The 144179-nt window shown below is 40.8% G+C and overlaps 7 protein-coding genes and 2 pseudogenes across 11 annotated transcripts; 7 read left to right on the top strand and 2 right to left on the bottom strand.

Moving 5' to 3' along the window:
• Window positions 1-9423: 9423 nt before the first annotated feature.
• On the top strand, window positions 9424-20906 carry glmp (glycosylated lysosomal membrane protein). Of its 2 annotated transcripts, none has more exons than XM_080859418.1 (6): window positions 9424-9525; window positions 15483-15746; window positions 16214-16408; window positions 17551-17769; window positions 18300-18565; window positions 18851-20906. In XM_080859418.1, exons 2-6 carry the CDS (start codon window positions 15489-15491, stop codon window positions 19020-19022), a joined length of 1110 nt encoding a protein of 369 aa, XP_080715544.1. In that variant the 5' UTR covers window positions 9424-9525; window positions 15483-15488; the 3' UTR covers window positions 19023-20906. The 2 variants fall into 2 exon arrangements, with proteins under 2 accessions (XP_080715544.1, XP_080715543.1); XM_080859417.1 differs by lacking the exon at window positions 9424-9525 and adding an exon at window positions 13023-13133.
• A 4759-nt stretch (window positions 20907-25665) lies between these two features.
• LOC308381587 (glycosylated lysosomal membrane protein-like) lies at window positions 25666-30725 on the top strand (the record flags this gene model as incomplete). Its single annotated transcript, XM_080859179.1, has 4 exons — window positions 25666-25692; window positions 27359-27553; window positions 28465-28703; window positions 30554-30725. 4 exons carry the CDS (start codon window positions 25666-25668, stop codon window positions 30723-30725), a joined length of 633 nt encoding a protein of 210 aa, XP_080715305.1.
• Window positions 30726-35727: 5002 nt separating this feature from the next.
• LOC308381586 (glycosylated lysosomal membrane protein-like) lies at window positions 35728-39680 on the top strand (the record flags this gene model as incomplete). The annotated part of the gene is made up of 4 exons (XM_080859178.1): window positions 35728-35764; window positions 36348-36508; window positions 37420-37658; window positions 39509-39680. 4 exons carry the CDS (start codon window positions 35728-35730, stop codon window positions 39678-39680), a joined length of 609 nt encoding a protein of 202 aa, XP_080715304.1.
• Window positions 39681-45087: 5407 nt separating this feature from the next.
• On the top strand, window positions 45088-47964 carry LOC308381585 (glycosylated lysosomal membrane protein-like; annotated as a pseudogene). The gene is made up of 5 exons: window positions 45088-45102; window positions 45268-45466; window positions 46398-46616; window positions 47248-47513; window positions 47793-47964. The product of its transcript is annotated as a glycosylated lysosomal membrane protein-like (transcript).
• A 5461-nt stretch (window positions 47965-53425) lies between these two features.
• LOC308381584 (glycosylated lysosomal membrane protein-like) lies at window positions 53426-56302 on the top strand (annotated as a pseudogene). Its single transcript has 5 exons — window positions 53426-53440; window positions 53606-53804; window positions 54736-54954; window positions 55586-55851; window positions 56131-56302. The product of its transcript is annotated as a glycosylated lysosomal membrane protein-like (transcript).
• A 5754-nt stretch (window positions 56303-62056) lies between these two features.
• Window positions 62057-84914, top strand: msto1 (misato mitochondrial distribution and morphology regulator 1). Its single transcript, XM_080858929.1, has 14 exons — window positions 62057-62240; window positions 64572-64701; window positions 64864-64933; window positions 65061-65136; window positions 67881-67938; window positions 70952-71102; window positions 71650-71764; window positions 73857-73991; window positions 74449-74601; window positions 75653-75784; window positions 76149-76333; window positions 76834-76938; window positions 78254-78363; window positions 83568-84914. Exons 1-14 carry the CDS (start codon window positions 62157-62159, stop codon window positions 83822-83824), a joined length of 1761 nt encoding a protein of 586 aa, XP_080715055.1. The 5' UTR covers window positions 62057-62156; the 3' UTR covers window positions 83825-84914.
• Window positions 84915-85066: 152 nt separating this feature from the next.
• On the bottom strand, window positions 85067-88327 carry ntaq1 (N-terminal glutamine amidase 1). The gene is made up of 6 exons (XM_080858930.1): window positions 88152-88327; window positions 86374-86473; window positions 86237-86287; window positions 86000-86145; window positions 85564-85688; window positions 85067-85466 (listed from the first exon to the last, which is right to left on the bottom strand). The coding sequence occupies exons 1-6, from the start codon at window positions 88229-88231 to the stop codon at window positions 85300-85302; spliced, it is 669 nt and encodes a 222-aa protein (XP_080715056.1). The 5' UTR covers window positions 88232-88327; the 3' UTR covers window positions 85067-85299.
• A 3216-nt stretch (window positions 88328-91543) lies between these two features.
• On the top strand, window positions 91544-93367 carry LOC308382018 (zinc finger protein 706-like). The gene is made up of 4 exons (XM_080859701.1): window positions 91544-91674; window positions 92192-92333; window positions 92482-92603; window positions 92702-93367. Exons 2-3 carry the CDS (start codon window positions 92199-92201, stop codon window positions 92581-92583), a joined length of 237 nt encoding a protein of 78 aa, XP_080715827.1. The 5' UTR covers window positions 91544-91674; window positions 92192-92198; the 3' UTR covers window positions 92584-92603; window positions 92702-93367.
• A 905-nt stretch (window positions 93368-94272) lies between these two features.
• On the bottom strand, window positions 94273-137119 carry nup98 (nucleoporin 98 and 96 precursor). Of its 2 annotated transcripts, XM_080858817.1 has the most exons (32): window positions 136982-137119; window positions 134258-134379; window positions 133807-133902; window positions 130016-130198; window positions 128753-128916; window positions 128193-128300; window positions 126231-126417; window positions 125917-126086; window positions 122444-122587; window positions 122036-122168; window positions 121600-121692; window positions 119279-119559; window positions 117826-118013; window positions 117640-117744; window positions 116815-117059; window positions 116357-116470; window positions 114279-114417; window positions 110990-111167; window positions 110286-110435; window positions 109272-109493; window positions 107114-107222; window positions 104809-105223; window positions 102982-103202; window positions 102431-102709; window positions 102185-102342; window positions 101906-102046; window positions 100091-100245; window positions 99055-99276; window positions 97569-97810; window positions 95890-96044; window positions 95440-95551; window positions 94273-95185 (listed from the first exon to the last, which is right to left on the bottom strand). In XM_080858817.1, exons 2-32 carry the CDS (start codon window positions 134343-134345, stop codon window positions 94983-94985), a joined length of 5400 nt encoding a protein of 1799 aa, XP_080714943.1. In that variant the 5' UTR covers window positions 134346-134379; window positions 136982-137119; the 3' UTR covers window positions 94273-94982. The 2 variants fall into 2 exon arrangements, with proteins under 2 accessions (XP_080714943.1, XP_080714944.1); XM_080858818.1 differs by lacking the exon at window positions 133807-133902.
• Between the last annotated feature and the right edge of the window lie 7060 nt (window positions 137120-144179).

Below are 144179 nucleotides of genomic sequence, written 5' to 3'. Positions count from 1 at the left end.
ATACGTCCCCTACCCGGGGACCATATATTAAATTGATTTTTGGAACTGGGAGATGGAATAGGGGCTTGCTCCGTCCACTCCACGCATCGACCTGGTATTGCAGTACCTCCAGGAACGGTGCACTCCCACCCAGGGAGAATCTTCATGTTAAAAGACAGTGACCATTATCAAAAAGAGGTTTAATAAATGAAGCTTTGCGTTAATTGGCATGGACACCACGTTTGAACAACCTTCTGTGATGGCGTTCGTTTTCCCGGATAATTAAAGTAGCCTACTGTTCACTACAACATTTTCCGGTTCGCGGAAAGTAGGCTACAAAACTCGAGGGACTACATAGGCTACCTCAACTAACTTTTTTACTCAATCACAACAGACGGTTAATATTTCTTTATATATTTGAATTGTTTTGGAGTCCATAACAGGCTTTGCAGATTCAACCTTGACTGCTATTACCTTGCTCGCTGGCAGGCTATCTACCGTCTGTCAAGGAGCAGGCTTAACACGCTAGAATAATAATGGTTTAATGCAAGCGGGTAGTGCTCCGATGATGCCTCATTTTAGCAATTTGCTTAATTTGGAGTTACAGAATGTAATGATTTTCATGTTTTTAGATTTACGCTTCTGAACTTTTACGCAAAGCCGCTTTGTCTTCCCTGATAATTGTATGAAGAAGAGCTTACTACAACTTTTTCCTATTCACGGAAAGTAGCCTACACAAGAGACCCCTACACGAGAGAGACTACATACCGCAACTTTGAGTAAAAAACAATCACAACAGACGGTAAATATTGAATTTTATATATGGTCGTCGTCTTGAAGTCGAGAACAAGCTTTGCAGCTTCAACCTTAACTGCTAAAAACGTGCTCGCTGGCAGGCTATCTACCGTCTGTCAAAAGTAGGCTTAAAATACTAGAATCATTATTGTTTAATACAAGTTGGTAGAGAACCGATGTTGCTTCATTTTTAGAAATTTGCTGGGGGGGTTGGATTATGGTGAAACAATTAATCTTGGGCCTAATATTAGGAAGCTGGAGGCCGATTTATTGGCTATAGCCTACTACTGTGTCCATTACGGGGCATACATTAGAACAGTTAATCATGATGGAACCGGACACAATGCTAATCCCTGCCAGTGAGCAGGGTGGTTGCTCAGCATTTTTAACTAGCCTTCTCGTAGCAGTTTCTTTCTGAAGTTTTAGTATTTTGAATTATCTTATCAAGGACACTATACATTTTATATGGTATAGTAAACATTCATTAATTGGCTGTGAATGTTTTATTTTGAAGGATGTAGGCCTACATGTAAGTGAAAAATGAACTGATAAAAATTAAGGTGATGAAAATGCATAGGCTATTAATTGAAAAAGTTCAGCCAGTTGGATTAAAACGGTCATGAAATTAGTTTAGTTTTTTTTACAGGGGGAAAAACCCAACAAAGTGTAAATTAACGCATTATTACAGAAAATCAGTATGGTCCAAATGTAGGCTTTCTCCCCTCTTTGTTCATACTTCTTGTGTCTGAATTGGTGTTTGTGGTGCTTTTTCCTGAAAGGGATTTTCAGATCTGTGCCATCCCTTGATCCAGCAGCCTACAGTCAAGGGAAAGCCCCAGTGTTTCACGGTATGGTTTATGATGCTTTTCTTTCTGTGTAAACAAAGGCAGCTAGTACATCATAGTTACACCACAACACAAGTTTCCTTCTTACTACATTATTTCAGAAGAGTGGTGTGGGCTGTTGTTCAGCAGCAGTGTTCTGGACTGGACTGGACTCTTGGCTTTGATCCTGTCTTCACACCAGAGGGCAGCCCACATCACCACAGGATGTCTGTTCATCAGGGGCACTGAAAATATCCATGGAGTGGGAGGGGGGCACTTTTTTGGGGACAATGGCTCTTTAAGTGCTTCTCATCGACATGCATTGAAGAGTCCCACACCTTACAAACTGTGTCCTATACCTATAGAGACCTAGAGAGACTGTTTGCAGAAACAGATAATGGCTCTGCAATGGCTTGACCTTAGAGCAACAGTACACACTCCGGTAAATGACGTGACCTTTATTCAGAATGAGTTAGAGACCTCGCCTAAACATGACAACACAGGAGGTGGAAATACATGAATGCAAAAGCTAAATACAGTACATTTCTGTTTCAAGTACTTTAGATTTACTCAAAAAATTGCTTGATATTGCAAGTTTACCAAAACAAGTTGTGTCTCTAACTGTGGAGCACCACCTCAGTCCTGGTGATGTGAGGCATAATGACAATAAGTAAGGCTGTCAATAATTTTTTTCCCCCATGGACCTCACTCACTCACTGTCAGCAAATGTAGACATGATCAAATCGCCATTCTCAGTGCTGATTTAAATGGGGAAGAATGCTGATGTTCCCTTGTCTGTCAGCGTCTTGCATTTTCTTGTTTTTAGTTGAGAGCATCTTCAAGATTCTATACTTGGAGATAATGTCAACAAATGGTTGTATACAATTGCAATTTTCACATCAGTGTGTTATCACATATTTCAAACACAGGCAGCTTTTAAATATCTAAACTGTCCCGTCTGCTTCCAAAATGTCTTGCTACCAGAATTTAACCTCAAATAAACACTAGAAGATAACTGCATGCCAGAGTAGGCTATAAATCGTGTGTAGTAATCCAGAAATACTAAGATGGGGAAAAAAAATACTTTTTCTTTTCTTTTACTATCCTGAAGATGTAATCTGCCGCGGTGGTTGCTATGGGTCTTGGAGACGGGGAGGTCGCCGACGTGTCTAGGTGAGAAGGTGTCTGATTGGCTAATTATTGATGGCTCGTGAACTCTGCAGCCACTCTTGGAATGGCTTTCTGTTTGGCCCATTCTTGGTTACTTTCGGTAGCGGATGTATACTTGATTGAATGTACCAAGCTTGTCATAATTGAATGATATTGCTCGACGTTGTTTTTTCTGAACATAGCATTGTAACAAAAACATTTGGATCGATAGTGTCAGTGTAACTACAAAGCGTTATGCAATATCAAGAAGACGCAGGCACAATTTCCATGGAGTTCATGATGTACTTCTCAAAGAGGTACCAATTGTGAAACTTCATTTTGGATACTGATTAGGTTCATCGGCTCCTTTCTAGCTGGACAGGTGAGTTCTTCTTGTGGGTGTTTTAGAAGGAGAGTGTGAGTTAAGCCTATAAGTGTTTTTGAAGGAGAGTTGGGAGAGGCCTCATGAGATGGGGTCACATGCACTGCACAGACTGAAGTCTCCTAAATGCTTAGACTGCGTAAAGCGCTGCCAATGAAACTAACCGATATGTAATAATTTGTTAAAAGTTCAGGTTTGCTTTATTAATGTATTGCTCTATTCAATTTGTATGTGTGATTTGGATTCTTACCTTCACTTATAGACGGAATTGCAACTAGAAAGAAAGTTATGTGCACGATGTAGACCTTAAATCTTAAGGCCTTGGCTGCTTCTTTCGCCTCCATTTTATAATGCCCATTCTCAGGTCGGACACTAAAAAGTTCTGATTAAGTAGGCATACTGGAAAAGGTGCTCTTCGGTATCGGTCATATCATTCATTTTCAAATCTTCTCAGTTCGACATTTCTATAATGTATTTTAAATTGTAATATTTTGAGGTACTGGGTTTTTGATTTCAATGAGCTGTAAGCCATAATGATTCTAGAATACTCGAAGTTGTCACTTTTTGTAATAAATGACGGGGGGTTGGGGGGGGGGGAGGGAAAGAGAGAGATATAGCTTGTAGCCATATTTAGAAGACACGTAATGGGTAAGGCGTTAACTTTTTTTTAATCGGTGAAATCTCAAAAATGAACGCAAATGAATACTGGACAAAATTTCACTTTGACAATTTGCCTCCAGCCTCCTGGGAATATTGCTTTGTAAAAACCATACTGCGTACGGAAATAATCTCCTATAGCTGTACCAAATGCAGTGTCTGGTGCTCCGTCCTTTCCAGACCACGACCTAGTATTTCCATTTCTTGTTATACAATACGTTGTATATATTATCTGTGAACATTAGAAACGTTTCTAAACTGACAAATGTAGACGTATGCACTTGTGTGCACGTCATCCTCGTCGCAGGCTGGAACCATTGTTTGGAATTGGATGCGAGGGATCGTCGGAAGGTTTAAGAGCTGCACCAAACACGAGGCTTCTTTGAATGTGTGGTCTGTGTTATGTCTAATAACCAGCACAGTATGATTTATGTATGGTCCAGTTAACATCCATTTAGGTGCATGTGAATATACGTACAACGAAACACTTGAACCGGTAATGCAGTCATATTACCACCATCTGTGTGAAATGGATGGTACTTAGTGCAGTACTCTCGCTTGCCTCATCCAACTCATACTTACCTGGCAGGGGAGATACCATGATCACGAAGGTGGTTCACCCTTGGCGAGGCTCGGCCATTGCACAACCGGCCGTTGCTGACCCGAGCGAATTTCTCAAATGTAGAAATCTCGACTGCATAATTTGTGGTAGTTGGGGACTGCGTTCGCGCTATCCCCTGATATAATGTTCAAAGACAGTAATCATTCCTGAAACAGCTAGAACGATGGAGAGGAGCTATGCTTTGAATGGTTTTCAACATGTCGGAGTCTAGCATGCAGAGAGTTTTTACAGTACAACACATTGTTAATATAGAACAGTCAGAGTGCATAACAATGTCAACATTTAAGGATGTTTTGTCCCTGGCGTGTTTTATTCCTGTAAGTCAGTTTTTGTTTGAAATGCATTACTACTAGGAGGTCATTTTGTCGTTCTTCTAAGGTTTGAGTCCCATTCTACAATCATGATGGCAGGGACTCTGCTTACAGGAGTTGCTGTAATGCTAATGTAGCCAATTATAGTGCCATTTACTTTCTTGAGATCCTAGTAGCTATGTACACTCAAGAACATTCACAAATAAATATAGGTGCCAATTAACTCTCTTAACCAAATCCCCTCACTACAAGACTTCCTGAAATGTTTATTTATTTGATGCACTACACTCATGCCACATGTTGAGATTTTGGGCCAAACGAGTGTCTGTCAACAACTGAAAGTTTCACGCATCACAGATTCAGCAAGATAAGGTAGGCAATAGACAATGTTAGAGGCTTGACTCATGTGGCCCATTTCCAGCACTGGTTTTATTGAAATTGCTGAAACATTTCAATTATGCTCAAAAAACCTGATTAATGTGATATGATATGGATAGACAGGAACTTCATGACCAAGAATTGTATTCTGTGGAGACATCCAAATATGAGAGGAGTGAGGGAAGTCAGGGGAACAGATGGGGTCTTCAGAGGTAGAAGCTGGCCTGGTTGACTGAGGCCATTCTGGCGTCCAGCTCTGGGGCAGTCACCATGTTACTCAGGATTCTGTGGGGGGAAAAGAGGTGAAAAGGCAGAAAAAAAACTTGTACATTAATTCAATTCAATTACATTTTATTTATATAGCGCCATAACAATACAATTGCCTCTAGGCGCTTTACAGAGACCAGAGCCTGAACCCCCTTAGTGCATGCACAGTGGCAACAGGGGCAAGGAAAAACTCCCTGTTAGACAGGAAGAAACCTTAAGCAGAACCACGGCACATAAGGGGGGACCCATCTGCTTGAGGTCGGCCGGGTGGAGATAGGAAGGGGGGAAGGGGGAGGGTTGTGTGGCATTAATCTGAGAGTCCTTAGCTGGGTTACAGAATATAGTGTAATATTAAATAACCAACTTTAATACAAGAATAACAAAAGTTTAATAAGAATAAACTAGTTTAGTTTACAATGGCTAAAGGAATGGAGACAAATACATTCAGGCAAACACTGAGACCAATAAGGCATCCTCCACTTGAACCTACCTGCTGAAGCCGATGAGCAAATTCCTCCAGTTGTCTCTCACTGAAGATGAGACAGAGAAGCCACAGTATTAATACCCACAAGTCAACCTGCTCAGATGTGAAATACTTTCATCCTGCAAGAATTTTTCAGATATTTACAGCTACGCCAATACTTCTTAAAATAAATGGGTAAAAAAGAAGCAAGTACTGAGTCGAACAACATAATACAGTTGATCGCACAGACTTATACCAGTGGTTCTAAGTCAGTGATTTTATGACTACCAGGGAATAGTTAAGGGAAGAGGCAGTTCCACAAATTATATCAGAGAGAGATGGAAAAAAACTACTGGAAAAAATATCCCCCCAACAATGCATGGGAGAAGATAAGTGAAAATATGTCTTTGACTATCTGCTCATCTTATTGGAGTGATTTCTGTTGGAAAAACCTTGTCAGTTTTTTAATCACACCTAAATTAAAAATCACATCAAACATCACTGACACATACATGTTGGAGGGGTTGTGGGGAAGTGGTTGCAAGTCACTACCACATTTTGTTGGCCTGCCTGAAGATTGATAAGTTCTGGGAGAAACTATACAACAAATTTTAGATTTGCGAATTCCAAGATCATGTCTATCACTTCATTTGGGCGACATGCCAGAAGAACTACTAGAAATGATAGATACCAGTTGAAAATATTCACAGCAGCAGCAAAGAAAGCAATCACACGTAAATGGTTACAAACCGACTTACCTAATGTGGATAATTGGTTAGATATTATAAAGGAGATCCCATGAGATGGAGAGACTAACCTTTCTATTGCTATTGAGAAATGACTTGTATATCAGAAGATGAACAAAATGGAATCCATATGTGTTTAAGTAGGGTTGTGATTATTGGTTGTCTTTTGATATAATTTGCCATTTCATTTTCCTTCCTGCTGCATAATTTAAATACTTGCCTATGAATGCTGTAGCACATGTCACAATAATATGATGTACAAAAGTAGTTGTATGGTTGTTCAGTACCATTGTCCTTCACAGAAAAACTTCATAAAATCTAAGTTATAAAAAAATAAGTTAAAATTGATAATAAGTTAAAATACAAACACTTATCACCTTCATATCTTCCATTTTCTTGCTCTGTGTGGTGCTGAGAAGTCCCTCAATCGTGGATGTGGTCCTGTGGCATTTTGTTCTGAATAATTAAAAAGTTGTGTCACGACATGGAGTTGCTACACTAGGATGACTTTCTATGTAACAAATTCAATTTGGTTTACATTAACATTAAAGAGACATCACATCATTACACAACTTGACTTCATTTCAAGAGATTGGTGTATATATACAGTGCCACTTGAAAGTATGATTTTTCTATTCTCTTCTTCTCACCATTTTTCCATAGATGAAATGTCAGGTTTATTTTTATCAATTGTATGTACTTGTTTAGAGGGAATTGTGTGAGTAGCCACGTAATTGCAAAAGTAAGTGAACCCCCAACTGCATTGGTAAAGTCAAGCAGGTAACAGATTCGGAGAAACATATTTGGGTGCTTAATTAGTCAAACCAATCAATTGAGAGCTGGAATCTTTTGGAGATGGTCTTATAGCTTTCCCAAGACTGATGGGCTGTCAGTACCTTCCTCCTGATTTCCTCGGATATCTCCTTTCCTCTCGGCATTGTTGATCTGTGTGGGTACACCTTGGCACTACAGTAGTTTGGTTGGTTTCCTCTCTCTTTTAATCTGTGTTGCCCAACACTTTTCCTAACGATGTCTCATTTGATTGGTTTGCTTAATTGACTAATTAAGCACCCAAATGTGTTTTTTACCGAATCTGTTACCTACTTGACTTTACCAATGCAGCTGGGGGTTCACTTACTTTTGCAAATACACTAATTCCATTTTTCATGTAGTTTTTTAGCTACACAATTCCCTCCAAACAAGTACATGCAATTGATAAACATAAACCTGACATTTCATCTATGGATCAAGTTCTGGTAAACCTACCTTCAGCTCTTCAATTTCTGCCTCATGTCTCTGCTCCAAGAGCTGGCGTTCTCCTTTATCCCGTTTTGATCAGAACAAGAACAAGAACAAGATTTGACACAGCCATACAGTAAACACTTACAACCACATACTGATATAAACAACACAAATGAGATGCTCTACATTTCTATTACCAGAAATGAAGAGTTATTATTTAGTTTTAAATATGACACTATCAATAAAGCCTTTTCATGTAGTTGAATGGCACTTACCTCGTCTAGGGTAGGAGGATGAGACAAACAAGTCAGGCTCTGTATCATCAACACACTCAATTGACAGCTGAGAGACACATTTCAAAAGTTCAGCATTTTGAGGTATTATTGGTTATTATTGTAACATTTATTTTCACTTGTGTCAAACTGGGAACTGAGAAGTCACCCAATCGTGGATGTGGTCCTGTGACATTTTGTTCTGAATAATTAAAAAGTGTTGTCACGACATGGAGTTGCTATACTAGGATGACTTTCTATGTAACAAATTCAGGTTAAACAAACAACCAAAAATGAAAAAATGGCCAAACCCAAAGTGACAATTTGGTTTATATTAACATTAAAGACACAACACATCACATCACATCATTACACAACTTGACTTCATTTCAAGAGATTGGTGTTTATATACAGTGCCACTTGAAAGTATGTGAACTCCTTGAGCAGTTTTCTGTTGTTTTACCATGATTTTTCAATTTTCTTATCACCATTTTTCCATAGATGAAATGTCAGGTTTATTTTTATCAATTGTATGTACTTGTTTAGAGGGAATTGTGTGAGTAGCCACGTAAGTGAACCCCCAACTGCATTGGTAAAGTCAAGCAGGTAACAGATTCGGTGAAACATATTTGGGTGCTTAATTAGTCAAACTAATCAAATGAGAAATTGTAGGAAAAGGGTTGGGCAACACAGATTTAAAGAGAGAGGAAACCAACCAAACTACTGTATTGCCAAGGTGTACCACTACCCACACAGATCAACAATGCCGAGAGGAAAGGAGATATCCGAGGAAATCAGGAAGAAGGTACTGACAGCCCATCAGTCTTGAGAAAGCTATATGACCATCTCCAAATGATTCCAGCTCCATCCATCCACTGTAACATGCGTCTACAATCAGACGAAAATGTAATAGACATGACATTCATGGTCAGGTTGCTAAAAGGAAGCCTCTGCTCTCAAGAAAGAACAAAGCTGCCCGTTTCAACTTTTGCCAGAGAGCACTTGGACAAACCAGAGGCCTTCTGGAAGTCAATTCTCTGGACCGATGAGTCCAAGATAGAATTATTTGGTCACTATCAAAACTGCTTTGTTTGGAGAAAAGACAAAGAATTTTCGTCTGATTGTAGACGCACGTACATTTACCCCAGATGCTGCCAGAGAGGTCCGCAACTCTTTAGAGGTGATGTGTGGGTTGGCTTTTACCCAATTTCTTCTTCTTCTGGTGCTTCTTGGTGATGGTCTTTATGGCCGCCACTTCTAGGCATAGATGCGGTCATGTTGAATGCCCTCCATTTGTAAATTATTTGTCTTACAGTGGATGGATGGAGCTGGAATCTTTTGGAGATGGTCTTATAGCTTTCCCAAGACTGATGGGCTGTCAGTACCTTCCTCCTGATTTCCTCGGATATCTCCTTTCCTCTCGGCATTGTTGATCTGTGTGGGTACACCTTGGCACTACAGTAGTTTGGTTGGTTTCCTCTGTCTTTTAATCTGTGTTGCCCAACCCTTTTCCTAACGATGTCTTATTTGATTGGTTTGCTTAATTGACTAATTAAACACCCAAATGTGTTTCACCGAATCTGTTACCTACTTGACTTTACCAATGCAGCTGGGGGTTCACTTACTTTTGCAAATACACTAATTCAATTTTTCATGTAGTTTTTTGGCTACTCACACAATTCCCTCCAAACAAGTACATGCAATTGATAAACACAAACCTGACATTTCATCTATGGATCAAGTTCTGGTAAACCTACCTTCAGCTCTTCAATTACTGCCTCATGTCTCTGCTCCAAGAGCTGGCGTTCTCCTTTATCCCGTTTTGATAAGAACAAGAACAAGATTTGACACAGCCATACAGTAAACACTAACAACCACATACTGATATAAACAACACAAATGAGATGCTCTACATTTCTATTACCAGAAATGAAGAGTTATTATTTAGTTTTAAATATGACACTATCAATAAAGCCTTTTCATGTAGTTGAATGGCACTTACCTCGTCTAGGGTAGGAGGATGTGACAAACAAGTCAGGCTCTGTATCATCAACACACTCAATTGACAGCTGAGAGACACATTTCAAAAGTTCAGCATTTTGAGGTATTATTGGTTATTATTGTAACATTTATTTTCACTTGTGTCAAACTGGCTGCTTACACCTACATTGTACCATTTGGTGAATCACATCACAATCAGGCACCACATTGGCTTAATATGGGGGTTTAAGGGTTTACTTACTGGGGGATGGTACACCTCCCTGCATGTTCCCTGCAAGCGAGTGACATTGTATGTCAATACACAAATGCATGGCTGTTCTGTAATTCACAGCATGTCATTGTACAATTCAATTCAATTCAATTTTATTTATATAGTGCCATATCAATACTATGTCTCTAGGCACTTTACAGAGCCCAGAGCCTGAACCCCCTTAGTGCAAGCACAATGGCAACAGGGGCAAGAAAAAACTCCCTGTTAGCCAGGAAGGAACTTTAGCAAAACCACTGCACATAAGGGGGGACCTATCTGCTCGAGGTCAGCCGGGTGGAAATAGGAAGGGGGAGGGGAGGGTTGTGTGGCAGAGGGGGAAGGGAAACAACAGGGGTTGTACACAGCCAGCATTTGGTAAATGTATAATATACAGTATACTGACATCTGGTGGTAAATACATGATACAGGCAACACCAGTTTAGTTGGTATACACTGTGCTAATAGGGTTACTGTTACAGGGGTAAGGGGAGTAGGGGCAGAGAAACAAGTCAGTGGTGACAATAATATACAGTACACCCTTTGAAAGCATGTTTGAACGAAAACCTCTCTTATATGTGCCAGTTTGTTCTGGACGTTGATCTCTGAGTCTCTCTGGTCAAAGCTATGCTACTGGTCAACCTTCCTTGATCGACGTTATTTGCGCTAAGCCAATGCAAAGCGATCACACCTCTTTTGCATTTATCTGGGCAGAAAGATTCTATCATAGCATCGACTGATAACCGATCGAAAGATAACTGGAGAGATATTGATAAAGCAACATTATAAACGACTTAAAGTTACGTCTCAAATTGGCTGATATGCTACGCAGTTGCTTTCCAGGCTAATGCAGGCTACCTAGGCTAACACTTGAAACATTTGTTTCTTAATGTTTAAAATGTAATTTCTTAACGTGTTACATATAGTGTAGGCTTACCAACGGAAAACAACAAGTATTTCCCATTTTTCAACGTGGAATGTAGAACAATGAGATAACCTGCTTACGGAGATCTTTACTGCTCCTGTGTACGGTGCCAAGTGTACGGGGCTTCGTGTACGTGGTGGGGTGCACGTGGCGGTGCGCTCGGGCGGTGCGCACGCGCGGTGCGTACTAGTGACGTATACTTCATTGCTAGTCAACAATAGCTATACAGGAATGAAAATGAATTGTATTACTGTGACTTACCAGTTTACTGTTGACTGGGTGCCATTTTCTCCCAGAAATAAATAAATAATTTGACAAATTTCTACATCTCACAAAGCATTCCAATTTTACATCTGTTAACGATCCCTTGTTGAATCTTCGTCCACACCTGGATCAAGGTAGTCACTGTCTATCGAGGTAGCAACATATTCCATCAATGGGGGAAATCCATAAGCTCACAAATTAATAAAACATTATTAAACAGATATCCAAGGAGCCACTCCACAGTCAATGTTAAATACAGTAGTGTCCAGCTTCAGTGTTACCAGACGTACATCAAATGTCAAAGTGGGGATAGGGAACACAGGGATAGGGAACTTAATTTCCCTTAATTTGCATTCAATGTCGTTGTCCTGACAACATCACAATGTACAAAGGATTGTCTGTGCGGTTAGGCCTAGGCCTACTGACAGTTAAAGTCCATGAAGTTAGGTTTTCATAAAATTGTTGATAAACTGATGATCCATAAACAAAAACACATCAAGCAAAACTGTAAACAAATATTAATCACTAAAATAAATACATTAAAAAAAAATGTGATTCTTAAATTTACCAGAATATGTTCATTGTTAATGTGAGGATCTCTCTTTTTGTGTCTTGGAACCAGAACTATTAGACTCTGGTTGTTGGTTTTTGAAATAAATGACATTAAATGACATTGCTTGACCGTGTAGGTATTTGTCTGTTTTCTTACCGACTTTCAACCACGAGAATGAGTAAGATCTTTAATTAGAGTCTCAACAACGCATAGGCTAAGATTTTTAATTTAACAATTTTAAAAACTTTAAAGAAATAAATGACATTGCTTGACTGTGTAGCTATTTGTTTTGTCTCTGTGAGAATGAGTAAGATCTTTACTAAGAGTCTCAACAACGTTTATAGTAGGCTAGGGTCTTTGGTAAAAGTCTCATGTGTGCCTGCGCCACTGCCTCTATGAAATGCGGCGCGGAATGCCAGATTGAGTCCTAGGTGAGGCGCGCCTCATTCACAAAGTGGCGAGTCTCGCCCACTCGCGGAGTGCCATATCACGGTACGTGAACGCATTCACTCATTCACTAAGTGGCGAGTCTCGCCCACTGGCGGAGAGCCAGATCGCTTGAGGTTCGCGCCTCATTCACAAAGTGGCGAGTCTCGCCTACTGGCGGAGTGCCAGATCGAGTCATAGGCCTTACCTGGTTTGATACCATACTAAAGCATATAAATGAAACTTAGGGGGCGGCAAATGTTTTTAGGAAATTAAATGTCAAAATGCTTTACCCCTGTATGGATTAAACTAAAGTAATATTCTTTCGTCCGTGATATTATATAGAGCAGTATTCCTGGGTTTTTACTTTTAATTTTCCATCCAGAAATCGAGACCGGAAGCGACCTTCTGATAGGTTAAATTCACGCTGCTCGAACATGTGACGCTGAAACACTTGGGTCAGCTGATCATTGGCGGGGCTGTCATATGATCACTCGCTTGTTGTGAGTCCTAAAAAAGTGGAAGATGGATTTTGTTGTACTTCCCACAGTTCCGTTTTATACATTTATTTTATTTTTACTCATACATACTACAAGTGGGCTTGTTGGATATGGCGAATATCGACGCAATGTACGTTGAGTGAACCAGTAAGGTGATATTAGGCTTTTGATTCCCAATCTTTACATGGTAGCATGTGTAACGTTAGCCTACGTGTAAGTTGTACGTTACCAATCTTTCAATCTATTTATTGGCCTGGTGTTTGTTGTCAGGTTGAGTAAAAATACAGCTTGCTGATCTATCTTTAATGCTATATCCACATTATTTAGCTACTAGATAGCTAACTAGCCTACATAGTTATTGGTGTATTTTAGCTGGTTCCATACATGTGACGATAAAACTTTAATGTCGACAGCGGACAGGCGTATATTCATAGTAAGATTTAGGCTATTTACATAAAGCTCAGAACTACGAACTCCTCTTCGGAGCTCAGACTCGAGCTAGTGCAACATTCGAGGAAACCTGCAGCTCATACTTCCGGCTTTAATTCGATCGAACAAAATGTAAACACATACCATGACTCATCGGTGTATTTTCCTTTTGTTTGTAGGGTACCAAAAAATATTATTCTTTATTTTCATTTTGCCTTTTCATACATCTTATGCAGTTAAAAGGGTTTATAATATTTGGTGTTGCTAGGCTCTGGATTTGGATTTTCGTCGCCATATTGATAATGCTGTCAAATTGGTTATAGGGAGTAGTAGTCTAGTCGCCCCCTGGTGGGTTCGTTTGTGACGCTTAGGGAAATCAATGGGATTCTTCATAGGGACGTTTTTACAAAGGTTAATGAAATGGCTTTCGTGACATATATGCTTTGAGATGAAATCTAATGATTCTAGTAAGCATAGCTTATTTTCAGCCACAATTGAAATGGTATTGAATCTTAGTGTAACAAGGTGAACTGAATATGTTGCTTACATGAAGGCCAACTCACTAATGAGCAACTCATCACAACCACTCTGATCCGTTGCTACATTCCTATTGGTTGGTTTAAGCAGCAGTCACATTGTGAGATGGCCATTCTACATTTCTGACACTGTCATAAGACCTTGATCACAAGACCGTCCCAGCAGCCATCTTCAAACCTCTCTCACAGACAGTGGCGGCTCCTAGCTGAAGCCAGGTTCCTTAAAAATATATGACAAAAGGCATACAAATCTCTGTAACAATACCACATGTGAAATAACTTTAATGAAACCTTACGTGACATTATATTCCAATTTTTCACCCTGACTACGGTGACAGGATTTCTTTCCAAGTTATATCGTTGTAACTAAGTCTCGTTCTAAAGTAGCCTTGGCATGCACCTACATCCCATGCTGTCAAAGGGAAGTGAGACTTGGTTCACGTACACTTGGACTCCTCTCACATTTGTGCCAATCACCATTGAGTGTTGTACAACCACTCTGACTGGATCCGAACACCATTAAGTGTTGTACCACTCTGACTGGATTGTGAAAGAGAGTAAACAGTTGGTGTGTAAAGGAAACCCACAAATGTTAGGCTTCCATGAAAACATAGGCATGTTGGCAGGGGAAGGGGAATGAAACCTGGTGTCTTCACATCAATCAGATCAGAAACATAGTTACGCTATCAAGAGGAAATGACAAACTATTAAACTGAATGTCGTCCATTGAGTTAAGTCAATGAAATGCCTTTGTAAACATGCGTTAATTAAACACATGTACTGTACATCTGGTCATGATACCTCATGAATAATGAAACAGATGAATAGGTCTGAGACACATATGGCAAGACACTGTTTTCATAAACAAAAAGTTAGATTTAAGTTTGCAGTTTGCGGTAGAGTTAAATTAAAGTAATATTCCCAATCATGGTTCACAGCATAGGTCTTCTTATGTCTATGGTTAAATGGGTAATAGGTCATTTGTCTCTGACGGCCACGGCCGCTTTATCTGAATTTCTCCAACTAAATTAGCATAATATGCCACATCATTGTCCACAGGCTAAGAGGTCATCTGTCTCTCGCCCTAAGACCGCTTTCAAGTCAGTGCTTTATTGGCTACGATTTTATTTTGATTATAAGACATCCACCATATGCCATACATATTTTTAAGCTGCCTCCTTATTTGGGCTAGATTCTTTTTTATTAAAGAGTACCGTTCCACACTATTTGCAGTATACACTATATAATTATATAGCAAACTAAGAACAATAGCACATTGAGTTACCAGAGTTATGTTTGTGTAGAAGCTACGAAACGGCAACAAAGTCATAGAAGGATATTTTGGAGGAATTTCTTATAATTCGTGTAATAAGCGTGATAATGTATAGGCAGCTGGTCGTTATCGGCAAATAAATCCCTTATACTTATACTGTCTGTTATGATTTCATGTAAACTGGCAGCTTCTTATGCTTAATCACTCTATAAATTCTGTTATGTGTGTAAATTGTCTTTAGGTGTCCATGGAGCTGAACCCTGGTCAGGAGGAACCTTCCATAGGAGCTGGGGTGGTTCATGTGCGTTCAGTGGGCTCAGGCGACACACTCCACTTCCTATTCTGCAGCCATGAAGCGCCTGCATTGATGCTGGTGCACACCAACTCCTCTTCTTCTGCTGTGCACATAGACTGGGAGGCCTTTCTGAACGGCAACTACTCAGGTAGCCTGAAGGTGGTGCCAGAGAGCAGTGTGCAGTTCAGCAGTGCAGTGGTGTTTACCAGGGTGAGTGGGCTGCTTTAAAAGCATGGAAGGGTTATAATTTAATTGGCTGTTGAGCTCAGATATCAACAACCTTTGGCTACAATCACAGACTGTACATTAACAAAATCACATACACATACAAATCCACATACATTAACAGAGTCACATACACATACAAAATCACATACACATACAAAATCACATACATTAACAGAATCACATATATTAAGAATGAAACAGTCAGTTTCAGGGCATATGGCTTTGGCATTTTAAAATGTTTGACGAGCTGCAATTATGCATTTACGAGTCCTGTTCGTATACATTATTCCTTACTTAACGTCATTAACATAGTATAAATATCTAAATGTCTAGCTGTCTGCAATTTAGTCCTTTGTGATATGCACTTGTGGGAGTGACATGTGCGTCACATTAGATTGAGCGCTGAATGTAAACCTTGGCAATGTATATGGTTGTCTTCTCTCATACAGTTGTGGGAATATGATGATGTGAATGATACTGCAGACCCTGAACACCTGGGCCCATCCAGCTTCTTTCCACCGTACGAGCTGCAGGACTTCAGTTGGGACGATCTCAACGCAACCATCAACCTCACCAACCACTCAGTCACACTTTGTGGCCGGAACAGCTCCAACAGTTTCAGAAATGGCTCCGTCTGCCTGGCTGTAAGTGCTACTAGATTGCGTCATGATGCCCCTCTTCCATCAATCAATTCATAGGAATTTTTAGAATTTGCATTTGAAGAAAGTTGCTTCAAGTCACTTGAGAAATATTTTTTTCAATGATATCGTATTTAAGTAACCTAAATTGATCACAAAAATAGAATAGACATTGTTAATGTTATAAATAATCGGCATAGCTTGAAACCGCTTATTTTTCCTGCAATATCTACAAAAGCCCAATTTCTGTAACCATCATTCCTGTGTTCTAATAGATTTTGTTGGCTAAACCTGAATTATCATTAGAAAACCCATGGCTATTCCATGCAAGAATCTGGCAAGTAACTGAAGATGAACCCAGGTGTTTCCTTTAAGACAGTGTAAACTGGCTCTATCTAGCAAAGAAAGAAGATAGCTAAAGCAGACACCGACCAGTAAAAGGAAATAAATGATGGTAACCAGCAGTTTAATTATGAGCGCTGTTTATTCTAAGAAAGCTTTTCAGAAAAAGAAAAGACGCAAGGGGGAGGATGGATAGAAAATGGAGGATAAATGGAAAACTGTGTTATGGTCTCTTTATAACACATTTTCCATATCTGCTTTAGCTTTCTTCTTGTGGACTTGAGAACTTGGGTTATTTATGTCATGGTCAAGATACTATTAGCCATTTAAGCAATATAGCACTCGTGGGAGTGGGGTAGGTAAGGGATAATCCCACGGGTGGTGTTTGGCCGTTGCCACCGAGGCCGCAGGCCGAGTGGTGTAGGCAACAACACCCGTGGGATTATCCCATACCTACCCCACTCCCACGAGTGCTATATTGCTTTTATAAAACAATTCTACCGTCAACAAATGAACATTTCAACACGAAGTTATTGATTAAAAATGGTTTATTTCGCCATTGTTTCTCCGCAACAAAAAATTGTTCCATTGTCAACGTCTTGGTTTGGAATTTTAAATTAACGGTTAACATCAACGCAAATTTTTCATCGCGGAGTGATTTATTATTAGCTGTGAAAAGTCCCGTAACTGTTGGTATGTTGACGAATAACTTATAGCATGGAACATCTCTCGTCCATTCAGAAACAGCTAAATTACGCGATTGAACCCAATTGTTTTATAATATTCTACATCTGCTGTCTCCACAGTTCTCTGCATTTGAGTCTGCAGGACGAGGCAGTGTGTGGCCAGGCCTCCTACACAATGCCAACTCCTCCCAGCTGCGTATATGGCTGGATAATGTGACCCCAAGGTCAAACCAGTCTCGCTTCGCTCTGGAGCTCCAGTCTGTGAGCAGTGCGGCGCAGCGGGGCCAGGTGGATGTGCTCAGGTCTATTGATGATGAATACACACCCTCCATATTCAAGGTCAGACCTCACTCCAGACTGTCAATGCAGTGCTAACTCTGACCATTCTAACATTAGGTTTGCTGAAAATCTGTCAGGATTTGGATTCTGTCACTATATACCATCCTGTCATCAAAGCAGTTTCTTTGAAGATGCCAGAAAATTGTTAAATTGTTTGGACACATAAACATTAACAAGCATAAACATGAAGAGCATCTGTTCCTTAATCCTTAATGATAATAATAATTATAACAAAAACAGTAAAAACAACAACAATTGTGGGTGTATTTATTAACAATAATAAATAAAAATGCATGATAAAATAAATACATACATTTCAAACTTTGACCCATAGATTTAAAATTCGAAACTTTTTTACTTTTCCGGTATATGCCCCATATTCCCCATCTAAACGGCTGAGGTTTGATATGTTTACATGATGAAAGAAGCTCTAGTGGTGGCCTTCCTTTTACAGACAAGAGCTTGAAGTGCTATAAGATGAATGTGTGTGTGCTGATCACTAATGCTCGGCCATGTTCCTTGTATCTCAGGTGTCTCAGTGGGTCTCGTCTCCCAGCAACGCCTCCTCCACAGTTCTGGGGTACACCCAGTGGAAGCCGGTGGCCTATCGGACAGCACAGCCCAAATTTGAGGATGCCACTCCCTGCCGGCATTCCAACCCTGTCCTTGTCTCTCAGCTGCCGCCCTCCGGGTGGGTCCGAGCATTCTTCAGAGATGGGCAGCAGACCTCTGCACTCAACATCACTTTCAGTATTGCCGGAGATCCCTTTTACAACGTCACCAACTACCTCAGCTGGTGGGTCATACACCGGAGTCCCCTTGGATACCGCTTTATCTCTCTTTTACTGTCATTAGCCATACTATTTTTAGTAACTATGCTTTTGTTATGGGCTGTTTTTAACTATGTAGCACTCTGAGATTCTGTTTGAATGGAGAGTGCACTACAAATTAAATGAATTATTATTATTATTATTATTTTGTTTAGAACTTGAAGGAGTTATGTTTTAACATGTTTTAAGCATCTTTTTGTCATCTCTCACTCCCCATCTCTCTCTCCCCTCTTCCTCCATCTCTCCCTCAGGTCTATGTTGGTGGGGTTGGGTCCTCCCCCGCTAGACTCTTTCTCTCCACTGGTGTTGAGCATCATGGCCGTGGGGCTGGGGACTCCCCTGGCCCTCATCCTCTTTGGGGGGGCTGGGGCCTGCATCTTCAAGAAAGGCCAGCATCCACAGGGCTATGAGCCAATCAACTAGGACTATTCACTTGAAGACATGCATCTTCACTTGCACACACACACACACACACACACATGCACACACACACACACACCCCAAAATTGGGATGTTGGGCATTTCAATTGAGAATTTATAGGTCATATCTTTGCATAGAAGCTTTATTCTGCTTGGTTAGTGTGTGAGGATATCCTTTTTTTCTGGCAAGCAAGTTTAGCCTTAATTTGATTTCTGTGTGAGGAGCGTTATTCCTCAAATACTGCCTAATTATACAAGATCTACGCAATTTCTGCTCGTTCAGGCAGAACCTCTGGTTATTCGATTTTTCAAATCAATGCATTAGCTTGATGAGCATAGCAGGATAGAACGTCTGAGATACGTGCAGACTCCTGTGTGGTGTCGAAGTCAAAACCATTATGAGCAGGTGGAATGGAAGCTACCAGGTATAAGCCTCCTTCCTGGCCACTTTAACAGAGAAGTGTTTGTGAATGCTAACACCAGGGGTTTGCTTTCATTTGACTTATGTCAAAGTCCAGTGCGGAACAGGTTACACTGATGCTGTGTTCTGGGTTGGGAATGGGGTTTAGAGTGAGTTTTACTGAGCAGGTAGAAACCTGAGCTGTGTGTTAATGTGTGCCTTGCACTATATGAGACATGCTACTGACACCAGGCACGCAAACACGTACAGAGCAGGACCTTACAGTAGTAGCTGTACAGAACTGAATTTGCAATTTTTTCTAACTGATGATTGGCCATTTTGAATGTGTCACGTCATGCAAGATGAATGACCTGGGATGTACATCTGAACTCAACATTATTCAACCCCCTTAATCCTGAAGACATAGTGATTTGCAGTCAGTCTAAAAATATTTCATATATATTAAACCTAATCAGAAAGGATTGGTTTTTTTTTTCACATGAAAGATGTCTGTGTAAAAAAAAATGATTCAACCCCCTGACCAGTATTACATGGATCAATTTTTGCACTTGAAAACCTTCTAGAAACATTTGTGGAAGGTGATCCCTTGGTGATACCTCCCTGGTGGTATTTCAGCCCACTCCTGATGTGTAAAAGCTTCCAGCTTAGCAGTGAATCAGCTGAACTCATTCTTGTTTTACACAGCAATTCAACCTAATGCACAGCTGTGTGTGTTTATGTGTGTTTAACTCATTAAACCTCCATGTACCTCAGTGGTACAGTTCTAACGGGTTAAATCAGGGGTCTTCAAAGTTTTTCAGGCCAGGGACCCCCAAACTGATGGCGAGATGAGCAGGGACCCCCTACTATATCAATTGCCTAAAATTTTGTTTATAATATACTGGGCCTAGTGCCAAATAAACATAGCTACCCTGTTATTGTGTGTTCAATACTAAGCTATTCAAATAATACAAAGGTTAATATATTCATTAACATTTGTATGTTTTAACATTGAATTTAACGTAACATTTTTGAACAACGAATTTAACTTAACATTTTTGAACAACGAATTTAACTTAACATTTTTTAACATTGAATTGAATTCAACATTTAACAACATGAAAGGTACAGGGTGGCCGGGCCACTGCCATTTATTAACATACATCTTGCAAACAACTCTGAGCTAACAATATATAACAACTTATTTTTCAGTTACAATTATTTTTCAGTTACAATTAACGTTTTTTGACCTTGTACAGTGTCTATTTCTCTTTATTTATTTTTAAAAATCTAAGCAAAAAAATGTCAAACTAACAATTTATAGGTACAAACAAGAACAGCTACGGAGTTTGGTCCGCCATCTTTTATTTTTGATCTTCGCGCTATTAAGACTTGAGCAGAAACGCGATCTGATTGGCTAGTGCCTGTGCTGTCGTATTTGCATGAAAGGTGCTGTGAGTGAACCAGTGCCCAGCTTGAGAGAGCTCCTGTGGGTAGCTGAATGTGTCGATTGGACTGAAAGATAACGTCTTCTGGATCAATTTATACGTTCGCTACAATATTTTGGATTTATGTTAATGTAAATTTAAAGGGAATAAATACAATTCTGATTCGGAAGACATTTAAATTTGGGGGGAAAAAAATTGGTTGAATTTTTTTTTTTTTTTAGAAATATAAAAAATTATTGTCTTATCAACCAAAGATTTCGCGACCCCCCTGCAGTACCTCCGCGGACCCCCTGTTTGAAGACCCCTGGGTTAAATTATTTCTCATTCTAACCTCATTTGTGTACCTCAAACTTTCTTTGCTTGAATAATTTTGAGTGCAGGTGTCCGTGGTCAAAACATCCTTTGTCATGCACAAAATCTTGAAATAAAAACCTTTTTGCATCAGTAGGTTCCTGTTTCCAACATTGTTGTAATGGTGTCTGACTGTGTAGTTTCAGACATTACAGAGGGCATCTGATTTTCATGTGATTATCTGTTTTACTGTGTTTACCTTTCTCTCACCTACCATTTACACACTCTACCTCTGGGTCCAGAAGAGCTGGACACCTTGTTTGTAACCTCATTTTCTAGAGGATACGCTTAATCAAATTGAGCTCTTCACAAAAATAATGCTGATACTGAAAACGAGTGTCACAGAGTAACAGTTTTGGTCATGTATGTGTTGCCCCTCCGAAGGAAACGTATATTTTTAAATAGTATTACGGCTGCAGAACTTCATGTATGCCTGTAAGCGTCCAGGGGACAGGGACATGACGGCGATGGTTAGTGAGAGTTTAAAATGATATAGGCAAAATGTGCGTCCAGGGGACAGGTGTGGCAGCGGCCTGCCTTGGACACTTAAATCTTGATATGCGCTGATTTGACCGTTTTGCTCACTCAATGTATGCAGGCTGACCTATAGAAGATGTATGGTGGATAGGTATGTGTGACATGCCTTCACAATGATTACTGCTGTCACAACAAGTGACAAGTCACAACAACCCACAATCTTATCTCAGTTTCAATAATGCATTCACACCCCTCTCAGACTTCTCAACGTACAAAAAAGAGCATCTGAATCAGAAATGTACTTAATAGCATCTTTATTTCCAGATCAGAGGTTCTGTGATCCTGGTAGGGATGAAGCGGGCCAAAGCTCATACCAGAGCCCCAGAGGTAGTTAAGTGAGGGCAGGAGAGAGAGGGGGGGAGAGAGGGCATGAGGATAAAGAGATTTAAATCTAGGATCAAACACGAGGGCAGGCTCGGTTACAGTGAGATAATAGTTATAGTAAGATAGGCACGTGCACAGACATTTTGGGGGGCAGGTGCTCAAACCAAGAAAAAGGGCACCCATCGCCAAAACTATTAATAAAGTTGAAAATAATAATAATTATAAGTAAATATATAAAAAACACATTTGTTTTACTAGTCGGCCTGATCCAAGATAAAAGCTGAGCTGCTTGCTGCAGTTCCCTGTCCTTATGGATTTGTCTGATGCTGCGGGTCAGAGAAGAAGTAGGATGCAGCCGTTTGGCCTGGCGCTCAACTCCAACACCATGCTCAACACTGCAGGAGCACTAGGAGGAGGAGGGGCGCGGCAGGGGCTTGTGAGCGCTGCGGAGAATGTCGGGGCGAAATGTTCACAATTACTCAAAAAAATGCCCGGTCAGATATCAAAGCACATTTTGGAAAAATTGATGACAGAGAGAGTAATTTTGATTCTGAAATATTGATTACTGAAGAAAAAATTGGGCTCCAGCGGAAAGGGCACTTTTTTCATCCCGGGCAAAAGGGCAGGTGCTTGAGCAGCACTAGGGGTCTATCTGTGCACGTGCCCGATGATATGGCATTTTATGTCTAAATTGATACAGGGCTGGGGGCAGACTCCCTCTTCTCTAGTGTTCTGTTTTGATTATTTAGGTGAGGGTTTGGGGCAAAGTGTTCCTCCTTGCTCTCGCCAGCGGTTGACCTTAAGTTGACCTAGAAGCATGCCCTGAAGAATCTCCTCCTGCCGGTCTGGGATTCATTCTGACCTCTGCTCTCTGTTTCGGCCCGTTTTGCCTCGCGCTGTTCTTTTGCTTCTGCCTTTTCCTGCTCTTTCTTTTCCTTTATTTGCATTTGCTCTCTCTGCTTTTTCAATTGAATTTGCCTTTTCTTCTCTTCCCTCATCTCAGCCTGTTGAATCTTTTCCATTTTCTCTCTATTCTTTTTCTCCAGCTTTGATGTCTCTTTTAATTCAGCCTGAACTAGTCTGGCCTCCTTCTCCTTGGCCTCATTTCTGATCTTGTCAATCGTTTTCTTATACTTCAGGTTAATTTTATCCTGAGCTGCATTCTTTGACAGTATCAATGTCTCAATGTCTTTGCTAAGGCAGCAATTCTGAATGTTGAGACAGAAACACAGTTACATTTTGAAGACTTCAAAGCATAGCAGATAAGAAAAGGCAGTTTTAAAAGGAACAAACATGTATACTACCTGAAGATCAGCATTGAAGAAGGCCTTATTCCCCTGGAGTTCCCTCCATTCATTACGAATCCTCCACTTCAGGAAAACGTTTGGCATGCTCTTCATATGGCCATCTGTGGATATTTCTGAAGCCTGAGGAATGAAAAGAGACAAAGGAATCCAAAGATGAAGTTAAGCCCTGTCAAGGCAGTGCTGTACTCAAACAATAGAATTTCACGGTAAGTGAGATTAATTAATTTCATGTAAAAAAGAAGAATGAATTACATTTCCAAACATCCATGTCTCAGCCTGAGTCCTCAATTCTGACATCAGCCTCTGTTTGATGACAGCTGTGTTCAAGGCTTCAGACAAGACAAGGTCTTCCATTTGCTTGGACCTCATTTGCAAGATCTTTGAGGCCTGCTGCACGCTCACTTTAAATTCATCCCTTTCCTTTTCAAGAGATGAGATTATCTCATGTTTCACCCTCAGCATTAGATTCAAGTCAGATGTGGCACCCTGGTAATGTTCCTCCATTGCTTTAAGCTGCTGGTCCCTGGAGGCCACCAGAGTTTCCACCTCCTTCATTAAAGCCTCTGTCGCCTTCTTGCTGGATGTGTCTTTCTCTTCTTCATCCCTTTTCATCTGTGCAATGAGGCTCTTGTGTTCAGCCTCCATTTGCTCCCTCTCTTCCAGCCTCTCCATGGTTTCTTTCTTGATCCTTTCAGCCATTCCTTCAACAGCAGCCTGACATTTTATTTGCTCCTCCTTGCGAGCAGCTTCTACCTCCAACTTCAATTTCTCTTTCTCCATCTGCCACTGCTGTTGCTCCAACCTCCTATCTCCCTCCAAAGCCTCGATGGTTTCTTTCTTGATCCTTTCTGCCATTCCTTCAACGGCCCCCTGACATTTTATTTGCTCCTCCTTGCGAGCAGCTTCAATCTCCAACTTCAATTTCTCTTTCTCCATCTGCCACTGCTGTTGCTCCAACCTCCTATCTCCCTCCATAGCCTCGATATCAGAGAGCAGTATGTTCAAGGCATTTTTCGCCACTTCATCCTGGTCTGCGAGGACACTTCCTAACTCCTTTCTCATAGGCTCAGTCAACTGAGTGTTAAAGCTTGCACTAAACTCGTCCATCTAAACATTGAAAAGCAAAACATTGTAAGTACATCAAATATAATGTTATCCCTCAGCGAAGACTAAAGAATTGGCTGTGACATGATCTGGAAAATGGCTGACTAGAATCTCTGAGAACACTTTAATGTAAGACCCTTGGTAACCAATAACAGTTTACCATTCATTATACTCTGATAGGTATGATGGTCCCATATGTTTTCCATTCAGACCATGTTTGATCTACCTAAAGGAAACTCACCTTGTTTCACTGCCGTAGCCTATGTAGTCTCTGTTTTCTTGTTCCAGTATGTGTAAATAATAAGCCACTTAATTGTCTTGTTGCAAAAACTGACAATCAAGTTTGACCATCCGATTTTATAGCTACTGAGCGTGACGTAGCAATGCCAGTCAAATGACGTGGCAATGCACATTATGACGTTACACCTGACCCAAATGTGCCTTCCTGCAGGTAGAAACGTTAACAATAAAAAGCAAAGTTTATACAAATTTGGATATTTATTTCTTCTACGGAGGAAGTATTTCAGATTAATCTCAGTTCTTTCATTCTCTTCTTGATACTATGATAATGTTACAAAATTCAGTTCTTGATTTTCCTTTGAAATATTCCATTCCACTGTAGGCATGGGTCTCTGGGGCTAAAGCCCCGGTTATTTTATGACAAGCCCCGGATCTCAAAATAATGATATTTAAAAAGTGCCCCGTATTATTCTGATAATTCAATAAAGACTTCGGAAATAATATGACATCGTTGATTAAAGTGCAACCGCACCCCGTCAACGGACATATGCTTAAATGTTTGACGAGCTGCAATTATGCATTTATGAGTCCTGTTCGCGTACATTATTCCTTACTTAACATCATTGACATAGTATAAATATCTAAATTTCTAGCTGTCTGCAATTTAGTCCTTTGTGATATGCACTTGTGGGAGTGACATGTGCGTCACATTAGATTGAGCACTGAATGTAAACCTTGGCAATGGTTGTCTTCTCTCATACAGTTGTGGGTATATGACGTGAATGATACTGCAGACCCTGAACACCTCGGCCCATCCAGCTTCTTTCCACCGTACGAGCTGCAGGACTTCAGTTGGGACGATCTCAATGCAACCATCAACCTCACCAACCACTCAGTCACACTTTGTGGCCGGAACAGCTCCAACAGTTTCAATAATGGGTAATGGCTCCCTCTGCCTGGCTGTAAGTGCTACTAGATTGCGTTATGATGCCCCTCTTCCATCAACCATTCATAGGAATTTTTAGAATTTGCATTTGAAGAAATCTGCTTCAAGTCACTTGAGAAATATTTTTGTTTAATTATATCCTATTTAAATAACCTACATTTATCACAAAAATAGAATAGACATTGTTAATGTTATAAATAATTGGCATAGCTTTTTTCCTGCAATGTCTACAAAAGCCCAATTTCTGTAACCATCATTCTTGTGTTCTATTACATTTTGTTGGCTAAACCTGAATTATCATTAGAAAACCCATGGCTATTCCATGCAAGATTCTGGCAAGTAACTGAAGATGAACCCAGGTGTTTCCTTAAAGACAGTGTAAACTGGCTCTAACTAGCAAAGAAAGAAGAAAGCTAAAGCGGACACTGACCAGTAAAAGGAAATAAATGATGATAACCAGCAGTTAAGTGAGTGAGCGCTGTTTATTCTAAGAAAGCTTTTCAGAAAAAGAAAAGACGCAAGGGGGAAGATGGATAGAAAATGGAGGATGAATGGAAAACGGTGCTATGGTCTCTTTATAACACATTTTCCATATCTGCTTTAGCTTTCTTCTTGTGGACTTGAGAACTTGGGTTATTTATGTCATGGTCAATATACTATCAGTCATTATTCTACATCTGCCGTCTTGTAATATGTGTTTTAGGCTAAGATTCCTATGGTGTTGTTTAGTAAGTTAGCAGATGCTACATATGCGCAGCTATTTATCGTAGCCCGACCTATTGTCCCGCACGACCTATTATCCCGCAAGCGCTGGTACACGTTACTTAATATTGATTTCGGTGTCATCCAGGATCGCAGATTTCGGAAAACTCAAGTCCCTGCCCAAAAAGGGTATTTAAATTAGCTTTGTAGCAAAAATTGCACATCTACAGCGTATTGAAGTGTATAAGATAGTGTTGTAATACTGCGTGTACAAACCAGCCTGATACAAATAGTAGAATTTTGATTTCGCGACATTCGGTGTAAATTCTTTTTCTTGTTGAGCTTGATTCCCAATGGCATTTTACATCAATGCGGGATAATAGGTCGTCGCCAACTTTGTTGCCATTTCGCGACTGTACAAAACAAATCGGAAAATACGTTAAGAAATGTTCCTGCTGAGAGTCAAACAAGACTTCGTGCATGTTCTACACACCTGTCACTTCTGAAATATGTAAGGTTGATTCATTAAACCATATTTATATTGATAAAAACATATTTGTTAAGCGGATATTTTGGTGGCCCGCGGGATAATAGGTCGCGTTACTAGACCGTCATTGAGACAAATTAATTAAGAATTGTTTTAATTTGTGTCCACAGTTTTACAGCTTGAAAATAAAGTATACATGATTAAGAAAGGAAGACAGTCCATCTACAATTCCTTGCCTATATCGATATTCTCCGTTTTTGAGTTGTTAACTTGCTGGATAGCCAAGTCAAACTTGGCAAGGCCAGTCACAAGTCCTGTCCGTATACATTATTCCTTACTTAACATCATTGACATAGTATAAATATCTAAATGTGTAGCTGTCTGCAATGTAGTCCTTTGTGATATGCACTTGTGGGAGTGACATGTGCGTCACATTAGATTGAGCACTGAATGTAAACCTTGGCAATGTATATGTTTGTCTTCTCTCATACAGTTGTGGGAATATGATGACGTGAATGATACGGTAGACCCTGAACACCTCGGCCCATCCAGCTTCTTTCCACCGTACGAGCTGCAGGACTTCAGTTGGGACGATCTCAATGCAACCATCAACCTCACCAACCACTCAGTCACACTTTGTGGCCGGAACAGCTCCAACAGTTTCAGAAATGGCTCCCTCTGCCTGGCTGTAAGTGCTACTAAATTGCGCTATGATGCCCCACTTCCATCAATCAACTCATAGGAATTTTTTGAATATGCTTTTGAAGAAAGTTGCTTCAAGTCACTTGAGAAATATTTTTTTCAATTATATCCTATTTAAATAACCTAAATTGATCACAAAAATAGAATAGACATTGTTAATGTTATAAATAATTGGCATAGCTTGAAACTGCTTATTTTTACTGCAATATCTACAAAAGCCCAATTTCTGTAACCATCATTCTTGTGTTCTAATACATTTTGTTGGCTAAACCTGAATTATCAATAGAAAACCCATGGCTATTCCATGCAAGAATCTGGCAAGTTACTGAAGATGAACCCAGGTGTTTCCTTAAAGACAGTGTAAACTGGCTGTAACTAGCAAAGAAAGAAGATAGCTAAAGCGGACACTGACCAGTAAAAGGAAACAAATGATGATAACCAGCAGTTAGTGAGCGCTGTTTATTCTAAGAAAGCTTTTCAGAAAAAGAAAAGACGCAAGGGGGAGGATGCATACAAAATGGAGGATGAATGGAAAACTGTGTTATGGTCTCTTTATAACACATTTTCCATATCTGCTTTAGCTTTCTTCTTGTGGACTTGAAAACTTGGGTTATTTATGTCATGGTCAAGATACAATTAGTCATTATTCTGCATCTGCTGTCTCCACAGTTCTCAGCATTTTGGTCTGCAGGACGATGGGATGTTTTTTTGTCTTAAAGTTATGGTTGTCAATACATGATATGTTTTTATTATTTGTGTCGTGATCAAGATTCTTAAGTCATTATTCTGTTGAGTTTATATAGGAAACACTGGGGTTGTCAATACATGATATGTTTTTATTATTTATGTCGTGGTCAAGATTCTTAAGTCATTATTCTACATCTGCTGTCTCCACAGTTCTCAGCATTTGGTTCTGCAGGACGAGGCAGTGTGTGGCCAGGCCTCCTGCACAATGCCAACTCCTCCCAGCTGCGTGTATGGCTGGATAATGTGACCCCAAGGTCAAACCAGTCTCGCTTCGCTCTGGAGCTCCAGTCTGTGAGCAGTGCGGCGCAGCGGGGCCAGGTGGATGTGCTCAGGTCTATTGATGATGAATACACACCCTCCATATTCAAGGTCAGACCTCACTCCAGACTGTCAATGCAGTGCTAACTCTGACCATTCCAACATTAGGTTTGCTGAAAATATGTCAGGATTTGGATTCTGTCACTATTGAGTTCCTGCGCCTGTCGTCATAGTTGCTGGTCGCGTGCCGAAAAACGATGGGCGTAGCCATTTTGGCAGTAATCGCGTCAGTTATCTGGCAGTCACTGACTGGCTGTCACGGCTTCAGTTGACTGTCATTTAGCCGTTGGGAGTGATTAACCTATGTATGAAATTCAAAAAATATAAATTAAGGTTGAAAATGACAGCCACTTAGGTTGGGTACGTTCAAAAACACAAACTAGCAAGTTACAGATGCACTGCAGTAGCTACCCAAGATAATAAACAAACATGCTAACGTGACACTGCCGTACCTAGTCAAGCTAATAAACAAACAATGCTAACGTGACACTGTCTATCAAACTGGGATCATTTAATACTTATCCTTGCAGTGATGATCCCGAAGTTTTTAGATGCAAGACTCCACAGTCGAAGTTGTGTTACGAAGCCGGACTGACACCATTTATAAGCCTACAAGCCTTTGTATGCTCTGAGGGAGTCCCCAGTGTAAACTATTTTATTTATTATTACTATTATTTATATACGTATATTCGCTCGGTAGGAACTCTTGAAGGCTGGCGCCGGTAGTAATGTTTACTGCCAAAATGGCGTCGACAACCAAAAGTCACGTGACGCAGGAGCTCAATATACCGTTCATATGCGCTGCCTGTCAATCACAGTTTGTGTAGTTTGCTAGGTAGTCAACAGGGCTCCATTACACAATCCATCTAAATTAGGCTACGACATCAAGACATCAAGACAATCTGTATGGCAAAATTCATATGCTAATGTAAATAAAATCATAATATTCAAATTAAGGTTGAAATGTCCTGGCCTGCCCCGGGTTTTACATGTTAAGATGATGAAGGATACTGATTTCAGAATCAGAATCAGAATTGTGTTTATTTCCAAGTAGGTTTACACCTACCTGGAATTGGATCTGGTGAGTTGGTGCATACAGTAAACATTAAATATACAAACACAATAAGTACTACACATAACATTGAAACGCAATAAGTATTACACATAAAAACAAAAAAACACAATATATACAATACAATAAACAAAGTATATAAGAAAGTAAAGTGAAAAGTGAAAGTGGAGTGCAAAATGCAAAGCAGGAGTAAAATGTGGATGTGCAATGTGCAGTGTGGTGAGTGTTAGAGTAGCACAGACTTGAGGTGGGGGGGCGGTAGAGGAGTCCTTGTCAGGTGACGGTCCCGGGCCTTGTTGATGAGGCCAACTGCAGCTGGGAAGAAGCCGGGTTTGTGGCATGAGGTTTTTGTCCTGATGGACCGCATCCTCCTTCCGGAGGGAAGTACCTCAAGTTCAGCTCTAGTGGTGGCCTTCCTTTTACAGGCAAGAGCTTGAAGTGCTATAAGATAAATGTGTGTGTGCTGGTCACTAACACCCCGACCAGTAGGAAAAAAGGTGGGCGGGGGAAGTGGTAGACCACTGCTCTCCCATGCCCACATCCACGGCTGAAGTGCCCTTGAGCAAGGCACCTAACCACTGCTCCCCGGGCGCCGCCAAAGGCAGCTCACTGCTCCGGGTTAGTGTAACTTCACTTCACTGTGTGTGTGTCACTTCCCTGGATGGGTCAAATGCAGATGTTGAATTCGGAGTGTGTGTGTCTACACCACCTCTGCCATAGAGTCACTTTCATTAGCCATACTATTTCAATTAGAACTTGAAGGAATTATGTTTTCACATGTTTTAAGCATCTTTTTGTCATCTCTCTCTCCCCTTCTCTGTCTCCTCTCTTCCCCCATCTCTCCCTCAGGTCTATGTTGGTGGGGTTGGGTCCTCCCCCGCTAGACTCTTTCTCTCCACTGGTGTTGAGCATCATGGCCGTGGGGCTGGGGACTCCCCTGGCCCTCATCCTCTTCGGGGGGACTGGGGCCTGCATCTTCAAGAAAAGCCAGCATCCACAGGGCTATGAGCCAATCAACTAGGACTATTCACTTGCACACACACACACACACACACACACACACACACACGTGCACACACACACACACACACACCCCAAAATTGGGATGTTGGGCATTTCAGTTGAGAATTTATAGGTCATATCTTTGCATAGAAGCTTTATTCTGCTTGGTTAATGTGTGAGGATATTCTTTTTTTCTGGCAAGCAAGTTTAGCCTTAATTTGATTTCTGTGTGAGGAGCATTATTCCTCATATACTGCCTAATTATACAAGATCTACGCAATTTCTGCTCATTCAGGCAGAACCTCTGATTATTCGATTTTTAAACTCAATGCATTAGCTTGATGAGCATAGCAAGATAGAATGTCTGAGATACGTGCAGACTCCTGTGTGGTGTCAAACTCAAAACCATTATGAGCAGGTGGAATGGAAGCTACCAGGTAAGCCTCCTTCCTGGCAACTTTAACAGAAGGTGTTAGTGAATGCTAACACCAGGGGTTTGCTTTCATTTGACTTATGTCAAAGTCCAGTACGGAACAGGTTACACTGATGCTGTGTTCTGGGTTGGGATTGGGAATGGGGTTTAGAGTGAGTGTTACTGAGCAGGTAGAAACCTGAGATGTGTGTAAATGTGTGCCTTGCACTATACGAGACATGCTAGTGACACCAGGCACGCAAACACATGCAGGGCAGGACCACAGTAGCTGTACAGATCTGAATTTTTTCTAACTGATGATTGGCCATTTTGAATGTGTCACTTCATGCAGGATGAATGACCTGGGATGTACACCTGAACTCAACATTATTCAACCCCCTTAATCCTGAAGACATGGTGATTTGCAGTCAGTCTAAAAATATTTCATATATATTAAACCTAATCAGAAAGGATTGGTTTTTTTTTCACATGAAAGATGTCTGTGTAAAAAAATGATTCAACCCCCTGACCAGTATTACATGGATCAATTTTTGCACCTGAAAACCTTCTAGAAACATGTGTGGAAGGTGCTCCCTTGGTGATTCCTCCCTGTGGTATTTCAGCCCACTCCTGATGTGTAAAAGCTTTCAGCTTAGCAGTGAATCAGCTGAACTCATTCTTGTTTTACAAAGCAATTCAACCTAATGCACAGCTGTGTGTTAAACTCATGAACTCCATGTACCTCAGTGGTACAGTTCTAATAGGGGTTAAATTATTTTTCATTCTAAACTCAATTGTGTACCTCAAACTTTCTTTGCTTGAATAATTTTGAGTGCAGGTGTCCGTGGCCAAAACATCCTTTGGCATGCACAAAATCTTGAAATAAAAACCTTTTTTCATCAATAGGTTCCTGTTTCCGACATTGTTGTAATGGTGTCTGACTGTGTAGTTTCAGACATTACAGAGGGCATCTGTTTTCATCATGCGATTATCTGTTTTACTGTTTTTACCTTTCTCTCACCTACCATTTACACACTCTACCTCTGGGTCCAGAAGAGCTGGACACCTTGTTTGTAACCTAAATTTGTAGAGGATACGCTTAATCAAATTGAGCTCTTCACAAAAATAATGCTGATACTGAAAACGAGTGTCACAGAGTAACAGTTTTGATCATGTATGTGTTGCCCCTCCGAAGGAAACATATATTTTTAAATAGTATTACGGCTGCAGAACTTCATGTATGCCTGTAAGCGTCCAGGGGACAGGGACATGACGGCGACGGTTAGTGAGAGTTTAAAATGAGGCGTGGCAGCGGCCTGCCTCGGACACTTAAATCTTGATATGCACTGATTTACCCGTTTTGCTCACTCAATGTATGCAGGCTGACCTATAGAAGATGTATGGTGGATAGGTATGTGTGACATGCCTTCACAATGATTACTGCTGTCACAACAAGTGACAAGTCACAACAACCCACAATCTTATCTCAGTTTCAATAATGCATTCACACCCCTCTCAGACTTCTCAACGTACAAAAAAGAGCATCTGAATCAGAAATGTACTTAATAGCATCTTTATTTCCAGATCAGAGGTTCTATGATCCTGGTAGGGATGAAGCAGGCCATAGCTCATACCAGAGCCCCAGAGGTAGTTAAGCGTGGGCAGGAGAGAGAGGGGGGGAGAGAGGGCATAAGGATAAAGAGATTTAAATCTAGGATCAAACACGAGGGCAGGCTCGGTTATAGGGAGATAATAGTTATAGTAAGATAGGCACATGCACAGACATTTTGGGGGGCAGGTGCTCAAACCAAAAAAAAGGGCACCCATCGCCAAAACTATTAATAAAATTGAAAATAATAATAATTATAAGTAAATATATAAAAAACACATTTGTTTTACTAGTCGGCCTGATCCAAGATAAAAGCTGAGCTGCTTGCTGCAGTTCCCTGTCCTTATGGATTTGTCTGATGCTGCGGGTCAGAGAAGAAGTAGGATGCAGCCGAAAATAATAATAATTACAAGTAAATATATAAAAAACACATTTGTTTTACTAGTCGGCCTGATCCAAGATAAAAGCTGAGCTGCTTGCTGCAGTTCCCTGTCCTTATGGATTTGTCTGATGCTGCGGGTCAGAGAAGAAGTAGGATGCAGCCGTTTGGCCTGGCGCTCAACTCCAACACCATGCACTACACTGCAGGAGCACTAGGAGGAGGAGGGGCGCGGCGGGGGCTTGTGAGCGCTGCGGAGAATGTCGGGGCGAAATTTTCACAATTACTCAAAAAAATGCCCGGTGAGATATCAAAGCACATTTTGGAAGAATTGATGACAGAGAGAGTAATTTTGATTCTGAAATATTGAATACTGAAGAAAAAATTGGGCTCCAGCGGAAAGGGCACTTTTTTCATCCCGGGCAAAAGGGCAGGTGCTTGAGCAGCACTAGGGGTCTATCTGTGCACGTGCCCGATGATATGGCATTTTATGTCTAAATTGATACAGGGCTGGGGGCAGACTCCCTCTTCTCTAGTGTTCTGTTTTGATTATTTAGGTGAGGGTTTGGGGCAAAGTGTTCCTCCTTGCTCTCGCCAGCGGTTGACCTTAAGTTGACCTAGAAGCATGCCCTGAAGAATCTCCTCCTGCCGGTCTGGGATTCATTCTGACCTCTGCTCTCTGTTTCGGCCCGTTTTGCCTCGCGCTGTTCTTTTGCTTCTATCTTTTCCTGCTCTTTCTTTTCCTTTATTTGCATTTGCTCTCTCTGCTTTTTCAATTGGATTTGCCTTTTCTTCTCTTCCTTCAGCTCAGCCTGTTGAATCTTTTCCATTTTCTCTCTTTTCTTTTTCTCCAGCTTTGATGTCTCTTTTAATTCAGCCTGAACTAGTTTGGCCTCCTTCTCCTTGGCCTCATTTCTGATCTTGTCAATCGTTTTCTTATACTTCTGGTTAATTTTATCCTGAGCTGCATTAATTGACAGTATCAATGTCTCAATGTCTTTGCTAAAGCAGCAATTCTGAAAACAAAGTAATGTTGAGACAGAAACACAGTTACATTTTGAAGACTTTAAAGCATAGCAGATAAGAAAAGGCAGTTTTAAAAGGAACAAACATGTATACTACCTGAAGATCAGCATTGAAGAAGGCCTGATTCCCCTGTAGTTTCCTCCATTCATTACGAACCCTCCACTTCAGGAAAACATTTGGCATGCTCTTCATATGGCCATCTGTGGAATTTTCTGAAGCCTGAGGAATGAAAAGAGACAAAGGAATCCAAAGATGAAGTTAAGCCCTGTCAAGGCAGTGCTGTACTCAAACAATAGAATATCACGCTAAAGGAGATTAATTAATTTCATGTAAAAAAGAAGAATGAATTACATTCCCAAACATCCATGTCTCAGCCTGAGTCCTCAATTCTGACATCAGCCTCTGTTTGATGACAGCTGTGTTCAAGGCTTCAGACAAGACAAGGTCTTCCATTTGCTTGGACCTCATTTGCAAGATCTTTGAGGCCTGCAGCACGCTCACTTTAAATTCATCCCTTTCCTTTTCAAGAGATGAGATTATCTCATGTTTCACCCTCAGCATTAGATTCAAGTCAGATGTGGCACCCTGGTAATGTTCCTCCATTGCTTTAAGCTGCTGGTCCCTGGAGGCCACCAGAGTTTCCACTTCCTTCATTAAAGCCTCTGTCGCCTTCTTGCTGGATGTGTCTTTCTCTTCTTCATCCCTTTTCATCTGTGCAATGAGGCTCTTGTGTTCAGCCTCCATTTGCTCCCTCTCTTCCAGCCTCTCCATGGTTTCTTTCTTGATCCTTTCAGCCATTCCTTCAACGGCAGCCTGACATTTTATTTGCTCCTCCTTGCGAGCAGCTTCTACCTCCAACTTCAATTTCTCTTTCTCCATCTGCCACTGCTGTTGCTCCAACCTCCTATCTCCCTCCAAAGCCTCGATGGTTTCTTTCTTGATCCTTTCTGCCATTCCTTCAACGGCCCCCTGACATTTTATTTGCTCCTCCTTGCGAGCAGCTTCTATCTCCAACTTCAATTTCTCTTTCTCCATCTGCCACTGCTGTTGCTCCAACCTCCTATCTCCCTCCATAGCCTCGATATCAGAGAGCAGTATGTTCAAGGCATTTTTCGCCACTTCATCCTGGTCTGCGAGGACACTTCCTAACTCCTTTCTCATAGGCTCAGTCAACTGAGTGTTAAAGCTTGCACTAAACTCGTCCATCTAAACATTGAAAAGCAAAACATTGTAAGTACATCAAATATAATGTTCTCCCTCAGCGAAGACTAAAGAATTGGCTGTGACATGATCTGGAAAATGGCTGACTAGAATCTCTGAGAACACTTTAATGTAAGACCCTTGGTAACCAATAACAGTTTACCATTCGTTATACTCTGATAGGTATGATGGTCCCATATGTTTTCCATTCAGACCATGTTTGATCTACCTAAAGGAAACTCACCTTGTTTCACTGCCGTAGCCTATGTAGTCTCTGTTTTCTTGTTCCAGTATGTGTAAATAATAAGCCACTTAATTGTCTTGTTGCAAAAACTGACAATCAAGTTTGACCATCCGATTTTATAGCTACTGAGCGTGACGTGGCAATGCACATTATGACGTTACACCTGACCCAAATGTGCCTTCCTGCAGGTAGAAACGTTAACAATAAAAAGCAAAGTTTATACAAATTTGGATATTTATTTCTTCTACGGAGGAAGTATTTCAGATTAATCTCAGTTCTTTCATTCTCTTCTTGATACTATGATAATGTTACAAAATTCAGTTCTTGATTTTCCTTTGAAATGTTCCATTCCACTGTAGGCATGGGTCTCTGGGGCTAAAGCCCCGGTTATTTTATGACAAGCCCCGGATCTCAAAATAATGATATTTAAAAAGTGCCCCGTATTATTCTGATAATTCAATAAAGACTTCGGAAATAATATGACATCGTTGATTAAAGTGCAACCGCACCCCGTCAACGGACATATGCTTAAATGTTTGACGAGCTGCAATTATGCATTTATGAGTCCTGTTCGCGTACATTATTCCTTACTTAACATCATTGACATAGTATAAATATCTAAATTTCTAGCTGTCTGCAATTTAGTCCTTTGTGATATGCACTTGTGGGAGTGACATGTGCGTCACATTAGATTGAGCACTGAATGTAAACCTTGGCAATGGTTGTCTTCTCTCATACAGTTGTGGGTATATGACGTGAATGATACTGCAGACCCTGAACACCTCGGCCCATCCAGCTTCTTTCCACCGTACGAGCTGCAGGACTTCAGTTGGGACGATCTCAATGCAACCATCAACCTCACCAACCACTCAGTCACACTTTGTGGCCGGAACAGCTCCAACAGTTTCAGAAATGGCTCCCTCTGCCTGGCTGTAAGTGCTACTAAATTGCGCTATGATGCCCCACTTCCATCAATCAACTCATAGGAATTTTTTGAATATGCTTTTGAAGAAAGTTGCTTCAAGTCACTTGAGAAATATTTTTTTCAATTATATCCTATTTAAATAACCTAAATTGATCACAAAAATAGAATAGACATTGTTAATGTTATAAATAATTGGCATAGCTTGAAACTGCTTATTTTTACTGCAATATCTACAAAAGCCCAATTTCTGTAACCATCATTCTTGTGTTCTAATACATTTTGTTGGCTAAACCTGAATTATCAATAGAAAACCCATGGCTATTCCATGCAAGAATCTGGCAAGTTACTGAAGATGAACCCAGGTGTTTCCTTAAAGACAGTGTAAACTGGCTGTAACTAGCAAAGAAAGAAGATAGCTAAAGCGGACACTGACCAGTAAAAGGAAACAAATGATGATAACCAGCAGTTAGTGAGCGCTGTTTATTCTAAGAAAGCTTTTCAGAAAAAGAAAAGACGCAAGGGGGAGGATGCATACAAAATGGAGGATGAATGGAAAACTGTGTTATGGTCTCTTTATAACACATTTTCCATATCTGCTTTAGCTTTCTTCTTGTGGACTTGAAAACTTGGGTTATTTATGTCATGGTCAAGATACAATTAGTCATTATTCTGCATCTGCTGTCTCCACAGTTCTCAGCATTTTGGTCTGCAGGACGATGGGATGTTTTTTTGTCTTAAAGTTATGGTTGTCAATACATGATATGTTTTTATTATTTGTGTCGTGATCAAGATTCTTAAGTCATTATTCTGTTGAGTTTATATAGGAAACACTGGGGTTGTCAATACATGATATGTTTTTATTATTTATGTCGTGGTCAAGATTCTTAAGTCATTATTCTACATCTGCTGTCTCCACAGTTCTCAGCATTTGGTTCTGCAGGACGAGGCAGTGTGTGGCCAGGCCTCCTGCACAATGCCAACTCCTCCCAGCTGCGTGTATGGCTGGATAATGTGACCCCAAGGTCAAACCAGTCTCGCTTCGCTCTGGAGCTCCAGTCTGTGAGCAGTGCGGCGCAGCGGGGCCAGGTGGATGTGCTCAGGTCTATTGATGATGAATACACACCCTCCATATTCAAGGTCAGACCTCACTCCAGACTGTCAATGCAGTGCTAACTCTGACCATTCCAACATTAGGTTTGCTGAAAATATGTCAGGATTTGGATTCTGTCACTATTGAGTTCCTGCGCCTGTCGTCATAGTTGCTGGTCGCGTGCCGAAAAACGATGGGCGTAGCCATTTTGGCAGTAATCGCGTCAGTTATCTGGCAGTCACTGACTGGCTGTCACGGCTTCAGTTGACTGTCATTTAGCCGTTGGGAGTGATTAACCTATGTATGAAATTCAAAAAATATAAATTAAGGTTGAAAATGACAGCCACTTAGGTTGGGTACGTTCAAAAACACAAACTAGCAAGTTACAGATGCACTGCAGTAGCTACCCAAGATAATAAACAAACATGCTAACGTGACACTGCCGTACCTAGTCAAGCTAATAAACAAACAATGCTAACGTGACACTGTCTATCAAACTGGGATCATTTAATACTTATCCTTGCAGTGATGATCCCGAAGTTTTTAGATGCAAGACTCCACAGTCGAAGTTGTGTTACGAAGCCGGACTGACACCATTTATAAGCCTACAAGCCTTTGTATGCTCTGAGGGAGTCCCCAGTGTAAACTATTTTATTTATTATTACTATTATTTATATACGTATATTCGCTCGGTAGGAACTCTTGAAGGCTGGCGCCGGTAGTAATGTTTACTGCCAAAATGGCGTCGACAACCAAAAGTCACGTGACGCAGGAGCTCAATATACCGTTCATATGCGCTGCCTGTCAATCACAGTTTGTGTAGTTTGCTAGGTAGTCAACAGGGCTCCATTACACAATCCATCTAAATTAGGCTACGACATCAAGACATCAAGACAATCTGTATGGCAAAATTCATATGCTAATGTAAATAAAATCATAATATTCAAATTAAGGTTGAAATGTCCTGGCCTGCCCCGGGTTTTACATGTTAAGATGATGAAGGATACTGATTTCAGAATCAGAATCAGAATTGTGTTTATTTCCAAGTAGGTTTACACCTACCTGGAATTGGATCTGGTGAGTTGGTGCATACAGTAAACATTAAATATACAAACACAATAAGTACTACACATAACATTGAAACGCAATAAGTATTACACATAAAAACAAAAAAACACAATATATACAATACAATAAACAAAGTATATAAGAAAGTAAAGTGAAAAGTGAAAGTGGAGTGCAAAATGCAAAGCAGGAGTAAAATGTGGATGTGCAATGTGCAGTGTGGTGAGTGTTAGAGTAGCACAGACTTGAGGTGGGGGGGCGGTAGAGGAGTCCTTGTCAGGTGACGGTCCCGGGCCTTGTTGATGAGGCCAACTGCAGCTGGGAAGAAGCCGGGTTTGTGGCATGAGGTTTTTGTCCTGATGGACCGCATCCTCCTTCCGGAGGGAAGTACCTCAAGTTCAGCTCTAGTGGTGGCCTTCCTTTTACAGGCAAGAGCTTGAAGTGCTATAAGATAAATGTGTGTGTGCTGGTCACTAAGACCCCGACCAGTAGGAAAAAAGGTGGGCGGGGGAAGTGGTAGACCACTGCTCTCCCATGCCCACATCCACGGCTGAAGTGCCCTTGAGCAAGGCACCTAACCACTGCTCCCCGGGCGCCGCCAAAGGCAGCTCACTGCTCCGGGTTAGTGTAACTTCACTTCACTGTGTGTGTGTCACTTCCCTGGATGGGTCAAATGCAGATGTTGAATTCGGAGTGTGTGTGTCTACACCACCTCTGCCATAGAGTCACTTTCATTAGCCATACTATTTCAATTAGAACTTGAAGGAATTATGTTTTCACATGTTTTAAGCATCTTTTTGTCATCTCTCTCTCCCCTTCTCTGTCTCCTCTCTTCCCCCATCTCTCCCTCAGGTCTATGTTGGTGGGGTTGGGTCCTCCCCCGCTAGACTCTTTCTCTCCACTGGTGTTGAGCATCATGGCCGTGGGGCTGGGGACTCCCCTGGCCCTCATCCTCTTCGGGGGGACTGGGGCCTGCATCTTCAAGAAAAGCCAGCATCCACAGGGCTATGAGCCAATCAACTAGGACTATTCACTTGCACACACACACACACACACACACACACACACGTGCACACACACACACACACACACCCCAAAATTGGGATGTTGGGCATTTCAGTTGAGAATTTATAGGTCATATCTTTGCATAGAAGCTTTATTCTGCTTGGTTAATGTGTGAGGATATTCTTTTTTTCTGGCAAGCAAGTTTAGCCTTAATTTGATTTCTGTGTGAGGAGCATTATTCCTCATATACTGCCTAATTATACAAGATCTACGCAATTTCTGCTCATTCAGGCAGAACCTCTGATTATTCGATTTTTAAACTCAATGCATTAGCTTGATGAGCATAGCAAGATAGAATGTCTGAGATACGTGCAGACTCCTGTGTGGTGTCAAACTCAAAACCATTATGAGCAGGTGGAATGGAAGCTACCAGGTAAGCCTCCTTCCTGGCAACTTTAACAGAAGGTGTTAGTGAATGCTAACACCAGGGGTTTGCTTTCATTTGACTTATGTCAAAGTCCAGTACGGAACAGGTTACACTGATGCTGTGTTCTGGGTTGGGATTGGGAATGGGGTTTAGAGTGAGTGTTACTGAGCAGGTAGAAACCTGAGATGTGTGTAAATGTGTGCCTTGCACTATACGAGACATGCTAGTGACACCAGGCACGCAAACACATGCAGGGCAGGACCACAGTAGCTGTACAGATCTGAATTTTTTCTAACTGATGATTGGCCATTTTGAATGTGTCACTTCATGCAGGATGAATGACCTGGGATGTACACCTGAACTCAACATTATTCAACCCCCTTAATCCTGAAGACATGGTGATTTGCAGTCAGTCTAAAAATATTTCATATATATTAAACCTAATCAGAAAGGATTGGTTTTTTTTTCACATGAAAGATGTCTGTGTAAAAAAATGATTCAACCCCCTGACCAGTATTACATGGATCAATTTTTGCACCTGAAAACCTTCTAGAAACATGTGTGGAAGGTGCTCCCTTGGTGATTCCTCCCTGTGGTATTTCAGCCCACTCCTGATGTGTAAAAGCTTTCAGCTTAGCAGTGAATCAGCTGAACTCATTCTTGTTTTACAAAGCAATTCAACCTAATGCACAGCTGTGTGTTAAACTCATGAACTCCATGTACCTCAGTGGTACAGTTCTAATAGGGGTTAAATTATTTTTCATTCTAAACTCAATTGTGTACCTCAAACTTTCTTTGCTTGAATAATTTTGAGTGCAGGTGTCCGTGGCCAAAACATCCTTTGGCATGCACAAAATCTTGAAATAAAAACCTTTTTTCATCAATAGGTTCCTGTTTCCGACATTGTTGTAATGGTGTCTGACTGTGTAGTTTCAGACATTACAGAGGGCATCTGTTTTCATCATGCGATTATCTGTTTTACTGTTTTTACCTTTCTCTCACCTACCATTTACACACTCTACCTCTGGGTCCAGAAGAGCTGGACACCTTGTTTGTAACCTAAATTTGTAGAGGATACGCTTAATCAAATTGAGCTCTTCACAAAAATAATGCTGATACTGAAAACGAGTGTCACAGAGTAACAGTTTTGATCATGTATGTGTTGCCCCTCCGAAGGAAACATATATTTTTAAATAGTATTACGGCTGCAGAACTTCATGTATGCCTGTAAGCGTCCAGGGGACAGGGACATGACGGCGACGGTTAGTGAGAGTTTAAAATGAGGCGTGGCAGCGGCCTGCCTCGGACACTTAAATCTTGATATGCACTGATTTACCCGTTTTGCTCACTCAATGTATGCAGGCTGACCTATAGAAGATGTATGGTGGATAGGTATGTGTGACATGCCTTCACAATGATTACTGCTGTCACAACAAGTGACAAGTCACAACAACCCACAATCTTATCTCAGTTTCAATAATGCATTCACACCCCTCTCAGACTTCTCAACGTACAAAAAAGAGCATCTGAATCAGAAATGTACTTAATAGCATCTTTATTTCCAGATCAGAGGTTCTATGATCCTGGTAGGGATGAAGCAGGCCATAGCTCATACCAGAGCCCCAGAGGTAGTTAAGCGTGGGCAGGAGAGAGAGGGGGGGAGAGAGGGCATAAGGATAAAGAGATTTAAATCTAGGATCAAACACGAGGGCAGGCTCGGTTATAGGGAGATAATAGTTATAGTAAGATAGGCACATGCACAGACATTTTGGGGGGCAGGTGCTCAAACCAAAAAAAAGGGCACCCATCGCCAAAACTATTAATAAAATTGAAAATAATAATAATTATAAGTAAATATATAAAAAACACATTTGTTTTACTAGTCGGCCTGATCCAAGATAAAAGCTGAGCTGCTTGCTGCAGTTCCCTGTCCTTATGGATTTGTCTGATGCTGCGGGTCAGAGAAGAAGTAGGATGCAGCCGAAAATAATAATAATTACAAGTAAATATATAAAAAACACATTTGTTTTACTAGTCGGCCTGATCCAAGATAAAAGCTGAGCTGCTTGCTGCAGTTCCCTGTCCTTATGGATTTGTCTGATGCTGCGGGTCAGAGAAGAAGTAGGATGCAGCCGTTTGGCCTGGCGCTCAACTCCAACACCATGCACTACACTGCAGGAGCACTAGGAGGAGGAGGGGCGCGGCGGGGGCTTGTGAGCGCTGCGGAGAATGTCGGGGCGAAATTTTCACAATTACTCAAAAAAATGCCCGGTGAGATATCAAAGCACATTTTGGAAGAATTGATGACAGAGAGAGTAATTTTGATTCTGAAATATTGAATACTGAAGAAAAAATTGGGCTCCAGCGGAAAGGGCACTTTTTTCATCCCGGGCAAAAGGGCAGGTGCTTGAGCAGCACTAGGGGTCTATCTGTGCACGTGCCCGATGATATGGCATTTTATGTCTAAATTGATACAGGGCTGGGGGCAGACTCCCTCTTCTCTAGTGTTCTGTTTTGATTATTTAGGTGAGGGTTTGGGGCAAAGTGTTCCTCCTTGCTCTCGCCAGCGGTTGACCTTAAGTTGACCTAGAAGCATGCCCTGAAGAATCTCCTCCTGCCGGTCTGGGATTCATTCTGACCTCTGCTCTCTGTTTCGGCCCGTTTTGCCTCGCGCTGTTCTTTTGCTTCTGCCTTTTCCTGCTCTTTCTTTTCCTTTATTTGCATTTGCTCTCTCTGCTTTTTCAATTGGATTTGCCTTTTCTTCTCTTCCTTCAGCTCAGCCTGTTGAATCTTTTCCATTTTCTCTCTTTTCTTTTTCTCCAGCTTTGATGTCTCTTTTAATTCAGCCTGAACTAGTTTGGCCTCCTTCTCCTTGGCCTCATTTCTGATCTTGTCAATCGTTTTCTTATACTTCTGGTTAATTTTATCCTGAGCTGCATTAATTGACAGTATCAATGTCTCAATGTCTTTGCTAAAGCAGCAATTCTGAAAACAAAGTAATGTTGAGACAGAAACACAGTTACATTTTGAAGACTTTAAAGCATAGCAGATAAGAAAAGGCAGTTTTAAAAGGAACAAACATGTATACTACCTGAAGATCAGCATTGAAGAAGGCCTGATTCCCCTGTAGTTTCCTCCATTCATTACGAACCCTCCACTTCAGGAAAACATTTGGCATGCTCTTCATATGGCCATCTGTGGAATTTTCTGAAGCCTGAGGAATGAAAAGAGACAAAGGAATCCAAAGATGAAGTTAAGCCCTGTCAAGGCAGTGCTGTACTCAAACAATAGAATATCACGCTAAAGGAGATTAATTAATTTCATGTAAAAAAGAAGAATGAATTACATTCCCAAACATCCATGTCTCAGCCTGAGTCCTCAATTCTGACATCAGCCTCTGTTTGATGACAGCTGTGTTCAAGGCTTCAGACAAGACAAGGTCTTCCATTTGCTTGGACCTCATTTGCAAGATCTTTGAGGCCTGCAGCACGCTCACTTTAAATTCATCCCTTTCCTTTTCAAGAGATGAGATTATCTCATGTTTCACCCTCAGCATTAGATTCAAGTCAGATGTGGCACCCTGGTAATGTTCCTCCATTGCTTTAAGCTGCTGGTCCCTGGAGGCCACCAGAGTTTCCACTTCCTTCATTAAAGCCTCTGTCGCCTTCTTGCTGGATGTGTCTTTCTCTTCTTCATCCCTTTTCATCTGTGCAATGAGGCTCTTGTGTTCAGCCTCCATTTGCTCCCTCTCTTCCAGCCTCTCCATGGTTTCTTTCTTGATCCTTTCAGCCATTCCTTCAACGGCAGCCTGACATTTTATTTGCTCCTCCTTGCGAGCAGCTTCTACCTCCAACTTCAATTTCTCTTTCTCCATCTGCCACTGCTGTTGCTCCAACCTCCTATCTCCCTCCAAAGCCTCGATGGTTTCTTTCTTGATCCTTTCTGCCATTCCTTCAACGGCCCCCTGACATTTTATTTGCTCCTCCTTGCGAGCAGCTTCTATCTCCAACTTCAATTTCTCTTTCTCCATCTGCCACTGCTGTTGCTCCAACCTCCTATCTCCCTCCATAGCCTCGATATCAGAGAGCAGTATGTTCAAGGCATTTTTCGCCACTTCATCCTGGTCTGCGAGGACACTTCCTAACTCCTTTCTCATAGGCTCAGTCAACTGAGTGTTAAAGCTTGCACTAAACTCGTCCATCTAAACATTGAAAAGCAAAACATTGTAAGTACATCAAATATAATGTTCTCCCTCAGCGAAGACTAAAGAATTGGCTGTGACATGATCTGGAAAATGGCTGACTAGAATCTCTGAGAACACTTTAATGTAAGACCCTTGGTAACCAATAACAGTTTACCATTCGTTATACTCTGATAGGTATGATGGTCCCATATGTTTTCCATTCAGACCATGTTTGATCTACCTAAAGGAAACTCACCTTGTTTCACTGCCGTAGCCTATGTAGTCTCTGTTTTCTTGTTCCAGTATGTGTAAATAATAAGCCACTTAATTGTCTTGTTGCAAAAACTGACAATCAAGTTTGACCATCCGATTTTATAGCTACTGAGCGTGACGTGGCAATGCACATTATGACGTTACACCTGACCCAAATGTGCCTTCCTGCAGGTAGAAACGTTAACAATAAAAAGCAAAGTTTATACAAATTTGGATATTTATTTCTTCTACGGAGGAAGTATTTCAGATTAATCTCAGTTCTTTCATTCTCTTCTTGATACTATGATAATGTTACAAAATTCAGTTCTTGATTTTCCTTTGAAATGTTCCATTCCACTGTAGGCATGGGTCTCTGGGGCTAAAGCCCCGGTTATTTTATGACAAGCCCCGGATCTCAAAATAATGATATTTAAAAAGTGCCCCGTATTATTCTGATAATTCAATAAAGACTTCGGAAATAATATGACATCGTTGATTAAAGTGCAACCGCACCCCGTCAACGGACATATGCTTAAATGTTTGACGAGCTGCAATTATGCATTTATGAGTCCTGTTCGCGTACATTATTCCTTACTTAACATCATTGACATAGTATAAATATCTAAATTTCTAGCTGTCTGCAATTTAGTCCTTTGTGATATGCACTTGTGGGAGTGACATGTGCGTCACATTAGATTGAGCACTGAATGTAAACCTTGGCAATGGTTGTCTTCTCTCATACAGTTGTGGGTATATGACGTGAATGATACTGCAGACCCTGAACACCTCGGCCCATCCAGCTTCTTTCCACCGTACGAGCTGCAGGACTTCAGTTGGGACGATCTCAATGCAACCATCAACCTCACCAACCACTCAGTCACACTTTGTGGCCGGAACAGCTCCAACAGTTTCAATAATGGGTAATGGCTCCCTCTGCCTGGCTGTAAGTGCTACTAGATTGCGTTATGATGCCCCTCTTCCATTAACCATTCATAGGAATTTTTAGAATTTGCATTTGAAGAAATCTGCTTCAAGTCACTTGAGAAATATTTTAGTTTAATTATATCCTATTTAAATAACCTAAATTTATCACAAAAATAGAATAGACATTGTTAATGTTATAAATAATTGGCATAGCTTTTTTCCTGCAATGTCTACAAAAGCCCAATTTCTGTAACCATCATTCTTGTGTTCTAATACATTTTGTTGGCTAAACCTGAATTATCATTAGAAAACCCATGGCTATTCCATGCAAGATTCTGGCAAGTAACTGAAGATGAACCCAGGTGTTTCCTTTAAGACAGTGTAAACTGGCTCTAACTAGCAAAGAAAGAAGAAAGCTAAAGCGGACACTGACCAGTAAAAGGAAATAAATGATGATAACCAGCAGTTAAGTGAGTGAGCGCTGTTTATTCTAAGAAAGCTTTTCAGAAAAAGAAAAGACGCAAGGGGGAAGATGGATAGAAAATGGAGGATGAATGGAAAACGGTGCTATGGTCTCTTTATAACACATTTTCCATATCTGCTTTAGCTTTCTTCTTGTGGACTTGAGAACTTGGGTTATTTATGTCATGGTCAATATACTATCAGTCATTATTCTACATCTGCCGTCTCCACAGTTCTCAGCATTTGGGTCTGCAGGACGATTAGATTAAGACTATACCATTAAACTACAAGATCTTTAGCTTGCTCCAGTACATGACATTATATTTCATCGTGAAAAATATACAGTGAAACTCAGAATTCAGGTGGTGGTGGCCTACTGTTGAGTTCATATAGGGAACACTGTGGTTGTCAAAACATGATATGTTTTTATTATTTATGTCATGGCCAAGATACTATCAGTCATTATTCTTCATCTGCTGTCTCCACAGTTCTCAGCATTTGGGTCCGCAGGACGAGGCAGTGTGTGGCCAGGCCTCCTGCACAATGCCAACTCCTCCCAGCTGCGTGTATGGCTGGATAATGTGACCCCAAGGTCAAACCAGTCTCGCTTCGCTCTGGAGCTCCAGTCTGTGAGCAGTGCAGCGCAGCGGGGCCAGGTGGATGTGCTCAGGTCTATTGATGATGAATACACACCCTCCATCTTCAAGGTCAGACCTCACTCCAGACTGTCAATGCAGTGCTAACTCTGACCATTCCAACATTAGGTTTGCTGAAAATCTGTCAGGATTTGGATTCTGTCACTATATACCATCCTGTCATCAAAGCAATTTCTTTGAAGATGCCAGAAGATTGTTAAATAGTTTGGAGACATAAACATTAACAAGCATACACATGAAGAGCATCTGTTCCTTAATCCTTAATGATAAAAACAATAAAAACAACAACAATTGTGGGTGTATTTATTAACAATAATAAATAAAAATACATGATGAAATAAATACATACATTTCAACTTTGACCCATTGATTTAAATTTCGAAACTTTAAAAACTTTTTTTTTTCCGGTATATGCCCCATATTCCCCATCTAAACAGAATAAAAACATGTGTAGCTTGAAGAGAATGTGTAGCCTCCATGCCCTTTTAATCGTTTAATGTAAATAAAATCAGAAAATTCAAATAAAGTTTGAATTGTCCTGGCCTGTCCCTGGTTTGATATGTTTACATGATGAAAGAAGCTCTAGTGGTGGCCTTCCTTTTACAGACAAGAGCTTGAAGTGCTATAAGATGAATGTGTGTGTGCTGGTCACTAATGCTCGGCCATGTTCCTTGTATCTCAGGTGTCTCAGTGGGTCTCGTCTCCCAGCAACGCCTCCTCCACAGTTCTGGGGTACACCCAGTGGAAGCCGGTGGCCTATCAGACAGCACAGCCCAAATTTGAGGATGCCACTCCCTGCTGCCATTCCAACCCTGTCCTTGTCTCTCAGCTGCCGCCCTCCGGGTGGGTCCGAGCATTCTTCAGAGACGGGCAGCAGACCTCTGCACTCAACATCACTTTCAGCATCGCCGGAGATCCCTTTTACAACGTCACCAAATACCTCAGCTGGTGGGTCATACACCGGAGTCCCCTTGGATACCGCTTTATCTCTCTTTTACTGTCATTAGCCATACTATTTTTAGTAACTTTGCTTTTGTTATGGGCTGTTTTTAACTATGTACTCTGAGATTCTGTTTGAATGGAGAGTGCACTACAAATTAAATGAATTATTATTATTATTATTTTGTTTAGAACTTGAAGGAATTATGTTTTCACATGTTATAAGCATCTTTTTGTCATCTCTCACTCCCCATCTCTCTCTCCCCTCTTCCTCCATCTCTCCCTCAGGTCTATGTTGGTGGGGTTGGGTCCTCCCCCGCTAGACTCTTTCTCTCCACTGGTGTTGAGCATCATGGCCGTGGGGCTGGGGACTCCCCTGGCCCTCATCCTCTTCGGGGGGGCCGGGGCCCTCATCTTCAAGAAAGACCAGCATCCACAGGGCTATGAGCCAATCAACTAGGACTATTCACTTGAAGACATGCATCTTCACTTGCACACACACACACACACACACACACACACACACACACACACACACACACACACACACACACACCCCAAAATTGGGATGTTGGGCATTTCAGTTGAGAATTTATAGGTCCTATCTTTGCATAGAAGCTTTATTCTGCTTGGTTAATGTGTGAGGATATTCTTTTTTTCTGGCAAGCAAGTTTAGCCTTAATTTGATTTCTGTGTGAGGAGTATTATTCCTCATATACTGCCTAATTATACAAGATCTACGAAATTTCTGCTCATTCAGGCAGAACCTCTGGTTATTTGATTTTTCAAATCAATGCATTAGCTTGTTGAGCATAGCAGGATAGAATGTCCGAGATACGTGCAGACTCCTGTGTGGTGTCAAAGTCAAAACCTTTATGAGCAGATGGAATGGAAGCTACTAGGTAAGCCTCCTTCCTGGCCACTTTAAAAGAGAAGTGTTAGTGAATGCTAACACCAGGGGTTTGCTTTCATTTGACTTATGTCAAAGTCCAGTGCGGAACAGGTTACACTTATGCTGTTTTTTGGGTTGAGAATGGGGTTTAGAGTGTGTCTAGCTGAGCAGGTAGAAACCTGAGCTGTGTGTTAATGTGTGCCTTGCACTATATGAGACATGCTACTGACACCAGGCACGCAAACACGTACAGAGCAGGACCACAGTAGCTGTGCAGATCTGAATTTGCAATTTTTTGTAACTGATGATTGGCCATTTTGAATGTGTCGCGTCATCCAAGATGAATGACCTGGGATGTACATCTGAACTCAACATTATTCAACCCCCTTTAATCCTGAAGACATGGTGATTTGCAGTCAGTCTAAAAATATATCATATATATTAAACCTAATCAGAAAGGATTGTTTTTTTTCTTCACATGAAAGATGTCTGTGTAAAAAAATGATTCAACCCCTTGACCAGTATTACATGAATACATTTTTGCACTTGATAACCTTCTAGAAACATTTTTCGAAGGTGCTCCCTTGGTGATACCTCCCTGGTGATATTCCAGCCCACTCCTGATTTTTTTTTCTGGTTTTTCTGGTTTAAAAGCTTCCAGTTTAGCAGTGAATCAGCTGAACTCATTCTTGTTTTACACAGCAATTCAACCTAATGCACAGCTGTTTGTTACACTCATGAAACATCCATGTACCTCAGTGGTACAGTTCTGATAGGGGTTACATTATTTTCATTCTAAACTCCATTGTGTACCTCAAACTTTCTTTGCTTGAATCTTTTTGAGTGCAGGTGTCAGTGGTCAAAACATCCTTTGTCATGCACAAAATCTTGAAATAAAAACCTTTTTTCATCAATAGGTTCCTGTTTCTAACATTGTTGTGATGGTGTCTGACGGTGCAGTTTCAGACATTACAGAGGGCATCTGTTTTCATCATAAGATTATCTGTTTTACTGTTTTTACCTTTCTCTCACCTACCATTTACACACTCTACCTCTGGGTCCAGAAGAGCTGGACACCTTGTTTGTAACCTCAATTTGTAGAGGATACGCTTAATCAAATTGAGCTCTTCACAAAAATAATGCTGATACTGAAAACGAGTGTCACAGAGTAACAGTTTTGATCATGTATGTGTTGCCCCTCCGAAGGAAACATATATTTTTAAATAGTATTACGGCTGCAGAACTTCATGTATGCCTGTAAGCGTCCAGGGGACAGGGACATGACGGCGACGGTTAGTGAGAGTTTAAAATGAGGCGTGGCAGCGGCCTGCCTCGGACACTTAAATCTTGATATGCACTGATTTACCCGTTTTGCTCACTCAATGTATGCAGGCTGACCTATAGAAGATGTATGGTGGATAGGTATGTGTGACATGCCTTCACAATGATTACTGCTGTCACAACAAGTGACAAGTCACAACAACCCACAATCTTATCTCAGTTTCAATAATGCATTCACACCCCTCTCAGACTTCTCAACGTACAAAAAAGAGCATCTGAATCAGAAATGTACTTAATAGCATCTTTATTTCCAGATCAGAGGTTCTATGATCCTGGTAGGGATGAAGCAGGCCATAGCTCATACCAGAGCCCCAGAGGTAGTTAAGCGTGGGCAGGAGAGAGAGGGGGGGAGAGAGGGCATAAGGATAAAGAGATTTAAATCTAGGATCAAACACGAGGGCAGGCTCGGTTATAGGGAGATAATAGTTATAGTAAGATAGGCACATGCACAGACATTTTGGGGGGCAGGTGCTCAAACCAAAAAAAAGGGCACCCATCGCCAAAACTATTAATAAAATAGAAAATAATAATAATTATAAGTAAATATATAAAAAACACATTTGTTTTACTAGTCGGCCTGATCCAAGATAAAAGCTGAGCTGCTTGCTGCAGTTCCCTGTCCTTATGGATTTGTCTGATGCTGCGGGTCAGAGAAGAAGTAGGATGCAGCCGAAAATAATAATAATTACAAGTAAATATATAAAAAACACATTTGTTTTACTAGTCGGCCTGATCCAAGATAAAAGCTGAGCTGCTTGCTGCAGTTCCCTGTCCTTATGGATTTGTCTGATGCTGCGGGTCAGAGAAGAAGTAGGATGCAGCCGTTTGGCCTGGCGCTCAACTCCAACACCATGCACTACACTGCAGGAGCACTAGGAGGAGGAGGGGCGCGGCGGGGGCTTGTGAGCGCTGCGGAGAATGTCGGGGCGAAATTTTCACAATTACTCAAAAAAATGCCCGGTGAGATATCAAAGCACATTTTGGAAGAATTGATGACAGAGAGAGTAATTTTGATTCTGAAATATTGAATACTGAAGAAAAAATTGGGCTCCAGCGGAAAGGGCACTTTTTTCATCCCGGGCAAAAGGGCAGGTGCTTGAGCAGCACTAGGGGTCTATCTGTGCACGTGCCCGATGATATGGCATTTTATGTCTAAATTGATACAGGGCTGGGGGCAGACTCCCTCTTCTCTAGTGTTCTGTTTTGATTATTTAGGTGAGGGTTTGGGGCAAAGTGTTCCTCCTTGCTCTCGCCAGCGGTTGACCTTAAGTTGACCTAGAAGCATGCCCTGAAGAATCTCCTCCTGCCGGTCTGGGATTCATTCTGACCTCTGCTCTCTGTTTCGGCCCGTTTTGCCTCGCGCTGTTCTTTTGCTTCTATCTTTTCCTGCTCTTTCTTTTCCTTTATTTGCATTTGCTCTCTCTGCTTTTTCAATTGGATTTGCCTTTTCTTCTCTTCCTTCAGCTCAGCCTGTTGAATCTTTTCCATTTTCTCTCTTTTCTTTTTCTCCAGCTTTGATGTCTCTTTTAATTCAGCCTGAACTAGTTTGGCCTCCTTCTCCTTGGCCTCATTTCTGATCTTGTCAATCGTTTTCTTATACTTCTGGTTAATTTTATCCTGAGCTGCATTAATTGACAGTATCAATGTCTCAATGTCTTTGCTAAAGCAGCAATTCTGAAAACAAAGTAATGTTGAGACAGAAACACAGTTACATTTTGAAGACTTTAAAGCATAGCAGATAAGAAAAGGCAGTTTTAAAAGGAACAAACATGTATACTACCTGAAGATCAGCATTGAAGAAGGCCTGATTCCCCTGTAGTTTCCTCCATTCATTACGAACCCTCCACTTCAGGAAAACATTTGGCATGCTCTTCATATGGCCATCTGTGGAATTTTCTGAAGCCTGAGGAATGAAAAGAGACAAAGGAATCCAAAGATGAAGTTAAGCCCTGTCAAGGCAGTGCTGTACTCAAACAATAGAATATCACGCTAAAGGAGATTAATTAATTTCATGTAAAAAAGAAGAATGAATTACATTCCCAAACATCCATGTCTCAGCCTGAGTCCTCAATTCTGACATCAGCCTCTGTTTGATGACAGCTGTGTTCAAGGCTTCAGACAAGACAAGGTCTTCCATTTGCTTGGACCTCATTTGCAAGATCTTTGAGGCCTGCAGCACGCTCACTTTAAATTCATCCCTTTCCTTTTCAAGAGATGAGATTATCTCATGTTTCACCCTCAGCATTAGATTCAAGTCAGATGTGGCACCCTGGTAATGTTCCTCCATTGCTTTAAGCTGCTGGTCCCTGGAGGCCACCAGAGTTTCCACTTCCTTCATTAAAGCCTCTGTCGCCTTCTTGCTGGATGTGTCTTTCTCTTCTTCATCCCTTTTCATCTGTGCAATGAGGCTCTTGTGTTCAGCCTCCATTTGCTCCCTCTCTTCCAGCCTCTCCATGGTTTCTTTCTTGATCCTTTCAGCCATTCCTTCAACGGCAGCCTGACATTTTATTTGCTCCTCCTTGCGAGCAGCTTCTACCTCCAACTTCAATTTCTCTTTCTCCATCTGCCACTGCTGTTGCTCCAACCTCCTATCTCCCTCCAAAGCCTCGATGGTTTCTTTCTTGATCCTTTCTGCCATTCCTTCAACGGCCCCCTGACATTTTATTTGCTCCTCCTTGCGAGCAGCTTCTATCTCCAACTTCAATTTCTCTTTCTCCATCTGCCACTGCTGTTGCTCCAACCTCCTATCTCCCTCCATAGCCTCGATATCAGAGAGCAGTATGTTCAAGGCATTTTTCGCCACTTCATCCTGGTCTGCGAGGACACTTCCTAACTCCTTTCTCATAGGCTCAGTCAACTGAGTGTTAAAGCTTGCACTAAACTCGTCCATCTAAACATTGAAAAGCAAAACATTGTAAGTACATCAAATATAATGTTCTCCCTCAGCGAAGACTAAAGAATTGGCTGTGACATGATCTGGAAAATGGCTGACTAGAATCTCTGAGAACACTTTAATGTAAGACCCTTGGTAACCAATAACAGTTTACCATTCGTTATACTCTGATAGGTATGATGGTCCCATATGTTTTCCATTCAGACCATGTTTGATCTACCTAAAGGAAACTCACCTTGTTTCACTGCCGTAGCCTATGTAGTCTCTGTTTTCTTGTTCCAGTATGTGTAAATAATAAGCCACTTAATTGTCTTGTTGCAAAAACTGACAATCAAGTTTGACCATCCGATTTTATAGCTACTGAGCGTGACGTGGCAATGCACATTATGACGTTACACCTGACCCAAATGTGCCTTCCTGCAGGTAGAAACGTTAACAATAAAAAGCAAAGTTTATACAAATTTGGATATTTATTTCTTCTACGGAGGAAGTATTTCAGATTAATCTCAGTTCTTTCATTCTCTTCTTGATACTATGATAATGTTACAAAATTCAGTTCTTGATTTTCCTTTGAAATGTTCCATTCCACTGTAGGCATGGGTCTCTGGGGCTAAAGCCCCGGTTATTTTATGACAAGCCCCGGATCTCAAAATAATGATATTTAAAAAGTGCCCCGTATTATTCTGATAATTCAATAAAGACTTCGGAAATAATATGACATCGTTGATTAAAGTGCAACCGCACCCCGTCAACGGACATATGCTTAAATGTTTGACGAGCTGCAATTATGCATTTATGAGTCCTGTTCGCGTACATTATTCCTTACTTAACATCATTGACATAGTATAAATATCTAAATTTCTAGCTGTCTGCAATTTAGTCCTTTGTGATATGCACTTGTGGGAGTGACATGTGCGTCACATTAGATTGAGCACTGAATGTAAACCTTGGCAATGGTTGTCTTCTCTCATACAGTTGTGGGTATATGACGTGAATGATACTGCAGACCCTGAACACCTCGGCCCATCCAGCTTCTTTCCACCGTACGAGCTGCAGGACTTCAGTTGGGACGATCTCAATGCAACCATCAACCTCACCAACCACTCAGTCACACTTTGTGGCCGGAACAGCTCCAACAGTTTCAATAATGGGTAATGGCTCCCTCTGCCTGGCTGTAAGTGCTACTAGATTGCGTTATGATGCCCCTCTTCCATTAACCATTCATAGGAATTTTTAGAATTTGCATTTGAAGAAATCTGCTTCAAGTCACTTGAGAAATATTTTAGTTTAATTATATCCTATTTAAATAACCTAAATTTATCACAAAAATAGAATAGACATTGTTAATGTTATAAATAATTGGCATAGCTTTTTTCCTGCAATGTCTACAAAAGCCCAATTTCTGTAACCATCATTCTTGTGTTCTAATACATTTTGTTGGCTAAACCTGAATTATCATTAGAAAACCCATGGCTATTCCATGCAAGATTCTGGCAAGTAACTGAAGATGAACCCAGGTGTTTCCTTTAAGACAGTGTAAACTGGCTCTAACTAGCAAAGAAAGAAGAAAGCTAAAGCGGACACTGACCAGTAAAAGGAAATAAATGATGATAACCAGCAGTTAAGTGAGTGAGCGCTGTTTATTCTAAGAAAGCTTTTCAGAAAAAGAAAAGACGCAAGGGGGAAGATGGATAGAAAATGGAGGATGAATGGAAAACGGTGCTATGGTCTCTTTATAACACATTTTCCATATCTGCTTTAGCTTTCTTCTTGTGGACTTGAGAACTTGGGTTATTTATGTCATGGTCAATATACTATCAGTCATTATTCTACATCTGCCGTCTCCACAGTTCTCAGCATTTGGGTCTGCAGGACGATTAGATTAAGACTATACCATTAAACTACAAGATCTTTAGCTTGCTCCAGTACATGACATTATATTTCATCGTGAAAAATATACAGTGAAACTCAGAATTCAGGTGGTGGTGGCCTACTGTTGAGTTCATATAGGGAACACTGTGGTTGTCAAAACATGATATGTTTTTATTATTTATGTCATGGCCAAGATACTATCAGTCATTATTCTTCATCTGCTGTCTCCACAGTTCTCAGCATTTGGGTCCGCAGGACGAGGCAGTGTGTGGCCAGGCCTCCTGCACAATGCCAACTCCTCCCAGCTGCGTGTATGGCTGGATAATGTGACCCCAAGGTCAAACCAGCCTCGCTTCGCTCTGGAGCTCCAGTCTGTGAGCAGTGCAGCACAGCGGGGCCAGGTGGATGTGCTCAGGTCTATTGATGATGAATACACACCCTCCATCTTCAAGGTCAGACCTCACTCCAGACTGTCAATGCAGTGCTAACTCTGACCATTCCAACATTAGGTTTGCTGAAAATCTGTCAGGATTTGGATTCTGTCACTATATACCATCCTGTCATCAAAGCAATTTCTTTGAAGATGCCAGAAGATTGTTAAATAGTTTGGAGACATAAACATTAACAAGCATACACATGAAGAGCATCTGTTCCTTAATCCTTAATGATAAAAACAATAAAAACAACAACAATTGTGGGTGTATTTATTAACAATAATAAATAAAAATACATGATGAAATAAATACATACATTTCAACTTTGACCCATTGATTTAAAATTCGAAACTTTAAAAACTTTTTTTTTTCCGGTATATGCCCCATATTCCCCATCTAAACAGAATAAAAACATGTGTAGCTTGAAGAGAATGTGTAGCCTCCATGCCCTTTTAATCGTTTAATGTAAATAAAATCAGAAAATTCAAATAAAGTTTGAATTGTCCTGGCCTGTCCCTGGTTTGATATGTTTACATGATGAAAGAAGCTCTAGTGGTGGCCTTCCTTTTACAGACAAGAGCTTGAAGTGCTATAAGATGAATGTGTGTGTGCTGGTCACTAATGCTCGGCCATGTTCCTTGTATCTCAGGTGTCTCAGTGGGTCTCGTCTCCCAGCAACGCCTCCTCCACAGTTCTGGGGTACACCCAGTGGAAGCCGGTGGCCTATCAGACAGCACAGCCCAAATTTGAGGATGCCACTCCCTGCTGCCATTCCAACCCTGTCCTTGTCTCTCAGCTGCCGCCCTCCGGGTGGGTCCGAGCATTCTTCAGAGACGGGCAGCAGACCTCTGCACTCAACATCACTTTCAGCATCGCCGGAGATCCCTTTTACAACGTCACCAAATACCTCAGCTGGTGGGTCATACACCGGAGTCCCCTTGGATACCGCTTTATCTCTCTTTTACTGTCATTAGCCATACTATTTTTAGTAACTTTGCTTTTGTTATGGGCTGTTTTTAACTATGTACTCTGAGATTCTGTTTGAATGGAGAGTGCACTACAAATTAAATGAATTATTATTATTATTATTTTGTTTAGAACTTGAAGGAATTATGTTTTCACATGTTATAAGCATCTTTTTGTCATCTCTCACTCCCCATCTCTCTCTCCCCTCTTCCTCCATCTCTCCCTCAGGTCTATGTTGGTGGGGTTGGGTCCTCCCCCGCTAGACTCTTTCTCTCCACTGGTGTTGAGCATCATGGCCGTGGGGCTGGGGACTCCCCTGGCCCTCATCCTCTTCGGGGGGGCCGGGGCCCTCATCTTCAAGAAAGACCAGCATCCACAGGGCTATGAGCCAATCAACTAGGACTATTCACTTGAAGACATGCATCTTCACTTGCACACACACACACACACACACACACACACACACACACACACACACACACACACACACACACACCCCAAAATTGGGATGTTGGGCATTTCAGTTGAGAATTTATAGGTCCTATCTTTGCATAGAAGCTTTATTCTGCTTGGTTAATGTGTGAGGATATTCTTTTTTTCTGGCAAGCAAGTTTAGCCTTAATTTGATTTCTGTGTGAGGAGTATTATTCCTCATATACTGCCTAATTATACAAGATCTACGAAATTTCTGCTCATTCAGGCAGAACCTCTGGTTATTTGATTTTTCAAATCAATGCATTAGCTTGTTGAGCATAGCAGGATAGAATGTCCGAGATACGTGCAGACTCCTGTGTGGTGTCAAAGTCAAAACCTTTATGAGCAGATGGAATGGAAGCTACTAGGTAAGCCTCCTTCCTGGCCACTTTAAAAGAGAAGTGTTAGTGAATGCTAACACCAGGGGTTTGCTTTCATTTGACTTATGTCAAAGTCCAGTGCGGAACAGGTTACACTTATGCTGTTTTTTGGGTTGAGAATGGGGTTTAGAGTGTGTCTAGCTGAGCAGGTAGAAACCTGAGCTGTGTGTTAATGTGTGCCTTGCACTATATGAGACATGCTACTGACACCAGGCACGCAAACACGTACAGAGCAGGACCACAGTAGCTGTGCAGATCTGAATTTGCAATTTTTTGTAACTGATGATTGGCCATTTTGAATGTGTCGCGTCATCCAAGATGAATGACCTGGGATGTACATCTGAACTCAACATTATTCAACCCCCTTTAATCCTGAAGACATGGTGATTTGCAGTCAGTCTAAAAATATATCATATATATTAAACCTAATCAGAAAGGATTGTTTTTTTTCTTCACATGAAAGATGTCTGTGTAAAAAAATGATTCAACCCCTTGACCAGTATTACATGAATACATTTTTGCACTTGATAACCTTCTAGAAACATTTTTCGAAGGTGCTCCCTTGGTGATACCTCCCTGGTGATATTCCAGCCCACTCCTGATTTTTTTTTCTGGTTTTTCTGGTTTAAAAGCTTCCAGTTTAGCAGTGAATCAGCTGAACTCATTCTTGTTTTACACAGCAATTCAACCTAATGCACAGCTGTTTGTTACACTCATGAAACATCCATGTACCTCAGTGGTACAGTTCTGATAGGGGTTACATTATTTTCATTCTAAACTCCATTGTGTACCTCAAACTTTCTTTGCTTGAATCTTTTTGAGTGCAGGTGTCAGTGGTCAAAACATCCTTTGTCATGCACAAAATCTTGAAATAAAAACCTTTTTTCATCAATAGGTTCCTGTTTCTAACATTGTTGTGATGGTGTCTGACGGTGCAGTTTCAGACATTACAGAGGGCATCTGTTTTCATCATAAGATTATCTGTTTTACTGTTTTTACCTTTCTCTCACCTACCATTTACACACTCTACCTCTGGGTCCAGAAGAGCTGGACACCTTGTTTGTAACCTCAATTTGTAGAGGATACGCTTAATCAAATTGAGCTCTTCACAAAAATAATGCTGATACTGAAAACGAGTGTCACAGAGTAACAGTTTTGATCATGTATGTGTTGCCCCTCCGAAGGAAACATATATTTTTAAATAGTAATACGGCTGCAGAACTTCATGTATGCCTATAAGCGTCCAGGGGACAGGGACATGACGGCGACGGTTAGTGAGAGTTTAAAACAATATAGGTAAAATGTGCGTCCAGGGGACAGGCGTGGCAGCGGCCTGCCTTGGACACTTAAATCTTGATATGCACTGATTTGACCGTTTTGCTCACTCAATGTATGCAGGCTGACCTATAGAAGATGTATGGTGGATAGGTATGTGTGACATGCCTTCACAATGATTACTGCTGTCACAACAAGTGACAAGTCACAACAACCCACAATCTTATCTCAGTTTCAATAATGCATTCACACCCCTCTCAGACTTCTCAACGTACATAAAAAAGAGCACCTGAATCAAACATGTACTTAATAGCATCTTTATTTCCAGATCAGAGGTTCTATGATCCTGGTAGGGATGAAGCAGGCCATAGCTCATACCAGAGCCCCAGAGGTAGTTAAGTGAGGGCAGGAGAGAGAGGGGGGAGAGAGGGCATAAGGATAAAGAGATTTAAATCTAGGATCAAACACGAGGGCAGGCTCGGTTATAGGGAGATAATAGTTATAGTAAGATAGGCACATGCACAGACATTTTGGGGGGCAGGTGCTCAAACCAAAAAAAAGGGCACCCATCGCCAAAACTATTAATAAAATTGAAAATAATAATAATTATAAGTAAATATATGAAAAACACATTTGTTTTACTAGTCGGCCTGATCCAAGATAAAAGCTGAGCTGAGCTGCTTGCTGCAGTTCCCTGTCCTTATGGATTTGTCTGATGCTGCGGGTCAGAGAAGAAGTAGGATGCAGCCGAAAATAATAATAATTACAAGTAAATATATAAAAAACACATTTGTTTTACTAGTCGGCCTGATCCAAGATAAAAGCTGAGCTGCTTGCTGCAGTTCCCTGTCCTTATGGATTTGTCTGATGCTGCGGGTCAGAGAAGAAGTAGGATGCAGCCGTTTGGCCTGGCGCTCAACTCCAACACCATGCTCAACACTGCAGGAGCACTAGGAGGAGGAGGGGCGCGGCGGGGGCTTGTGAGCGCTGCGGAGAATGTCGGGGCGAAATTTTCACAATTACTCAAAAAAATGCCCGGTCAGATATCAAAGCACATTTTGTAAGAATTGATGACAGAGAGAGTAATTTTGATTCTGAAATATTGATTACTGAAGAAAAAATTGGGCTCCAGCGGAAAGGGCACTTTTTTCATCCCGGGCAAAAGGGCAGGTGCTTGAGCAGCACTAGGGGTCTATCTGTGCACGTGCCTGATGATATGGCATTTTATGTCTAAATTGATACAGGGCTGGGGGCAGACTCCCTCTTCTCTAGTGTTCTGTTTTGATTATTTAGGTGAGGGTTTGGGGCAAAGTGTTCCTCCTTGCTCTCGCCAGCGGTTGACCTAAAGTTGACCTAGAAGCATGCCCTGAAGAATCTCCTCCTGCCGGTCTGGGATTCATTCTGACCTCTGCTCTCTGTTTCGGCCCGTTTTGCCTCGCGCTGTTCTTTTGCTTCTATCTTTTCCTGCTCTTTCTTTTCCTTTATTTGCATTTGCTCTCTCTGCTTTTTCAATTGAATTTGCCTTTTCTTCTCTTCCTTCATCTCAGCCTGTTGAATCTTTTCCATTTTCTCTCTTTTCTTTTTCTCCAGCTTTGATGTCTCTTTTAATTCAGCCTGAACTAGTTTGGCCTCCTTCTCCTTGGCCTCATTTCTGATCTTGTCAATCGTTTTCTTATACTTCTGGTTAATTTTATCCTGAGCTGCATTTATTGACAGTATCAATGTCTCAATGTCTTTGCTAAGGCAGCAATTCTGAAAACAAAGTAATGTTGAGACAGAAACAGACATTACATTTTGAAGACTTTGAAGCATAGCAGATAAGAAAAGGCAGTTTTAAAAGGAACAAACATGTATACTACCTGAAGATCAGCATTGAAGAAGGCCTGATTCCCCTGTAGTTTCCTCCATTCATTACGAACCCTCCACTTCAGGAAAACATTTGGCATGCTCTTCATATGGCCATCTGTGGAATTTTCTGAAGCCTGAGGAATGAAAAGAGACAAAGGAATTCAAAGATGAAGTTAAGCCCTGTCAATCAGACAGTGCTGTACTCAAACAATAAAATTTCACGGTAAAGGAGATTAATTAATTTCATGTAAAAAAGAAGAATGAATTACATTCCCAAACATCCATGTCTCAGCCTGAGTCCTCAATTCTGACATCAGCCTCTGTTTGATGACAGCAGTGTTCAAGGCTTCAGACAAGACAAGGTCTTCCATTTGCTTGGACCTCATTTGCAAGATCTTTGAGGCCTGCAGCACGCTCACTTTAAATTCATCCCTTTCCTTTTCAAGAGATGAGATTATCTCATGTTTCACCCTCAGCATTAGATTCAAGTCAGATGTGGCACCCTCGTAATGCTCCTCCATTGCTTTAAGCTGCTGGTCCCTGGAGGCCACCAGAGTTTCCACCTCCTTTATTAAAGCCTCTGTCACCTTCTTGCTGGATGTGTCTTTCTCTTCTTCATCCCTTTTCATCTGTGCAATGAGGCTCTTGTGTTCAGCCTCCATTTGCTGCCTCTCTTCCAGCCTCTCCATGCTTTCTTTCTTGATCCTTTCTGCCATTCCTTCAACGGCAGCCTGACATTTTATTTGCTCCTCCTTGCGAGCAGCTTCTATCTCCAACTTCAATTTCTCTTTCTCCATCTGCCACTGCTGTTGCTCCAACCTCCTATCTCCCTCCAAAGCCTCGATGGTTTCTTTCTTGATCCTTTCTGCCATTCCTTCAACGGCCCCCTGACATTTTATTTGCTCCTCCTTGCGAGCAGCTTCTATCTCCAAATTCAATTTCTCTTTCTCCATCTGCCACTGCTGTTGCTCCAACCTCCTATCTCCCTCCATAGCCTCGATATCAGAGAGCAGTATGTTCAAGGCATTTTTCGCCACTTCATCCTGGTCTGCGAGGACACTTCCTAACTCCTTTCTCATAGGCTCAGTCAACTGAGTGTTAAAGCTTGCACTAAACTCGTCCATCTAAACATTGAAAAGCAAAACATTGTAAGTACATCAAATATAATGTTCTCCCTCAGCGAAGACTAAAGAATTGGCTGTGACATGATCTGGAAAATGGCTGACTAGAATCTCTGAGAACACTTTAATGTAAGACCCTTGGTAACCAATAACAGTTTACCATTCATTATACTCTGATAGGTATGATGGTCCCATATGTTTTCCATTCAGACCATGTTTGATCTACCTAAAGGAAACTCACCTTGTTTCACTGCCGTATGTAGTCTCTGTTTTCTTGTTCCAGTACGTGTAAATAATAAGCCACTTAATTGTCTTGTTGCAAAAACTGACAATCAAGTTTGACCATCCGATTTTATAGGTACTGAGCGTGACGTAGCAATGCCAGTCAAATGACGTCTAAATCAATGCACATTATGACGTTACACCTGACCCAAATGTGCCTTCCTGCAGGTAGAAACGTTACAATAAAAAGCAAAGTTTAGACAAATTTGGATATTTATTTCTTCTACGGAGGAAGTATTTCAGATTAATCTCAGTTCTTTCATTCTCTTCTTGATACTATGAGAATGTCACAAAATTCAGTTCATGATTTTCCTTTGAAATGTTCCATTCCACTGTAGGCATGGGTCTCTGGGGCTAAAGCCCCGGTTATTTTATGATCTCAAAATAATGATATTTAAAAAGCGCCCCTCATTATTCTGATAATTCAATTAAACACTTCGGAAATAATATGACATCGTTGATCAAAGTCCAACCGCACCTTGTCAACGGACATATGCTTAAATAATACAATAAGGAGTAGTTTACGAAGCAAAACCTTTTTTAACAGTAATTTTAGACACTCAGGTGAAGAAGAGTACCATGTTTTTTTAATTCGTCTATTTGCTCGTTACCCTTGTGCCTTTTGCTAAAAAATGAGCACACAAAGGCTATCTTCTGAAACAGAAACGAATCATTTTTTGTATTCATATGCCCAAAATTCGACCCTACAGAAAAAGGCACTTTTATTTTGACAAAATAGCGGCCATATTGAAAATGTCGGTGCTAGTACTCCACGCAGTTAAGCATGTACCGAAATCGTGGTGTAGCCTACTTGACAGATACCAGTATATCATTTCATTTACGTGTTAAGAAATAGAACTATTGCTGGGCCATAATGAGCGGCCTCTGTAGAGAAGTGATAACGCTGCAGCTCGGACATTATTCAAACTTTGTCGGGACCCACTGGTGGAATTTACAGGTAACGTTATGGTATTTATTGCTATCTTGGCCATTATGCCCATACGATCTGGTTGGGCGTTAATTTAAGTGTTCTGTTATTAGTGTAAATGGTATAGCGATCGGTAAGTTAGTTACTTTAACTTCTGTGAATGATTTGACTGTTGCTTGGAACAGCAAATGCTTGTCGACAAAGCCTGTAGGATGGTTAAACGTTGCCTTGTTATCCATCTGGCTAACTGTAGCTAACGTTGCCTGTCACTGTAACTTAAATTGCTGACTAGTCAAGAGCTTCATAGTCATTGGGCAAGCACAACAAAATTGCATTGGCGTCAACCTTAAATTGTGCATTTTATATTTAAAACTTCAAACATTTACGAAGAAAAGATAAATAAGATTAAAAATGTAAACAATATTAGATCACACAATTTGAACATTGTTGAGTCAACGGTTCTGGACACACATTGCATTAGAGTGCCCCATATTTAAGACATTTTGCACCTTAGTAGAATGCCACCTTGCGGTTTGCAGTGATTACCCATCAGCCTGATTTACATCGAAAGTGTGGCATGGGCAGGAAGAACCCTTAAGACTTTGGATCGTATCTCAGTGTCAAGCTGGTATGGAACAGATTGAATTGAAGCAATTGTTAACAGTGTAGTGGGACAAGGTTGGTGCGATGAGGGACAACATATAGCACAACAATAGTACAACTAGCTAAAAAAAACTACTAATAGCTAAAAAAAAAACTTTAAGAGTTCAACAGTGGTGGTAAAGAGTACCAGTACTTGCCTGAGGTGCATCACAATAAAAACAGTAGCATTTTGTTTATACACTGAGTGACCGAGATGCCATAAGTGACTTGCAGTTGAATAAAAAGATTAGTGTATTAATATTGCACAATGAAATTCCACGTTTAGTGCATGTCTGTGTTTAATGTTCTGATGGCCATCGGGGAAATCACTGCAACAGGAGTACTACGGCGACATGCAGTAGGTCAGTACACTTTTGAGAGTGTTGCGTTAGAAGGCCACCATCAGAATACACTCTAGGTTGTTTTTCCAGAGTACTCTCAGGAAGTGTAATCGCTGCTGTGCCCTCTCAACTATCGCTGAGGTGTTGGCAGACCATGAGAGGTCATCGGATGAGTGGGCTCCTAGGAACTTGAAGGTGTGTGGACCTTCTCCACACAGTCCCCGTTGATGTGGAGTGGAGACGGATCTGCACCTTACCTCCTGTAGTCCAGAATTAGTTATTTTGTTTATGTGGTGTTCCGTGACAGATTTATGTCTGAGCACCACACGGCCAGTTTCTGTACCTCATCTCCGTATGATTCGTCGTCTCCTGAGATGAGGTCGATCACAGTGGTGTCAGCAAAGTTGATGATGGTGTTGGTGGGAAGGGTCAAGGGTCAGTACAGTCATGTGTGTACAAGGAGTAGAGTAGTGAGCTCAGCACACAGTGATCTGGAGAGCCAGTGCTGAGCGTGATGGTAAAGGAGAGGGTGGGGGCCGAGTTTCACAGTTTGTGAGGTTAGTGAGGAAGTCTTTTATCCAGGTGAAGATGGAGGGGGAGAGGCCTAGTGCAGTTAGTATGTCTTGGATGATGGTATTGAATGCTGAACTGTAGTCTATGAAGAGCATTCTTACATAGGTCCTATAGATGTGACATCTATGTGGGATCTAATCTGAGGTGATGCAAATGGGCAGTTTTTGAGGCTTGTAACTGTAATGAGGCCGGCCTTCATGAGAGCCAGTTTCGTCGAAGAGTTTGATCGTTTTCACGACTGCACTTGAGGATGCATTCAAAGTTCTTGAATTTTGTTCAGATTGACTGACCTCCCTGTCTTAAAGTAATGATGGACTGTCGTTTCTCTTTACTTAGTGGAGTGGTTCTTGCCATAATATGGATAAGTACAGTAGAAGTAGTAATAGGGCTATTCACTGTATACCAACCCTACCTCTGCACATCCCATCTGATGGTCCCAAACACATGAAGAAGGCAAGAAATGCCAGAAATTAACTCTTTACAAGGCACACCTGGTAATAGAAAACAAATTCAGTGGACTACCTCATGAAAATGATTGAGAGAATGCCAAGATTGTGCTAAGCTATCATCAAAGCAAAAGGTGGCTCCCTTGAAGAATCTTAAATACAAAAAAACAGAAAAGATTACATTTTTTAGGCTATATCGCCAGCCAGAATGAATATTTAGTACCCTGTAATGTTCTGTAAAAGTACCAAGCCTACAAAGCCTTAAAACAATGATTAAGGGTATTCTTTATGCTTTTCTCTCCAATTCTCTCCCCTTCTTCTAACTATTTATCTGCTTTTTGCCTCATACTTTATGGCAGGAAGCATCTCTCTGTTATGACTCAGATGGGTCTCCCGAGGAGCTGCAGAGTGATGTCATGTTCAGAGAGGGGGTCACCCTCGGGGGACAGGTCACCTACACCCCTCGTCTCATTGCCATGGATGTCAAAGGTGAGGCACATACGTGCATGATCAACTTCTAAGCTCATTCTACTGTTGAAAGGTGAACCTTTGCTCAAGCTTTAGTTTCATTGCAGCCTACAACATGCTCTTTTGTAATATTGTGAAGTATTTATTTTCATCCCTTCTCCCTTAACTCACACTTCCCAACAGGAAGCCTTCAAACATTACGAGAGGAGGGCATTCTGTATGAAGCTGAAAAAAATGCAAGTGCCCATAGCTGGTAAGTGTGTGTGTGTGTGTGTGTGTGTGTGTATGTGTGTGTGTATGTGTGTGTGTGTGCACAAATTTCTCGTTGATAAATGTGTTCTGATTGTAAATTACATTTTTTTTGTTGTATTTTTTTCTAGGAAAGGACAGATGGTAACACACAAACACACCCCGTCCACCAAGAACTCCTTCCTTCAGGATCTGGACAAGTTGGATGTGAGTTGTGATCAAACATGTATATATATACACTTCACAGCCTACACATTCTTTATGACCTACTGTTAAACTGAATGACAAGTCAGACACGCTGTATCGCAACTGTTGCGTATTCAATACCCAAGTCAGTCCAATCTTCCATTCTTTGTTTGCATTGAAACCACAAAATACTACACAAGTTTTATTCATCAAGGACACTTTAACCAGAAGTAACGTAAATCACATGCCCTGTCACAACACTAGCTGCGTTTCTATCCAACTATTTAATGCAAAATAAAAACAATTCAGTTATGTACCTGAATTCCTTGTGCAATTGGTTGGAGACTTCAAAAAGTCACATGCAAGTATGCACAGTTATAGTTGCTGACACACAACTGGCTGGTGACAGCCACAACACACGCTGCATGTTGTACATGGGATCCACGGGTAAATGCCCTTCACAGTACAACATGTTGTGTTAAGCAGTTGTGGGCTACAGACAGCCCAACATGACTGCCCAACCATAGAACCTTACAAGCAGGATACAACAACAAAGCTGCCTTTGTGAGCATTTCACTGGGGTTTTCAAACAGGCGCCTCCCTTCATTCGTGTTTCATTAAATTATGCTTACAACACTTCCAAAAGGGTGGCATCCCAGACTCACTCCCCTCCATACTCATGATGAGTGGGGACCCATGCCACTACCACCGACAACAACAGATACACCTCGACAACATTTCACAACCCCAAGTAATCTGTGAGCGCCTCAGCCACAACCACTGGCTTTTTCAGCAGCCTCAGACAACTCCTTTAAAGCTTCCTTGAGTGACCCACCTCGGGCCCACCTCGGGCTGTGGTAAAGTCAAGTGCCACTACAGGGCGAAACACCATGTTGCGTTTGAAATCAGAAGTAGGCGGAGTTCTAACATTATTATACATGTAGTTGTAAAATCACGATGTGTAAAATTTTGGTTTTAAAGGACTGAAAACATTTTTGTAAGTACTGAAATTACTATTCAACACACAAGATCATTTAAGTTAAACACATGGAGACACAAAGTGTGCTGTTCACCATAGCGGTCCAAATAAGATCAGTTAGAAATCGGACTCATCAGCCTCATAAAATATGGTAAACTATGAATTTGGAACTTAAATTTTGTATTATTAAATACAAACAAAAAATATAGCTGCAAGCAGCGATGGCGGTTTCCTCCTCCAGACATTGCGAACCAGGGAGAAATGTATTTTTGTGACAATTTGTCACTGTATAGAAAAATCCATGCTGCAGACTTGCCAATGGGATATTACATTTCAAATGCATTACTTTGAAGATCCTCAAGGGCCATGGCTTTAAGCTAAGAGTGAGAAGGGGTGTGGTCATCCCTAAATTTCCTTAAATGATGTGTGTGTGTGCGCTTGCGCGTGTCAAAGGAGCCTGTCCCTGTCCCTGTGTGTGTGTGTGTGTGTGTGTGTGTGTGTGTGTGTGTGTGTGTGTGTGTGTGTGTGTGTGAGAGAATCTGGAGCGCACACGCGCGCAAGACCAGAGGGGCAGGGGCAGAGAGGCAGACTTGAGAAACACCCTAGCAATTAGCCAAGCATGCGTATTTCAAATATTCACCAAAAATCTACTTTTCATCTTACAGTCAAATTTTTTTCAGATTTGTGTTCTAAACATTCTCAAGTGTCTTCACATGAACTTGTGATTCAATCAGAGTATCACTTTTTGACCTGTTGATGTGTAAAGCATTGTTTTAGCGTTAACAATCTATCCAATTTGCTTTATATCAATCATTTTTCAAGATATGAAGTTGCCTTTGCACATGGCAACATGTTGTAGTGTCTTCCAGTGACATATCAAGTTTGGTGTTGATTTGTCAAAGATTTGCCAAGATATGACCTCACTTCCTGTTTGGCGACTTTTCTGCTGAATTTGAGTGGCTGTACCGGACAAACGGTTGTGAGGATCAAAATTCTAAAAAGTAACTTTTGTGAGGCTAGGTCTGAAGATCATCTCTGGTAATTTTGAAGAAGTTTTGCCAAAAATTGTAGGAGGAGTAGGCTTTCAAAGGTTTTTGATAAAACCGGAAATAGCGGAAAATCTATATAACCGGAAATGGACGCCATGGGGTGGGTTAAATTCGTCTTGATCCAGGGAATCCAAGGGTAGCTCATTTTTGAAAATCGGTCATACGGTTCAAAAGTTGTGTGTGTTACAAAAGTCCAACTTTGCCCTGTTGGTGGCGCTAGAGAGGTGTCATGAGAGCCATGAAACTTGGTGTGAATGAAGAACGGGCTGTCCTTAATGAGTGTGCCAAATTTCACAAAAAGTTACCATATGGTTATAGGGGCTGCCATTGACTCCCATGGTACAAGAATAATAATACCTACGATAACAATAGGTTACCTCCTACCGGAGGAAACCTAATGACCCTATAAAGGTCTCTTGGAGTTTTATATAATCAAAAGCAATTGTTTTACATAAGTTACATAGTTATTATTGACCATATTTCATTACAGTCTGTGTAGGACTTCAACTACAACTAATTTGCTCCTTCTAATGCTTGTGTTTGTATCCAGGATCGGGAGGTCTTCTAATGCTTGTGTTCTGTATCCAGGATGGGGAGATAGATCTTCTAATGCTTGTGTTTTGTATCGTAGAATACAGATCTTCTAATGCTTGTGTTTTGTATCCAGGATGAGATGTTCTAATGCTTGTGTTTTGTATCCAGGATGAGATGTTCTAATGCCTGTGTTTTTTATCCAGGATGGGGAGATCCTGGCAGACAATGACTTTCACAGCTCCCAGCAGGCACAGCACTCAGGTAGGGACTGATACTTACATTTGAACAAAACTGATATTATTCATAATGTGTGTTTATTCATTTCAAACATCGAATGAACAAGGTATAATATAAAACTTCCACTCGATAGCTGAGTCTCCACAAATCACCGCCTACTAACTCAATGGGTAGATGGTACTGCTCTGAACCCTAACAGCCCTCATTGTGCGTGGACATCAAAGACCCTTCATGAACTAATGCCCATTTGTACCGGTTCCAGCTCTGGTGCTTTGCAATGTGCACACTACCTTGTCCGGTAGTACCCTCACTATCTGCACCTTAGCAGGGTTTTTCCTGGGTCAAAATGGCTCTTCGGTGCTCCCAATAAAAAAAATTGCGCGCTATGCGCGCACAGTCTGTGTTACCTATCAGCAGAAATCAATGTTTTTTTTTTTTTTTTTTTTTTTTACATTTCATAAATAATGGAGGCTATGCTTGAGGTTATCATTTTGCTTCCACTTTAAATTAAAATAGATAGGCTAATATATTGACAATAGTCCAAGCCCCATGGTGCTATCATGTATGGTTCAAAGATTATCAAGGTTTACCTCGTATATGCAAACTGCTGAAATCTATATCAATAGAATCTAGAACTAACCAGTGGTCAGAAATGGAACACACGAATTATGAAAGTCAAGTTTATCTATTATTACTATTCATGTTTATTACACAAACCTACATACCATTATTTTCACCAATGGAGGCTGCGTTGGAAATCAATAATCAAACTTTTGACAGTATTTTGAGTGGAAATGTAATGTCCATTTGTACAGGTGTACTCGTGCACGTTGGGCTGGCCCTCGCAGTGGAACGACAGTTTTCAACCGCACCGGTTTATCAATAATAATATTAATATTATTATAATCGAGATGCAACACAAACGAGTTGAGCTTTCATTGATAAACCAATGCTGTTGTCTGTCTTCCCGAGGCCCCGCGTTCTACTGGTACTCGTTCAAACGCGTAGACAAATCAAGTAATAGCCTACATCTGTGTAAGTTCACAACATAGCAGATATTTTAATAAATTGAAAGCCATGAATATTGAAACCGCCGACTGATGAAGTCAGGATGCATCCGCAGGTTGAGTAATTAAGTGATTGGGATTGGCTCTGTCCATTCGCGCACCTCACAGACTTAGCAACTGGATATTGATCAAAACAGAACGAGAGTTCGGCTGTAGCCTACTTGAAACATACTATTCAGAACATATTCGCTGACGTGCATCGCATACGTGATGAATTGCTCACAAATCTGCTTAAAACAACTAGTGAAGGTGTTTTAGAATAATATTTATGCCATATACAATAAGTGACTTTATGTAAACACCACTTATTAAATGTTAGCTGCCTAATTATTTAGCGCAATGCTAGCATGACTACCGTAATTCGATTTTTAACCAAGGTACCTATTGAGCCTGTTGATCGCGACCTGTTTACAAATCTGGTTAAAAAGATAAAGGTGAGCTGTTATTTATCGATACTAAATATTTCTCAGGCATCTAATGGCTTAAAGCTACCTGTAAAGCATCTAAACGTACAGAGTAAGGTAGGTTGACTGCTAAATCGGCAGCCACCAGTCTTTGGATAGCTCTCATAAATCAGTTATTGTATATATGGCATTAATATCATTCTTAACATCACACATAGGATATATACGTTCACGCACACACTGCTTTAATAAAACTTTAAGCCTACTATCAAAGTATTGTTTTTTTAGGATAATGTAGGCAACTGCTCGCTCTGCTTCATACAAAAAAAAATCAAATTAAAGTGTCTAACGTCTGGCAAACTTGGAGACGCCTCTGTTCAATGATTGGCTGAGGGGGTTGTAGGAGGCGGGATCTGCTGCTGCTGCTTGAATTCAACGTGAGCGCTTAAAACACCATTAAGCTGAATGAGAGTTTGTTTTTTTTTTATCGCAGACTCTTTTTTTTGCCTTTAGGCGCTCGGGATTTTTCATAGGCGTTCGGGAAAACGGCTTAGGCGCGCGCCCACATTTTCTCTATGCAGGAAAAACCCTGCTTAGTGGTGATGCCATGATAGATGTGTTGCAGGTTTGATGGCCACAATATCCCCTGGGCTTGCAACAGTGTTCCTACTAGGCACCCCCAAGAGGACAGATGTTTTTTAAGCTAACTATAATGACAGTAGTAATATACCTGATAACAAGTACAAAGTGTGTGTGTGTGTGTGCATGTGGAGATACACGTGTGTGTGTGTGTGTGTGTGTGTGTGTGTGTGTGTGTGTGTGTGTGTGTGTGTGTGTGCTGTGCATGTGGAGATACACTTGTGTGTGTGTGTGTGTGTGTGTGTGTGTGCGTGCATGTGGAGATACACGTGTGTGTGTGTGTGTGTGTGTGTGTGTGTGTGTGTGTGTGTGTACGCGTGTTTTTGTGACACAATATATCCTATCATCCTTCTCTGTCGTGTCATATCATGTGATATATACATTCTATATTCAAGTTGAATCATAAATATGTATATTTAAGTTGCATCATAAATTGTACCCTGGCGTCCTAGTACCAGGAACGATAATATTCTGATGTTCTGATGTCACTCAGTCAGTCAAGATGAGCATCATGGCAGTTCTGTTCAGAGGAGAGACAGAGGACTACTTATTATTTTAGTTTGAACACCAGTGTCATTAACATCAAAAAGCGTATGGTAACAAAGCCATACAAAAAAAAAGAATTCTCCTGACTGTTGGCTAGCCAGCTGGTTGTTCACTTTGCTGGCTAACTTAACAGCTAGCTTGTTCTTATCTGGCTACAACGAGAGATTTTGTGACGTGAGGAGCTGCAGCAACTTGTTGCAAAAAAAAGTTCTTAAACCAGGGAGTTCAGACAACTGGTACGGATTAAAACCCAATGTTTCCAAAGCAACGCCTTTGTTACACACTGGTTGTATTATAGGTCTTTATAAGTATTTTACTGTTTTCTTGATGGTAAATCGTATTAATCATCAATGACTAATGGAGAAAACACATTCATTGCAGGTGCTGTTGCCATAGCGACAGTGAACAGCAGCCTGGAGCACTCTAAGAAGACCTACAGCCTGGAGGGCAGCGTGAGGGTGTGGTCTGACTTCCTCAGGCTCCACTTGCACCCAAGGACCATCTCAGTCATTCATGAGTACAATCACGAAGGGTGAGTTTGTTTGTCCTAGAAGATGTTTAGCTTGTGTTCATTAAATGAAACATTATCCTTGACTTTAGTTAACTCTATGAGATATGATTCCTTTGCTGTATCCACCACATAACCTTTGTTAAAAAATATTCTTGCTGGTTTTAAAAGTGGTGCTTATTGTTGTCTTTCACTCTCATTTAACCAATAAGCATTCACCATCTCTGCAAGCCCCACCCAGCAGTTTCAGGGCTACAAAGATTTTCCTCCAATGGAGTCGCTCGTTATTTCTCCCCCAAATATTCCCTGAAAAAGGACTCGTGCATAATGGTTCTGGCTGCCCTAAAATGGCAGTGGAAAAATGTTGTATGTATTTAATTCAAGTTGAAGTAGGTCAGTGAAGTATTTAAAGCAACGTGTATATTTATGTTTATATGTATAGTCAGTAATGGTCTTTGTGTGTATTTGATGCCCATTATGCATGTAAATATTACTAACAACTAGACAAGAACACACAAAAGCACTATCTGAGCCTGTGTGTGTGTGTGTGTGTGTGTGTCTCTCTCTGTAGTGAGTCTGGACGTCTCGAGGCATTTGGGCAGGGGGAAGCACTCTGCAAAGGTCCAGTGCTGGAAGAGCTGGAAGACAGGCTGCACTTCTTCACTGAAGAGTGTGATTACCTTCAGGTAACCATGCACTGGTGATAAAGCATCCTAGCTCAAGCTTACATTCAGCTGGACTACAGCTCTTGTCCTTGCCCCACAGACTAGCGTTCAATAGACTGGAATCACCCAGAAATGATCATGATTTTGGTAGAAACTTTACTTTTATTCACTTTAATAGTATTCAAATGATGAGAAATGCCTAAACAATGCCACAGCATTCTTATGACATATGATTTCATATTGATCCCTGCTTTTGTTAGTGGATTTCCCATACAGGTACTAGCCCTCATGGAAACAATAAGGGGCTAGTAGCTGTATGGGCTAGTTTCAGGAATTAGTCACAATTACGAGAAAACACTTCACATATTTCTTGCTTATAAACAAATACACCTGTTTATTAATACCATGTGACCATGGTGACTGCTCTAATCAAAGTCTATGTAAGGGATAATGTATAGAACTCAGGTCATTGTCGGGAAAATAAGCCCCGACAGGGCGAACAGCACCCCGACTGCGTCTTTCCTTGACAGCGGTCATTATTGCATAGCAACTGTCAGGTATCGGTTAATAACTGACCGCAGAACGTTGGGAAGCGCCATTCAAGTGAATGGAGCATTCTACAGCATTAAGAAGAGCCGTGTAATAATGGGGTGTAATTTACCCTCCACTAGGGCACTTGGACAACTTTGTGGATAAGCTGCACAGTTTATTGTCATGTGTTTACTGGGAGTTTGTAGTTTTAACTTTTAGCGTCACAGACATTGGAGGACCGGAACTGGCTTTGCCTGTGACGTCAGGGTACCACGAGTTTGAAGTGTTTGTCCCAGGCAGCTACTTAGCTAGTAAACATTGAGCTTACCAAGTTTGCTCCTGACAGAAGTGTTGAATGAACATCTTTTAATCTTCTCAGCTGACAGCCTAAAGCTGGGTAACAGACAGCAGGCTAACATCGAAATCAGTCAGGCACGTAACCACATTATGACAGGCTATATTAACCTCTTAACTAGCTGACAGTGTCTAAATTGCTTTCAGATTTAGTACCTAGTTTTGAGTGTAGCTGACGTTACAAACTAGTTTTCCATAATTGTACTCTTGTATACAGGCTAATGTTGTTGAACTCGAATGTCAGTCTAGCTTTCCAGTCTTAAATGTCTGCATGCCTCAATGATACCTGAGTTTGGATGAGGGTCTGGCTCCTTCAGCTTTCAAAAGCTCAGCTCCTGGTATTCCCAGCCCGTCCAGCTATCCCATAAAGCATTAGCATTCAGCTTGGGTCATCTTCATTGATCCAACTAAAGCTCCATGAAACGTGGGTGTTATGATGACCAACTTCATCTCTTTGACCATGTAGCTTCTGGTTTGAGGTCTTGACGGTTTACACTTTATAATATTTGGAATGTAAAACCCTATCTCTCTCAATATGCTATGCAACTTCTTATGCAGACTCTGGTTATTTCTAAATACCTTTACTTCCAAAATCGTTTTTATTCTATTTTATGGTAAGGTTAAGGTTTGTTTTTATCTCTTTTGAAATACCGAGAGAACCATAGAGCAATAGCCCGAATATAATCTGTTATAAAGCCCAACAAAGCCGATAGCCATTTTCAGATAAAGGCTTAAAGACTAGAGTCTTAAAATAGTTTTTAACAATTTTAACTTTGAAAAACCAAATACAGAACCATGTAACAATCCATAGCTGGAAAAGTCCTTTGTTTGCAAAGGTTTCCTTGAGTCAAATCCACTGTCTCATGCGGATAGTTTGTTGACTGATGTCGTTGCAATATAATACTGCACTATATGCTGCTTGGTAATATTTGAGGTCACTTAACAATTTTATGGAGTCAGATTAATTGTATTTTTCTGCAATATTTTCCATTTTAATGTATTTTTCTGTCCCATAAAGTTCAGACATTGTTAAGCCTCCAGCCTGTTTTTCAGTCACTTTTGGCTGTCATGTACACTGGCTTTCTCTTTTTTTCTACCACAGAAGATTTTAAGCGCTTGGACGCATGATTTAGGTTGTGGTCCTGCTGCATAATCAAATCTGCACCAAGCAGGTGCCAATTTATATTCCCCTTTTTAAGGGAAAGTCTAACAGCATTGCTTCTTGCAGGGCTTTCAGGTGCTGTGTGACCTTTCTGACGGGTTCTCAGGCTTGGGGTCAAAGGTTACAGAGATGCTACAGGACTCCTATGGAGGACGAGGCATCCTGACCTGGGGTCTGTCACCTGTTAGTCACCCAAACATGGTGAGTTCAGGCTTCTGTGGGCTTGTAATGTTTGTTCAACCTGTGTACTCTTCTACATGCGTACATATCATTTTACAGTCTACATACAGCGGGGCATCAGCTTATTTTCAATGTTTACGCATGTGTATTGCATAAAGAGTGATATTTCTGACAACAATGGGAGGTTACAGTAGCTAGGGCTAGATAGATCAACATAGTTACTGCTGGCCAGCAAGCTGCTTGTCTGCCATCTTAAACCAACATTGTAACAATTTTACCTTGAAATAAGAGCTTCAAAATCATTTTCGTGGTACAATGATTTGGAATCCTTGCTCTACTCATTGTTGCGTAGCAGTTTATATTGATAGCTGTTGAAGCTGATTGGAAGAAAGTCAGTCTATTATACTCCAATTTTAAATCCATTCTGATGAGCCTTTGGCATATCAATTTGATGTTGTGATCTGTTTTCTCTCCTCAGACACCAGTGAAGGAGCACTGTCATTTGTTGAATGTAGCTTTGGGAATGGTCCATATGGCGAATAGCAGTTCGTTCTTCTGTCCCCTCACGCTTAAAGGCGGACTGGGCCCACGTCCCAACGCATCGCCGGTCTTCCCACACCTCAACTATGATGTGAGTCTCAAATCTCCTAATATTATCTCTCCTGTCCTATCATTGCCACACATCACCTATGGTGTGAGTCTTAAATCTCCTTATATTATCTCTCCTGTCCTATCATTGCCACACCTCACCTATGATGTGAGTCTTAAATCTCCTTATTATCTCTCCTGTCATTGCCTCATCTCTATAATATACTCATGTATTCTTCACCCTAGACCCCCTCCACCCTAGATCGATTTACTTACGAATGGTGTCATAAGCGTAATTCGCTCAACCGTTGCCCCATAGTACATTGACAAACAAATTACTCGGAAACTAGAAAAAAATGGTACTTCACCAAACTTGAGGTATTCCACCTGGCGTGGAAGGATAGTCTTGTAAGCTATAAAAGAGCACCTTCTGATGCAAAATCAGCCTACTATTCTTCATTGATTGAAAGTAATAGAAATAAAAAAAGGGGTCTTTTTAACGACATCTCTAGACTAACACAAAACCACAATACAATCAACACTCTGTTCCTGTAACATTTCATGTCGGAACTTTGATGGATCCTGGGTACAGCATATGGCTCGTTCTGTCGTTGACCAGTTGTGCACTGCTATTGCATCCTGCTGCTTACTATGCTTGTACAACTGAAAGTCCCCATGCACCAAGCCAGCCAACATAACTAAACATAACTCACCTCAACTAAACACAAATCAAATTCCCAATATCAATAATACTAGGCTACAGACAGTGCATGTTGTACTGTGAAGGAGGGCTTGCTCCAGTGGGCTCAGGCCCTTGGCTCAGTTAAGCGCCTTGAGACCGTTTTATTGCTGAATCTATCATCAGCTGTATTATTCTGCTAAGTCATTGTTGAATCTATTATCAGCTGTATTATTCTGCTGAGTCATTGTTGAATCTATTATCAGATGTATTATTCTGCTCAGTCATTGTTGAATCTATTATCCGCTGTATTATTCTGCTGAGTCATTGTTGAATCTATTATCAGCTGTATTATTCTGCTTAGTCATTGTTGTGTATCTCAGTCTCTCACTCTCTCCCTCTGGCTACCTCACAGCCTTCAATATGGTACCACTCTAGCTCACTTTTGGCCCTAGCCCTGGATACTATGACTGTGCCATATCGCTTGAGACAACACAGCACGCCCATGTGGCAGATGGCAGATGCACTTGCTGTTTCTGGGAAGAAGGTGAGAAATGCCTTAAATGCCCCAATACCAATATGAGATGTGGAATATTCATTATTGATTCTGTGAGAAATGCCTTAAATGCCCCAATACCAATATGAGATGTGGAATATTCCTTATTGATTCTGTGAGAAATGCCTGAAATGCCCCAATACCAATATGAGATGTGGAATATTCCTTATTGATTCTGTGAGGAATGCCTTAAATGCCCCAATACCAATATGAGATGTGGAATATTCCTTATTGATTCTGTGCCAAATACATGTACTTGTAAAAGCCACATTTTTTTAAATGTAGTGATGTTTATTGTTGCCTATGGTATATTTGAAAGATAGATAAGAGAGTGACTAGTTTGTGTGTGAATCAGGTGGTGTCTGCTTATGGGGCCATTCCATTTCCTGTGGATCATGGGACGTACCTTTCAGATGCTCTTGATGCCTTCACTGATGGTTTGCCATGGAAACCCCTCTCAGCTTGTCCTGAGCAGGGGAACGGACGCTGCTATGGCCAGTCAGTGACCCTCAGGGGTCTGGACGAGCAAAGCTTGGTCAGGTGAGTCAATCAAATCAATGTGTTTGTGTCATTCATGTTCGGCTGTTGAAGAGTGAAAGGGTTTGTGTGTGCCCATTGGTTGGTTGCAACTGCACTTCTATGCTGCATAGGTTCCCAGTTTTCCAAGGACGTTATTGAGTGCTTTTTATATTGCTTGTGTCAAATTTCCTTTCTCGATACATATCCTCATCAATCTATTGGTCCAATCTCAAATTATGTATATAGTCTGTATAAGCAAAAGCAAGATCTGATGACGCATTATCCAGACACTGACAGGCACATACACATATTAAAGCAAGTGACAAATGACACTCTTATTTAGGCTTAGTTGTATGGTTTTATATTTGTGTTCATGTGGTGTTAATAGTGGTATGGTTTTATATTTGTGTTCATGTGGTGTTAATAGTTGTATGGTTTTATATTTGTGTTCATGTGGTGTTAATAGTTGTATGGTTTTATATTTGTGTTCATGTGGTGTTAATAGTTGTATGGTTTTCTAGGCCACAGGTTCCAGGCCGTCAGCCCCCATCAGAACTGGACTACTACTCCAATGGAGAGGATATTCTGTCCTCATATATCCAATCCCACTACCCAGGCAGCTCCATGTGAGCATCTCACACACACACCACATATAACCCTAGAAACCTGGGTTTGATCTGTGATTGTAGAATCAGTTCACCCCACTTGGACACAGCTGTGTTGTTTCAGGGCTCAAAGGAGTTAGTGATATTTCAAATGAGCAGCAACTATATTTTCAACAAGTTTCCTGTTTCATAAAGAAGACCCAAGCCAAATGGCTGCAAGTGTGACCTGCATCCTGTATAGCTTTGCTTAAATTCCAATCCTCATGGCACTTTAGCACACAAATGTGATTATAAAGTAATGTGCCATTAAAATATCTACCTTATTGGCGGATTATGACAATATTATGATTAATATATTGTTTAAACAATGCTGCAAGTAAATTAAATATTAATACGTATTATCAGTAAAGGTACACAAAATTCTCAGCCACAGGACCAGTAGGACAGCATAAACATCCTTTATAAGGCTGTATTCCGTGGTGAAAATTTGGTGTGAATTCATGCAAAGAAAGTCCACTGTAAACACAACAAAATGCCATCTAGGTTCAAGCATATTTGCTTACCACTTGGAAGCTGGGGAGGAACATTGACAAAGTCTGTTACAAAGACTTTAAATTGTAAGGTCAATAAGACATAATGTATTATGGAACTGTATTGATGGATATTCATTGTGAATTGTACTGGTTTTACAATCAATGGGTATCTATTTAGCATTAGCAAAATTCTTACACGGATATTTTGCTAAAGTATGTACATCATTCGGCTTAATGTTTTTGCCATTCTTCATTATGAACCACTGTATATGTATGTGTTTTGTGGCTAGGCCAATCAGTGTGCCGGTCTAGTTCGGTCAAGGAAGTAGACTCACTTAATGTAACATTATGCAACAATTTGACCTTAAAATAACAGCTTCAAAATAAGGTTGGTGGTGACTTGTAATACGGAGAATGGCGTCTGTGCCACTTCCACCACACACCGGGTACGCCTGTTATTGCACTGTGTGCTTTGGGGTACAGGTCTACATAATGCTTTATGGCACCACCTCACACACAACAACTAGATCCATACGCTAGCTATAAGAGGAAGCTAGCGCAGTATTCTCTGTATAGACATGATGAAGAAACCGAGGAAGATGTCGGAGGATAGGAAGAGAATAAGAGAGAGTAACCAAGCAACAGACAAAGAGAGTCAGTCTGGGACTGGGTTTTATTTGTTGGCGAGAGCTTACAAAAGGATGCAAGTCGAATGCCAAGCTGGGCTTTTTTCTAGTTTTGCTCATGCAGTTTTCATTCTTCTAAAACCTGCAGTTTGTTTACTATGTGTTACTTCATTTCAGGGCTGTGCAGACGGTGTCCAGTGCCAGCAAGCTGACTCCCCCCTTTCCACAGATCTTCAACAAATCCATGGGTCCACAGGGCCTCTTGCATCAGCACGTCCCAACCAAAGGTGGGTCACAGCAGGAAGAATCACAGAATTTTAATCCAGCTGCTCATCCATGTTATTCCTAGAGACAAGTAGCGATATACGAGCCATTTAAAAAAAAAAAGGTCCTTAAAACTGTCGACATGCCAAGGAAGCTGTTACAATTGAATTTTGACCTGGTGATGTCAGGATCTGTGCTAAGTTTCCCAAATCTAACTTCAAACTTAGATAGACAATCACTTAAACATTCTGTCCGTACCGTTATATGAATCAATATTTGGTGTTGGTGTATCAATAACGTTTTGCCAGCAGAAATATCCATATGATAACATGTCTTGATATTTTGTCTTAGCCCTGACATATCTGGAGTGTTCTGTCCCGTTAAGCCTGTATGTGTGAGATCCAGCCTGTTGTGCGTCTGTGTACATCTCTCTAGTCTCTTTACATTTACATTTAGTCATTTAGCAGACGCTTTTATCCAAAGCGACTTACAACGATGTATACACACATTTTACATTTACACTGATGGCACACTGCACATCAGGAGCAATTAGGGGTTCAGTGTCTTGCTCAAGGACGCTTGAGGTAGTTTTGCGTCATGTCCGGCAGACCTGACTGTAGCGAGTGTGTGACTGAGCCTCGCGGCCCAACACCGGTTAACGAAAGCAGAGAAAGCAGTGCAAACAGTAAAAATAGAGAAAGTACAACTGGCGTACTCACCATCTCGGGAGATGCTACTGTGGATAGTATTAGGTCGGAGTTGCTCACCATCGAAACTCTTGTTGAGGATCTACTCTGCCGCCAGTCGGAGCTGAAAGCCCTGCTCCTCCAGCTACACAAGCATGGAGCTCCACTTCCAGCTGATGGCGGGGCGTCTCCGGCGACCGGCGCGAGATCTGCCGCTGGGGATCCAGCTCACCTGAGTAGCACCTGCGCTCCGGTTCAGCTGCGCAATCGGTTTGGTCTGCTCGCTGATCTTTGTGATGAGGAGGCCCGTGACTCTGGTGCGGTTATCCGCGAAGTGCCGAAGAAGTCACGCAAACGGTCCTCCTGCTGCTTCTCCAACCCGGCGAGTCTGACCTCTCCCCCGGGCATCTCTGCCACCAGTGCCCCGCAGAGCAAACGTTCCCGGCTTCTGCATCCCCGCCGGGAACTAGCCCGCCATCCTCCTTCAACATCTCCAAGCGATGATCTCCCCACTCCAGACGGGCGTCCCAGGGTGTCCTCATCTTCATCTGGGTGCTCTCTGGATGCCGCGGCTGCTCCTGGGGACGAATCTCCACCGCCAGGCCACGGCCTGGCGAGCCCTCGGCCTGCCATGCACCGGTCTTCTGCTGACATGGTTAGCTCCGGTAACGTTGGCCCTGTCTGTCAATCTCCGCCGTTGGATTCGGTGAGCTCTACTGCTGGGTGTCGAGCGGCTAACAACAACAGTGCTGCTAACCCTGACATCAGCCTTTGGTGTTTGAAACTCCCACCGAAAACAACTATCCACTACGACTGTCGCGTCCTTTGCAAGCCTGAAATATTGATTGTTGGCGATTCAATTGTTCGACAGCTAATTATTCCAGGCGCAATCACCGTCTCTCTCTCTGGTGGAAAAGTTAGCGACATTTCAAGGCTCATCCCCTCTCTCCTCGACTGGAACCCCACTGTCAACACTGTCATCGTTCACGTGGGGACGAATGACGTCATGGCCAGAACTTCAATCAAACTTCAGGACGAGCTCGAATCACTCTGTTTCGCCATAGAATGCTTAGGTAAGCACTGCATTATGTCGGGCCCGATTCCTCTCATCTCCAGCAAACCTGAGCGTTTCAGTAGGCTGTACAGTTTGCATAACTGGTTAATGAATTTTTGCCATGCGGCTGGACATGATTTTATCTCAAACTTTGACATTTTCTGGACCAATGTAAATCTGTATAAGCGCGATGGTTTACATCCCAACAAAAAGGGAACTCGGGAATTAACAACAAATTTTATTCATTTCATTGCTTCACTCTGACATATAGGCATACCTTCACAGCATGACCCAAGTCAGTCAGCTAATGTATCCATCTCAAAGAGCACGGGCCCTGTTCATTCTCTGGGGAATACCTCTCACTCTCATTCTCAATCTTGCCTAAAGATGGCTCTTTTTAATGTCCGGTCACTTTCTAAGAAGACTTTTACTGTAAATGACATCATAACATCCCATGAACTCAACAGTATGTTTCTCACTGAAACATGGTTGGATGCCTCAGGCAACTATGAACTCCTTGAGGCGTCTCCACTAGATTTCTCGTTTTCCCACTGCTCCCGCACTAACCAGAAAGGTGGTGGCGTAGCTGCCCTGTTTTCCAATGCACTAGCCTGTAATAATGTTTCGCTTGGTACATACTCCTCTTTTGAATACCTAGCAATGGAAATGAAGCAACCAAACTCCTGTCTAATGGTTACAATCTACCATCCACCACAGAACAGAGTAGGCTTTATCTCCGAGCTTGGAGAATTTCTGTCTTCTATAGTAACTAACTATGATTTTATTCTCATCTGTGGCGACTTCAATATTCACATTGATAATTTAGAAGACTGTTATGCTATGCAGTTTACTGATCTGTTATGTATGTTTGAGCTAAAACAGCATGTTTCTGTGCCTACTCATAACCATGGTCACACCTTAGATCTAGTTATTTCTAAAGGCATAGACATCTCCATAACTGGTACTCTGGATGTGGGTATTTCTGATCATCTGTGTATCTTTTTCAATGTTGCTTGGCCAACTTTATGTAATGCATCTGGTCGGAAAACTGTTCTGAGACGCTACATTGGGGTAGATACTCCAAATGATTTTATCACTGCTTACAATGGTATTGGGTCTCACGCTGTTTCAAACCAGATCTTTTCTACTAAAAGTTTCTGTAATAGCACTGATCTCTTTTCAGACTGTGAGGAGTTAGTCCGATCTTTTAATGTCTCCGTTACTCAAATTATGGACAAGATTGCACCGATTCAACTAAAATCTGTCCCAAAGAAACGTAAACCACCCTGGAGAACTTCTGAAATCATAAGTACTCTTAAAAGAACTAGTCGTAAACTTGAACGTAAATGGCGCAAGAGCAAAGCTCAGAGTGATTTTCTGAACTATAAAAGGCATTTGCTCATGTATAATTGTGAAGCAAAAAAAGCTCGCCAACAGTATTTTTCACAGATTATATCAGAAAATTCTAACAATTCTAAAGTCCTGTTTAACACCATTGACAAACTAATCAATCCTCCCCGTCTGATACCCGATGAGCTCCGCACAAAAGAAAAGTGCAACCAGTTTGCATCATTTTTTAGTGATAAAATTTCAACTATCAGAAACAACATTATGTCATCTACTACTGTGGGTCTCAGTCATGTACCTTTTAGCCAAACTCTACCCACTAGCACAGCTACTTTCCAGAATTTTTCAGTAATCTTCCAAAATGAACTTGAAGAAGTGGTACAGAAACTAGGGTCAGCTACTTGCTCCCTTGACCCTGTACCCACTAAGCTGTTTAAGCAGGTTTTTAGCTGCGTGGCTGCTGACGTACTTAAAATTGTTAATACATCATTACTATCTGGTATTTTTCCTGTCTGTTTGAAACATGCCATTGTTACTCCACTGTTAAAAAAACCAAGCTTCGATCCCCTGACTTGTGACAGTTATAGACCCATATCAAACTTGCCTTTTCTTGGCAAAATTCTTGAGAAGGTTGTTTACAAGCAACTTGTGTCCTATCTGTCTCAGAATGCCATCTTTGATCCCTTTCAGTCTGGTTTCCGTGTAAATCACAGCACAGAAACTGCTCTAGTCAGAGTGGTTAACGATCTTAGAATTGCCACTGACAATCATAAATTGTCAGTCCTTGTTCTTCTTGATTTAAGTGCTGCATTTGATACGGTTGATCATGCTATTCTGCTTCAACGTCTTGAGCATTTAGTTGGTCTTCAAGGTATAGCCCTCGCTTGGATCTCATCTTACTTAAGCGGAAGATCTTTTACTGTCTCTATTGATAATCTTTTTTCTGACACAAAGCCTATTTTATACGGGGTGCCGCAGGGGTCAATTCTTGGTCCTTTACTTTTTAACTTGTACATGCTACCTCTTGGGTCGATCATCCGGCAACATAACATCTCGTACCACTCATATGCTGATGACACCCAATTATATATGTCTATTTCGTCTGATGATCCCAGTCCTTTGGGGGATCTCACTCACTGCATCTCTGCCATAGAGACCTGGATGGCCCAAAACTTTTTAATGTTAAACAATGCAAAAACAGAGGTTTTGTTGGTTGGCCCAAAAACACTCAGAAATAAATTTTATCCAACTCTTAATTCTGTCTTTTCAACACCTTCGGAGGAGGTCAAAAACTTAGGAGTGACCCTCGATGCTGATCTTAATTTTAAAAAGCACATATCCAACATTTTTAAGGCATCTTTTTACCATCTCAGAAACATTTCTAAAGTACGCAACACACTCTCACAACATGATTGTGAAAAATTAATGCATGCTCTTGTTTCCAGTCGCTTAGACTACTGTAATGCACTTTATGCTGGTTTAACTCAGCAAATGTTAAACAAACTACAACTCATCCAGAACGCAGCTGCTAGAATACTCACTAGAACTCCCAAATACAACCACATCACCCCTATTCTTAAATCTCTTCACTGGCTCCCAGTTAAACAAAGAATTGAATTCAAATTACTCCTTCTTGTCCACAAATCATTAAATAATCTAGCCCCTCCCTATATTTCTGATCTAATATCTCTTCATAACCCAATCCGTCACTTAAGGTCCTCCAATAAATATCTTCTTAATGTCCCCAGAATTCACACAAAAAACGGTCATGGCGCTTTTAGCTACTGTGCTCCAATCCTCTGGAATAATCTACCGATAGAACTCAGGTCACCTCAATCCATATTCTCTTTTAAGAAGGGTCTTAAAACTTTTTTATTCTCTTTGGCATATAATTCATGATTTTTCTCTTTTACTCTCTTTTTTTTACTGATCTTTTGCATTTTTATTTACTTTATTGGGTTGTAAATGTTTTCAACTATTTTGTATTGTGTTTCTTTTACCTAATAAGCGCATTGAGTCTATGTAAATATGAAATGTGCTATACAAATAAAGTTTGACTTGACTTGACTTGACTTGACTTCGACAGGGAATCGAACTAGCAACCTTCTGATTACTGATTACTCTTGTTTGTGTTCCTCAGCTGTAGTGCCTCCGGTGGTGGGTGTTCCAGTGCTGACCTCTCTTCAGTCGTCTCCAGCATTAGGCCCATGGCTGTCAGAGCTGTACACTGCGGCGAGCCGTCTGGACCCACGGCGAATTGCCCCCAGCTTCCTGACCCATGACCTCGAGCACAGCGACTTACATGAGGCACTGGAACAGCTGCGTGTCCTTGCACAATGTTACCGCAATGACAGTTCCGGCATGCGCAATTCTTCTTCTTCTTCAGACGACGATTAAATCTGACTACTGACCTTGGTGACACCAGGGGTGAAGATGACTGGTCTAACGATGTGAGCAAAGATGGTGGTGAACCATGCTGACAGAAACGAAGGCTGCCATCCCTTGCTTGCTGAAGATGAGCAAAGCGGAGTCAGCACTGATTTAAATTGAGTACCTGACTAAGCTAAATGCTAAGCTAAATGACCGAGCACTGTTTGGTATGCTTTGGGCCCCAAGAGAACTTTTCTTGCACAGCTTTGATCTAGCTTAGCTCATGCACAGGTCTGTCTTAGTGAGGAGGACTGTACATACATATATTATTGTTCCAGAATTAGGGCAAGTGAACTATAATGATGTATAAACATGTCCACATCCATGTGTTGAGTGCTTCTCCCTACAGAAGACAAAAGAAACCATGAAACCGGTCAGCAGCACACAGCTTCAATGAACCAACCTAGTACACTCTTCAAAGGGGTTGTCAAGTGGCTATCCTCCTTTATCAGTGTTTCACTAAATCAAGCCTACAACACATCTGAAATGTTCAACAGTGGTATCTGTCATCCCAGATCCCCTCTTCTCCATACCGGTTTCCTGTTGTCCCCCTCCCCCTCCCGAAACAAAGTATTTTAAGGTTTTGGAATGTTACACAGACTACATAAAAGTGCCAATGTACTGACTTAAGATGTCACCACAATAAAATAGAAAATATCCATTGTGCAACTGGTGCTTAATGTTAATTATATGCAGGATTTTGGAAAAATGTTCTAAAGCAGTGTTTCTCAACCATTGGTGGGCAGCGCAGCGCATTCTAATGTTCTGCGAGCCTCGACAATGTTGCAAGTTCTTCCGGTCCCCCTTCAGACCATCACCAAGTCAAAGAGGACCAGCTGTATTGCTAACATGGGATAGTGGCGTTCAGCTAGGCAAATATCAGCGAAAATGTAAAATGGTTTTGTCCATGTTTCAAAAAGTCTTTGATCCTAAATCGTGATTGTAATTCACAAACAGGTCAGCCCATGTTCCAATTTCCATTGGCAAGCACTGTATCTATATCGGGCTCAATTGGTTAAAACATGTTAATCAATGAAGAAATTATCAGAATTTCAAGAACTGTATGGTGAAAAGTTTTGAAATTTGTCACACTGATTGGAGACAGTCCCTACATTTTTAATATAGAAGTTTCACATCTGTGCCACTAGGAAATGCCTGTAGAAAGGAAATGCCCACATCACACTGTCGATTTAAACACACATGAATGACTTTGTTTTAGAAATAGCTTGATAACACTTTATTTACAGAAGATGTATTAAGTGTAGTGGGCAATTGACTGTAAAAGGTACATGACCTAATACATTATGAATGCCTTAAGTTGGATGAAAATGCTCCTGTAAAAGATTATAGAGAAATGGGAAATGTGTTGCAAAACATACTGGATATCAACTTTACAGACTGATTAGTCATCCCTCAGGACTTTGAGAGGGAAATGTGTACTTCTAATCATCTGCTGCATGATCTTCATCTTTAAGACTGTGAGAGTTATTAGCTAATGATGGCCTTCCTTTACCACCAAAGTGTTGCACAAATTCTGCGAGGCTGTAGACTTTCCCCCAGCCAATCTGGGCGTCCATACTGATGAAGGAATCCAAGTTCATTTTAGACTCTGCAAAATAACAAACAGACTGAGATGTAACCCTGTTGTATGCGATGTTTAAATAAATAAAACATTTCATGCAGACCATCCTACTGAAACTTCATACCTGCTGTCTCTAAGCAGGGGTAAGAGGGTGGAACCATTTTCCAATGGCCAGCCTCATCTTTCATGTGTGAGCGATCAGAAGCAAAGCTACTCAGGAAGGTTTCAGCAGGAATAACTCTCAGTTTCCTATTAAACACAACGGAAGTGAATATTAGAAAGAATAGAATCGAATAGAAATAGATAGAAAAGCCTTTATTGTCATTGTATTTCCATACAACGAAATGTGGAGTGCTTCTCCTGTAGGTGCGACGAGGGACAACATATAACACAACAACAACAACATATAACACAACAACAACAACAACATATAACACAACAACAACAACATATAACACAACAACAACAACATATAACACAACAACAACAACATATAACACAACAATACAGCTAAAAAAAAGTGTGTGCAAAAGAGTTTGGAATGCTTCTTGTTGCTGTACCTCCAGTAAGATTCCTTCAGACCGTGATCTGAGCGGAAGGCCTCCTTCTCATACGTGCTCAGTGTGCAGGGGAAAGGAAGTGTGGTGTCCAGATCATACACGTAGCTCTCTCTGTTCCCGGTATGCAGTAGTATGACATGGTAATCCTCAACACAAAAATGCGAAACACAAAACAAATGCAATAATTTGTCTCACGTCCGTTTATAAAAAAAGACTTTACAAAATCTTCGTTCTTACCCACACTACGGGCTGATCTCTGTGACAGGATTTTTGCTTCCAGAGAGGAACCTGTAGAGAGACAACACATTACTCTACATCAGAGACTTGAGATGAGTTCAAAACTTTTGACCCAAAGCTAGTGAAAGTTAACTTACCATTCTCCTTTCATTAGATATGAAAACTGCATACACATCTTGAATGCAGTGTTGATGTTGTGCTTTGATATATTCACAAAGTTTCCAAATATTTTCCTCACTGAAAAAAGACGTAAAAATCCAATTAGAAAATCTGCTTATGTTTCCAGACAAGCAACGTTTGTTTACTTACTATGCAGGTAAATGCTAGTACACAATGACCTCAAATTGAAGCTCAACAGCCAATGTTAGTACACCCCTCCCTTACTGGCTGCTGAAACTGCGTGTTGATTGGCTGAAACTGTTTATTGATCAGTCTGGGCAGCTATATTTCTTTCCCAGTTACAGAGTTAGGAGTAGGACTGTGTACTTGTGTGCACCGAACGTGTGCTCAGAATCTCAGGCCACTTCTAATGCAATTAGAGGTTTGGGGTGGGCACCTTTTCACACAGCGGACTGTACTACAGTATAAAGCTGTTTTCCTAGTTTGAATGTATGATTGATACGTCTATTCTTGCACATTACCACTCTACATACAGTTGCACACAAAATTATTTTCACATGAGGAAAAGACTTTGTTAAAGAGAAGTTGAGCTTGAAAATATGTATGCATTTTCACGCACTCTTACTTGCAGATGATTATTATGTTTAGTGTCCGGTATGCAGATGTGTACAATTTACCCATAGACTTTCAATCCTGTTTAAGATTTGGGTCTGCAGTGCATCCAAAAAGCTAATGTTTGTATTTCATGTAGTACTTCATGGTGCAATTTAAGATATGCTTTGAATCACTGTCCTGTAGGCTGACTGGCTTCATTTAATTACATCCTGAATTTGTTGATATTTAGTGACCTACATTCTTCCCTTTGTTCATGCAATTTCTCCTTTGTCACCAGAAAGGCTACTAGAACAACCCAAAACAGAATAGATTCACCCATAGTGTCACACTCAGTCATCAATGGGTTCTTTCAATCAAATGCTGCCATTTTACCCCAAACACAACTTTAGTGATTATGGCCAAACAACACCATTTAAAGTAATCTGTTTACAGCCCATATTTACAAAATGACAAAGTCTTAACTAGATTTTGCCTTGCATAGTCCTACTGAGGCGAACGAGGCCTATGTTGACGTAAATAAGGGACAGTTTGCTCATGCAACACAATTGCAGATAAATGCTAGTTTCGGATTCTCAATTAGGCCCAATTAATAAAGTAAATGTATGGGTTTCAGGGCTTTCAGGTTCAAACTACGTGGAGACAACATTATTTAAATCAGGATTTGTTCCACTTCGTTGAAGAAGGAAAAAATATATACACTGGCGAGACTGTGTGACATTCATATTGAGTCCAAACGGCTCGCATACGCAGTTATGAATTAAATCTGTCGAAACACCGTGCTCGATGCTAGTAGTACAGACAAGTCTTCAACCTTCTTATAGCATGGATTGCAATATATAGAATAAATTCGCTTCCTAGTGTAGTCCGCTTTAGTGTAGCTCTATCATTATATCAGGTAGAGCTGGGCATTTCGAACAGGTTCATTCTCGTCCACGCTGTCTCCACTGGTTTCTCCGACGCCTCTGTGCAAGAACTATGCTATCTACATGCCCATGGTTCGTATTAAATATCCTATCGCTCTTCATTATTACTTGTAAATTACTTTCATGTTTAATCAAGGAATTGACTGCAAATTAATTTAACGTGATTCATAAGTCAGAATGAAGTTTGACCCATTTCGGAGGGCATTGCTCACCCCTGCCTACTTCTAGATCCGTCAGACTCGCAAATATTAACTCACCAGTAACAGCTTGTGTAGACACAATCCTCTTTTGATGGAGTGATGATGACATACTCAAACGAAAGGTCCTGTTTATTCATGTTTTCCAATCACCAAGACATAGAGTAAGAGTTAGCTCAAGTAATGCCAGTTACAACAAGCATTTGGCCACATATCTACAGTTCCTCAGATCAAATTATTTCTGTGTAACCGAGATATGGGTCCGTACTGAAAACAAGGTTTATAGGCCACTTCGACGGGTTGCTTCTGTGCTGCACTGGGCCAAAGTGCTGCACGGCTTTTCCCAGCATGCATTGTGCCATAAGGAATTGTTTTAATACACATTGCTTTGGTACTCGTACACTACTTTAACTTTCCATATTTTCGTTACGGCGGCCTATGTATTAAAGTTAAAGTACTTTTTGGAAGATTCTGAAGAGCCGTATAATAAAATGAGTGGTAACCCTTAACGTGAACTATAGCGCTAATGGTGTCTATCTGAAATCGTTTCCGAAGATAGCAGAACACTCATGGTTCATTTCAGATCGCATAAATCTTTCGCCTTTTACTAAAGATTTCCGTGGAGTGGACCACTATGAGTTTATAGTAATTTTTTGACACCCTGCCGTACGGCGGGGTACCCCTTCTTGTGAAAAATAATGGTGGAGTGTTATCTCTCTGAGAGACTAATGCGGACATTCAGGGCTGGTACTGACAAGGGAAAGAGCTTTGCCTGGCATAGCACAGCCGTACGTGACCTGAGTTCCCTGTGGTTGAATGGTCTCTGGAAAGCGTGGTAGTTGTACTTCAACAAAGGTAGACTACTAAAGGCCACACTGTTGGGACACCGTACTTTCCCGACTACTCACCGCACCGTCTTTATATCGCAAAACATACCGTGTATTAACCGCAGTTTATTGAACGCTACGTCATGTTGTCAAGTTGTGGTTCGAGCGCTACTAACCATTTAAAAGTTGTATGAAGCAGGGATGCTCATTTCAAGCAAATATAGCCAAGGATAGTTTACACCCCCTTGCACACACACACACACACACACACACACACACACACTCCATTGGCACTCACGGTGAAAGCCATTTCTATAGCATGTATTAAGTGTTATGGCGTGGTGTGGGAATGGACGCTAAACGTTTACAGTTTTTTTCAATCATTATCACACTTTGTCCATGTACACTTTCTCAAAACACTTAACTCGTCCAGCATATCAGTAGACTATGCTAACTAAATTGTTGATTATTTTCCATTGCTTAGATACAAAATGCAATCAATGATCACTTCTTCGTAATTCACTTCCCCGAAATTCCTGGATACCTGTGCAAAGTCATGTTATTCTGAGCAGGCTGCGCCTCGGCAGGCGTCCACTAGGAGTCGCCATTGGTCAACACAGAAAGGTTTGTTAGAAACACAGAAGAATGGACAGATTGTTACCATCACTAGGAGGAAGTGCTCTGTCAATCATCTAGTACTGCATGAAATCAGTGGCATTTGGCATTAACCAAACGGCACTAAGCGTTAGTTTGTTGATTACTGGTACATACATTACTACACAACTTATGCTCCTGATAACGTCACATTGGCCAGACATTTCAAATTGGATCAGAATAGGTGTCAAACATGTTTATAGGCCTACACACTGTGAAAAGGTGTCAAACATGTTTCGTAGGCCTACACTCTGTGAAAGGGTGTCAAACACAACATCTGATGTGGCGTGACAAACATGTTCTGCACATTTTATTTAAGTTTTAATCATGTCCTCTAGACGTTGACTTTGACACATTTATTGAACGTGTATAAAAAACGTTACCAATAGGGAGGGAAAGCAATTGCATAATCTTTGGTGAGCTGAGTACATGACTTTAGTTGTAGTCTGTTTATGAAATGACAGGAGCAATGTGTACAAACACTGAAAAATAGTTAGTGCCTCACAGATAAGAGGCATCACTCAAATAGCTCTGACTGATATGGCTTTTTTTCCCCTGAAAATTCAGTCTATGGGATTTGAAATGTAATTGTGCTCGTGAGCGCCACCCAAGGGGGCCAGTACTTTGCACCTGCTCTGCTCCATCTTCAAACCAGTTTCATCACAATTGTAAATAAGATGAGGTTTGTCCCTCAGCCCAAGCTCCTTCATGATGGCGGTGAGCAGGCGGAAGTACCTCTCAACTGTCCATTTCCGCCTGATGATCACCCTCTGGCAGGCGTCTGGCAGGCGTCCATATTGAGGGTTCAGCCAAGTGCCCCCTCTTGAACCCAAGCCACCACTTCTGACCCAGTGGTGGCATGATGATGTTATTTGGGCTCCTCTTCCTCTTCATCACATTGGCGCATGCCAGAAACCGCTGTTAGGTGAGCGGGTACCCATGCCTGCAGCCACCTCCACCAGGGCTTACACCATGTCCTCTTCTCTCAACAATTTTTCTTTGCGGAGTAATTTTTTGTAAATATTTTACTACAAATATGCCTTTTGTATACCATGTTCGTTGTAGAATACATATTTTTTTAGCCTTTGTGGAACGCGATGTTTAATGAACAAAATCAAGAACATAACATTTAAAACATTAGTTTATTATTTGTTATCTTTACTCTCTCACATGTACTTAGATATGTTTTTTTGTACTTGTTGGAGTAAATGTAATGCAGAATACTTTTCACTCTTACTCAAGTTCATATGGCTACAGAGGTCTCACTACTATATATTTCATTTGTATTCACACGCGCTCAGCGTCTGGCCTACATAGTCGACTATATACGAAATATACGTAAAAATAGACGCGGCATTGGCCAATGGTTCGTACTGCAACAGCGCAACTATATTGTACAGTGCGCTTGCTTGACAGTGGAAAACTATGGAAGTCAATCTCAAAACATTACACACTAGCGACACAGGATATATATTTTTGTCTTGCCGCATGAAAACTTCCGGTACAAAAACTGGAGAAATGTCGTCAGAGTAAGAGTTCAACAAAAACACAGATATGCTTGTTCAGTTGAACTCTGTTTTTAATCGAGAGGCATCCAAAAATAATCATACTACACTTCCTTGTTCCAACGAAATAAAAACCGAAATGAATGGGTTTTAGTAAAATCGGTGAAAATAAAATGTGGGCGAAACAACCTTGGTAGAGAACCTAGGCAAACAGATGGTGCAGGGACAACGTACACTCGCATTTTAATTAATATAATCGAATGCGGGATCTCTCATGCAGTTATTTAACTACAATGGGTGTAATCTGGTTGATTTTCAAAAACTCCATTCTTTCTCAATAGGTATTTTCTTTCATTTCTACAATAATGCTAACCCGCCGCAACAAAATGACGATAGCCACTCCCACACTCTTCTGCTGGCCGCTACTTGGCTGCTTTCTCCATCCTAGCGCAACATAACGGGGTTTCAGGAAGTAGATCGTCATGACGTATCTTACTCCGCCTATTAAAACATATTTCTTTGGTTAGCTTTGGCGAAGGTTTTTTAGCCGTGCTGCTATCGCTAGTCGTGATAGTATCCAAGCAGCGGAACAGTTAGGTAATAACCTTTCCAGTCATATTTTCTTTGTTGTATGTTTGAAATCGAATAGTGATGACTACAAATATAGTGTCTACGCATTTCCATGTATCGGTTACTTGAATATTCTGAAAACCGTTGCTTTTAAGGCTATCACCATGTGGGCAGTATAACACTAGCTAGGATAGCTAGGAAAGCTAGTTGCCAATACAAAAACTGTTGTGTTTAGTTTCCGCGAGTAACAGTGACCAAGGTGTGTTAAGTGTGCTTTAGACCTCACCCAGCGAGAGGATACATGTTAATCATTTGTCAGTCGTGTGTTGGACAACCACACGAAAGGTCCGTGACGTTATTAGATTCTAAAGATAGATGTAATTTGATTGATTCTGATTGCACAATAATGCCGATAGAGAAACCGGTTGAGTCCGGCCACTCCGCCGCTAAACAATATGCGGGATGCTAATTTACTTGTCTAATCTGTCTCTACAACCAAGTTAAGTCCATAAACCAGCTGTCGGTATGATCATTTCTAACACAGAAAGGCCATGGCTCGTGGGCAGCAAAAGATTCAGTCCCAGCAGAAAAACGCCAAGCAAGCTGCAGACAAGAAGAAAGGAAAAGGACCAGACCAGAAGACCGCGGGCAAAGCGGCTTTGGTGCACAGCTGTCCTGTTTGCAGGGTAACTAAGTATTATAATCTTTTTCGCGGTCCATATTTGTTGGCTTCGTTTCAGTGAGATATCGAGTTCCTTGAGTGTACATAGTTCCTTTCCAGCGTTTGTCCTTATATGTCCCTGCTGCTGATGCTTTCTATGCTTTGTCATTCAGACACAGATGCCAGATCCTAAAACATTTAAGCAACACTTTGAGAATAAACACCCTAAATCGCCAATGCCAGCTGAGCTAGTGGACGTGCAAGTGGATGCTTAGGAAACAAGTTAATAAATAAGGTAAGACCATGCATTTGTAGAAATGTTGTTGCATGTAACACTCATCTAACCCTCTGCAATTGTTTAACCTGATGTCATATGTTGTATATGCCTTACAGACCCATCAGAAGGAACTGAATCAAGTCAGACATGCCGGTGAAGAGTGGAATGGACCTTTGGAATATGTTTTCCTCAGTGCTAGTGGAAAGACTGGACACCTGGGGTAGATGTTCACCAGAGCCTCCTAAAGGGCTTAAGCACACCAGCACTCATTTGTATGAATTGATTTATATGCAATCCTATTCATGGTGATGAATTCAGGCTCAGTCTGTTACTCTTCACCATACTGAAAGATTTTCACATGTTCATCCCACTAACATTAGCCCACTCACTTGCATTCCATCCCTGACTTTTTCTGTATCCCACACAGTGGACATGCAAACTCCTTATATTGACAGTTAGTCCCAGGACAGTATTTTCTATGGCTTTAAAGGTTGCCCAAATAGTTTAAGACAAGATTCTCCTTGTGATCAAGTTAGCCTAATTTTTCTTTTTGACCCCTTGAGTTCATTGTTGGGGCTGACTAATGAGACACACTTTAGAATCCGGAATTAGGAAGCCGCCTCCATGTTTTAAAAACTACGTGATATCTGTAAACGTGATTTTTATTTTGTAATGTGTGTACTGTAACAGCATTGTAGTTTGTGTATTGATTTCAGATCTGTCACCTGGTTGCTAATAAAAGAGATTCTGGGTTATTTTAGACGAAGGAAATGCACACACGATTTGCACATTTTGAGCGTCAATCTCTGGGAAACGAAAAACTAAATGGTGGGAGTTAACTCATTGGGATTTATTGGTTTGACATGATTGTCTTAAGAGTTAAAAAGAAATGCCTCCACATAGTAAATAGTTTCAGCATTGTCAGAATGATAGGACAAAATGTCAGTTATCAGCACCCTGAAATATCTTAGATTATCCATGTCAAGCTAAAAATTCGCCAGGTCCACCTATTTCCTGCGTGTTGGAAATGTACATAAAATATGTTCACGTTTGTTTTTTCATGGCTGCAAACCTGAACCAAAATGCTTTGAAATAAACACCTTGTTGGTTCTGTGGCTATCAAACAGGTTTGTGTATTGTTACAGGTAGTTGAAGCTTCATTGACTTATCAACCAATCTGTATCTACTTCAGAGGACTTTATGCATGCCTTCTCTTTCTAATCTACTCCTACATCAATATTAATTTTGACCTGGTGTGAGTCATAACTGTGCTCTGATAAGGACACAATGGGCCAATTGCTCAATCATTAGCTCAGGTGCATTTTGAGAACGCATTTTTTAATTAGGACATTGCAGAAGTAGTCTACAGAAATGTACAGCCACTAGGTGTCATATTTTGTTTTTATTAACTCTAAAGTTGATATGGTTGTTTAAGAAGAAATACATTTATTTTCACAACTACACCAGTATTACACCCACTCAACAGTTTGTTGGCTAGTATACATTTATCTCCCCATGTGTGCCTATGCCTTGAAGGGCAGGACAGAGCTACACATGGGCTTTAATATGAACATTTTAATCTTACTCATAGTTTCCAGATTATAAAAGAGTAACCAACACAATGCCGCCGAGCCTTATCCAAAGAGTCGAGACAGATTTCAAGAAGGAAAAATATTTTATTCATGGTTTTAATGGAAAAAAAATGATGTAGATACTGTGGAGAATACCTTACAAAAACCTTTCAAATATATTTGAACAGACTAAATAAATGGAGAAAAAAATTGTACAAGGGTGAAAATAAGGTGTGTTTCTAGAAAAGTGTCAATCAGTGGATGGAACTGCTCCAGCTGTGCATTTTGGCTCAATCACACACCAGCGCTGTTGTCATACTTTTATACCTTTAAAACTTTACAAAAATATAAACATTTGCCTGCATTCTTTTGGTACACAAAATGATTCGATATACAGGAAATGGACTCCTAGCTTCTCAAACACTGCACATTGGTGCGACACCTTTAAGCCAACCAGAGCATCGCGGCTACACAGAGTGAAGGGAGAAGAAGAGCGGCGTCGGCAAGGCGCAGACCTATTTGGCAGTTGCAATCTACCAAACCTGTCCCTTGTAGGATAAAAACTTTTTTGCGGTCAATACCTGTCTTTTTCTAAGACTGTAGAATACATCCCCAGTCAGCATCACCACCACACAAATCTTCACTATGGACATAAAATAGTGATCATAATAATGGTACAGAATGGAATGTATTGTCGAAAGAAGTTGTACCTTTTCAACAGTCAACAGTGTTGTCTGAAAAGATCATAGGAGTGCTGCTCGGTCTGCGAGCTACTAGAGTCAAACCCTCCTATTATTCAATATCCAGGGGATCCCAACACTTCAGATCACTGACTGAAGATGAGCTCCCGCAGGTAGGACTGGGTGAGGCTGCGGAGCTCCTCGAGAGCATAATCCTCAGGCATGGGCAGACGGCCAATGTGGGGGGCCAGGTAGCACAGTGGGATGAGAGGGAGGTCCGATGGAGCGTCTCCCCCCTGTTGCAAAGCCAAGACTGCGCGGAGAATGTTGGCCACTCGTTTAGCCATTTCTGTGAAAAGAGATTCATAACATTTGGGACAAGAACCATATTCAACCTTAAAGAGCCTGACATAGCCAAATGTGCTTCATCACTACAAATGGGATACAGTAACATGGCAAGCATCAGAGAGATTCGAATTTCTGGCTTACTCGGATTGAAATGGAAGTATCCATTTCATGTAACCACCAATATTCCCATTTTATATATATATACATACATCATATATTTCAATCACAGTCACTCCCAGGCTTAAGGATCCTCACCTGACTGGGCGAGCCTATCCTTAGCTGAAACACATGGGAGAAGCTCTATTCTGCTGCAAAGGGACGTCACCTCCGTGTAGAGTCTTTCTAGCTCATAGCCTGGACCCTCCATCTGCACATACAACCCAAACCCGGTTCCATTAATTACACTCAAATATTAATTTGGTGAAAACAAGTGCAGCAGCAAAAATGCTTCTATTGCTATTCCTATGTTTTCCATTATTACAAAGTAACACACATCCAAATGAGTGCAGAGTGAAGGCTGGGAATGATGACTGAATAAAGTATTTTTTTTTTTTTTTTTTTTACAATAAATGAATTGTTTTAGTGGAAATCCATGGCAGCTGGCAGTATTGAAGTCTATCAACAGTTCAATCTTGCAAAGTTTAAACAAGTTGTTTCCGGCAGATCATTCTGTAAAATGTAACTATAAGTGGCCCTTTTTGGTACCTGCTGGATGGACTGCAGTGTTTGGATGACGTGGATGTAGTCCAGGAACACTCTCCCAGAAACATCCCAGTCCTGGATCTGAGCGTGGCGCTCCGGCACAGCCAGACCCTCCAGGATATGCAGGAGATAGTCGTGGTTGTCGTTAATGATGCAGTCTGGAGGGAGACCACACACAGAAAAGTAAAAAAAAAAAATCAGATCTCGTTAGGGCTGTTCTTGATATGGAAATGAGCAGAACACATATAATTATCACCCTTAAACCAGCCACCTTACCCTTGGGTGGGGAGGGGTGTGAGTGACCAGCTTCTTCTGCATATTAAGTGCTGGGAACTTTTGGTATTACAGCAACAGGGTAAGAAATGTTACATGGAGATTTACGCAACCATATGAATGGTGAAACTTAAGTCCATGATTCGGATTCTGTAACGTTATGAAAAGTTTTGTGCGCAACTGCCAATCAAATGTCTCCGCTCCCGTCTTTACTCCGGGAAAGGATCGGAAATGGCTTTTCCGAGTCACTATGTTTCCCATTTACAGATCCTGGACTGTGGAAGACCGTGAGGGGCAAATTACTGAATTTCACCAAAAAGGTGTATGAGATTAGAATCAAGCCTTTAATGCATATAGCTTACCCAAGTGACAGAATCCCCCCCCCCCCCCAAAAAAAATCCCGTTTACAATTACTATGCTGGCACTGTAATAAATACAATTGGTCTTTAGTCATTATGTGCTTGGTGTAAAAATCATGATCTATGATGCCATTTTGTATTGTGTAATTGTATTCAATGGCAAAGGGGTCAAACAGGAAGTCAGAAATGGCATCTTCTGACCACAAGCGCTGTATTGATTCAAAACTATTCTCTTAATCTTCCAAAACCGTGCGACACATACCTGACAGATAAAATGACAATAATCTTGCCATGAACATTAATGATCTTGTCCCTAGGGCCAACTATACGTTTTGTGACGTTTGAAAGTCAGGTGACTTGAAGAGATCATATTAAAACTTTAGTAACTGACTATACTTATTTAATCTCTCTGGCACAGTCTCCTAAGGGTTCACATCACCATGTAATTTGGTCTTTGGGTTGTCCTTGATTTAAAAAGGAGGGATTGAACATCTAGTCAGTGTTTTCAGTTCATGCAGGGTGCATCAAATGGCAATGCAAAAATGAAATCTCAACAGACCAAACCGTCTGGGGTTGCATTTTGTTCGGACTCACATAAAAATCACTTTAGCAAAGTTTTGGGAAAATTCATTGAGTTTTAGAGGTGGAATGCAGCATGTGAAAAATATGAAAATTGGCCGTTTTTATTTATTTTTCTTAAATTTTGTATTTTTTGCACTGGTATTTCCTTCAGGACATGCATATTGTAGTTCTTCTTGAAACCAAACATTGAAACCAAAGCCCAAAGTGGCACCAGAGAATGATATAAAAAATGAACCGCTTTATCATGGCTCCCCAATGGGTAAAAGCTGATGTGCCGTTCCACCTCTAGAACACCACGTATCGCAAAAATATTTTGCATTTATTGTTTTTGCATGGATGGTATCACTTTGAGCACCCAGACAGATCAATATGCTGGAACTGTGTATTTTGGTGCACCCTAGGCCCTGCTCTTTTCAGGTTTTATTTTTAATGTGAATGTGTATATGCAGAATACATGTAATGAGTTACCTGCTGCCAGGTGGTGAATGACCAGGCGATGGCACTGGCTCCAGCTGCTGGCATGATAGAGGTGCAATGCTTCCTGGTGCTTGTCTGACTCATGGCGGGCACGGGTGGCCTTGGCCTCATGGATCCACTGCACGGGGATCAGCAGCCTCTCGGTGAGGAAATGCTCCTTTTCGGAAGAATCCTCCGTCTCCAGTATGGAGCAGTAAGAGCAGAGCATCTCTCGAACGGCTCGCTCACGCTGCCTGGCATGAGAAAAACAGGAGACAAGTCCACAAAAGTTTAACGGACGCATCATGTGCACATCTTTTAGGATTGTTTGGTCAAATGTTATGCAACAGGTCAATGGAACAACTGGGGGTCGCGATCGGTAGCTTCCAAATCTAGTCATGAACCACCATTGAACACTTTCTCCCAACACTAAACCACCATTTAACACTCCCTACCAACACGTAACCAAAGCCCTGCAGTCATGTACCACTATTTAACACTTTCTCCCAACACGTAACCAAAACCCTGCATCCTGCGGTGAAGAAACTCCGGTACCATCACCAAAAATGAAAATGTACAGACATAACGCTGAGTGGAAAAGGGATTTTGATGCAAAGTTCGTATTCTGTTGCTGGTGCAGGGAGGCTCCAGAGATTAGAGCAACGCTACACATACCTTAGTGAGTCTCAGCATTTTTAAAAGGGAGAACACTAAAACATAGCACTTCAAAATCACCTTCTTGCCAGAGATGCCTTCCTTGACAATCAACAAGCCCAGAAGAGGTCAAATTAAAAAAAATTACAGGCCATATCAACTGATCCCTACAAGTGGCCTTAAAACACACCAGGGGCTTGGAGCCAGGGCCGTTGCACTTGATTGTTGGCTTTTGTCTACAGCCATGACAAGATGTTTGGAGCAAGGCCTATTAGCATTTAGATGGCCCCACCCCTCTACACCTAAAGTGACCATTGGTGGATAAAACCATGGCAGCTAGAGGACAATACGTTAGGACTTGTTATAGCACCACCTTGTTCCAGATCTGATTCAAATGAAGGACTTGTAAATTGTATGAGTCAGGAATGAGCCTTTAACACTTCAATAGTTAAAAACACACACACACAGACCAAGACAAACACACACACACAGAACAAGAGAAACACACATTCCTGGCTCTATAATAAGACTAAGACCCAGCAATACACCATTCCATCCACCCACAAAGTTCATTCAGGAGCATTAAAGTGCAGGATGTATTTGATTGGCTTTGGAGCGCCAAGATTAACAATCTTTAGCCAGGACTGAACCTTAAAACAGCTTTGACGTTTTCTTAAATCAAGATGCTCTTCCAACTATTTCAGAATTCCTTTTCATAAATGCCCCTTAAAATCGTACCTTTCATACTCCTTATGACAAGCCCAGTCACTAGTAAGAACTATTACATTTTCACATAAAGAGTTTCGTGACACCAAAAGGCAGACGAGGGTAAACGTGCTCTTACATTGCGTTGGGTATATGCAGCAACACAAAGATGGACAACTCCCAGTGGCCAGCACTCTCCAGCTGGGCCGCGTAGCTTGAGTGGAGCTGGGCCTGACACTCAGGGGACAGGTGGCTGTAGTTCAATGCTTGGAGGACATTCCACAGATGCCAGCAAAGTCGGTAGTCCAGGCGCTGGGTGGTTACTGTGCTGGGATCTAAAAGTTGCTGCAGGTTATGATGCCTGCAGATAAATGGATATGTACAGGTCAGCATTTACAAACAAATTACAAAAATCGAAATGTTCATGTTTTCAAAATGTACGACACTTAACTCAAACTCAAGATGGATAATATTGATGTACTTTTACTAGATACACTCAAGAGCCTTTAGAAAAAGAAGAATTTGAGTTCTAACCGATCTGGTGGCTGAGATGCATGCAAAACCTAGATGTGCTCATCATAGCAGTGACTTTAAGTACACATGGGCCAACAGCCTAGATGTGCTCATCATAGCAGTGACTTTAAGTACACATGGGCCAACAGCCTAGATGTGCTCATCATAGCACTGACTATAAGTACACATGGCCCAACAGCCTGTGCTCATCATAGCACTGACTATAAGTACACATGGGTTTTATTTACTTGCTTGTTTGCTGTGCACAAATAGGCCTAGGCCTACTGCACTTAAGTTCCTTTGTTTCAAAACTCTTGGATAATAAATCCCTTTTGACTGAAAATGCTTCGCAGTTTTATGTTGCACAATACAATTTAGATTGCAATATCTAGAGGAACTTTTCTTGTATTCATTTCTAGGCTCCCACCTGTAGCAGGTGCTGATGTTGCTCTTTGTGACACATATCAATCACATACTAATAAGAATGGAATATAGATTAGCTTAGATTAAGCGGGTTGTCTGTTGGGCCCCGACCTGTTACAAATACGTAAAGGTGGGCCTCGGAGTAGAAAAGGTTGGGAACCCCTGGATTACAGCATATACCTCACAAAGAACACGGACATTACATTTCACACTCTGAGGTGTCCAACTGATTGGCTTACCTGTCACTGTAGAGTTTCAGCAAGTGGAAGCATATGTCATACAAAGGCTTCTTGACCCCCCTCTCCTCCATCTCCTCTTCTACGCAAGCCAGGTCACAACTCTCCAGATAGGGAGGAAGGGGAGCACAAGCATATCTCTGTCCTTCAGGAGAACCCTACAATATAGAGAACAGACACCCACACCTGATTTGGCTGTACTTCAAGACCTCCTCACCATAAGACATCATGCCTTCAGATGGCAGAACATCTCAATATGGCAAAACATCTCAATATGGCAAAACATTTCAATATGGCAAAACATCTCAATATGGCAAAACATCTCAATATGGCAAAACATCTCAATATGGCAAAACATCTCAATATGGCAGAACATCTCAATATGGCAGAACATCTCAATATGGCAGAACATCTCAATATGGAAGAACATCTCAATATGGCAGAACATCTCAATATGGCAAAAAATCTCTCTAAATGCTGTCACATGTTACATATACTTAAACATTTAATTAATATGTTTTGATGGACAAACTGACCACTGCACTACCACAAATCAACAAAAAGAGACTTAGTAAATGGTTCTTGATACACAACAATGTATCTGTTAGTGTGTCCCCTATTTACTTAAGGACCATTATAAGTGAAGAATTATATGTTAACCCAAGCAGTGTTGTCCCAGGCAAGTTATGAATAACCTTGTGTTAACGATATGAATAACCTTGTGTTAACGTTATGAATAACCTTGTGTTAACGCTATGAATAACCTTGTGTTAACGTTTTACATTTTCAGAATTTATCGCATGATATCTCAATTTTAACTTTTCGCTTGTGAAATGGGTGCCGTTTACACCGAGGCTCCATGTTATGGGTGGGTTTTAGGGCAGTACTGTGGGGTTATTGGTCCGATAATGCGAATGATTTTGTTCTCCGCTTGAGGCCCCAGGCCTTTAGCCCTGGTTGGCCTGAAGATAGCCCTAGCTAACAGCTTGGAATCAGACCATCTACAGACTGCCAATTAGTCTACTAAATGAACAATGGGAATAAACGGCATGTCACCTTGAATTATTAAGTAACTATTACTGAATTACTATGATAAATAATCAATTCTGTATGTATTGTTAGCCAACATCCATCTTTGCCAAACTGTTTATTTCTGTTTATAAGATTAAAAAGAGTTAAAGGCACCCAGTGCAACTTTATATAAACATTCAATGAAAAATGAACATTCAATTTCTAGTCTTTTTTACACGTAGTAAGTTTCAATAACTCCATACCATTACATATCGACATTCAAGGAGCAAAGATGAGACGTTGTGAGAACTGATAGAAAATCGTAAACAACAACAATCGCCGGTGGGGAGAGGCCATTTTTCCATTGACTGGAATCCTGCTTTATTTTTTTGGAGGTCTCAATAAATAAAAAAAATGGCGGTGATTGTTGTTGTTATCGATTTTCTATCAGTTCTCACCACACAACGACGTCTCATCTTTGCTCCTTGAATGTCGATATGTAATGGTATGGAGTTATTAAAACTTACTCCGTGTAAAAAAGACTAGAAATTGAATGTTTATTTTTAAGCCTCGAAAGTTGCACTGGGTGCCTTTAAAGATGCATAAAGAAGCATGGCTCAATGATCCTGTTAACACTTTTAAAATGGACAATCGGATCACAATTGAACAGCGCTACATCTGTAAACAGCTGTAAACCACCACCACCAAGACACAAACCACTTTGCAAATTGTATTTGAACCAATCTGAGCAATTTGATTTAGCATTTCATCAGGAAAATAAGAGCAGCATGTTAGAGTACTGCTTACCTGAAAAGCAAGCTCATACTTGGCCAGTGCGTCAGAAATAGAGGCGGTGGGAGGCAGCATGTACCACAGGTGCACTGCAACACAGCGTTGCCAGTCCAGCTCGGCACACACATTTACACAGCCATTTGAAGATTGCCATACCTATGGGAGACATGGAGCAAACATGTCTACAAATGGATTTTTGGAAGTATATGCTTTCAGAAAAAAAAGTCTGGGTAATTCAAAAGAAACAAATCTCCTAAAAAAGAAAAAAAAAACGTATTAATAGGAATGCCATACTGGTTTGCCTGCCAAGAGAGCATAGATACGGAGTCTCTCTTCTTGTAAACAAGAACCCATCTGCATCCTCTTCCAGTCGCCAAGCTGAAGCGTCAGAAGATCCTGACTATATGGCAAGCCTGCCGCCTGAGACAACAGCAAGGACAGACGGTGGTCCCCTGCAAAGATTCAGAATTTAAGACAAATGGACCAAAACACATTCATAACATTTATTCATAACCCTACCCTCTCAGAAGATTAACAAACCGCTTTGCTGTGCCAGCTTGCAAGCTTGGCTGATCTTGTATCCTGTCAGGTAGCTGAAGATAGCCTCTGTTGGGCTGTGGGTGGCCACACTGAGCTCCTGGCCAATGCGTGTTTCAGCTGCACAAGATAGCCATGCAGAAAAACTCTGTCGTCGCTCTAACTGCTGCTTGTAAGAACCGCAACCTTCTTGTTCTAAGTTCTCTTCTTCGCTGGCGTCAGTGACTCCGCCCCATAATGCCTTGCACAGAGTCCATACCTGCTCCCAATGGCTCAGCAAAGCTGAAGAAAGAGAAACAGGACAGAGAATTGGGATAGTCTTCAAATGCATTCTCGCAATTATTGGAGTGTAACAATTAATGTACAAAAAAAAAAAATATATATATATATGTTGTTGTTAAAAAAGACAGGTGAAAAGTGGTTTTGGACTCTATATATAGTCCTATATCTGGAACAATACTGAAAAAAAAGAGTAAGAGGCATTTGAATTTGTACTGCTGTATTTCACATCTCAGAACCGAGCAACAGCTCTTTCTTCAGAATGTGCACCATACCGTTTTTGGTGCCATCTTCATTGAACTTGGTGATCCAGTGAGCATAATCGTGAAGTGCGTGTACACCAGGCTGTGGTTGAATGAAGGGGCAGCTCTCCTCTGTGTTGATGGTGCTGTACTTCAGGCTGATCTCCAGTGGATGCTGGTACAAAGTCTGGTTCTCCTCTGGCTCCTTGGATTCGAGACTTACCACCTGCTCCAGGTGGACTTGGAACGTGCCACTACAACAGAGGAAAGTTAGGACATGAGAACAATAAAATACAACATTGACCACAAAATGTCGTTATTGCACATGATGCTCTTCGTGCCGTTGGTGAGTAAGAGACAGCATCACCAGGTCATCTGCATAGAGCAGGGATTTTAATTCCGTGTCAAAGAGGGTGAGCACAGGTGTTGCACATTCTTCCAGTAACACTGCTAATTCATGTGCACTAAAATATTTTCTCCTTACTTTTTTAGTGAAGAATGAGATTTATTCGTGTGTGTGTGTGTGTGTGTGTGTGTGTGTGTGTGTGTGTGTTGGGTGTAAATGTGATCCATAAAGCAAGTTTACTCATTGTGTTAGATTAGGAAGGCAGAATACCTTCTCCAGGTTACTGCTCACACAGATCCTTAGCAGGTGTTGGGATCAGATGTCACTACTCTTTTATATTGGGCATACAAGCACCCCTATTCCAGACAACAGGGAAATAGCCATCTTGCAGAACAAGATTGATTTAAAAGGAAGTCAGAGAACTTCCTCAAATGATTTAGACATCATTTTCATAGAGGGAGATTTTAACATCCACATGAACAATGAAAAAAATTGTCTTACAATTGCATTCCAATCACTGATAGACTCCATCTGGTTTCCCCAAAATGTAAAACACACCCACTCATTATAGCCTCACCATTGATGTTGTATTAACACATGGTTTAGAAATTGACCGTCAGCAGTTCTACCTCAAAATATTGTCTAACAGATCACATTACATTCAATATGCAATTAAAACTCTGCACACCGCCGGAGTCAATCCTCTTCTACAGCTGTTGTTTATCTGACAAGACTACAACACAGTTCATGTCCAAACTAGCAGCTGCTCGCCTCAGTACTGCTTACTTCAGACACGGGGGCGCTAGCACATCCCCACCCCATGTTGACCTACTAACAGTCCATTAACTTCACCTAACCCTCACCCTCAACTTCGATGAATTAGCAAAATCCTGAAGGGACTATCCAAATGCTCACTCATGCATTCCCTTCCTGGATGTAAATTATCCATTTTGAGCATATTGTCACTTGCAAAAGCAGTGGAGTGAGTATACCAAAAAACAAAAGCAAGGCACTGTCATATCAACAACCGCCTTACAAAGTCTTACCCACAGCAACAGGTGTTGGCCGTGGTAAGCCATGGCATTCAGCCATTCAGCCCTCATTCTGCAGTACTGCAATCTTTTACACTAGATATGGTGCTTTAAGTGAATGACTCCTTATCAAGGCTAATGTTCTCCATAAACTATGACACTTCACCTCACCCTCAACTTCGATGAATTAGCAAAATCCTGTAGGGACTATCCAAATGCTCACTCATGCATTCCCTTCCTGGATGTAAATGATCCCTTTTGCATATTCTCACTTTCTTCATAAACTATGACACTAGATATGGTGCTTTGAGTGAATTGACTCTTTATCAAGGCTAATGTTCTCCATACACTATGACACTAGATATGGTGCTTTGAGCGAATGACTCAATATCACAGACCATCCAGATATGTCATAGATCAGCGTAGGCAGAATATATATCGACTACCAGGTGAAAGAGGAGAAACAGAATACACGGTACTCACTTTCTGCTTGTGGTGGGTTTAGCGGAGAAGCTTTGGCCCATATGGTCACCATGGAGTTGTTCTTTTGTGTCCATGTCGACGACTCCCTGGGCTGAGTGTGCCTCGCCACTGTGTGCCAGCCTCCATCCAGGGCCCCAACCCACGCGGAACGAGCGGCCGGCAAACAAGGCAGCATCCATGAGCAGCCGGCATTTCCCCTGGGTCACTGAGGTGGCCAGAGGTACAGGGCCACCAAGATGGCGCACTCCCACGGTGCGCATGGTGGCCTCCAGGACGGGCTGGGAATGGGGGAGGCTGTGGCTGGACAGAGGCATGTATGGATCAGGGCTCAGGAAGGGTTTCATCTGCTTTGGAGTGGGGGCGTTATACTGGGCCTCTTCGCGATAGGACAACAGGCCTTTGGTGTGGCTCAGTCCTGACAAAACAAAAAGCACATTTGGAGATAGTCAACAAAACATTATCCATCCAAATGGATTCAGATCAGTCAATAGAATAGTAACAGCATTTTACTTTAACATATCTATGCATTTTATGTATACAAATATTGTTTCAAATATATATAGATAGTGTAGCAATAAAAAGTTTGTAATCACGACACATTTTCAAATAACATCCACCGAATAAGGTGCAATAGGAAAAGCAAATATAGCAAAGGCATTCAAAGAATCCTCCATTTGTAGCAATCACCAAATTTGCCTTACATCTTGATAGGTTCTTCTCTCAATAGGTCTTAATTTGGAGCAGTGCTCCGGGACTGTCTTGTTGTACAATAACATTTGCTCCACGGGGTGTGGATGAAAGAGTTCCAGCCTTCCTTGTACTCTCTATCTATTTCCCACTTAACCAGCACCAGATGACCCCCTCACAACAACATGTCCTCTGTTCTCTGTGACAGAAGGCATCAGGCACTTGTCCTTATGCACATTTTCATTTGTTCTTCTCTGTGATCTTAACTCTTTAAACTTTAAATCTGCACATTTTCCCAATAGTACTTCACCCAGTGTCTTCCTTTTTTATTCCATTCCACTCCTTTGAATTCCATTTTACTCCAATCTCAATTTGCGTGGGTACTATCAAAGTCCTCCAAGGTCCTCCAAGGCAAATTAGGTTCCTATTTAAATTCCATATTAAATTGTCAAACAGACCTTTAAAATAAAGAGAGCTGGTATCACAGCTTTAATACAACATAAACTGCTTAAACAACATTTGAACAGTCACTTAAATAATCTGATAATTTTTTCCACTTCTCCAACAGGTCTGACAGGTAAAGTGTGAGTGGCTCTCTCTCTCTCTGCCACTACATGGAATAGATTACAATTCCTCATTTACACCATAATGTCTTACATAATTATAAAGTAACAGGTGTCATGGATTCCCACCGACTGTTATGAATGGAATACTATGGAGCGTGAACCTCTGTGACTCGTGAGAGGAACCTACAGGGTCAAAGAGCAGACCTCTGACTCGTGAGAGGTACATACGGGGTCAAAGAGCGTGAACCTCTGTGACTCGTGAAAGGAACCTACAGGGTCACAGAGGGTGAACCTCTGTGACTCGTGAGAGGAACCTACGGGGTCAAAGAGCATGAACCTCTGCTTGTGAGAGGTACATACAGGGTTTAAGAGCATGAACCTCTGACTCGTGAGAGGTACATACAGGGTCAAATAACTTGAACAGGGTCAGCTCCTCTCCCTTGCCCTTCCTGAACATGTTAATTCAATGGTTGTGATTACCACTGCAAGTGTGTATAGGGTCGCCAGAGGACTGATTAACGATAAGACTTAAACGTTTAGCGTCCATTTTCCAAATGACACCAGGAAGCCTATAAGTGTGTTTGTGTGTGTGTCCCTACTTCATACGACTACTTTTTAAACTACATGGCATTTTGTTTTACATGACGCCATGAAGTAACGTTGAATACACAACTGTTATGTAAGGCTTCATAAATACTGTAATGCGGTTTGTATACGGCGCAGTTATTAGTCAGGAAAATACAGTATGTGACTTCACTGGAAATTAAATGAATGCATTGGCTATCTGACCATGTTACTACTGTGCCAGTAGAACTTTAAGGTACATGCGATTCCAACCCAACATTTGTGAGTGGTATGACATGTTATTCACATTTCACACAACATCTGAAACTGCATGAGTCTCCTATTTTGGTTTGTGTAACTAGACAGTAAAAAAAAAAACAACAAAAACAGATATAAGTAAAAATGGATTGTGAATGAAGACCAGTGGTGTACATACAGCCCACGTCAATATGCAGTACTGTACTGGGCAGAAGTAGGCAAGCTCTCACCATATCGTCTCTCCAGAGTTTGAAGAGAGGACATCTGAATATCGGACGCTTCCTGTTGATAAGGGTCTCCATCATCTTCATCCCCAACAAACAAAGAAGCCTTCATGATCTGTTTGATAAAAAAAAAAAAAATGTGAACAATTCGAACGTCGCAGTCATGCTGAATAATACGATTGACTGTCCACCAAAAAGGTACTAAGACAAATGTATAGTATTACTTTCTATTGAATGCTCAATAAAGGCTCATATTCACAAAAGACTTCACAGAGGACTAATACTCTCATGGACTAATGTTATGAATGATTTTGGATTGAAATCAAATGGATTCAATTTGTAGTCATCTTTTTGGATCTTAAGGCATGTATGGCGTTGCAAGTGTGCATGGTCACCGCAGTGAAGCATGGCACTGTAAAACGTGTCGTTTTCACTAATGCACTGTAAAACTTGGGAGACATTAGTACCCTCTCTCCAGACCCTGGGTCATCATGCTCTTTATTCCAACACAACCATAACCCAGACATTGTAAGGCCACAAAATGCATTCTGAAAAAAAAGGTGAAGGTATCACATGATTTCAACCCTGTTGAGCTCCTCTTGAGGAGGATTTTGGATTTAAAGCAGAGCAGCACTCCCCCATTTTTGCAACCCTTGATCTAAGTCAGGGGTCTCAAACTACCCACCCGCGGGCCAGATCAGGCCTGCCAAGCGATTTCATCCAGCCCGTCGGTTCCTCAGAATGTTGCAAAAAATTCCATTGATTTGAATGGGCCACCCCAACATTTACCGCTGCCATTGGCAACGGGTTTTGTGCTTCCAATTCACATCTTTCATATCATTCCGCAAGCAGTCCAGTCATTGACCCTAATAGAAACGTATTTGAGGTAAGCAACTGGCACGAAATGGCAACAAAAATCATTAAAAATAGGTATTTCGGAGGAATGTCTTCTATCGTGATCACACGTGGTAAATTTGCCACACACAAAAGTGCCATCTACAGTGTTGTGATAGGCAAGCCAACAGATCAAACAAATCTGGCCCCCCACTGACCAGACTGGACGCGTATCGTCATTAAGTATATGTCTCATATATTTCAATTTTGTCATCTTGTGAGATTGATCACTGAAAAACTGAAATATATCTTTATGTTTATAAGGGAGGTGGGGGGGTATCATTTATGCTGCATGGTGTATATACACACTTCTGTGTTTTAATGCCACATTGATCATGTAAAAAGGTTCATTTTACAAATATTGCAAATAAATAACAAATAAATAATGTTTTGCTGTTTCAGGAAGCAATACATGATTTTATTTTCAGCTATATTTCATTGGTAACTACATGATGGTGTAGCAGGTCTCCTGTTATCTTTCACGTTTAAGCTACTTTTTCCCAGGTTGCTGAAAGTTTTACAGATGCCAGAAAATAAACAGCACAAAATTCAGTCAGACAACATTGTTTACATACATCAAGTTAGCTTTCCGTAAGCTAATCTAGTAAATATGTATGCCTATGACAGTTAGCTTTATAAAGTCTGCTACTGACGAAATGTTTCTAGTTTTCAAAATGTATCAAGTTAGCAACTAGGCTAAAAGGTTGTAATTGATGACAATAGAGAAGTCCTTGATGAAAGTAAAGTGTCAAGCATTAAAAGTGTTACTTCAAGCATAAATCATTACTTACACTTACATTACAACAGCCCTATGTCTTATTTGAAAGCAAGGCAATGCATAAAGGAAAACCAGATTCGATAAATAAATAATAGACTTTTGACATATTTTTCATCCATTCCAGCAACCTTAAACACTGACATCTTTTTCACCCATTCCAACAACCTGAAACACTGACATCTTTTTCACTCATACCAACAATCTGAAACACTGACATCTTTTTCACTCATACCAACAAGCTGAAACACTGACATCTTTTTCACTCATACCAACAACCTGAAACACTGACAAATAGACATAAACTTGACGACACACCGGAGGATCACCCTGGTGCACATTCCGTTGGCTGTCAGAACAGAGCAAGTACGAAGAAATTACAATTACAAAAAAAGGAATGCATTGACCAAATGAGAAGTGACATAATGATTAGTAAAATCTTGGTATTGCCATGAAATGTATTAAATGTATCAATGTCTTTATGCAGTTTAGTACCTGAAGAGTGTGGGGGTTGATGCCCAGAGAAGAAGGGATGTGACTTGAAGATGACACAAGCTGGCTAAGAGAGTCAGGTTCAGGCAGCTGCTTCTCCAGTGGGGAAGGACTTCCAAAATCGTCCTCGTCCAGAAGGCCATCTACAGTGGGCTCCTGGGTAATGTCTGCCATGTCACTATCCATCTCTGTCACATGACTCAGCAGCTCAGGCAGAGCCAGCTTCTGTGAAAGAGAGCAAGAACTTAATAATAATAATAATAATAATAATAATAATAATTCATTTTATTTTTTTGAGCACTCTTCATTCAGGCAGAATCTCAACTTATTTAATAGGCATCATGGACATAAAATGCATGCATCCAAAAAGTGTTTTAGATTCATCAACTATGGAAGCCTGTCTGTCTGTCTGTTTAAAATAATAATAATAATAAACTAATCTCGATGGGTTGCATATCATATGGCCAGCTGTATCAGGCACAGTTACATTACAGTTTAATCGCCTTTTATGGCTATAACAAAAAAAAACATCACAAAAACGTTAGCTTTGCCTTGTTACTTACAAAGACATTCAGAGTAGACACTCAAATTATTTCAGGCATTCTAACATTTCTGTCGGATGCAGTAAATATCCGTAGGCTATCAATATATCATTATGCCATAACACAAACTATCCCATTAGCTGTATTTCGCAACCAGTTATATTGGATCTCATGACCAACGCAAGGTTATTCATAATATGATGAACCACTTGCCGTCCGAACCAGTCCTTATGTGTTTATTTTTTCCCTACAGCCAAATAAATGATCAAATTTTGAAAGAAAACTGACATGCATGTATTCTACCAATAGGTGGAGGGGGAGCGGAAGATAGTATGTAAATTTGGTTGAAATATGTTCCTGTTGTCCGAATTCAAGGTTAATTTGCGGTTTGTTGTTGCAGAACAGATATAGAGCAATTACCAGACACCAATAATATTGCAGGCTCCAGTTATTAGGAGCACCACTGGCCAACTACCTGTGACAGTTGAGGACCCAGTGGTTGAGCGTTTGGGGGCACAGGCTGCAAACCTGCAGCTGGAGGTCCAGTCTTTACTTTCTTTAAATCGGTCTTAATTTCTTCTTCCTCGTCCGAGTCCTGTAACCCATACTTGGAAAAGTGAGCGACCTGCAACAAAAAGATGAGGGAATCTATTGTGAATTAATCTTTTAAGAATTATAATTATAAATAAATAATTTGTCAAGACACAGAATGAGGCAACAAACAGAGACAGTCTACTTAACAGCATCAAATGCAGACCAAACATTTGGAAACATTTATCAAATATTTAAATGATGGGTCAACAATTCGATTCCATACCGATTATCAATTCTAAACCGATAAAACGATTATCGATGCATTTCGAGACAGAATCGTTTTAGATAGACTCAAGAAAATCGAATAATCGATTTCCCCCCCCACCCCTAGTATGTTCCATGTCAAAGCAATAAGGACATGAGGAATAATTAATTAAAGACAAATGGGGTTTGGGGCTGGATGCAAAGATGGAAGCGGTTTATTAACATTAATTAACGCATTGAGGCAATGAGTACTTTGCCAAGAAGGGGTGTAATACATCTCCATAGAATGTTCACAATATTACATATACAGCTTTAATAAATCATAAACAGTGAATATTAACATTAAACTTGATCAGGACAAAGCTACCAATGCACGCATACCTCAAACACCCAAGATCCCGTCTCTGGTCGGTACTCAAGGAACCGGGCACCTTGTTTCCGGGAAGCCGTCTCCAGCCTCCCCTCATAGTTCATGTCAACCAAACGATCAGGACTTCTTATCTGGCTACAAGTGGTCTTGTCATTTGGCCATACTCCATCAAGTGTCACCTCAGCTCGTCTAGTTAGAAAGTGAGGCAAGAGACAAATAGAAAGTAAGCTCAAATATAAAAGTATACAAGATGAAAGTAAGCTCAAATATAAAGGTATACAAGATGAAAGCCTTGGTTTGAACAATGTGGATACTGTCCAAGGCTAAATTCTTCTGATAAAATCGTTTCAATACATGCCACATTTCATGTCAATTCACAGAACCTTTCAGCATGAATTATGCATATCTATTAGGGATGCAAATGATTAATCGACTTTAGATTAATTGTCGATTAAGAGGTTGCTCGATCAAAATGTATTAATCACGATTAATCGCTAGAGGGCGCTAGCGCGAGAGACCGGTTGAAAACAAAATGAAGCGAGCGAGAAGAAGTGCGGTGTGGGACCACTTCAACATTGTTAATTCAGGCAAAGAAGTCAAATGTTCTCTGTGTAATGCGGTATTGAAATACAATAGTTCCACTAGCTCACTCAGTTATCATTTGAACACTGTGCATGCAGCTGTCCTGCATGGCACCACCAGTTCACCTGGTTACTGCCGCGAGTTAAGACTGTAGTCTTAAAACTCAAGTTAGCTATTAGTTCGTTAGCGGGCTAGCTCACCTAGACTTCATAGAGTTAGCTACCTAGCTCGTTAGCGGGCTAGCTCACCTTGCTATGAATATGAATATCTCTGTCTACTCCCGCGCTAACGTGTGCCCGCGAGTTTGGCTCATGAGAGTTAGTAAGTAAGTAAGAGTTGAGTTGGCTATTTAGCTTGATAGCGGACTAGCTCACTCAGGCTTAATGATATTAGATACCTAGCTCGTTAGCGGGCTAGCTTACCTTTGCCTGATGGCTTGCCATTAAGAATGTAACTACTCTATCCCTCACTAACGTGAGCGCGAGTTAAATTTAGCTTGTAATAGCCTAGATGCAGTTTCTTCATAATCTATCCACAAGTTAGATACAAGATTACATATATAGTTACAAGATAGGCTCAATAATATTCTGTTTGGCTCTCTATTTCATTTCTTCTATTCTTTTTTTTTTTATGTCTGTTTCAAATGCAAGAACTGAGCCAGTCCATAATTTATTTCTTTGTTTTAAATTAAAGAATGTATTTTGTTATACCATAAAAAAACTTTTCTGCTTTCTTTTCCTAATGCATAATTACTTGAGGAATGTATAATAGAATAGAATATAATTATCATAATGTAATGTAATAGAATAACTCAACTATTTAGCTGATATTTGTAAAGGCCCTATTGAAGCACTGAAACTCAGGTGAAAAACGCCGCTTATCAATTAATCGAAAGTCGATCGATAAGATTATCAACTAATGATTAATGAATTAATCGATAATTTGCATCCCTAATATCTATAATAGCTGTATTTGACCTACAAATTTGTATTGTAGTAATAATTCATGATTTTACTTGGAATAGGATACTTAGTATTGTTATACGCTTCTGTTGCTTATATACAGTGCCACTTTAAAGTATGTGAACCCCTTGACCATTTAAGCTTTTTCTGTTGTTTTACCATGATTTTTCATTTTTTTATCACCAATTTTCCATAGATGAAATGTCAGGTTTATGTTTATCATTTGCATGTACTTGTTTAGAGGAAATTGTTTGAGTAGCCGAAAAACTACATGAAACATGGAATTAGTCCATTTCAAAAGTAAGTGAACCCCCAGCTGAATTGATAAAGTCAAGCAGGTAACAGATTCAGTGAAACTTATTTGGGTGATTAATCAGTCAATTGAGCAAACCGATCATCTGAGACATCCTTAGGGAAAGGTTTGGGCAACACAGATTAAAAGAGAGAGGAAACCAACCAAACTACTGTAGTGCCAAGGTGTACCCACACAGATCAACAATGCCGAGAGGAAACGAGATATCCGAGAACATCAGGAAGAAGGTACTGACAGCCCATCAGTCTTGGGAAAGCTATAAGACCATCTCCAAAAGATTCCAGCTCCATCCATCCATCCAAGACAAATCATTTTGAAATGGAGGCCATTCAACATGGCCGCATCTCTGCCTAGAAGTGGACGCCCATCAAGACCATCACCAAGAAGCACCAGAAGAAGAATAAATCAGGTAAAAGTCAACCCACACATCACCTCTAAAGAGTTTCGGACCTTTCTGGCAGCATCTGGGGTAAATGTACATGGGTCTACAATCAGACGAAAATTGTTGGTTTTGATCGTGACAAAATAATTCTATCTCGGACTCATCTGTTTAAAGAAGGGACTTCCAGAAGGCCTTTGGTTTATCCAAGTGCTCTCGGGCAAAGTTGAAACGGGCAGTTTTGTTCTTTCTTGAGAGCAGAGGCTTCCTTCTAGCAACCCGATCATGAATGTCATGTCTATTCAATTTTCGTCTGATTGTAGACCCATGTACATTTACCCCAGATGCTGCCAGAGAGGTCTGAAACTCTTTAGAGGTGATGTGTGGGTTGACTTTTACCTGATTTATTCTTCTTCTGGTGCTTCTTGGTGATGGTCTTGATGGGCGTCCACTTCTAGGCAGAGATGTGGTCATGTTGAATGGCCTCCATTTCAAAAGTATTTGTCTTGGATGGATGGAGCTGGAATCTTTTGGAGATGGTCTTAAAGCTTTCCCAAGACTGATGGGCTGTCAGAACCTTCTTCCTGATATCTCGTTTCCTTTCGGCATTGTTGATCTGTGTGGGTACACCTTGGCACTACAGTAGTTTGGTTGGTTTCCTCCCTCTTTTAATCTGTGTTGCCCAAACCTTTCCCTAAGGATGTCTCAGATGATCGGTTTGCTTAATTGACTAATTTAGCACCCAAATAAGTTTCACTGAATATGTTACCTGCTTGACTTTACCAATTCAGCTGGGGGTTCACTTACTTTTGAAATGGACTAATTCCATGTTTCATGTAGTCTTTTGGCTACTCAAACAACTCCCTCTAAAAAAGTACATGCAAATGATAAACATAAACCTGACATTACTTCTATGGAAAATTGGTGATGAAAAAAATTAAAAATCATGGTAAAACAACAGAAAACTCATAAGTGGTCAAGGGGTTCACATACTTTAAAGTGGCACTGTATATGTTTTATATGTCGCTTCAAAGAAAAGTGTCTCCAAAACAGCTTAACCTTACCTGTTAAGGCCTTCCCCCACTGGTGGTTTGGTCATGTCATCCGGATAGATTATAATTTCCTTTCGTCGAAAATGCACAATGTCATCCAGATTCATGTTGGTCAGATTAACTACACCAGCGAAGAACACTGAGCCGTAGCCTGAAACAAAGCAACAAGAAAGAAATTGGCAGTTTGTGCACACATGCATTTTTCTGGATTATTTTGTGGCAAAAGAAACCAATTCAAATGCCAGCATGAATTCAATTACAACAATTTAGCCTCAAGTTGCGATGCCATTATGAATGAGCCTACAAAATGTAATCAAGATTGGCCCTTATGGCTTATATTAACTGCTGAAATTGTATTAGCCATTAATGGCCATTTTGTTGAGCAATCTGAGGGGAACTGAAGGAGATGTGGGCAAATGTAGCACACCAAATTTTAAATTGTTATCTTGAGTAGTTCTCGAGATGTCGAAATGAGTCAGTTGCAGCGCCGTATGGATGGAATTTGAAGACGTGAAGACCAAAATGTGGCGTCTCATCAGCGTTACGGCACACCAAGGCCATGACAATTAATAAAAGGGACTCATGTAAGTTTGTGTCCTTGCATTTTTTGCAAAATTGAAACGTTGGGAATCTTTGGGGCTGGAAATTGGCAGTTCTAGGCCTATTAGATTTGGGAAATCATAAGGAATCAGTGGAAAGAAGTAGTTTTGTTTTAACCCATGCGGTTGATAAGAGATGAGCCAAAATGTGAATGTGTTTATTACTTCTTCTTCTACTGCCTTCTTGTGTCCCGTTTGTTTCACATTTGGTACAAACGATACATTTTACGTGCCACAACAAATGAGCCCATCAAGTTTCATGAAGATCGGCTATTCCCACTAGAAATGTAGGCAAATAGGCCAAGAAACCAAATGTCAGATTGTTAGCCTAAGCAGTTCTAGGCAGCTGTGGCCTACTGGTTAGGGTTTCCGGCTGGTAGCCAGAGGGTGGCCGGTTCGATCCCCGACCAGTAGGAAAAATGTGGCCGGGGGAAGCGGTAGAGTACTTCATCCACGGCTGAGGTGCCCTTGAGCAAGGCACCTAACCCCAATCACTGCTCCCCGTGCGCTCAAAAGCAGCTCACTGCTGTGTGTATCACTGTGTGCATCACTACCCTGGATGGGTAAAATGCAGAGATAAAATTCAGAGTGTGTGTGTGTGTGTGTGTCACTATCTCTGCCGTAAACAGTCACTAGGGCTCATTTCCATTTCCATTCCATAAGAGATATTGAAATGTGGCAGTTGTAACCTTAACAATCAGAAGGTAGTGACATTATAGGCCATGTCTTCAAATTTGATTGACGAATAACTTAAGGGATTTTGATCTGGCAATCCGTTTTAGTCATTTAAAACTGAAAAGACTGTCTGATAGAAGGAGAATACAAAATATATAGCAGCAATGAGGGGGCCAAGCAGCCTAACAAGGCTTAGTCAAACTTAATGCCATCATCTATAGGGCGTGGTCGTAAACTCTATCAGATTTTATAATAATTTACTAAAGACTGGCTGAGATCATTTTGTTGTGTTACAGCTTTGCCACCAATTTGAATCAGCCGTCCTGGAAAAATGCTTTAGAAAATCAAGAATCCGACACATTAACCTTTAGTGAGTCCTGGTCTGAAGATCATGTTTGCCTAATTTTATGAACAAATGCCTATGTTTGCTTATTGAAGTGCTCCCTAAGGGCTCAGATACACATACGCGTTTTTGTAAAAACGCGACGCTAGGAAATACATTGATTCCTATGGTACGGCGCGCTTTCACGCAAAGCGCCCCGTACCATAGGAATCAATGCATTTCCTAGCGTCGCGTTTTTACAAAAACGCGTATGTATATCTGAGCCCTAATGGTGAAATGGCATACGTTTTTTGGTTGTTATAAGAAGAGACAAATCACTGACGAGAAAATGAATGGGGGAAATGTGAGGGAATCCATAATGCTTAACATGGCAGAGTTGTAACTGGAAGTCCTGCCGTGTATTATAAAGAGCCAATCACATTGTTGGAAACGGACCTAACCGATTTTAAGTGCAGATGTAATTTTATTCTTACCTTTTCTTCCAATGGTAAAATTCTCCACCACACACTCGCTATTCTCATTGAGCATCCCGCTGAGCTCCTCCATAGATGGGATAGTGTAGTAGCCGACACGGCAGAGGACTACCCCTGGAGGAAGAGGATTACAAAAGAAATATCAGCTATTTAGAATTTTACCCCCAACAACTTCTTTGCTTTAAAATGTCTTTCTCAAAGACATTCTTTTTTTTATCTATTCTATTCTAAAATGTTGGTCAATTTCAGTGATGACAGGAATATGGAAAGGGCATGTATATCAACTTTAAAAAAAACTCACTGTATTAACATTTTAATCATTAAAAAAGACCCTGATTTTAAAAAATCAAGTCATTTGAATACATTTCTAGACCTTGAATATAAAAAACTAAATTAAAGACGAAATATCAGTGTTTTGGCACCATAAGAATAGAAGAAAAAAAACCCTGAACACAAACCTGCTGGGTGGGGGGCCTTTGGTGAATCTGGTTCTTCCTCTAGCTCCTCTGGAACATCGTCTTTCATGAACGTGTTCTCATTGATGGGGTCCAAGCTATGGTCATTTCTGTTTTCTCTTTCACCTCCGCTTTTATTTGAGATGAATTCACACACAGTGTTCTGCTGGTCAAGGGTTTCTGGCAATGAAGAAGAATCTTCTCCAGCCAGGTCTGTTCGGTTCACGTCTTCAGACTCCTCTATGCAACTGGAGAAACAGTGTGTCAGTGTTTATATTTATTTATTGAAACTGGAATTTGAGCAGCTAATCAGAGCACAGAAAGAAAACTCTTTCAACTTGACAAGAGATCTCTTCAAGAGTCTTGAAGAGATCTTTTAGCATTCCCAATCAAGCTGATTATCCAACATAATATTAGAATACAACCTGCCAACTAGTCCAACTAAGGCTGCAAAACACTTTGGTGTCATTAATTGACAACACTTTGGTGTCATGCTTCAAAACACTTTGGTGTCATGATTGAAAACACTTTGGTGTCATGATTGACAACCAGGCCAGTTTCTCTAAGCATGTGGCTTCCATCTACAGACTGTTGTTTTTCTCTCTCTCATTTTGAAGCTCAGGCCCCAGCCTTTTAAAGACGAGGCTATTGCAAATGGTCTTCATTCAGACCTGCTTGCCTACATCTATATTGTTCTATGTATTGAGTTTGGTTTTTGTTATAGATTCTACATTTTCAAAATGATTTTCTAAGTTGCTTTGGATAGCATGCCTGCTATTGAACATACTGCAGCTTCAGAGCAGAATGACAATCCAAATGACCTCTGACCTTAGGGGATACTCTGGAGGCGAGGCCAGGTCATCCACATCCCTGTCCACAGTCGAAAGGTTGCTACTAGAAATATTCTTCAGTACCAGCTTCTTGATGTTCTTCCTACAATTGTATACAACTTGGATTAGCAGTGACAGTTTATATCAAGCAAACACAAGAATGATCAAAATAGTGTTTCTTCACCTCGGCACAAAGGTTCCATTAGTCAAGGAGGGCTCGTCATCATCCAGGCCATCAAAGAGCACTGACTTTAAGGTGCCAGAGGGGGTAAGTGCTTTGGGACGCACCCTTGTGGCAGGTCTAGGGGTCAGTTTATAGTGGGTTGATGAAATGAGAGCCTTCTGAGCTGCAGGATTGGTGGGCTTCAGACGCTGTCAAAACAAAGGGTTGCTAGATGCAATCAGACAGCTCTCACTGATGTGCAGATCATGAAATCATTTCTAGGCAATGCAAGGCACTTGGAGATTAACATAAGTTTTTTTCCCCCCTTCTGTGTATATATATTGGCCACATGACACTACATTTATCTTTACATATCAATAATATATAGCAGATAACGTAATGACAATAACCTCAGCCTGGCTGGTACTGAAACCTTATTTACAGGGGAGGAAAAAACGTTTTGTTCCAAATGATGAGGATCTGCAAGGACTCAGTCACATTTGAACTCCAACAGGCTGCTCACTGGGAAATCCAAAATCCCTTCCCTCTATTGTTAATTATTATTATTTAGCTGTGGCAGATAATGTCCACAGCATCCTAAGTTTTTAGCTGTCTGTTGCTGCCTGTACGGTCTCGTTGCCTTTGTGAAAAATTACAAATAAAGTACTTTGAACTTTTGAACTTGAACAATGGTCATTTTGGTGATTACCATTTAATAATTGAGCAATCATAGTACCCACTTGATTTATTTATGTAATTTGGTAACTGGAAATTTTAAAATTGAAACCGATTACAATGAACCCCTTTATATGCTCAGAATCCATGCTCCTTCATTTATTTAGTGGCTACATACATTCAGGAACAAATCCAAGACATGAGCTAGAAGGCTGGAAGTGATTTAGCACTGAATTACCCAATTCTTTGTGGTAATTAATGAGGCTAACATGGTATATATATGTATATACAGCGCGGAAAAAATTAAGAGACCACTTTTAAAAAATTATCAGTTTTTCTTTTTTTACTATTTATTGGTAAGTGTTTGAGTAAAATTAACAATTTTGTTTGCTTTATTCAATAAACTACTGACAACATTTCTACTAAATTTCAAATAAAAATACTGTCATTTAGAGCATTATTTGCAGAAAAATGACAATTGGTCAAAATAACAAAAAAGATGCGGTGTTTCCAGATATTGATTTCTGATCTCTTCCTAAGTTAAAGCATAAGTATTGTGTAGTTTAAGAATCTATATGAACTTGTTTTTTTTGCATTATTCGAGATCTGAAAACATTCCATTTCATTTTGCTATTTTATATTATAAATGCTCTAAATGACAATATTTTTATTTGAAATTTGGTAGAAATATTGTCGGTAATTTATAGAATAAAACTAAAATGTTAACTTTACTTTAACTCATACCAATAAATAGTAAAACCAGAGAAACTTAATTTTGAAGGGCTGTATATCTCCTCACCTCTTCCTTCTTCTTGGGGTCAGACAAGGGGTTTCTGAAGAGTGGGGAGTCACCGAAGGGCGAGTATGCCAGTGCATTGATCTGCTGCGTTAGTACGGCCTGCTGCGCTGCGGCTGCGCTGGGGTCTGTGAGGGACATTTGCTGCTGTGGGACTCCAAGACCAAGAGAACCTGTGCCCGTGTTAAATGCAGACGGTCCAAACGCTCCCATTGTTGTACCCATGGTCGTGCCCATCTTGTTCTGGCTGGTTCCAAAGAGTGAAGTCTGCCCGGGACCAACAGCTGCAACAGAAAACAACATATGGACAAAGGCTTAGTCAAAGTCAAAGTCGCTCTATTGTCAATAACTTAATATGTCAAGACATACAAAGGAATAGATAGGACGTTTCCCACTCTCCCACGGTGAAACATATAAAGGTGCACAGGCACAACAGATAAGACAAGACATTTCCTAAAACTAAGTAAACATTAACATTCATAAACCTTTCATATTTGCTTTCATTATCTACTATGGCTACTCATTTCATTGTTTGCAATTAAGTAGTTTAAACTGTTCACAGACTAAATCACAGAGTAATTGCAAATTAATAATTTCCCAGTTAATGATAGAGACAATGTCAGACGTTGTGCAAGAGGGGCTGTCCCTGTCATTAACGAGCAAAGAGTAAACCTCAATTCGTCTATTCTCAAAAAAAAGCAAAACAAGACTCACCAATGATTTTAAATCAGATTACATCTCAACATAAAGCGACCCTGGGTCAAGCTAGTTTTACAATCTGACTGACAGAAAATGTTTTAATAAACAAACAGCCACATAAAACAGCTTCCATATTCACCGACCAATTAACTAAGGTTCTGATTGGAAAAAGGGCCATTATATAAAAGCAATGGCCTCTATTGCATTTCCTAGAAGCTAACTGAGGTCTTTGCTGAAATACAAGTCGCACAGATTTGCTTTTTCGTCCTCGATTGCAGGAGGCGTGCCTTCATTGAATATAATCACCCCAGTGCTTAACGCATAATTTTTCTAAGGGCATCGGCAGAATAAACGCGATAACTAAAGGCAACAGCCTCTGAGTCTACTGCATTACCATGACCCTGGCTCTGATTCTGGATGAAGACAACAGATTAACACCGTGTGTGTGTGTGGGGGAGGGGGGGGGGGGGGGGGGGATGATACTATGTGCATAATGTAGGTCAGGTGCAAAGATAAGAAGGCAGTTGTACATGTTTTTATTAAATGTATTAATTAGTGAATGAATGAACGAGTGACTGTAGGCCTACGTTGATATAGGGTTAGGTATGAGTATGTATATCGGCTGTCTTTTAGATTGAATGAATGGCTTGGAGGAATGGATAGGCTGCTCCTTAAAATAACAATATCCCTATCAAATAAACCGAAACTAAACTAAACCAATTGAGGAGTAGAGAGAAATGGCATAAACTTGTGTGTATGTTATATTATTGAATAACGGAGGACTGCGTTAATGAAGTGTGGCTATCCATACCCATATTGGTGGCTGTATCAATATCTTTTCATGTAGCCAACCGATTAGACCTCCATAGGGTGCGTACTGCGCTACCTACGGCAAGTACAGTCCTGTTTGGCGCCAATACCAGTCAGAAAAATTAGCACATTGGCCGCGATGGCCAGGTGCAGTGTACATGTATTGTACCTTCTCATCATCAATACCTTTTCATCAATCGTGACATTTCTTCAGACCAAAGAATGAACAGAAATACAAAATGTTGGCACATAATGTAGAAAAGACCAAAAAACAGGTCTTCTGTTTACGGTGAAAGCATTCAGTGAAAATAAAAAAGCACTCATATTAGCTCAGTTCGTAGCTTGAACCTGTCTTAATTATGTATTCGAAAAAAAAATCAGGAAACAGACACTTTTTCCATCAAGTCTAAACTAAAAACATTCCTCTTCAGTACATACGGTAGTTAGGAATGGTGTATGGAGATCTGGCACATTTTATTGAACCCTTGACTGAGAGCTGCCTCAACTGTTGTTCCAAAATGCAAATACCCAATTAATACCCAATTCCTCATGGCATCATTATGTCAAACTGCAGTTGTCATGTTTGTCTATTCATAATAATGCATGTTACATACAGTGCCACTTGAAAGTATGTGAACCCCTTGAGCACTTAAGCGTTTTCAGTTCGTAGCTTGAACCTGTCTTAATTATGTATTTGTATTTTATTATTTATGTATCTGAGATACTCATGCCTTTTTCATTTACACTGGATGTTTTCACTGCAAACAGAAAAAGAACAATTTAAAAACATGCATAAATGGAATATGTGCACAAACCTGCCCCGAAGCCAGCACCCAGTGTCGTGCCTAGCCCAGTTGCAGCAGTTTTGTTACCAAACAGACCCCCTCCTGCGGGGTTGGCACCAAAGCCTTGGAACATTGAAACAAAGAGTACATTAGTCATAAAATCAAACTACAGACACACAGCTCTAAGATATATTTACTTTTAGGAATTGCCTAGAAAGCAAGTGTAAACTAAATAAAATAATTTACATGTAAATTGCAAAATTGGTATATTGCTGAAAATGCTCTGTGCTGCAACTGATGGCAGTAGACAATGGTATACATAAATGGTATATGTAATGCTTGTAATATTTTGTTGAGCCAAATTCAGATTTTAAGGTAGGACTATATGCACTAAGGAAATATGATTCTGTAACGGCAAAAACACAAACTATTTTTCAAAACCAAGACGATAGGATATCAGACTTACCAAAGTTGGCCGTTTGTGTATTAGTGCCCAGTGTTAGTGCAGGCTTGTTTCCAAACAGGCCAGTTCCAGTCCCAAAGGATGGAGCACTTGTTGTGGTCGTCCCGAAACCACCAGGTTTGTTTCCAAACATATTCTGTGACAAACAAAAACCCCAGGCATAAAAAATAAATAAATAATCAATATTAGGCCACCATTTAGAAGCATTCCAATCAGAGGTGCACATGCGTGTGTGTGTGTGTGTGTGTATGTGTGTGTGTGTGTGTGTGTCTGTGTTTGTGTGTGTCCTGATCGCCACTTAATATGCACGTGTGAGTTACTGTGTGTCGTTTGTGCGAATAAAAACTGACTGAAGTCAGCCTTGTTTGTTTGTTTGTTTGTTTGAAGTCAGCCTTGTTTGTGACTGGTTACCTGTGCACCAACGGCACCAAAGCCAGTGTTGGGTTGGCCAAAGAGCCCTGAAGCGGCACCAAATCCTGTAGCTGTGCTGGTCTGTGCGGTGGTGCCGAACAGCCCTCCAGCCTGAGACACCGCCGCTGGGTTACCAAACAAGCCCTACCAGAGAGAGAAACAGAGGATCAGGAGTCATTGTACAAAAATGTAGTTTTACATATGATTTATTTTATCCCATTTATCCGAAGAAAACAGGGACGCAGCCTTTGTCAATTAGACCCCAAAGCTATGGGACATACTGCCTATAGACATCAGGGAAGCCAGCTTGCTTAACATCTTAAAAAGAAAACTAAAAACGTACCTCTTCACATAAGCCTTTAACTAGCTCAACTTTACACTTTTAATTAAATGTAATTACCTCCAGCAAGGAGGTTATGCGATCGGGTCCGTTAATTTATTTATTTTTCCGTATGTTTGTCTGTCTGTGGACAAGATTTCTCAGAAACTACTGGGCGGATCTTTCTGAAATGTTCACAAGAGGTGGATCTTGGTCCTGGGACATCCCCATTAAAATTTCAGGATGATCCGGATCTGGATCCGGATTTGTGTACCTCCTTGCTGGAGGTCAGAAATCTCGGATTGCTCTTGTTATATAATCTTTTTGTTTTGCTTCTTACCTTGGTCTTCTTTGTGATATTAAGATGAAATATATCTCTGCCGAGTTTTATTTTCTATCTTATGCTATGCATTTTATGTATACATTTCTCATCTGTATGCACTCTATCACTATTTTTATGCTCATTTTAATAATAATAATAATAATAATAATAATAATACATTATTATTAGGGCCGGGACTTTAACACGTTAATTTAGATTAATTAATTACACAAAAATTAACGCGTTAAAAAAATTTTGCACCGCGGAACGTTTCTCACTGGATGAGTTTCAGACTGACCGATTATACTGGCGCACCAACTAACGCGGATAAATTCGGTTCAAACAAGTTGAACAACAAACCAGTGGCGCACAGTGAACATGAAGAAAGAAGCTGATGAGACCGCGTTGGTTGGCCCAGTCAGTGGATGGGACATTTTGTTACAAAAAACGAACGGATGGAAGCGTCGATAAGAACATGGTTCAGTGCAGGCTATGCAACAAGGAATTCGCATATCACTGCAGCACATCGAGTATCACCTCAATGCAAAGCCTGACTCCGGGTACAATCCACACACAACCAACACTCCACCAGAGATGTTTTCTAACAGTCTAACAATATTCTGAATGTACTTGAAAGTATTGTGTTTTACTTAAAAACCCCAAAGTATTATAGTTTACAGAAGGTCTACCTATCTATAGGCTACCTGAATTTCTGAAATGTAGCCTACTACATTTCTAAATGTGGTATGGCTACACTTAATGGCAAAAATTGCACTGGTCTGTTTGACTTCAACAAAAAACAATATTTTTGTTGCTTAAGCTTATGTATTCAGTCATTATTCAATGGTATACTAAAAATCTATGTGAAAAAAATTACTTCTCACTATTCTCAGGTCAAATATTTATATGCGATTAAAATGCGATTAATTTCGATTAATTAATTACAAAGCCTCTAATTAATTCGATTAATTATTTTAATCGAGTCCCGGCCCTAATTATTATTATTATGTTGTTTTATTTATTTGTTTTGCACTACATCCTAGTTTTTATGTTTATTTGATTTCTATTTTTAAGTTTTTGCTGTAAAGCACTTTGAGCTGCTTTATTTTGCATGAAAGGTGCTATATAAATAAAGTTTTATTATTACCTCCAGCAAGGAGGTTATGCGATCGGGTCCGTTAATTTATTTGTCCGTTTGTTTGTCTGTTTGTCTGTCTGTGGACAAGATTTCTCAGAAACTACTGGGCGGATCTTTCTGAAATTTTCACAAGAGGTGGATCTTGGTCCTGGGACATCCCCATTAAAATTTCAGGGTGATCCGGATCTGGATCCGGATTTGTGTACCTCCTTGCTGGAGGTCAGAAATCTCCGATTGCTCTTATTATTATTATTTTGAACTTTTGTTTTATCCTTCGTATGAGCACTATCCATTAATAATGTCACACAAAAAGGAGATCCATAATCAAAAACCAATGTTCCAGGAGGGCCAAGCTAACAGACTATCTGACTACTGATTCCTGTTCTTCATCACCAAATTTCCATTACAAAGGTTCTCTGAAACATTTTGTAAGTACAACTATTGTATCCCTGAACGAGGTGACATATACACGTTATTTTTTTCTTCATCTCCGTAATATTGCCAAAATCAGAAAGGTAACATGGTAACAGGTAGTCTAGTCAAGTGATAAATGTTTGGATTAGTTTGTCTGCATTTTGAAGGGACTCTTCAGTCTGGATCGAACACCTCACTCAAGAGCCTCCAACTGATACAAACTGGTACACGTCCTAGCACTAAAAGTACGAACATCTTTACTGTACTTGACTCTTTACACTGGATCCCTGTGCAGAGTAGAACTGATTTCAAAGTACATATAAAGCTCAAAATGGTCTAGAACAAAATCACTCAAAGAATGAACCGCCCCCTACTGCTGAGTGTGCAGAGTTCCAAGCACAATAGGAGGCACAGCCTTTTGCCATCTCGCCCCTCTCCTACGGAAGAATCTCTATTCTGTAATCTCCATCTCTATTCAAGAAACAGACACTTTTTCCATCAAGTCTAAACTAAAAACATTCCTCTTCAGGTCATACGGTAGTTAGGAATGGTGCATGGATATCTGGCACATTTTATTGAACCCCTGACAGAGAGCTGCCTCAACTGTTGTTCCAAAATGCAAATACCCAATTATTACCCAATTCCTCATGGCATCATTATGTAAACTGCAGTTGTCATGTTTGTCTATTCATAATAATGCATATCTCAACAAGAAAATCCTCAGATAACACAGGCATACCTTAAGCCAAATAAATAAATAAGTCACTATGTCTTCAGTGTTTTTGTCCTTCAACACTAGAATAAGAAGCATATGCAGCAGTTATATTTGCTAATGGTGAGCATTTTCACATGAACAGAACTTTCTTTTCCCTAAAATAAGCAGTAGAGTGTGGCCTCTAAATACTGCTATATAATCTTGGAGAATGTATCCAACTAATGGATTTAGTTTCAATTCAAATTTTTAAATATATTTATACCGATATTAACAAGACACGGTCTCAAAGCACTTAACAGAGCCCAAGGCCTAAACCAAAGCACAAGGTGATGGTAAACGTGAGGATCCCCCATTTCATAGGAGGAAGCCTCTGAGGTGGCTCACTTAAAAGTAGATGATCGTGTAGAAACTAAAATAGACCTATTGTCAAAAACAAACAAACAAATAAATAGATAAATAGATAAAGACCCTGGTTTTAGTATCTAGTGTAAAAGTAACATGTACTTGCATACTGCAGCATACTAACTGCAAGTCCCCAAGCTCTAAGTTTCCAGTGGCTGCTCACCATGCTGCTGGTCTGGGGTTGTCCCAAAGTGTTGGTGTTGCCAAAAGAAAAGCCTGTAGTTTGCGTTGTTGTAGGCTGGCCAAAGGGCTTGAAGAGACTGGCAGCTTGTTGCTGCGCAGGTTGCTGCGGACCAAAAAGACCGCCTGTTGCTGCACCAAATCCCCCAGCGCCTGCCAAGAGTACATGAAGTCAAACTGTTTTAACTTTCCAAAGTACATGTTAAATCACAGGTATGAAATCATTACTGAGCTTTAGGGACACGTCACAGATGGAGAATTCTCTTAGGTGTGCAAAAAGGGAAGAGGAATACTAACTTGTTCCAAATGTGGACTTATTCTGTCCGAAGGAGAAGCCTGTATTGTTTGCAGTGGGGCCGAATAGGCCAGCAGCTGTGCTGGGAGGCGCAGCAGCGGCAGCCGTCCCAAAGAGACCTCCTGTCGCAGCTGCCATGGGGTTGGAGGGGCCCTTCCTGCCCGCCGCGTAATCCTCCATTCGGAGTTCCTACAATTAATATGGTAAGAAAAACACACAGCATGAGCATGATCAGGATCAGGTTCACTCATGGGTCAGTGGCAACAGAACAACCCTAACCCTAACCCTCCTACCCTCCACCCAGCACAACTGCACTTTTTTTAGTGGTTGCACAAACAAATTTCGTTGTGTACCTAATGCACAATGACAAATAAAGTCTATTCCATTCTATTCAACAGAACAAAATACAACCAAACACTCAAACCAAATGCTTAAATGTCCACTCCCACAATTTTGTTCATATGCTTTTATTACAATATGAGGCAGTCCCCTACGCTGAAGACATTGGGTAAAGCTTAGAAAGCTCTCTCTTTCTGGCCACTCTAAAGTAAAAATGCATTTCCACAAGAACCTGTAAATGTGATTGCGCCACAACAGGGGTTAACTGTTGCACATTGTAACCTATGCAATTACCTGGAGGCAAACACTTCACCCTACGAAATAAAGGTTTGATTCTCCTACCACCTGTTGGATGAGTAATAAACATCATCTAACAAGACACACAGGGAAGTGGCTCTCAAACACCAATGACTCACTGATCCACACGCTCTGAATCTGTTAATGTTCAAAATGACTTGATCTCCCTTCATTGTGTACAAAGGACCTTATTGAGATCTAGGAAGAACTATCACTTTCATGCTCTGAAGAACATCTGTTGTCTTTGCCTTCTTTCCACAGCAAGATATGGCAATCAAGAAGCTTGTCATTAGTGGTATCTCGTGTTGGAATGACCTACCTAGTGCTTTTCAATTAAGTGACAGCCATGGTACATAAAAGGGATAGAAAAGGGAAGAGATGAAACTGCAAAGACGTGGAATAAAAGAGTGAAGAGAGTTTATACGGAAAGAAAAGGAAACGGATACAAAAGAGAGTCTGAGAAAGAGATGAGGGAGAGAGAGAGAGAGAGAGAGAGAGAGAGAGAGAGAGAGAGAGAGAAGAGGAATAGAAAAGAGGGACTAGAATGCTGATGTTTGAAAGAGGGGAAGAGTTAAATGATGCCATAACCACTGTAACAACTACCTTGACTACAGCAGAGACACCCTAGCAACAACCTCACCAATGACTTCAACCACTATCAAAGACTCCAGCAACCACTCTGATTAAATAACATAACTGACATAATCTGGGGCCACCCTAGCAACTACCTTAAACACTAAAGTGACACCTTAGCAACCTCCATCACTACTTTAGCGGCACACAAAGCAACCAACATAGCAACAACCCCAACTGCCCTAGCAACACCATAGCAACCACATTGAGACACTGTATGAATTTAATTAAATGTCCTAATCTTTTATGCACTGGTATTTCCTTCAGGACATACAAATAGAATTACCTAATAATGATGTCACAATGGCTCAATGTAAGTCTAACTTGAGCTAGGTTTTTTTCATTTTTCTACACCAAGCATCATTACCTAAGTAACCTACCCAACAAAGTTTGACCAAAGTTGATATATTAAGTGGTTCTTGAGGATTTATTCACAGAAAAATATGAAGAATTCTAGAAATACCAATAAAGTGCTTTGAAAGCAGTATAAAAATTGTCTCAAATTCAAACGGACGGAATTTTGATGCAGAAATTAACAATTGTATCCCTGTTGTACCAGAAGAGGTTTGAATTAAAGGAAATAAGGTGATAATGGGCAACATCCGAGGGCAAGTAGGAATGCAGAGAGGTCCACTACTTTAACAGATCTTTTGACTTAGAAATCAAAGATCGGATAGAAGATGAGCATTTCTTACCTCTAAAGATTTGTTTTCATACTCCTTCATGGCTGTGATGCACTGGTGTTTTGTGTTGATACTGGTTGTCACTCCACCCTTAACCATGGTGTCACTTCCTGTTGGTGGCTGAGGAAATCACAAAACCAGTAATTAAAAACAAAAAAATCTTTTTTATAAAGAGCAGAACATATCTCCAATGGACCTTTATAAAAAGCAGAGCCCAAAGTGGTTCTTGTCCAATTCTAACACAGCAATGGTTCAAGAATGATGAACCTTTCCCAACTCATCAGACCGCCCATAGTATTACTGGTTCAAGAATGATGAACCTTTCCCAACTCATCAGACCGCCCATAGTATTACTGGTTCAAGAATGATGAACCTTTCCCAACTCCGGTAAAATTACTATTGACCAATCAGAATTGAGTAGGATACTACAAAAGCATGCAGAAAATAATTAACGAACAAAAATGCCAAGCACAGTAAAAGATGTGGAAATTCTAACTTTTCAATACAAAGAACAAGTTCAATGCCAACATTATTTTGTGATACGCAACCAAAGATTAAATATCTCAACTTACATTAAATTTAACCGTCGTTCCCGGTTGTTGTTGTTGTTGAGGTTGTGCGGTGAAACTTGATGTCCCAAAGAGTGACCCTGAGGTACCTCCAAATGGGTTTGCGGGGGTTTGCTGCTGGGTTGCACCAAATAGTCCACCAGTACTTGCGGTACTGGTTCCGAAAGCTGAGATAAAATGAAACGGTTGTAAGAATGCCTGCAGCAAATTATCCCATTAAAAGGCAAACTCATTTGAATAAATATATATCAACATACACAGTCATGTTGTAACCTAACATAGGATAACCGAGCATTTCCCTTCCTAACTGGCACTTACAGCACCTCTTTTTCTTTTCCCTTTCGTTTTTTCTATTTCTTATGTAAAGCAGTATTTACTGTTACATTAGGTCTCTTTTGCTAGTAGCTTGTCTGTTTGGACAGAAGCATCTGCTAAAAGACTAAATGTGGGACATCATGAGATATATAGTGTGAATTGGTTAGGTACCTCTGGCTAGGTAGGTAGGCTATATGACTAAATCAAATCTGGTCATGTATATTTACATTTAGTCTTTTAGCAGACACTGTTATCCAAAGCGACTTACAAGGATGTATACACATTTCCTACATTTACACTGATGGCACACTGCACATCAGGAGCAATTAGGGGTTCAGTGTCTTGCTCAAGGACAACAACCTTATGATTACTAAACGACTTCTCTACCTCCTGTACCACTGTCGCCCCACATGGTCATGTACAAACAGGCTACTATACCCATTGTGTTGTATCTGCATCGAGTAGTGAAATATGGGATTATTTAGCTTGTGTCTCTACAGTAAGGGAAAGCCCAAAGACATCTAAAAGATTGTGATTTTCATAAAAGAAAATGCCCTCAGAGCCCAGACCTCCACCCCGGAGATAAGACTCTTATTAAACGTGATACCCTCAGAGCCCAGACCTCCACCCCGGAGATAAGACTCTTATTAAACGTGATACCCTCAGAGCCCATCCTTGCATTTTTTCTAATATCACATTGCATAATCTGAAATCTATCTTTTATTCTGTTGAGGATGAAATAATATATGGTAGGGGTCTTACAACACACTCAACTCAAGCTTTAATTCTTTATACTGGCCTCAATACTTCAACATAAGAAATCCAACTAAAACACAGTCCAGTCCAGTGAAATAAGACAACTTAAGTTTTATAAATAATAGTGATGAATGCAAGTACATTGTAAGTATTGTATTGCATTAAAGTATAATAAGAGACCACATGGATACTTACTGCCAAAGGAGGCTGGTTTGGCGGCACCAAAGGCATTGCTTGGCTGGGAAAAGAGACCACTTCCTGCTGTGTTTGTTTGTCCAAATAGGCTGCTGGCTGTTCCAGTTGCGGTACCAAAGCCAAAACCACTACTGGTGGCTGGAGGAACTGGCTGACTGAAAGTGCTAGATCCAAAGAGCCCACCTAGAAAATTATCACAAAGAAGAATCAGTTAGTAATTTCTGCATTTTCTTGTTTTATGTTTCTGTTCACCTATTCCACAGGTTGATTTACAATAAAAACCAAAGATGGGACAGAGGTAAACTAGACGTAACGCAAAGCGTTACAAAATATGACCGCCGAACTGTTCAGTAGGTTTTGGCACAGAATGAGTCATGGTTGTCAGTGTGTTTGTGTTTTTTTATGTGTTTCGTGTGTGTAAATTGGTTTGCGTTTCATTTTTATGTATTAAAGGAATTATTTGTGATAGATTTTGATGATTTGGTTATGTAATGTTTTGCGTACTACTTCTTTGTGGATTGTTTTGGTGTATTTTTCTTTTGCAATGTAGTTTGTTAAAACAGGTAGCCTAAAATAAAGAGGTGTGGAAACAAAGTGAAGTTTCCAACCACCAACAGGTGGCGCTATAGCTGATATCAGTCAGGCATATGTACGCATTCGGGCTGGATCCAGCGTCCACCCTAAGACATTTTCTCTGGATCAAACAATGTACGCAAGAGTTATAAGAGACTTTGTGTTTTGTGGCAAGCACTGGCAAGTTGGCAAAGTTTGAGGGTCTGCCACGCCCACACCTTCCAACTAATGAGAAAATCCAATATAACTTTTAGTCGCCCATGGCTGAAGAGTAGCCGGACCACATTTCAAGGCGTTACCATTAATTCTGTTCGATCAGATGCGAGGTGAGCAAACGCCGTCAAAACGCATCTTCCACTCAAAATGGCCGACTTCCTGTGGACCTGCCACCATGGCGTCAAGAGACTTTTTGGTACGTCCATGCATGATGAAGACGTGTACCGAATTCCGTCACGCTTCGCAAAAAAAACCCAATGCGCAGGTTTTTTTGCAATGTTCTAAGGGGCACTACAGAGCCATTTTGCTCCATCCATGGACAAAAACTCTACCGAAGATGGACGGCTTGATGTCCCTGGCAAATTTGGTAATTTTTCGAGCACTTTGACATATATTCGATTAAAGCACCTCATTTTTGCTTTTTAATTTTTAACTAGGTGGCGCTATACATGTAATGACTGGTTATGGTATGGGTTGACAAGGCCCCTTGACACAAACATACAAGAACAATTTGGCCCTCCAAGGCCCTACGGTTCTCGGGATATTCGAAGAAAACTGTCGCGCCACCTATAGGCCAGTTGGTGTATAATCATATAAATCAATGTATTGCATGCCCCCCGTGAACAGAATTCCACGAAACTTAACGTGCAATCAGAAGGTGTCATAATGATCCCACACCTCCGATTTCGTGCAGTTCTGACCTTGTCAATTTACAATTAACATTTTTTTACAACACTCCATTTTTGCTTTTTCATTTGTAATTAGGTGGCGCTATACATGAAATAAGTGGTAGTGGAATGGTTGACGTGGCCTCTTAAGACCAACATACAAAAAAAAATGTGGTCCTCCTAAGCCCCACGGTTTTCGACTTATTTACAGAAAACTGAATCGCCCCACCCAGTTTAAAACGGGTCCAGTCCGACGGCGGTGCAACGGATCAAAACGAAAATCAGTGGTTCCACGCTAATCTAGTAAGGCTACATGCAGGGTGCGATTTGTCCAAATCCCCACCACCCCCCCCCCGGCAAATCGCACCCTGGCTACATGCCCACCAAATTTCGTGCACCCCGGTGTTTCAGCTGTCGCGCGGCGGTCATAATAACAGGCAGGTAGACAGGGTCTGGTATGTTCTGTCCTGATCTGAATAACGTGAAGAATACCGTAAGGCAAAAAACACTAAGGTTTCATTACAATTGTAAATATGTTGCGGTTGCCCTGATGTTAAGGCAGCAATACGGAGTTCTGTTCCAAAACTAGTAAGCTGACTACCTAAAAGGCATGCAAAAACCTTTCAAACACCAGCAACAGCTGACACTGAAAGAAGCTTGCCAGCACACTAACTGGTGTCTTTTGGCAGTTGAAGGTGTGACTCAACATAACTTAGTGAAAATGTTGACATTGAGTATTGTGTTTTAACACGAATTAGCATATGGTAGTGAGAGTGAAATATACTTCTACGACTCTGAGGTGCTCGGAAAGGGCGTTCCACTTCCACTGCCCATTGCAGCATACCCCAGAGGTCAAATGACGCAAACATTTTTGGATATCGTAAGCAAGGGGTCCCGTGCAAATGTACCAAGTTTGCTCGAGGACCATCCCTTCCTCTCCACCATCAACCGGTGAAGACCTACTCTTTTTGTTCTGATGCAACAAAGAGAACAAACAACGCTCTCACTTTTGTTTTACGGCAAACAACTGCCTAAGATTCCTCATTAGCCATTAACACATTGCTAACAGAGATTAAGCAAGTTTATCGTGAGCTGCTAACGGAAGTCCTGCTAGCTAACTCTGCAACGGGAGAGAATAAAGCCAAGCACGAAAATCTCGTAGCCATGCAACGGAACAAGCGATCGAATCCTCCGACCTTAACTGCAGGGAAACAAAGACGACATCAAACTAGGACATCTTTCTCCATCTACGGACAGCATCATCTCTTCTCTCTGCCTCATCAGAACAACGGATCCCCTTTTTTCCCCCCAATGACCAGTAACTTCCAATTTAACTGGGCACATAGCTATTCTAGCTACTCGAAACATGGCTAAGCATAGAACTGTTCACATTTGCTTTGTTTGTTGTTTACGTACTTGATCTGTTTTGTTTACTAAACATAACCATTGATGTATATTTTTATGGTTGTTTGGTGGTTGGCTTTACCACACTAAGGGTTTTCGTTAGGATTGCTGCTCAGAGTCATAGGGTCTTGGATGCATCACTGATGATTTCCCTTTTCTAACATGGCATCGTAATCACACAAGATAACATGTACATTGGCCTTCACGTAGCCACACACGCAACGCGGAACTACGGTGACTGATCAAAGGAACACACACACACACATTCTTTCATGACAATTTCACAGTTTAAAGTGTTATATGCTGAATATATGTAGGGGAAGGGTTCATGGCGGCGGTTACAAACATGGGAAAAAAACAGGGGGGATACGTAGCTGGAGATTGAATGTCTGAAGGGGTACGGGACTGTAAAAAGTTTGGGAACCACTGATATAAATGAAATTAATTACAAGTATTCACACATACACCTTCCTTTAAATTTGAACTAAAGAGTCAACCATGCTCATTCACACCCTGGTCCCAATTACATAAAACAGTCGACCAAGAACATAAGTTGCAGACCAATAAAAAGTAGCAAAAGTTGAGTTCTGAGGACTTCTCGGAAAGAGAAAGACTATACTTTATTTTGTTCCAGTTTAAACTATTTATTAACTTATCAATTTAGCTTAATTTCACTAACAATGTTGGTCGCTTAAATTCATATCAACAATCAATTTCTTGTAGTTCTGATTTGAATGATAGTCTTTAAAATGTGTAAGCATATAATTTCTACATATTCAATCCATCCATCATGCATGCTCCATCTTCTTTTTTTTCTTTCTTTCCTAACAAGCGAAGATAAACTGTTTTGGTCTAGTCTACCCCTTTTCTCGACGGACTGTAGCAGGTCTATGACAAGGAATTTAATGATAGTCAAGAGAAAAAGATAACCTGGTTTAGTCTGCGCAGCTCCAAAAAGACCACCTGTAGCGTTTGAGGCCCCAAAGGCTGACGATCCAAAACCACCCGTTGCTCCAAAACTTGTGGCTGTAAAACCATCACAACACCATTTTTAGCAAGATTTGACTATGGATGTGTCCTGAGTAAAACACTGACCAATAAATGTTCATTCACTAACAAATAACAGACACAGACCACTGGCAAGATTGTCCAATAAAAAGACACTAATATACAAAAACAATTGGCCTAAATGAAGCACCCATGTGCGCTCTTCACACAGGGTGATCAAATGGGCTCCCTCTTTCAACAGAAGGTAGGGTGCCGAGGAACACCAGTGGAGGTGTGTCTCACCTCACAGACAGCACGTGCAGATGCACGAGCAACTGATGAAGGCCAAAAGGAGCAGTAAGTCATTTGATAAGTGGATTCAAAAATAACTTACTTTGTTGTTGGCCAAAAGCAGATGTTGTACCAAATCCTCCAGCAGTTCCTCCCCCTCCGAAGGGAGCCCCAAACGACTTGTTAAACATCTTCAAGTGAAGCCTACTGCATAGGCCTAGACCCCTGAAAGAGACACACATATCAGTCAGCATGCTTGTTAAACATCTTCAAGTGAAGCCTACTGCATAGGCCTAGACCCCTGAAAGAGACACACATATCAGTCAGCATGCTTGTTAAACATCTTCAAGTGAAGCCTACTGCATAGGCCTAGACCCCTGAGAGAGACACACATATCAGTCAGCATGCTTTTCAACCTTTGGGCACATATTGAAGGTGACCTGAAAATGACATGCACCAATTTCTCAGAATTTAGCAAAAAAAATAAAAATCACAAACCCTCCGAAAATCTAATACGTTGCATAGGGCACTCTGACATCCTACAAAAGCTATACCTGTTTTTATTCATTAATTAACAGAGAAAATTAAAAAGGTGAGATGATTAAAAAAAGATACAGGTAAATATGACTAATTCAATTTAATTTGGTTGCGCTTACTAATGATGACAAGGTTTCACTGAATTTACAAAAAAAAAAAAGCAGCTCTTTGGAAACACAATGAGAACCCAATGAAAAAAATGAAAGATTGCAGGGCAACAGAACAGCTGTACACATTATCTAATCGAACAACAGAGATGTTATATCACATATATACAAAGCCTTTTACAAGGGAATGTCTTTTGGAGAAGAGAAGACTAACATTTTACAGAAATCCACACACTATTAGCAGTAGCCTATACCTACACATGCAAATATATTTTGAAAAACAAAAAAACTCAACAAACTACATTACTGGTATGAGTAAGCAGACAGAAATTACCACTTGCACAGATAGTAAACTTTAACACAAAACACTTGCTGCATGAAAAGTCATTTTCACATTAAGGATAGAAAATGAAGTACTCCTCGCACACCAATGCCTTAACTTCATTGCAATTCATGATCTTTGGCAAAGACCTTCTAACACTAAAATCAAAAAATATATATTTAACGACAACTATAGATAAGTCGCGCCCTTTTACAAAGCTACTGAGCCAAAGCAAATCAAGTTGTTGTTTTGAATAGTTGTTGCCTCTGCTGCTTGTGCACACTACACCTGACCGCTGTTATTATATAAATATTTAAAAAACACGGATCACTAAATTCATGCGAGCTGCTATTCTAACTCTTCGATTGCATGCCCCTAAGAATATATTAGATGAACACCAGATTTGTTTCGTAAATCTATGTCCATCTTCGTGACAAGAAAAGGGTTGTTTTGACTACTTCCACTGTAAACAACCTAAGAGACACGATTCTGCAAGATCATGACAGTTGCACCAACGACGACCGTCTTTAAGTTCTTCACTGATTGACATCGGCTGTACTCGCTGACTATGAAGGAAAGACGAAGTGAGAAACGAATCCGAACAATACGAAACAACTATAGTTTTCGGTCTTGCGGACGAAACAAAACTCAAGTCTGCAATTTCTCTGAAACCACTATGCGGATTGGCCATACGATGATGGGTTACTGACGTCAGTAGTTTGTGTCCAGGAGCGGGAAGGGGAAGAGGGATGTACTTTGGCACATTTACAACATTCACCGTAAAAGGAGGACCTTTTGTCTGTTTTTGGACTTGGAAAACTTGGATTGTGGTGGAAACTTAAAGTTATACTGTCGAGAGAGGATAGCTTACTCCAGCATTGTACCGGCAAGCATCAACGGACTTAAGGCGCGTAGACGTTAGAGACACAATGTTTAATGTATGACAATTGAACAAGGATTTCTGAGTCGTCTAGCGTTATCTACCTGCTTGACCCAGGCGTTGGTGGGTAGGTACTCTTGCGGTTTAATACTAAATTGACAGTTAATGGGACAATCACATACATTCCACCAATAATAACAGTCAGACTCAATGCATGACAGCGAGCGGTTAGCACGAACGACTGGTTACCTAGCTGATGCTGACTTCACCGCTCATGGTCCGACGTTAAAATTCTACGTTTATGTCAACGTTAGCTTCCTAGCAAACTACAGGCTAACATTTGAATGTTGGTTGCAAGTAGGTCTCATGTCCTTTGCTTGCCACAAACAATCTATGTAACAGTGATATAGCTATCCGTGCCCTAAAATGAATCGTTAGTTGCACCAAGCTCTCGTTCTTGTATCTCATAAGTAATGGAGGAGGCAGGAGTTTGATTAAGTTAGTTCGTTAGCTACGCAAGAATCAATTACTCGACGGTGCAACTGAACGTTGGTTTACAGCTTAGTCAAACGCAAACTTCACTAATGTAGCTATGTTAGCTAGGTATGGACATTAGCTGATGGAAATTAACTTAGCACCCGCTGAATGCCTACTTTACTATTATTGAGCTAGTTAGAGACGTGGTGTCACACAGTTTCTCTGACACATGCAGTTAATTTCACGTAACGTTTATAAGTTATTTGCCATCTATGCACAACCCAAGTCCAGATAACACACATCTCACTTCAACGTAGAGAGAATGCGAATAGGCCGATGCGCTCACAGTCTATTCTGGAAGCAAAATATTTATCTTAACTTAACGTTTACTTGAGCTCAACACGTTACTGATAACATCTGGTCAACTAGTTAACGTTAGCTTGCTAAAGGCTACCAACAACGAGACAAGTGTTAGATACATAAAGCAATGTCTTGGGAACTTACCCTTGGTAAGTGAGTGTTACGTATCTATCTGCGATTCTTCACTTGTACCGTACGGCGAATTTCAGATGGAATTCAGGTATTTCACTCGGTTAAAAATAAATTACGGCCTTCTGAAGATTTAGCACTACGAAAGTACGACAGTACTGAGACCGGGCTTTGATGATGAGGTTCAATGCGCATGCTTCACATTGAAAGCTGGAAGTTACGTCAGAGCATTTCTTCTTCATTTTCTTCTTCTTGGTAGCCAACTCTATTTGAGCATTACTGCCACCTACTGTATAATTGGAAGACCTACCTATGTGGTGAGTCCTTTGCACGCGGGACCCAGGCAAGAAAATCAGGCAATGATTGTAATATTATTCCTAATAACAACTAAATCTTTTAAAAACCTAATGTATTGCACCTTAACCTCCAGGCTAGTAGAATTCATGATGCCATGTGCCACTGCGTGTTCAGCACCTCTGCTAGTTTTGGGCGCATATGTCCTTCCACAGGCCCAAAAGCAGCACCAATAATCCAACCCATTGCCTTATCCTGTGTCTTTTAATTCCCTATACATTGGAGAGAAGCCCTCAGCTGTCCCCAGGGTACCCCAGCTTTAAATGATTAGTCGATTATCCCATTTGGAAAAAGTAATTCATACTTGTTCATGTTTATATCTAATAACAGTGTTTTAACACACATAAGTATGGCCTCTTGAATATATAGTTACATAGAAAAAATGTGTCATATATGCATGCATTATGCCATTTTAGTATGAAATGTATGCAAGCTCTTTATCACAGAGTTATAATGCAAGTATTGTACAGGACAAGTGTGATTCCTGTACATTTTTGACAGACCTTTTTCACATGGAATAAATACAGTAAAAAAGGGTTCTTCGTTCCATGCTGCTGTACAGACCTATAAAACTTGTTCAACTGTTTGAGGAACAGCACATACTATTAGTGGGGGAAAATAACTAAGTAGATCTTCTCAATTGTTCTTAAGTAAAATTTTGAAGTACTTGTACTTAACTTGTATCTACATTTGTATCTGTTCAACCAACATTTTAAATTATCTGTCTTTGTACTCGCATAGAATATTGGAAATGGGCGTGGTGTATTGTTTTAGATCGGGCAAATGTTGTATTTTCTAACCTAATATTCATTGGCAATACAAATTGATTTAATGTTGGATTATAATTAGTAATTAAATATATTTCCACATCCTCATACTGTTTGTTCCATCACTCTCTTTTTATCGTTTTAACTAAACAAAGTTTTATAAACTGTCTGAAGCATAGCATTCAAGTAATGTAGAACAGCTAAGTGGGAACACAGTGTACTTGTAAGGGTTACAAGGGTAAATAGAGTAATGGAACAGAAACCAGGAATTGTATTAAAATTTAGTTTTGTTATGCTCAGTTCAGTTATGGTTGGACTGGCTGGAGTGCGCCGCAGCCCTCCTTCACATCTACATGCGGTATCTACGGTGGCCGAGAAGGGCAAAACACAAAAACAAACTCCGAAACATTTTTACATTTTCTAAAACACTTTTACAAGTTTCGAAACACTTGTACAAGTTTATTTTACAAAATTTACATTTTAGAAAAAACTTTTGCAAGTTCCGGAACAAAACAACATCTTAGAAAACACTTTTGCAATTTCCGGAACAAAACAACATCTTAGAAAACACTTTTGCAAGTTCATTTTCTTACGGAAAGGGAATGTACCAGATCAGAGGTTGAGCCGGAAGTGATAACGAAAACGCTCGAATTCAAGTTCATAGCGATTCAAGATGGACAGCGGTAGAGCAGCGTTTTGTCCGTTCTGTGGCCAACACATTAGACTATTAACACGGTTTTGTTTTTCATGTGACAAGTCTTTAGAGTGTTTAAATCGCGCTGACCAGACGGAAGGACCAGATGTGCTGCAGCTCAATACACTTACTCTTCTTTTAGAACCAAAAAAGTCCCTTATGTCGGTGGCTTTTCGTTTCTTGCTCATAGTTGCTCTGTGAATGAAATATGAAAGAAATTACATATGACGACGTAGGCCTACTGTTCAAACAGAGGCTTTTGCGCACCTAGGCTATGTAGTTGGACAGGTGCTTCGCAAGTTCGTTGTTGTATTAACGTTTGTTGGTGGAATGGACAGTAGGCAGGAACTGTCTTTTTTTAACACTTGAATTACATCTTCACTGGGATAATATCCTTCGCACCTGTCCGACTACAGATGTGTGCAAAAGCGTCAGATCAGAAGTCAGATTGCCGCCAGTGTACGGGATCATTTACACTTAGATTGACGAATACCATAACAACGGTGAAAGACAGTTGAAGACGTGTTAATGGTACAGTCCATTCAAGGGGTGTTTGAATTTTAATGTCAGTATATTACTCATAGTAAACATCGAACGCATTTAAGAAATAAGAAGAACACTTTTAAACACGCAATTTAAAGAATGAATACATTATTTTCAGTACCCCCCAAAGTTTCATTTTAATGCCATTTGGGGGGTATCAAGTCTGAATTGGGACCGTCAGACCCCCCCGGTACCCCCCGTAATTCGAACACTGGACCCAACTATGTATGGCACGCGGATGGCTATGATAAACTCAAGCCATTCGGTTTGGCTCTTTCCGGGTGCATCGATGGGTTTTCGCGCAAAGTACTGTGGCTTGTTTGTAGCCCAACGAATAATGACCCAACAGTGATCGCTCACTATTACCTATCATGTGTGCGAAACCTTGGTGTCATCCCCATGAGACTGAGGACTGATTGCGGCACGGAGAACGGGACCATGGCCGCAATTCAGTGTACCCTACGCCACCACAATGATTACTACTCTGGAGCGTCCAGCCACATGTACGGGTCATCCACAAGCAACCAGAGGATTGAGTCCTGGTGGTCCATATACAGAAAGGGAAGGTACGTGGCCCTCGTTAAGTCATTTGATTATGGGTAACCTTCATTCATTCAAATAAACGTTATCATTTTAAGCATATACATATTTTATCGATTTATATAGGTCTCAGTTCTGGATGGAGTTGTTTGCGGACCTTAGAGATGCCGGACACTTTAACGGGAGTCAAGAGCATCAGCGTCTACTGCGGTATTGCTTCGGTGATGTCATTCAGAAGGACTTGGATGAGTGTATGAGACTGTGGAACAGTCACAGGATTCGTCCCTCCAGAACAGCATCATGTCCAGGAGGATTGCCTAATGAGCTCTACTACTTGCCACACAGGTAATACTTGATGGAACTGAAAATATTGCCATTTCGTTGGTGTAAGAAACATGAACTAAAGTTTAGCATTAGTCTGTGTCAGTAGCTCATTTAACTTGAATGTGTTCAGTGTCTCACTTGAACAATTAGCATTTGAACCCCCCGACCCCTTTGTCTTCTGTTGTCACCTCCCTCCCCCCCAATACCCCCTATAGCAGTCATACTCAAGTAGCGGCCCGCGGGGTGTCTATTAATGGCCCTCGAGCTGTTTTGAAAAGTTTTTTTAATTATTATTATTATGGGCGCTCTTATTTTGAAACCGCGCGCCGCGATCTCAATACGAGGCTGGGGGTTGCAACGATAAACAGATAGCAATCACACCATATCAGCCCAGGTTTGAAGCATTGGCCAAAGAAAGCAGAGGCCAATTCTCCCATTAAAGGAGACATGTGAGAAATGTGAAATAGTTTGGTAAACAAAGCACAAAAATGAGCTGTCTGAAGGCTATTTGTTTAATAACATGGTTAATAACAGGGTTATGTTTGGTTTTATTTAGTTATTTATTTTAATATATGCCCAAATTAAAATTATATTTTTATTTTAGGAACTATTTTTGTTTTTAATAAAAAGGAAATGTTATGTTATAAAATGTTGTAAATGTTGTATACGTTATGTTATGATACGTTATCGGACGTACACGGTCCCAATAAATGGCCCCTTGAGTCACTGAAATTTTTTTTTGTGGCCCCTCATCATTTCTACTTGAGTACCCCTGCCCTATAGTGTTGTCACCTCTGACTGCATTCTCCGGTCCGTTCTTTAACTTTGGTGTACTCATTTAGATTCCATCAGATGGTATTTGTCTCCCTTTGATCTTAACATTTAATATGTACTATTCTGTTTAACACAGGTTTGGCTCCAGAGACTGTGGATTTAAAATTGAAGAGACATAACTGGATGCCTTTCCTGAGGCTCAGCTGACAAGAGCTCCATGTGGGGACCCAAACATGCAGGAGTACTTGGACTACTTGGAAAATAATTTACAGAAGCCAGATCACTGGCAGTCTTCAACTGGGGCCGTATTCACAAAGCCTTTTATCTTACCACTAGGAGTGCTCCTAACTCGCGCTAAAACCTTTTACGTAGGAGTAATTTCTTAAAAGTGATTCACAACGGCTCTGAGACCTACTCATACTAAGGATAATACCAACTCCTAAGCTTAAGATAAAAACTCCGTTGCTATGGATGACGTCCATTCTCATGCACGAGTTTAGAAGCGGTGAGGACGGTGATTGGTTGCTGACAGGCGCTCTCATTCAAAACTCAGTCCTAACATCCCCCTAACGATCCCACTAAATCAACAGAAAATAAGAGAATAACCTAGGCTTCAAATGAAGTCATATTAAATAGTTATGGATAGTGCACTTAGCAGAATGCACACGCATGATGACAAGTTTGTGCATCCAACGAGAATGACGCTTTGCACGTTAGAGAAAGAGAAATTGCCGAAAAAAACACGGAAATTGCATGAAATCAAGGAAGTAATAATTAAAGCTCCCTGCAAACTATTAGGTAATCGGCATATTTCCAGCCCTTAAACACTTCAAATATCAGTCCATACGGCTCTTTAAGTCCTCCTGTCATAATGGACGAAACGAGGGCGAGACGTAAGAGAAAGTCGAACTGGTCCCAGGACCAACTGTCCATGTTGGCCCAGAGTGTGCTGGAGAGGAAGGGAGTTATAAAAGCTAAATTTGGCTGTGAGGTGACCACAAAAAAGAAGCGTGAGGCATGGGAGGACATATGTGTTAACATAAATGCTTCATTCCCTGCCGTGTGTCGCTCTGTCGATGACTGCGAGAAGTGGTGGTATGCGCTCCAGTCACAATGTAGGATGGAGATTGCGGAGTGGACTTTAAAAGAGCCGTCGCGGCTACAGGTATTGTGTCACCAAAATAGGCCTCATGCGTATACTTGCATGTTGTAGTTCAACTGTGCTCCCGGTTGTGGATTGAGGAAGGGTGTCAAAAGCCATGTCTTGCATGGATCCCACTGTCACCCAACAAGTGGGATCCAGCAGGTACATGGTGCCGCTCAAAAAGCTGGCGCAGACCGCGCTCTCCATTAAAATGCGCGAATCGTGAGTAGATCCAGGCCACTTCGCAACGATATCCATGATTGTGAAATTTGGATCAAACACATTTGCATTTTCCCCGTAGCCAAAAATCTTAATGTTATCAAACATTTAACTTCCGGACTGATTGGGTTGTTTCGGATAGTTGGAGACGTGATTGCATCCCGCACTAATTATAGTAAAATGTTGATGCCTTCACGGTTTAAACGATATCTTCTGAACAATTCAGAGTCGTTCATTGTCTCCAACACGTTACGTCTGGCTTCAGCCATTTTAAGACTTTTTGTGAATAGGTCTTAGTGACTTAGGAGTCCTCATGAGGAGTTTTAAGCTGTCCTAGACTTAGGTGCTACTTTTAGGGATAAGATATTTTGTGAATTGCTCTTAGTAAAAAAAAATAGGAGTCCTAAATGTAAGACTGACACGCCCATTATTTTTAGGAGTTTCTCCTAAATTCGCCACTTATGAGCTACTTTTAGCCCTAAGATTCTTTGTGAATACGGCCCCAGAACTGTATCTTAGACTAAAAGAAATTGCTCAGCTCTGAATTGATTGCAGGTTTATTGTAAATGTACACAAAGTGTCTGGTTGACAAATTCAATGTTTCAATTTTCCAAAGAGGCAATTAAACAAATAAGAATGATAATCGTTATAGATCCATTATTTTTCATGTAAACTGGGAAAAAAAACCACATTAAACTAGTCTCAGGGGTCTAGGGTTAGGTTGTGAAGTCAAAAACAGCCAAATCCTGGACTATTTTGTATTCCAAAGTCCATTTGTGTCTTAAACACTCCGTAAGAATCTAGGAGTGGTAGTTTTAAGACATTGGCACAAGTGTTTACCATTGGAAATGGCGAGTTATCTAGGAACTCTAATTGTGGAAGTGGGTCTAAGCCAGCTGGGGGAAGGGATCTCAGTCCAGTTGAAAACATCAACACGTCCTCCACAGACACAGCAGCCTCTCCTTCAATGTAAATGTAAATGTTGTAAAAAAAAAATGTAAATGTTGTAAAAAAAGAAATGTAAATGTAAACGTAAATGTTGTAAAAAAAACTTGTACAAGTGTTTCAAAACTTGTAAAAGTGTTTCGAAACTTGTAAAAGTGTTTTAGAAAATGTAAAAATGTTTCCGAGTTTGTTTTTGTGTTTTGCCCTTCTCGGCCACCGTAGGTTAGCCTGGCCATTACCAGCCTGTGACTCCATTTCATTCCGTCTTTCAGTCTGGGCCAACCCAATGCATTTTGGTTTCCGAGATGGGCGGGTGCTTATCTTATCCAATCAGCAACGTTTAGTAAGCATTCGGTAGATTAAACTCTTCCCAAAGCCAGTTGGGAGAAGAGCTACGACGTCCTTTCCAATCATAAAACTTACAAGAAAATACTCTTGTTCTCCTTTTAATTTTCGGATGTTCTCGAGAGTTGAGACAACTTTTCCGATAGCTTTTCGTGTCTTTTCCTCCAAGGCGAGTTTTGCGTCACAGCTCTGAACTGTTCGCTGATTGGTCTTGCAAAATTTTGAGTTCTGGAGACGATTGTCAATGGGGTTAGGCCAGACTGAGTATGAGCTTGAAATCAATTCAGGCGGAAATACGTAGGCTGGTGTCACCAGGCTAACCGTAGGTATCTGTAGCCCAGTTTTATTGATGTTGAGAATTTTATATGTGTTTAGTTGTGATGAGTTATGTTTAGTTATGTTGGCTGGCTTGGTGCATGGGGAGTTTTAGTTACACAAGCACAAGCCGGATACAATAACTATAAGCAATGCATGATGTACCTGGGATCCGTAAAGGCCCTTCTTCAAGGTACTACATGCGCCGTCAACAAGCCCAACCCTGAACATCATAGCTAACAAGAAGAA

This window comes from Sprattus sprattus (assembly GCF_963457725.1).
Source record: "Sprattus sprattus genome assembly, chromosome: 20".
In the NCBI taxonomy this organism is placed as follows: Eukaryota; Metazoa; Chordata; class Actinopteri; order Clupeiformes; family Clupeidae; genus Sprattus; species Sprattus sprattus.
This window is presented reverse-complemented; position numbering and strand designations above follow the sequence as displayed.

Coding starts and splice junctions, on each gene's coding strand:
- nup98 (XM_080858817.1), bottom strand. CDS start 134,345: ATGTTTAACAAGTCGTTTGGGGCTCCCTTCGGAGGGGGAGGAACTGCT. Junction 128,301..128,752: donor GAACGACGGTTAAATTTAAT/GTAAGTTGAGAT, acceptor TGATTTCCTCAG/CCACCAACAGGAAGTGACAC. Junction 109,494..110,285: donor TGGGTCCTCAACTGTCACAG/GTAGTTGGCCAG, acceptor TCTCTTTCACAG/AAGCTGGCTCTGCCTGAGCT.
- ntaq1 (XM_080858930.1), bottom strand. CDS start 88,231: ATGAATAAACAGGACCTTTCGTTTGAGTATGTCATCATCACTCCATCA. Junction 86,288..86,373: donor TATCTAATGAAAGGAGAATG/GTAAGTTAACTT, acceptor GTCTCTCTACAG/GTTCCTCTCTGGAAGCAAAA. Junction 85,467..85,563: donor CCCCTGCTTAGAGACAGCAG/GTATGAAGTTTC, acceptor GTTATTTTGCAG/AGTCTAAAATGAACTTGGAT.
- glmp (XM_080859417.1), top strand. CDS start 13,029: ATGGATTTTGTTGTACTTCCCACAGTTCCGTTTTATACATTTATTTTA. Junction 13,134..15,482: donor ATGGCGAATATCGACGCAAT/GTACGTTGAGTG, acceptor AATTGTCTTTAG/GTGTCCATGGAGCTGAACCC. Junction 16,409..17,550: donor ATGGCTCCGTCTGCCTGGCT/GTAAGTGCTACT, acceptor CTGTCTCCACAG/TTCTCTGCATTTGAGTCTGC.
- LOC308382018 (XM_080859701.1), top strand. CDS start 92,199: ATGGCTCGTGGGCAGCAAAAGATTCAGTCCCAGCAGAAAAACGCCAAG. Junction 92,334..92,481: donor ACAGCTGTCCTGTTTGCAGG/GTAACTAAGTAT, acceptor TTTGTCATTCAG/ACACAGATGCCAGATCCTAA.
- msto1 (XM_080858929.1), top strand. CDS start 62,157: ATGAGCGGCCTCTGTAGAGAAGTGATAACGCTGCAGCTCGGACATTAT. Junction 75,785..76,148: donor TTGCTGTTTCTGGGAAGAAG/GTGAGAAATGCC, acceptor TGTGTGAATCAG/GTGGTGTCTGCTTATGGGGC. Junction 78,364..83,567: donor TCAGCACGTCCCAACCAAAG/GTGGGTCACAGC, acceptor TGTGTTCCTCAG/CTGTAGTGCCTCCGGTGGTG.